Source organism: Glycine max, chromosome 7, assembly GCF_000004515.6.
Source record: "Glycine max cultivar Williams 82 chromosome 7, Glycine_max_v4.0, whole genome shotgun sequence".
NCBI lineage: Eukaryota > Viridiplantae > Streptophyta > Magnoliopsida > Fabales > Fabaceae > Glycine > Glycine max.
The window spans coordinates 3,746,341-3,867,941 of record NC_038243.2 but is presented as its reverse complement, the minus strand read 5'-3'; the positions used below and the strand labels follow the sequence as shown (position 1 = coordinate 3,867,941).

The following is a 121,601-nucleotide window of genomic DNA, read 5'->3' as shown; positions in this document are numbered from 1 at the left end:
TTAGTTTCTCAAAGCGCATGAATGTTTAACTAAATAAAAAATTAATTATTCAATTGTTTCTAGTAGTTTCTTAATTCTTGGAATTGAAAACACATGCGGATAAAATGATTGGATGAAATGTGTCTTATGTATTTAGCCTTACTTGTCAGCAAGCTGTCATGAGCCACTTTCCACAATAAAATTTGACTCTTTTAAGACCCTTCCATTGCCATATGGCACCATAAATAGTATTTGCTCTTGGTCCAAAATTTGTTTATTTTTTATTCATTGGAAAATAAAAAACAAAAACTCAACCTAAACTATCCCTAAGAAGGAGGGTAGTTGGGTGAGAAGGAGCATCCCAAAACAACAAAGGCTGGGACTGCCTGGCACCAGAGTAACCAAGTGATGAGCTACCTTATAAATTTTCCTCTCTACTAATACACTTGGAAGACAAAGACCATTGATGATTGACAATGTCCAAAATCACATTCACTAGAGCAGCATGTTTATGGAGAGGTGGACACATCCTTATTGTCCACGAAATTGCTGACTTTTCCTTATATAGTTGTATATCTATATTATATAATTACGAAGAGAGATGAACTTATTGTAAGAGTATTTTTTTTTTCATGTTCATTATTTTTTTTAAAATCTAATGATTGTAACAAGTAGATAATCTTAGCCATTAAATTTTAAGAAAATAAATATGGGGATGAGGAATAATTCTTTAGTTATTCAAAAAGTAAATTGATTTCTCTTATAATTATATATGAAAATATTAGTTTAAGATTGAGAGTTAAGTTAATAGATAATAAAAATTAGACATTTCAAACAATAGTAATCAAATTTGCGAAAAAAAGTTTGGAGGGAGAAATTTTTTTAATTTAGATAATAGTAAGAAAATCAGAAGTACAATTAAATTATTTTTTAAAACTTAATTAAAATACATTGATAGAGTAAAGATTTCTTATATTGTATTCAAATCTAATAATAATTTGTCATGTGTGATGAGATGGTTGAATTTTATAATAATCATTTTAATAAAAATTATGCTAAAAATGGTTAAAACTTAAAACTATTCTTATGTTATAAATTAAAATACATAAGAAAATGAAACTCTCACTCTCTCCCATCCTCTTATTAGACATTTTTAATATTTATTTTTCTCTTTTGAATGTATGTTTCAATTTTCACGTATTACTCTCGAACTAATTTTTTTTCCAATCATTTCAAAATATATTTTTTATTATTTTCATTTGTATATTTGATTTTCCTACCATTTTAACCTACTCTCTTTTATTTCATCTTTAAATTGAAATTCAGTATTTTTTTAAAAAATATCAATAATTAATGTTAACTTTATATCATAACTTAAATTAAGTTCAAATAATTTAGATATTTAAATATATTTATTTATTACAAAATTAAATATTGGTTGTGTATATGCTATCATCAAACAAAATAAATAATTTATAATATACTCAGTAAGATCAAGCCGTGGGTAATAAAATGTATCAGAAAAAGAAAAAGTCGTGGATCATATAAAAAAATAAAACCTTCCTAAAAGTTATATATAAAATTAAAAAAGTCTATTTTATAAATAGACTATTGTTTTTAGGGAATTTTATATAATAGATTAATATAGTTATAAACAATGAATGAATAATATTTTGGTTAATTTAATTGTTAATAATTTTGTGCCGTTCCGAAATTCCTTCCAGCTTCCTTCCAGCGTGTTCGTTGTTGCTGCTCGATCATCGATCCATACACACCAACGTGTCTCACTTTTCCAGTTACAGTTCGCCTTCAAACACACCAACGATACAACCGAAGAAGAAGAAGATCGCTATCGCAACCCTCACTCACACTTTGCCGAAATCGAAGCACATTATTGACTCCCTCCGTGATGAGAGAGCCAAGAGATGGAGCCAGGACCGATAGTTCCAAGCCCTCCAAAGCCGCACCACCGCCTCAGTCCTTCCCTCTCATTCTCGACATCGACGATTTCAAGGTACCTTCGCTAATTTCAGCTTAAAAACAAATTCGTTTCCGATTGAAGGAACTCGTTCTTGTTGCTGTGTTAGGGAGATTTCTCGTTCGACGCGTTGTTCGGGAACCTCGTGAACGACCTTCTCCCGTCGTACAAATTGGAGGAATCGGAATCGGACGGCGGAGATGCTCTGCCGAATGGGCATCTCCGCGTGCCGTCCGATGCGTCCAAGTACTCGCAGGGGATTGTGAGTCCGTTGTTTCCTGAGGTTGAAAAGCTCCTGTCGTTGTTCAAGGATTCTTGTAAGGAGCTGCTTGAGCTTCGTAAACAGGTTTGCTTACTTTATTTAGTATTTTTTATTTATTATGTTTTTGAGATTTTAGTTTGGGTTGAGGTGTTGGTTTTATTGTTGTTGTGTTTTTGGTTGGAAGATTGATGGGAGACTCTACAATCTTAAGAAAGATGTTTCGGTTCAAGACTCTAAGCATCGGAAGACACTTGCTGAGGTTAGTCTGGAATCTACCTTGTTTGTGTTATACAAAAATTTGCAATTGTTACTGCTGAATGTGTGGATCAATTGACATTGAGATTGTTTTAGCTTATTAATTAACTAGTAGTCTCAAGTACGAGCCTCCTAGATAGATACTCACAGGGAGAGTTTTGTTGCCTATAGCAGTCCTATTTGGTTTGAGTAGGATTGATTCCATAGAGTTTACACGTGGTTTCAAAGAAAACAATAAGATTGCAATTATTTTCTATTCCAAACCTTATGAAATGGGAGGGGGGGCGACAAATATATTACCCTTACCCTAGTGATATTTGGGAAATTTTTGTTTTCTTTTGAAAATTACATTGATTAGCTTCGTGCTCCTCCTTTTTGTGCTTTATTATTTTGGTGTTTCTGTTTTGGAGAATGAGTTTCTTCTATAACTTGCTATCTAGCTAGGCCTGATTGATCAGTTGGAAAGTTTGAGTTCAGATGATATGTTGAATTTTTGTGCATTTGTTTTTGTTTCCTTTTCAGCTAGAGAAAGGTGTGGATGGATTGTTTGACAGCTTTGCAAGGTTGGATTCACGAATTTCAAGTGTTGGTCAGACAGCAGCAAAGATAGGTGATCATCTCCAGGTAGAGAGTTCTTCCATGCGTCAACTATGTTTGATGGATGCATTTCGATCTCACATTTGTTTGTATTATTATTATGTTTTATGTTTTATAGGTTGGTCAGTTACTCCTTTGTCGTTGAAATATAATCACTTTTCTAATTTCTAATCCTCTTATATTTTTTCAGAGTGCAGATGCTCAGCGAGAAACTGCCAGTCAAACAATTGAATTGATAAAAGTAATACCAGTTCGTTCATTTGGTTTTTAATTTTACCATCATTTGTGTTAGGAAATTTACCTATGGTTGATTAATATCTGCAGTACTTAATGGAATTCAATAGCAGTCCAGGCGACCTGATGGAGCTTTCACCTCTTTTTTCTGATGATAGCCGTGTTGCTGAGGCTGCTTCGATTGCCCAGAAATTACGTAAGAATTAAGATGCGTTTTGAATTTTTTACAATGCTTTAACCAAATTCTGTCAATGCTATGCTAATTCTTTTAATTTTCAGGGTCATTTGCTGAAGAAGATATCGGAAGACATGGAATACCTGTCCCATCAGCTATGGGAAATGCAACTGCTAGCAGAGGATTAGAAGTGGCAGTTGCTAATTTACAGGACTACTGCAATGGTCAGTATTTTACAAAAAACTTGGACACCAAATTATTTTGTTTTCTTCTGCCTTTTTTAGAATATAAGAACTGTCTGATCCTTTTGGAGTAACTGACCTTACATAAGGGTATGACCAAAATAATTAGTTGCAGCCCATGAATGTTAAAACCCTGACTTCTTGGTTTCTCTAGTAACATGTTTGATTATTCTTTCACCATTTCTGCAGAACTGGAGAATAGATTGCTTTCTCGGTTTGACGCAGCATCACAGAAAAGAGAATTGACCACAATGGCAGAATGTGCCAAAATTTTGTCTCAGGTAATAAAGTTTTGTTGTACATAATTACATTTGAATGCACCAACTAACATATCAAATGCTGAATTTTTGGTAAATAAGTGCAACTATTTAACGAAATTAATATTTGCAATGCAGTTTAACAGGGGTACAAGTGCCATGCAACATTATGTGGCTACTCGTCCAATGTTCATTGATGTGGAAATAATGAATGCAGACACTAAGCTGGTTCTTGGTGACCAGGCTGCCCAAGCTAGTCCAAGTAATGTTGCTCGTGGGCTTTCCTCCTTGTACAAAGAAATCACAGGTTTGAAATATACTTTCTGCTGTTTGTAAAATGAAAAATTTCTTGGCAGGACAAATTATTGACAGTAATTTTTACAGATACTGTTCGTAAAGAGGCTGCAACAATCACGGCTGTATTCCCTTCACCAAGTGAAGTTATGTCAATTTTAGTTCAGGTACCAGATGACATGGTCTTCACCAAATATTGTGGCTTTGAACAGGTTGTATATTTTATTGTGTTCACAAAAACCTATGTTCTCATAATTCTGTATGCAGAGAGTTTTAGAGCAGCGAATCACTGCCCTTTTGGACAAACTGTTAGAGAAACCATCTCTTGTCAATTTACCTTCCATGGAGGAAGGTGGGCTCCTATTAGTGAGTACAATTAACCAACTTCCTTCATTATTATCATCCAAGTGCCAATTTTGACAGCAGGCTGATGCCAATGTGATTTGTATTTGATTTGAGGTTTCAGTATCTTCGAATGCTGGCAGTGGCGTATGAAAAGACCCAAGAACTAGCAAGAGATCTACAAGCTGTAGGATGTGGTGACTTGGATGTTGAGGGTAATGAATTAACTTCAAATATGCCTGATTTTCTTCATTGCAAATTGGTGAACCCATCCCTAAAAGGAACATTGGTTTGGAACATAGATGCAAATGGTACTAAAAAAGGAAATAAGAAATCATATTGGTTGTTTGTTAGACGTATTTTTTGACAATACTTTAGTACACAAGTGGTTTTGTAGTGAAACATGACGACAATTACATTTTCATAATTTGCCAACAATATAATCCAGTTTTGTGTCAGTTGTTGTCAGGGATTTGCTATTTAGTGTGTGTTTGGTTAGCTGAATAGCTGTTGGAATGGGCCAAAAGGATGTTCAACTTCAATGGCACAATTTTTTCCTGCTCAGTTTGATGCTTTGGATTGTGTGTATGTCCCATTTGCAGCATTTCCAATGGATTCCCAAACATAGCCTTAGTAATCAAGAGGGGGTGAAAATTGAGAATGGTTTTGAATTGTATTTTCTTACTTAACTGCTTACTTTGACAACAACTTATGTTTGACAGTGTAATGTAAGTGGTAGATCTGGAAGTTTAATTCTTATATGGCTTAACGAAGAAGGTTCTATTCGATCTGGGAAGTCTAAGTCCTCTAGTCTTGCCTCATGGCAATTTTCAAGTAGGACTTTTGACTTTATTAATTTTATGACCTTACCCATCTTATAAATATGCGGTAATGAGAGATATGTTTCAGTCTTGTATTATTTATTTCATTCCCCCTAATGATTAAAAAATAGTTTTTAAATAAATGTCAATATGTCCTATAGTCACATGTGCTTTGTGCTGGATTAAGAATATTCAAAATGTTATTAGGTGACTTAATAGAAAATTCTCTGATTATTCAGGTCTAACAGAGTCCCTATTTTCAAGTCACAAGGATGAATACCCTGAATATGAGCAGGCATCTCTTAGGCAATTATATAAAGTGAAGGTTTGTGATTGTTTCAATTTTTTCCCCTTACACTCGGCATATGCAGAAAAGTATTTTGTGATGATTCAAAGAGTACAACAAAAATCACCATTTATAGTTATACTGCTTTGATCATAAAAACTATGCTAGAATAATGATCAAACCTGATTACTACAAATAAATAACTTGACCTATCAATCCTAATGAAGAAATAAATCTAATTAAATCTGTACATGAAGAAATAATACACATGCGCCATATTTTACAAGTTACAACACTTTTCCTCAGGCCTGTGAATGGATGTTTATTGTTCATAGCTTGCCATAAGATCTATAATTTGTTCTGTGGGTGGCCCCTTTGTTAGAACATCTGCCAACTGACCTCCCAAAGTTTGTCTCTAGAAGGCTACTGTCTAACTTTTCCTTGATGAAGGGCCACTTTATTTCTACATGTTTTTGTCTTGTCACGCTGAACTGGATTATGAGAAATGCTAATCGAATTTGATGTTGCAGAAAAGCTTCATAGGAACTTAATACTTAATTCTGAGGTCATCAAGTATGATTTTCATCCATATTAGCTCACAAATCCTTTAGGTCATCAAGTATGATTTTCATTCATGGCTTGAACCCATTTCTCATGTTTTAAGGCTTCTTGTACTGGTTTGGGGATCCCAATAGAATCAATGGCTGAGATAAAACTCTGGCACTGCACAGAAAGGTGTTTAGTGGGCACTAGACACAAACTAGGGTATGCATATTTAACAAAGGATCTTTTTTCTTTTCTCAAGGCAACTGGCAAGTCATCGGGATTAGAATCACAATTGTTCAAAGGAATTTCCAAAGACTTGGAAGTACAAGTGCTTACCTTCAGTTTGGATAATTGGGATTGCTTTTGAACCAAGTTGGGTTTTCTCCTTCTCTGGTGTACCAATAATGGATTGTTGGCTTCCTTTCTAGTTGGTTCAAATGATTTTAATATGGTGTTTGTAGTAGTGCCAGAGGAAGATGTTGAATCCTGCACAGGAAGAAAGTCAAAAGGAGGAGAAAAAGACTAAAAGAGGACTCAACACGAGATTTAGTTTCTATAGCACTGCCTGAAGTTGAGGACCAGTGATAGTGCAATACTGTCTCATGACACTTAACATCCATGGAGACATAAAACTGGCGACTTTAGGGGTGATAGAATTTGGATCTTTTTTATGCCTGGTGCATGCCTATAAATATACATTTGACTGTTGTAGGATCCAATTTACCACACTGTTGACTGTGATAGACAAAGGCAACACAACCAAAGACATGGCATGGAAGACTTTTTATAAGAGAAATAAAAGGGAGTCATGGACTGTATTCGGGTAAAGACCATCTAGAACCCAGGCAGTTAACATGTTTATCAGATGGGTGGCAGTTGAAAAAACTCCCAAATAAGATTTCAGAACACTTTTGAAACTGCAAAGCTTTGATAACTTCAAGGAGATAGGCAATTTTTCTTTTCCACTACCCCATTTTTCTGTAGGATATCAACACACTTTAGCTTATGAATAACACTGTTTTGTTAGTGAAAATTAAGAAAAGATTGATTCACATATTCCTTTCCATTATTTGAGCATTTAATTGATCTTCCAAACTGAGTTTTAACCATATGAGAAAAGTTCCAGAACAGTTGAAACACCTCAAATTTGTCTTTCATCAAGTAAATCCAAGTAACCCTAATATATTCATTTATAAAAGAAACAAACCATTTTTCACCAGAAATTTTAGAAATAGGAGCTGGTTCCCAAGCATCAGAATGATCAAGTTCTAAAGGTTCACTGTATGATGGTTTTTGGCAAATACATGCACATCACAATTGAATGAATCAACGGACTCTAAAATAAACAAATGGGGAAACAATGACTTAAGAATTATGATTGTAAAAGGATGAGGCATTAGACACTCATATTGAAGCCAAATTTGGGAAGCCACAAACCCAAAACTTGTCTGATGACATGGAGTGGACACAATTGGTTTGGCGCTGCTTTTCAGTTATTCACATTACAAATAATATAACCTAACCCATTCCTTAGCAATTCCAATCATCCTCTTTGGTAAGATATTGAAAGACGCAGTAGGAAGGAAATAATGTTACTACAACACAGATCACTAGTTATACAACTTTGATCGTAAAACTATGCTAAAATTGTGGACATCAAATCAAACCTGGTTACTGCATATAAGGATACCTTGACCAATCAATCCTAATGTTGGAATAAATCTAATTAAATCTGTACAAAAAAGAAATAATGCACAAACTTCACATTTTACACATGTTACAGCAATAATTAGTTTTGATTGCAAAAGGCTTTATGTGGCTAAAAATTGCAGATGGAAGAATTGCGAGCTGAAAGCCAGCAGATTTCGGATTCATCTGGGTCAATTGGACGCTCAAAAGGAGCTTCAGTAGTTTCTTCTCAACAGCAAATATCTGTTACTGTTGTAACTGAGTTTGTGCGTTGGAATGAAGAAGCAATCTCAAGATGCAATCTCTTTGCTTCCCAGGTAATTAATTATTTGCTTCTCTAACTGGGATTTCAGAAGTTTTTTTTTTCTTTCCAAAGTATCCTCTGCAGTACTGTAGTTGCTTTGGATAACTGTAGTAAGGATCTTCTGCCAAGTAAGTTTTGTTTAATTGGATTGATGAAGCCTAATGAGCGAAGTTGCTTTCTCTAGGCATATGCTTTGGCAAGTTTGGATTTTTCTTCCATCTTTTTTCGTCTTAAAAATTTAGTTTAGCAAGGGAACAAGTATATTTGTATGTTTAAATTCATTTCGTGTTGATGAACTAATTGTATAGTGAAATAGTTAATTATGATTTGGACAAGTATAAAAATTAAATAGCCTTTATATACTAATTCTAAATGTTATTTTTATTTTATTTTTTTGTATTATAGTTTATCAAAACGTTTTTGTAATAATTCATCATTCTGTGATATTTCCAATGTGTCTTTGTTTGGCACTTACCAATGTTTAGGTAGCTAAGATGCTGATATTTTGTGTTGAACTTAATATTTTAATCCTTTGTAGAATTATTGAAACTGTTGTTCTTTTACAGCCTGCTACACTTGCAACCCATGTTAAAGCAGTGTTTACTTGCCTGCTAGACCAAGTAAGTTAATGTCACATTTTACAGCATTCATATACTTGATACCTTCAGTGCATTGGAGTTCATTCTTCTGGGGTCATTCTCTGTCTCTTTTGCAGGTTAGTCAATATATAGCAGATGGGCTTGAACGGGCGAGAGACAGCCTGACTGAAGCAGCTAATTTGAGGGAAAGATTTGTGCTGGGTACAAGTGTTACCCGTAGAGTGGCTGCTGCAGCTGCATCTGCTGTAATTACATAATTTTTTTGCATACTCTTGTTAAAGTATATAGTATATATGAGCACATTTCACCAGACATATTCAAGATTTATTTGTTGATATGCAGGCAGAGGCGGCAGCAGCTGCTGGTGAAAGTAGTTTCAGATCTTTTATGATTGCTGTACAACGTTCTGGAAGCAGTGTAGCTATTATTCAACAAGTACAATATTGAGCCTTTATTTTTAATTAATATTTTTTGCTATAAACAAAACCCTATGGCTGAAATGAGTAATTTTCTGCAGTACTTTGCTAATTCTATATCTCGGCTTTTGCTCCCCGTTGATGGTGCACATGCTGCTGCTTGTGAGGAAATGGCTACAGCAATGTCAAGTGCAGAGGCTGCTGCTTATAAAGGACTACAACAGTGCATTGAAACTGTCATGGCTGAGGTCAGTTTTGCCTATAATATTGTGTGTGATAGCAAGTGGTCAACTATATTAAACATAATGGCTACTCTCTGTCTGCATAATTATCCTTGTAATAAAAAAATGGGCTGTTTCTGGTTCAGGGTGTTTCCTGTGTTTTTTCTTTTTCTAATCAAGTTTGAACCCTAGCTCCCAAACTCTTAAATATTCCACTTTAAACCCCTTGGCAGGTGGAGCGGTTGCTTTCAGCTGAACAAAAGGCTACAGATTATCGATCACCTGATGATGGAATGGCTCCTGACCACCGGGCAACCAGTGCCTGCACAAGGTGGATGTCACTTGAAATTCGAACTGAAACTAGTATTAGTACTGATGATATTGATATTTTCTATGATTTATATCTCTGTATGTATGTGAACTCAGTTGTTTTTAGTTTGCTGAACATTTGAAATTTTATGATTTCATTCTTGATGTGTGTTTCTATCTAGCAAGCTTTCAAAAATTGGATCAGTTCAAGGATTCTAGGTCCAACCAAGCTTGTTTACATACATACCTATAAATATATAACAGTATATAAACAATATGATGTATGTTAAGTATACAAGTAGAATCATAGAGGAAAAATTGAAATATATCTCTAGCACTGGTTCGCTGGTTTCTAAGCTTCCACTTTTAGAGGGTTGAACAGACTGGGCAAAACACCAACTCCTGATCTCCCTTGCAAATCTGGTTGGTTTTAAAAACAAGCAAGGGTATATAGATTATAAACACCAACTCCTGTTCTCAATGTTACTTAAGGGGCCAAGTTTGAATCATTTTAACATTGTTGACTGGGATGGATTTCATTTCATATTTTCATCAGACAATGCATTAGAGTGATGATATCAATGTTTATTTTTCAAATTTATCTCTCCATCTTTGTATTCCTAACTAACAAGGATATTTGGTTTTCTTTGTCAGAGTTGTTGCTTATCTTTCTCGTGTGCTGGAGTCTGCATTTACTGCTTTAGAAGGCCTTAACAAACAAGCATTCCTGACTGAGTTGGTATGATATTGTATAGCTGATCATTGAATATATTGATTTAATGTCTTATTTAATCAAATAGTTGGCTGCTTGTACAGAATCAAGCAGATAGGCGGATGATCTTTTCATAAAGTTCTTGGATCTTATAACAAACTATCATTAGTTGAAAGTTGTTTTTGTAGATGACAGTATATATGGGTATTATTTATTAGAGAGAATCCTTTTGAGTTTATCATTATTTTAATGGGGTAAAGGTTTTTTTACTTCCTTGTTGTGGTAGTTCTGTCCCTAATCAATGTCTTACTGATGGAGAAGGGTCCACATAGTGATTCATTTGTTGTGTCCAAGGAAGATCTTGCCATTATCCAATGTTAATGTCAATCCAATCTGTCTTGGGCAGTTAATCTGGTACAAAGTGACACTGATTTGCTTCTGCCTGAATTTTTTTTATTTCTTTCAACAATATACTTTCATCTACTTATATTTTATTATTCAAAATTTTCAAAATTTGGAATCCGTTCAGTCCATTAACTCATAATGATTGCTTCTTTTTTTTTGGATAATATTATTTGAACTTTATCTTTCACATTGATGATATGGATTATGGACTCTGTCCATACCACTTAGTTGAGCTATGTTTTTAGACAAAGATATAGCAAGAAAATATAAAATGAAAATTGTCTCGGAAAAAAGTTAACGGTGCATTAGTTCTACTACATGTTTTTCACTTGCATCAAGTGATTTGATTTGTACTAAATAATAATTGTGATGTGCCATGTTAGTTCTATTACCTGTCTTACTTTCACTCGTACATCATTATTTTACCAGGTGCTGAAATGGTTATGGTGAAATACTTTGCGTTGGTTGGACTCTTTGTCCTAATTTTACTGATAACATGATAATTTTTGTCATTTTAGGGAAATCGCTTGCACAAGGTGTTACTAAACCATTGGCAGAAGTATACGTTTAATCCAAGGTAATAGGCCAGGGTCCTGCATTCCTTACTTTATCTATCTTGTTACCGTACATATTACTGTAATACATACTGCTTTGACTTGGAAAAAAATGTTCATAAGCTAATCACAGATTGATCTTCCTCAATGGTCTTTCTTTTACCCTATGTTTTGTAATGGTTGAACTCTTTTAGCCACATCTATTTGTGTATTTTTAGCTTTTATGGCAAGTGTTTTTATCTCCAACTTTTTTCAATTTTTATGCTGACAGTATTTTATGAACTTTATATATATTACTTACTAGTTCTATAATATCCGCCATTGTTGTGTGCCCATGAATCACTTTGCAGTGGAGGGTTGCGACTGAAGCGTGACATTACTGAATATGGAGAATTTCTGCGTAGTTTCAATGCTCCTTCTGTTGATGAAAAGTTTGAATTGTTGGGCATGTAAGTTGAACGACATGCAAATCTTTTCAAATTTTTTCCTGTCTCCCATTTTTTACATACTAATTTCTTAACACTTTCTATAGAATGGCCAATGTATTTATAGTTGCTCCTGAGAGCCTTTCAACTTTGTTTGAGGGCACACCCAGCATACGGAAAGATGCGCAAAGGTATAATTACATTGGATCTGTTAATGCAATAATTTATGTTTTATGGTCTGCTGTTCTATTACTAGTACACCACCACAGCCACCCATATCGTTATAAGTTGACTAATGATGGTATATGTATATAAGAAAAGAACTTTTCCTGTTTCTGTTCAATTTCCAGAGATTTCATATGTTTAGGTTCATTGTTCATACTGTTTCCATTTTTCATTAGGTTATTTATTTTATGATTTCTATTTTTTTTTGTGTGTGTGGTCTTATGAGCTTTTCTTACACTCTTAATTTGTTTCATAAAGTTATTCTGGGGTGAGAATAATCCCCAATCATGGTATTAGTTGTCCCTCCACACAAACACTTGACACTTAACCATTGAATTCAAGCTTTCTTACCACTGAAGCCACACTTTGTGGTTCACCACAAGGTAATTTGGTTATTTAAGAAGACAACTATTAAGGGTTCCATTAAGATTAGTGGATCAAATGGAAGATTGTTCAATCAAAAACGGGTAGAGGAAAACTTCAGGAAAAACTTGAAAATGATCTGACTAAACAGTTTTTTTATGATAGCCTAATGATGTTGACTGATAATGTTAGGATAAGTCTTGGTGGTGGTGGTTATTAGTCAGCCCCCCTCCCCAACACACAGAAAACACCCCAATCAGCTAATAACCTAATGTCGTTGCCCATGATTGCTGATCAAAATGTTATTTTCTCTGCTATGCACCAGATTTATTCAACTTCGGGATGACTACAAGGCTGCCAAACTTGCGTCCAAACTAAGTTCCTTGTGGTCTTAACAAAAGCGGGCTTGTGATCTAAAATCTTCGGGGATGACTACATTCACCTGTTTATTGGCTATGGGCGCTGATGCTTGAACTGAATTCATTTGGTGGTGTTAGAAGAGTGATTAACAATTTGTTCTATACAAAATTATAGAAGGTTATTCAATGGCCGTTTTAGTAGAATTGAGTGTTCTTTCTTGCTGAATATTTGGAGGCATAGATAGGATGGGAGACCATGTAGATTTGTATTTTGTTTTATTGTGCATAGTTTTCCTTTGTGAATGTAGTTGTATTTTTATGTTTGCGGAGCTGTTGATTTTTGGTGCTAAGTGGATCATGCTTAGACCGAGTAAATATAGCCAATACTTGGATTCGTGGTGTAAATTAGTTTCACTCTGTCGTCTATGGAATGCAGTGTTTCATTATCATGGTACGTGCTATTTGTTAATCAGGCACCTCTGTGTTATTTTGTGCGCAAAAGAACGCTCATATTTGGAGGAAAAATGACCGATTAGTTGTATGTTGAATCATTGACCTCAGATGTGTCGAAAACTCATTTCTGAATTCTGATTGAAGTATTGATCCCAAATGTAGAAGAGGGGAGGGAAGAGTGACACAAGTATTCCTTTATTATTGAAAATATGCATGATATAACAGATGTTACATGAATTTGTAGGATAGAAATGAACACTGTATCTACTGTAATGAGTAATAAAAATGCAAGTTGCAACCACCCAAACTGCCTAACCAATAGCTAATTGACCGTTATAAAGAGGTATTTTGACTTGGAGCATACATTAATTATGCGAACGTGCATGTCTGTTACGCCCTGCAAGCTGCAGTTGGTAGGATGCAGCTATATCAGCTTGGAACCCCACCACCAGGTTCTTTGGATTCCAAGATTTGGTTTTATCATGGATGGACTCAAACAATCTGGTGTAGTCATTTCAAATTTGCACTTTGCTTTTGCCATAGTGTGAAAGGACTAATGGCTTCTTTACAAATTAATCACCTTTATTAACCATTGTTATTAGCATCCCTTCCCTTCCTTCTCAAATCTAGTAAAGGCAAAGGCTCATGGTCACTTCCTCCCTTTGATATGACAGTAGCTTTATCGTGTGTTGCGCAATGCATATGAAACATCTCCACCAACTCTAACTCATTCTTTTGGTTGAGATTAAATAGGAAGGAAAGAAGAAATTTTTAAATTTTTGTATAGGTTCCACACCTTTATTTTTCTATTTTAATTCAAATATTTCTTTTCTTTTTCTATTTTATTCTTTTCTCTTCACTCCAACCAAATAACCCCTACAAGAACGTGTCATTACTTCATTGAACCTCGACGGAAGCTGCCTTGTGCTTCTTGCACATCAACAACAAAAATTCCTAATAAATTTTAGTTCAAAGAATGTGTTAAAAAAAATATGTTAGAGGATGTATTGTTAACATTTCTCTTCTCTTATTGAGGAGTGCTAGCAACATATTCCTTGTTGGAATTGATTGAAAATTAAAAAGATTAAGGAGAAATTCATTAAATATTAAGTGAGAATTTTTTTTTTCAATAAATTTCAATCAATAAAAAAATATATTTAGAAGAGTATATTGTTAACATTTCTATGAAAAAAAAATACGACGATATAACAACTGTTACACGTATTTATAAGATACAAATAAAACGTAGAGATTGCTGGAATAAGTAAAAAAAATAAAAATGCAAGTTACAACCATGGTTGTAGAGGGGGTATGCATAGATGATGGTATTTAGGCAGAGTATGTGCATGTGCATATCATTGTTTGAACTCTACCCTTTATACTTTGGTGCAAGAGAATAATTTTTTGCTTTCCTTATTCTTTTTTTATTCTCTCCTTTTACTTATTCTTATTAACCTGTTCTTTTTATGCCCTATGATCTTCTCTATTTTTTTGTTTTTCAATTTTCCCGCATTCTCTTCAAGAGAATATGGTGGATACTGATTATTATAATTTGTGTACGGATCTTTGTCCAAGAATGTAGATAAATGGGCTAGTACTTAGTAGGTTTTCAGCTTCTGTTTATTTGTCCAAAAATACCTTGAGAGTTGAGAATTTAAACCCATGACCTTATTTATATATTATTAATTTATTTGTTTCTAATCTATTCTTATTCTCCTGCACTCGACCTCAAATCACATAAGTGAATTAAAATAAAGGTTCTCTTTATTCCGCAAAAAAAATAAATCAAAAGGGGGTAGAGATACTATTTTTAGGAGGTCCAATTTCATGTTTACAGCATAACAGACCCTTCTGCAGTAATTTGATTAAAAATTAAAGAGGCCGAGAACAAAGGTTTTTTCACATTGATTCAATTGTGAAGCGCGAAATACATAAATAGGAGAGTTTGTTACAAGTGATAGAAATAGAAAGATAATGACCGAAGATAAACTAGTAATTCAAAATTAGAGATAATGACAGCTAATAAATCTAATATTTGAATTTGAATAAAATGAGAGATAAGTGATATATCTGTTATTATCCAATAAAAATAAAAGTTCTCTTAATTCCGAAAAAAAAAAAAATCGATGGTCTGGAATTGGTGAAGTCAACAACATAAGTTATTAATGATAAAAAAAAAAAAAAACCACAAGTTACCGTGGGTGATAGCTATAAAACATTGCTAAGGTTACCTATAATAGAACCTCATGATTAATTGCGTCATTACCAGAGCAAACAAAACCAGAAATAAAGTAGCTAATAGAAATTGATGGGGTATGGGAACAAAGCAATATGAAAGTGAAAATGTTCCCCACTTTCACTGCTTAATCAAAGATGCTCCACTTAGTCCAACGTAATATGATATGCTTTCTCAATGCAGCACGAAACTAAAGTCACACACTTTGTAGCTGGTCTCCAATAAGAAACAAATAGTGCAAAAAGACCTATTTCATTTTGTTTTGACAATGGCATCGTCCTTCAAATCACAAATTTTTCTAATTTTTGGGAACAAAAGAGATACGCATGAGGATGGTGCTACCAAGTCAAAGGCGCAAATCACGGTTTGAGTTTTACAAATTATTTGAAGTTCTTTCCAACTAATTAATCGAAATAATTGAATCAAATAAATATAGTCAAAATTTAAGAGGCACATATATATCTCCTAAAGTGAAAGAGACCGAGAGCTTGCCGAAATTGGCGTAATTGTTAACATGCCAATGCATGGAGGGAACTAACGGTAAACGTAATAAGTGTCTCATATAGTCATATTCTTTATTTGGTTGTTAATTATTGGTAAGCGTTGGAACTTTGGTTTACTATAATTAAATCCCTTCTTAGTTAGCTGATTGAGAATATCTGCATAGTATTATGATATTTCATATTTGTGCTTTATTTTTTTATGGCTGCATTACCTTCTATTTGTGAATAAATAATACATTGGTCTAATTTAATTATATGCATACAGGAAATTCGTCACGTGTCGTGTCTGCATAAACTCTTGCAGAATCAATTCTTGACTCTTTCTATTGTAATTTTTCTCTGAGCCAAACAGATTCGTTACATACATTGATGCATATGTACATTAATATGTGTATTTGATGCTTTCAAAACTGTATTACTTAGTGATATACTATATGTTTTTTTAACTTCTTTTTATAATGTATCACTTTACCAGATTATAAATAAACAATTAAGCATTATACACCTTTTTTTATGATGTCTTTTTCTTATCACGCATTCAACGGGGAAAACGCAAAAATTCAAACTCACGCAATGCTACACGAGTGTTTTTGGACATATTGGAGGTATAAGTTGGCCAATATTCACAACTTTTCAGTTTCGAAGCTGTCAAATTTGTCACCGCTATGTCTATGTGTTTATTATATTTATTTTTATGCATATAGCTATACCCGTACATACTTGGATGCAATGTATGCAAATAGATTGGTATGAGTTCAAATACTATGGGCCATGACAAAGTTATTGTCTTTTTTTTCTCGTTGTCCTAATAAATGTACAACGCAGTTAGCACGTGTTCTTCAGATAAGCTTAATTCTTTTTTTGGGGGTTACATTCATATATGATCATTTATCCAATCCATTCAATTATATATAAGAATTGTGCACATACCATTATTGCGTAACATATTTTATTGGAAAAAAATTTAAAATTTATTATTTATGTTATCGTGGATTGTATCTTGTTTACGTGGGAGAATGAAAAGTAACCCTGCACAAGGTGTTGTTGTACAAGAGATTAGTTAACTTGTAATGGTAAAGCTTTAATTGTATGGGAATTAATCTCTTTCTTCTTTGGAGTGTATACGTGGTCCAGTCTTCCTATCCGTAACCTCCTAATGAGTGAATGGATAAGTAATCGGATAAGAAATTAGAAAAATGTATTATTAATGTGAAGTAAGTATCTCTTAAAAAGTAAGTAATACTCCCTCCGATTTCTACCTAGATAGTGACTAAAATTTCTCATATAATAATGTTATGTCTTAATATCAACCTCATGCACGAACTCAAATCACTCAAATTCTTCTTACAATAAGCATAGATCTTATATGTAGAAAGCACTCGAGCTCCTCCTTAATAACCCTTCTACTTACATACACCTCTCGTATTATATATATATGCACTCGTTCTACTTACATTCTCTTCTTCATAATTAGTTTCTTTTTTTAAAATAGTTACCTAGCTTGCTCATTTACTAACTTGAGCATCATAATTTTTGCAAATAGCTATACCACCTCTCCCTTCAATCTCGACAAAGCGATTACATTATTAACTCTCCATCCAATATAAATTTTGTGTTGGGGAGGGGTAGAAAGAAAGAATGCTTCAACATAATTAAAATAAAAAACGTGGCTGGTGCAATAGAAAAAAAATGAATATCCATGGTAATATCATGGAGATGAATAAAATATTTGAAAATGCAGTGTCAAAGACAAATGTCTCATTTAAAAATGCATGGGGGTAAACAATCGCAACTTGCCTTTAAATTACTACTTTGATAGATTGAGAATCAGGACAACATGCAATTCACTCCCCATAATCTCTCCGCATACTCATTTTGCTTTTAGATATGTGCACGAGGCAGCAGTAACCAGAAGTTTTATTTCAACAACGTCAAAATTAACTTAATATAAAAGTATTTATTATATTATAGATAAAAATAATCTAGTAGTTATTTTTAATAATTATAAATATTAATTTGAACCTTACTGATCTTCCAAATTCGTCTAATGTGTGGAAGATACCACCATCAGTTGAAGGGATGTTTTACCATCGGACCAAAAACTTTGGAGGTTAAGTCTCAATTTAATTTATGTTCAATTCATACTTGAATTTTTTTATTTTTAAAAAGAAGGGGAAAAGAACAATAATTGAAAGAAGAAATTGTCCTGGAGTCCAAATAATGATATAGGGCGTATTTTTTTTTAAAAAAAAATCCTTTTTCTATAATTAACAGTAAAAGTGAATTTTTAATGAATGCATGCATATAGCCTGTCAAGCTTAATTCATGTAACCGGATAGAAATACATGCGGTAGGCTATTTTTTATTTATTTATCAAATATTATAATTTTCATACCAGTTCTACTAATTAACTAATTTAAATTCACTCTCTATATAATGAAATCCAAATAAAATAATAACAATAGAGTGTTGAAAAAAAATATCAAAGAGCATATATATATATATATAGAATGACGGAACCAAAAAGTTTTCTCAGTGATGACAAGAAATAATTTCTAATATTTTTCATAAAAATAAAATATAACCAGATATTACAAAATATATAATATTATAATAATAAAAATCTAAAGTACTTAAAGTTTTTTTACAAATTACAATTGTCTTCTACGTATTTTCATACTTTAAAAATATTCTATGATTTTTTCATTATCAATATTATCAAAAATATTTCTCTCTATGTAACTAAACAATTATTTAATTATTAATCTCTTATGTGATTCTACATTATATTCTTCCCTTTGTAGAGAAATATTTTTCAACAGTTGAAATTATCATAGGGAAAATCAAAGCTAAGGTAAAAAAACAAAAAAGAGAGAACAAAAAAAAGTTAATCTCCCTTTTGCTTACAAATAAAACTCCTTACACTATGCTAGACTTCATCAACAATTTATAATATAAATTTGAAAAGAGTAAAAGACTATTTTTTTTTATAAAAGTCTTACCACATTTTCTCAAAAATTGGAACTCCGCAAAGACCGCAATGCTGTCAATGCACACAGCACACACGCCCGTGAGTGAGACTACCGTGATTCTATGAATGTGAATAATTGAATAAGTTTAAGAATTAGATCTAATTAGATTTAAGAAAAATGAATAAAAAGTGTAAGTGAATGATGAAGTGATTTAAGGTGAGAGATGATGGTGTTTGGCCATTCTAAGAATTGGGAGGATAAGAGGGAGTGAGGGATAATTCACATTATAAACAAACTTGTGAGATAAGTTACTAATTTAGTGTATGAAATGCAATTTTCATTAAAATAAGCAACACTAAGATATCATTAATTCTTATTTCTTTATATAAAGAATATAGTAAAAGAAAAGCACTCCTAAAAGAATTATAGCATGAAAATTTTAAAAAATATATTTTTTACTCACCTCTTGAAACAAATAATTTGAGTTTATTATTATCTTTGTCTCAACAAAATTTATTTGTTTTTTTTTTTAATTCTTGAGCAACCCACTAACATTAAGAGGGACTATTTATTTTTGTGATTCTCATAATTTATTTGCGTAATTTGAAATTATATCTTTGAGATTTGTTTAATCAATATTTATTTATCTATTATTTTTATTATCTTTATCTAATATAATATATTATTATATTAATATCTTTTTTAAAAAATAATTTAATATATTTTTTTCATTTACTAAAAGATATATTTAGATAATCTTTACCTAAATAATTATTGGATTATTTTTGAGATGTTATATGAAATTGTGTGCTCTATGTAGTGTGCAATGTGTTTTTTTTTGTATTAGTGTAACAATAATGAGAATTGGACTAAATGTGTTGGACCTGACTTCTTTGTTGTCCCTTTCTCAAAGAATAATAGAGAAACCAATTTTAAATATTTTGAACTTAAATATTTAATTTTTGTATTGAATGTTTTATATCTATTTAGACTTTAGATTAAAAAAAATACAAGAAAAATAATATATAACTTTTTTATGGGGGTAAAATTGTTTTTTATATACATTAACAAATAATAATAAAAATTGATGGGAGTAATTGTCCCTACAACAGATAATGTGTATTCACCAATGCATGCATATATATATATATATATATATATATATATATATATATATATATATATATATATATATATATATATATATATCAATTGCTAATATTCTATTTATATAAATAGTACTCAATAATTATGTTAAGGAGGAATATTTCCATATTCCATTCCTCGTTGGCATGTGATCCTTTTCTTAACTTAGGCATCGAAAGCATAAAATAGGCAAAAGGGCTCATTAAACATGCAATTAATTAATTTAACAACTCAGTTTACTACTGCACATGAACGTGGTTGTTAGGTTTTTAATTAGTCTTAAACTTGACCCAACTCTTTACATAAACATAGAGTGTGGTCCTCTCTCTCTCCATATGTATCCTTTATTCTTCAAGTCTTTATGAATACTCCAAGATCAGCATCTCAATTGTATATTTGTTTATCACTACTTTGTATGTATTTGATTAAAAATCAAACAAATACTTCCACATAAACCCTAACGTGATTTAGTTTGATTTTTAATGATAATAACAATATATTAATCATACTGAGATTAGCTTTTTACATTTTGATAAAACTATAGATATGCGTTACTCCTACGTACACACACTTACAACAAGGTATTTCAAACATTAATTTAAGTATTCAAAACAGTTTCCATTTGCACCAGTTTTCAACTGAAAAATGAATATTAATAAGCTAGACATTAGCATATGGCCGTGGCCCTAATATACGGACTCTATCTTGCATGGTTGTTGAGGGCTGATTGGAGAGGGAGAGAAGACGGAAAATAAATTTTTCGTTGTATATTGATACGTTATTTAGAGTACATGTATAGATACGTGAAATTATCACAAGTGGCCCTATATATATATATATATATATATATATATATATATATATATATATAGAGTGCATATACTTCCCCCTCCTACCTCTTTTTTTTTATTCTTTAACACCTTAATTTTTGTCATGAAGAGATTTAAGTTGGGTTGTCCGCAATCAAAATTTTAACTTTTTCATCTGTTCTTCAACACTTTAATTATAAATAGAAAGAATAATTTTATCATCTATTAAGTAATAGGGTTTTAAAATTATGAAAAAATAACAAACAAAAATAAAAGTTTAATTTTAATACATTTTTAGTGTAAATTCTTTTACATTCTCAACTAATTAAAAAACATTCTAAATGTGACATTTGAAGTAATAATTATTATTGCAAACAATATCAATTTTATCATATATGAAAATTCATAATTAAATGAGAGCATTAAAATTTATATTAATACATTTTAATTAATTCTAAAAAGAAAATGATTTTTTTTCAATAGTTTACTCAAAAGCCGTGTCAACTTCTAGACAAGCTCGCTCACGATAGCGATTATGGATAAAAATGTGATGTAATTATCACCCCCAACCCAAAACCCAAAAGAATAATTAAGTCCTCATAAAGTAGTGCATATTTTGAAAAATTAAATAAATAATTGTCGTTAATAATAAATAAAAGAACAGATTCCCATTTTCCCACACATTTATAGTTTTTATTGAATATATATTTGTATATATAAATTCAAAATATTTCATTTTTATTCATAAAATAACTATTTAATCTAAACTTCATGCAAGTTTTAGAAACGTCAAAAAAGAGTACACAATTACGTACTTATGTTTACACAATGCTACAGACGTATATGCTAATTTTTTTTGGACTGGTATATATGTTAATTATCAATTGCTAGTATTATTGAAAATATTGATAATCAATTAATGATTTCTATAGTAAAATTCACCCAAAAAAAATCTACAGTAAATATTAACAATTGATAACTAACTCATTAATAATCTGGTGCAACTTAAACGTAGGCTTTCAAGGCTTTCAAAATCAAAAGTACACACACATATATATATAAACATTACTAGAAGGTCATAATGCTACTGCTTGAAGTATTGATTGGCTTAGTTTGGATTGAAACTAATTAGGTTAGGACTACCCCTATATTGTCATGTAGTAGTGCTTCCCTCGTGGAAGGTGCTACTACAAATTAATTAATATCCTTATACCATGTTTAGACCTCTTGGCACAAACAAACACGTCATGATCAATAAGCTTCCTTTGAGATATAATTTTACCAGTACTTGACTTTATGCGTATTACTTTCGTATTCATAAAATTCCACATGTCCATGTAAATGACCAAAATAAAGCCATAGCAAATGGTCCCATCTTTGCTCGTCATGCCGTAGAACAATGCACTAGGCACAAGTTTCCTAGTTCACCTCTTTTTCATTTATTTTTTTTCCTAAGAAACAACTTTCTTATTTTAGCTCAAAATTGCGTTTAAGTGCTACGGGCTATTTTTCTCATAGTTTTATGTAGTTATAGTTTGCTAATTATATGCCTTCGAAATGAAGTTTATATGTATCTTACTTAAACTTTGTTAGTCACTTTTGGATATGATTACCTTAAATAGTAAGGCACAATTATGAATTGAAAATAACATATTATTAGTCTACAAAATATATTCCCACACTAACAAATAATATGGCAGCTGCTAAGCTCGATCGGTTCAATTTGATATTAAAAAAAAGTGAGATTCTTATCCTAAATCAAAAGAAAGTACAAAAAGACTTAAATTGTTTAAATTTTTTATATATAGAAATTGAAGACATATATAATTTTTTTTTTATAAAACTTGCATATTTCGCTCAATCAACTAAATCAGATTCTCTTGTAATTATTTTAAATATATACAATGAAGAAAATCATTTTATTCGAGCACATGCTAATAGACGAATAATTTAATACACACGCTTGACAGTTATACGATCTCAAAAGATGAAAAGGCTAGACCGAAAAAGACTGAAAAAACAGCAATATTTTTAAAAACAATTATTATTCGTTCTCTGGATTTCAATTAAATAATGAGCAAAAGTGAAAGATAAAGATAAAAATATCGAAACTTGTGTTGCTTTAAAGTTTTACAGATAAACAGAAATATAGAACAAAATAATTGATTAAACAAATAATGACACTAGATAAGAATAATAACCTGTCAAATAGGTGGTATAATAATGTTATATAAAAGTTTTTAAATTAAGGTCTTTAAAGTAAGACTTTCTTTGAGCCATGATTCTATTAACTTTCTTTAATTTTGACTTTAAGATACTACAGTTTAATGAGGGGTATTTATTTCCATAAGGAACTAAAGTTCATATATTATTAATAACAAGAAAGCTTAATGTAGTTTGTAGATAATTCAGTATTAAGGCTTAATTTATGATCGTATGTATGGGAAAAGACTTTGATATGATAGATAAAATTTATTTTAAAAAATAATTTATAATTGTTCTTACTATGCATAGAAAATATTAATAATTATTGATAAATACGTTATTAACCAATTGTAAAAAGTTAATCTATTTCTCTTACTACTTTAATTTGTCTGTGCTATGATAATGTTGTATTCAATTACTACATAGAGTATGTGTTACTCACTTTTCAATAACCCTAAGCCTAAGGTTTTCCAACAGACACTGAGCTTTAAAATATTTGAGTCAGGAACATTATTCAGCCAATAAATTTTTATAGTTTTTTGTTATTTCTTTTTATATATTATTCATTTTATTTTACAGCTCTCTCTCTTTTTTTTTTTTTTTTTTTTTCCCCCCCCCCCCCCCCCCTCAATTAAACAAAACTTATTATATAAAAATAATTTCTCTTATTGTATTAGGATAAACAACAAATCCAACGGCCGAAAGGAACAACCACCTTACATGAAAGTACGTAACTCGTATACGACAAAAAGGAGCCAAAGGCAGAGGATAGCAAAACAGTATCGAGTTGTCATGAAATTTGAAGACTCATGTTATTCTTTTTTTTTTTGGAAAACAATAAATGTCTATCTGATTTTCTTGTAGATTGAAATAGAAAATAGAAAGATGCGGAAAGAAAAAACAAAGCAGAGAGAAAAATAATAAATATAATAAATATTGATTAAAAAGAGGAATAAAAAGAAAATGAGGTAAAAATAAGATTATATTATACATAGTAACCTTATTTTATTCATATGCATTTCATGTTTTATTTTATTACAATAACATTTTATAATTTATTTTTCATAAATTTTTCTATCACATTCCTCCTACTCTTTCACGCTTGTCTGTTTTCTTTAATATCTCTACGTGGAAAATGTTTTATACAAATACAACAACTCAATATAAATTCTACTTTTTTCATGTTCTAAAGGAGTGACTCAAAAGTCTGTAAAAAAAGAAAAGGAAAAAAGGAACACTCCAAATCCAATTCTCCCAACCCCAACGTTTGATTAGTGGGTTTTAATTTGTTTGCTTTTCACACGTCCCCTTTTCCGTGTCTTTTGTATTTGTGTCTTATTCTTTCTTTCTTTCTTTATTTTTTACCCGTACTATTTGATCATGAATCCCTCTCTTAAAAACAAACAAACATGAATATATCACTTTTTCTTTCTTTTGCCCCCGTCTTCCGTTCTAGCTCTCTCTTTTTCACATACTATGAAGTATCGATACCGACACCAGACACGACATGAATACGAATACGAATACGAAAACATCTGTAATATCTAAAATATAAATCGTAATAGTACGAGTGTCGTATTAATATCCAACATTGACACAAACACTTGTTGGATACCAAACACTACAAGAGATTAAAATATCTGTAGTTCATAGAATCACACGTCTCCGAGCTACGTGCCATTCAACAAAATTCTCATAACACGTGAATACGATACAATTCTCATAACCCCGCAGCTGAATTAGCTTAACAATATTGGCACCCAGCAGTAATGGCCATACTTTTCTAAACCCACATTATTCACATGGGTCCACTTCCTACTATTCTAATCCTTTTCATTACAAATTTTAATATTCAACTATATGAAATGCTCCAAATCTCCTTAATCATATCCTAAAATTTTAACAAAAATGCTTAATGTATAAGTTATGTTTAGATAAACTTTTTCATAAGATACACTTCTTCTCTCCAAGTAATATTCTACAAGAAAAACATTTCAATTTGAGTTAGTTATAATCACGATAAATAACAAAATGTACTTTCAAATATTTAACATAATTATATATTAAAACTCAAATTCCAAGACTTTTAATTAAATTAAAACTAGCATATTAATTAATTCACATACACTCAATAGTTCTGATCACAATGTTTATCATTACTAAAATTTCAATTAAATTTTGTTATAGGAACTGGAATCCAACATTATAAGTAATTGTCTTCCCCCTATCTCTCCACACCCATTTCTTTTTCTTCCTCCTCTTGATCTTAACCATGACCAACCCAAAACTAGGCTATGCCGGAATCTCCGATTCCGGCAACCACATTCCCTCCTCCAAGAAAAACCACAAGAAGCTCCTCCTCTCCCTCTTGGCCACCCTCCTCGTGGCGGCTTCGCTGGTGGCCATTGTTGTCGGAGTAAAAAATAAAAACTCCGACAACTCTGCCACCAGCACCCCCCTCTCCCTCTCCCACCACTCACACACGATCGTGAAGAGCGCGTGCAGCTCCACATTCTACCCCGAACTCTGCTACTCCGCCATCGCCTCTGAGCCCAATGTCACTCACAAAATCACCACCAACCGCGACGTCATCCAGCTCTCCTTAAAAATCACCTTCCGCGCGGTGGAGCAAAACTACTTCACCGTGAAAAAACTCTTTACCGAACACGACGACCTAACAAAACGCGAAAAAACCGCTCTCCACGACTGCCTGGAAACCATAGACGAAACCCTCGACGAGCTCAGAGAAGCACAACACAACCTCGAGCTTTACCCTAACAAGAAAACGCTCTACCAGCACGCCGACGATCTCAAAACCCTCATCAGCGCCGCCATAACGAACCAGGTCACGTGCCTCGACGGTTTCTCTCACGATGATGCTGACAAGCACGTGAGGAAGGCACTGGAGAAGGGACAGGTGCACGTGGAACACATGTGCAGCAACGCATTGGCCATGACGAAGAACATGACCGACAGTGACATAGCTAACTACGAATACAATATGAGAGTTGAAAATAATGGACAAAATGGTAATAGCAATAGGAAGTTGTTGGTGGAGAATGATGTTGAGTGGCCGGAGTGGATTTCGGCGGCGGATAGGAGGCTACTTCAGGCGTCGACGGTGAAGGCTGACGTGACGGTGGCGGCGGACGGGAGCGGGGACTTCAAGACGGTGACGGAGGCGGTGGACGCGGCTCCGTTGAAGAGTAGTAAGAGGTTTGTTATAAGGATAAAGGCTGGGGTCTATAGAGAGAACGTTGAGGTGCCTAAGAAGAAGAACAATATCATGTTCTTGGGTGATGGGAGGACCAACACTATCATCACTGCTAGCAGAAATGTTGTTGATGGTAGCACCACCTTCCACTCTGCCACCGTCGGTCAGTTCATTACTCCTTAATTAATTTAATCAATGCATTGCATACCATACAATATAAACTATGTAAGTTATTAATTCATCATATTAAAACAAGTTAGGTTAATCTCATTGGTAAGAATAAAATTCATGTCGGGTGTAGATATAAGTTTGAATTTCTATCATAGAAGAATCTTGTTTGAGATGTTGAACTTGTAACTTTTAACTTTATGAAAAAAAATAATCGCGCTATTCATTCACTTTGATGAATTCTGAAACCGTGTTCATCTAAACTTTTCATCAAATGTGATGGGTTATAACGGTCATGAGGATTTTTAGATTAAATGTCCCTACCATGTGTGAATAAGGTACGAAGATATTTCATATTCGACAAGATAATAAATCTCTATCTTTTCAAACAAAAAATATTCATTTTTTATTCGTATAAATTGTGATATATGTATTTTGTTAATATTAATATAATTTGCTAATAGATATAATGCGGGGCATGTGGTGTCCTCAGAAAATGCTTGTCCATTAGTATTAGCAAGATTTTGTTTTAACAATGACGGCACGGAGAGTAAAGAGTAAAGTTCAGGACTGGGGGTTTCTGACAACTATCAAATACAGTCTTCAATAATAAATAAACTATAGTACATTTGCAAAAGTTGTCGATATTTTTCTAGAACATGCATGTGTCACAAAATTAAGGGTGGAAAGATTGAAAAGGTATGAAGCTCCTTCACTGATTGATCCCGTGAAAGGTTTGGTGAGGCTTGAGATAACTTAGCATGGTTGGCCCAAAATATGGTTAACCAGCGACAACAGCACTGACTTGTGCTGTTATAAATAAACAATGTTAATTAACTCCTATAATTTCGGGATATTAAGGTCCCAGCTAGAAGACAACAGAAACAACAATTCCCGGTCAGATAGTGGTGTAATAATCCTAACTTTGTATCATATTACATGATTTGGAAATCTATCTTTTCAAATCAACCATCATTGTCAATAAAATTGGTTTGCATGCACATGGGTTGCTCTGCATTCTGATTTTTATAACTATTTTTTTGGTCCTTTGTAGCTACTATGTCTGCCCTAGTGGTAAGTTTTCGAGGTTATTTAAATTAATTCCCATGTCTAATGTCTTGCTCATGTATGTTTTCAAAACATTTAAAATACGTTTTCAATAATTTAAAATTTCATAATTTTCCTTTTCTCTTTTCGCCTTTTCTATTTGGCTTGTCAATTGTTTTGAGAAGAGGTCTCTGTCTACAGTCTATACAATGTAATGTATAGTTGAAAATTACGAAACATTACATGAATTAAAAAATTAATAATATAAAATAAATGTTAGGTTTATATATGTAGATTTGTAAAATGCCATCTATACATTATTACTTTTTTATATTCTTAATTAAATTATATAAATCGAAACAAATATTGTTTCCTAAGCATATGAAAACATATAAAGAAATTAAACTAACTATAAATCATTGTCCCACTGTTGACTATGGTTGCTCAGACAGAAATTGACACAATATTCTTTAAATGGGGCCGTTTATATTTGCTTTCTAAAAGGTTTCTTAAAAATATATATTTTTTATAAAAGTTAAACAAGTTTTTCAAAAATAGCAACAATTAGAAAGTCTTAATAATTGCTTTTCTTAAAGGACAAAGTGTGTTACTTCGGGGAGGGGGGGTTCTAAAAGATATCATCAAATCAAAATTTCAAACCTATGCATCCTTGATTGAATTGCATGTATGATTTAGGATATCGTTATTTCACTTTGAGTTTCTTTATGAAAATTAATATCCTCTTTTGTAGTACTTTGTAATATGTTTTAATTTTATCTAAGAAATCATATTAAGATTTTTACATGGAAATATTTAATTTGCTAGAATAACTTTTTCTCAATAAATTATTTTTAATATAAAAGAATAGAATTTTTGAAGAAGGATGTTCTTTCTTAATGGAGAAAAAAAGGGTTCGGATACAGCTAGACAAAATTTTATTATTTAACAATGACTTTATATATGCCATTCTAGTTCCCCGGTCTTTTTGACATTTCTTTTCCACTTTGAAGCCACGAGCATTCGGTGATGCTTCCTTCTACCCTATTCTCTTCAATCATTCATGCGTTCTGTACAATAATATAATATAGTCATATACTTGCATGACACATCACGGACAATCTAAGCACCCCCATTGTTTTTCCTTAATATGTTTCCCTAACCTGTCATTATCTTCTGTGATATAAAACGTCTAGCAAACTAAAATATGTTATTGTTTAATTATTAGTAAATCCAACTTCTAATATTGTCTTATAGCGTACATTGCGCATATAGTCTATAGCATATCTCACTTGTCCCCTTGTATCAAGCCTTTGTTAAACAATTGCCCCAATTCTATCGTATTAATTTGATGATAAGACCATTCAATTAATGCATTATCGTACCCTTTGAGCTGTAGTTTGTACGCACCTATCAAACTATTTCCTCTTGACTTGCCTCAAGAGAAGTCTATTGGTCAAATTTAAGTGTTACGTACAAGCTTCCACCGGATATGCCTTCCATTTACTAACACTTGGACCACTCTATTGCATTCAATCCATTCAACCAAATATATTTATGGTATCTATAGTTCGAACCTATATATTTAACCACCGTGGTTAATTATCAAACCCATTCTTTATATAAATATGTTTCTAAAAACTAAATAGAGATTTCAAACTTCAAATTTTATCAATTAAAAGAAAGTGGAATTCAATCTATGATTGTGTTTTACTTTTCTAATAGATCAAAAAGTGTATACCATTCAAGGAATTCAAATTAGGTTGATATTCATTGGCACACTTCAAAATAAATGTATGCCTTTATTTTGGAATAAGTACGGGCAACATAAATTAAAAGGTGAGCACACCTCACACGCAACTCTTCTAGGCTCTCTCTTCTAGCAAGTAAACGTGTGTAGTACATACATGATTGTTATTGCCTTTTCATTTTTGTCCCTTATATGACTCTTTTTGTGTAGTCACTTTTCAAGTTTCCCAATCATAATTTCTACTCTTTTTTTTTTTTTTTGCGCATGCAGCTGTGGTGGGTTCAAATTTCTTGGCCCGGGACTTAACATTCCAAAACACAGCGGGCCCATCAAAGCACCAAGCTGTGGCCCTAAGGGTTGGTGGGGACCTCTCAGCATTCTTCAATTGTGACATCCTAGCATTCCAAGACACCCTTTATGTCCACAACAATCGCCAATTCTTTGTGAAGTGCCTAATTGCTGGCACAGTGGATTTCATCTTTGGCAACTCTGCAGTGGTGTTCCAAGACTGTGACATCCACGCCAGGCTTCCTAGCTCGGGCCAGAAGAACATGGTCACGGCCCAAGGAAGAGTTGACCCTAACCAAAACACTGGCATTGTGATCCAGAAGTGTAGGATTGGTGCCACTAATGACTTGGAGTCTGTGAAGAAGAATTTCAAGACATATCTAGGGAGGCCTTGGAAGGAGTACTCTAGGACTGTGATCATGCAAAGTAGTATAAGTGATGTGATTGACCCAATTGGGTGGCATGAGTGGAGTGGGAATTTTGGATTGAGCACTTTGGTTTATAGGGAGTATCAGAACACTGGGCCTGGTGCTGGTACTTCTAATAGGGTCACTTGGAAAGGGTATAAGGTCATCACTGATACTGCTGAGGCCAGGGAATATACCCCTGGAAGCTTCATTGGGGGCTCTAGCTGGTTGGGCTCAACTGGGTTTCCTTTCTCTCTTGGGTTGTAAATTATGTTCAACTTTTGAGCATTATAATTGTTACCTATTATTGTTATGTTTTTTATTAGCAAAAGGGCTGAAGCCCAAGCTAGAACCCTCTACAGAAAGGCACTCCCTAGAGAAACAAAGTTGACCAAAAAATTTAAAAGAAAACAAAAAAGGAAAGAGGGAGAGAGAGATTATTGCTGGAGAGGAGGGGGTTTTAGTTTGTCTTTGGTTGGGTTTTAGAACACACCGTGTTCTTCTACCTTAGGCTATTTATTCTGATTTTGCCACTGGCTAAAATAATCATGATAATAAGTGTATCAGTGTAAGCCAAAGTTTTGGCTCGTTCAAAAATTGGATTTTGTTTTCATTTTATGGATAAATTATTCTATGGTCCGGACCACCACTGACCAATTAAAGAGCGACACATGGACAACTTGTTTTATCATCATGTATGTTGTCATTTAAAAGATGGTACTACATAACCACGACACAAAAACACATACAATCAGTGCAATGGCGCGATGGCTCTCAATTGTTATTTTCAGGGTTGTGGATTATGCTTTGTGATAACAAATTGCACCAGTATTGCGGTCGAGTTTAATTCAATTTAAGACCAGATAATCACGAGATATGAAGTTAAATATATTAATATTTTGATTTTAAAACCATTCACCATGTTATGTGGTTGTCCCAGCATGTAAGTTGTTACTAAGTACAATCAAGTTTGATAAAGAAAAGTAAAAGATTCAAATGAAAATGTAGATTTAATTACGTATTGATTCAATTGAAAATTCGAATAACAACATTTTTATGAATGCTTTTTTAGCAACAAAAAATATATATTGGTAAGGTAAAAGGGATACTTTAACCCTTTACATATTTGTTCAAAATCAACCCCTACTGCTATTTCATAACCTAAATGATAATATCTAAGCCCTCCTTTCACAAAACATTAATCTATTGTAGTCATCATAAAAAGAAAAACCAACCCCCTACATATTCACCTTATATTCCTATGAACCTATACCCCATAAACCTGATACCTCATATTATAACAGTGTCCCATCATTTCGTAAAGAAATAGAACATACATGGCAATAGGAAGAGCCGTTAATGTTACACTATTATATTCCAATTAATGACTCTTGATTAGGTTGCATTGCTGGACAAAACAACATATACCAATCACAAATAAAAAATAAAAGTATCGTCCCCCAACACCCACTCGCCATATGTGACGGGAGAAGGTAAAAATCCACAAGAGAAAAAGAAAGAAAAAAAAGTCCTCATAAATCTTAACAATTTGAGTGAAATTGTTTGATGCATGTGTTGTTTATATTTTTTTTTAATTAAAAGTTGTATAAAATTCATTAAAATTAATAATAATAAAAATTCATCAAAATTTGTATACTTTTTTAATATCACATGACATTTTATAATTTTTAAAAAATCTTAATTAAATACCAATAATTTTTATTGTATTTTTTAAAAAATCATAATTATCTTGATGGGTTACTATAAGACTTATTTTTATTATTTAAAAGTTTTTATTGAATACCAAAATTCTTTGAAATCCTAATTAAATACACCTCACTTAAATTCAAAAACATAATAAAATCGTAATTTTGTTATTTTTTATTTTGCTTTTAATTATTTAAATTACGATATATATTATATTTTAATAATAATAATAATCAAACTAATTAAAATAAAAATTATTTTAATAACGATACATGTTACCTTTTTTTAAAATAATAGTGTTAATTCTGATATAAAATATCCTTTTAATTGGAATTTGAATTAATGACTCCACAAGCTATCCTTTTAATTGTAATCAAATCAATTACAATAGAAATTTGTATCATGATTAATTTTATTTCTATTAAAAAATGTAACTTTTTTAATAATTAATTTGATTTTACAATGATAACTTCTGTAATTTATTCAAATTCAATTAAAAAGTAATTTTATATGATACTACTTAATTCGACTACTATTAAAAATGGAAAATTGTATCTTAATTAATTAAAATTTAATTTTAAAAAGATAAATATTACCATTAATTTGATTACTTAAAAAAAAAAGTAACTTGTAGCAATTGTTTTTCTTAAAAATCTAACTTAACATAAAACATGTTTTCGTAAAGCAAAATACACAACAAAAATGTGTTTATGTTGTGTGAATGACGGTATAAACTCAATATAGAACAAAATACTTCTTTTTATGTATTTTTCTTCACAGATGTGAATTTCTGTCAAGGATATTTTTGAAATTCCAAATATATTTGGTGGGAATAGCAAAGATCAACTGGGAATAGCCATCCCCATTACAACCTTCTCTACTCTTATGGACCATTTACTTGGGCTAGGAGATGCTTTCTAAAAGAGCTTGACTCAAACTATAACAAAACAAAGATTTTTGGAGGAAATATTTTTACAAGAGGTTGACACTTGACACTGTCCAGTCAAAAGTTTTTATTTTATTTTATTAAGAGTAAATAGATAAATTATAAAATAAAATTTTACTAACATATTATAGATGATAATTTATAATTTTTTTATTAACAATGTATATATTTTTTATCTAAAAGTTATATTTAAAGTAATTTATAAGCGGATAAAAATTATCAAAATTAAACTGCCAAGTTTAAAGTATTATATTAATAAATCAAAGGATTAAATATAACTTATTAATGTATTGAAGTTAATACTGAATTGTTTAGATATTATTTAAGTTTAATTTTTAGAAAAAATAATTTTAGTAAATTTTTTTTATTGAACTATGAATTAATCAAAGTTTTTTTCTGTAGATGAATCAGAATATTAAAAAAAATGTTATATAAATAACGAATATTATTATCGTATTATTTGACTTGCTTTAAGTTAGAGGTGAATAAGAACGGCAGGAAAAGGCATCCCATTTTTAATTATTCGTTTAATAGGCAACTAAATTTGCAATTTTTTATTTTTTTTCAAAAGGGGGGCAAGACCAAGTAGGAAACCAAGAAACAATCAAACAATCCGTATGTGTATGGCGCGATTACCGGAATGTTGCCACTTGCCTTGCAGCCTGCAATTAATACATTGCCACATGCCCTACATCCAATAACAAATTTCTGTACACTTTTTAATCATAAATATCCTCTCAAAAGAAAAAGTTTTAATTTCTTCTCAAAATAATTTTTGTTTTAATTAATTGAGGCTTGTACACCAGAAAAATCAATTGACTTTTTTTCCCCCATATAATTTAAAGGCACACTACCCTCAGTGGAGAAACTAGGTATCCAATAACTATAACCAAAATGTTTTAATTTAATCCTTCACCTCTAAAAATCGCAAAATACGTATACAATTTTTAAAAAATTAATTGATGTCATTTAACAATAGTTTTTTGATAGTTTGATCAAAACATGGTGCATTTTAATAAATAAAAAAGTTCCTTTCTCCAGAACGCAAACCGTTGTGGTATGCATGGATCATAGAAACAGCTCAGATTCACTCTGAAATGAAAAACTAATGAAACCGCGTCCCCTTATTCTGTTAGCCTGCCATAATACCATTTCCAAACCGTGTACAAAATATAAAAATTCAGAGTATTGTTGCAAGCAAATAACAAAATAACTCGTAAAATAAACCAAGAGATAAATAACAACCCCACCACCACTTAAATAGTAAAGTAATTCTACGCATCAAAGTCAACATTAATTGTCCTCGACTTGTTTGGTTTTGTTGCTGGTTAAGATTTATGATAATGAAACGCGTATCGTATCTCTGTGTAAAAGTTTTTAAAGGAAGGTTTGATACCTATGCAAATCAACCCCCGAAACACCATGATGCTAACTTCTCGAATGATTGCTATGCACAAAAATGAATTTGTTCTTAGATGCTGAATTACTCTTAATCTTAACAAAGAAGCATTGCGGAAAGTGTACTTTCCACGTTCTTATCCACAAACATAAATAAGAAAGAAAAAGAAAAACACCCCTCTTTTTTATCCTATGCAAAATTGTATTTTTGATCCCTAGTTTAACTCTAATTTCGAATTTAGTTTCCTAATAATTTAATTTACAGATTGGGTTCTCTAAAATCGTGTAATGTTAATCTTCTAAGCTACAATTAGACGTTGACTGTTACCAAGTGATGTTGTCACGTATCATGTTCTGATTTAATGAAAACAACAATGAATTTCATCTTTCATGTAGTTGACATCCAATCAAAACATACGTGACAGTCATTATCCAATAAAAATATGACACGTAACAGTCAATATTATTTAGTAACGGTTAACATTGTTCTATTGTGGTATGAGTGACCAACATTGCACGGGGACCAAAACTGTAATTTTGAGTTTATCCTAAATAATTTTTTAAAAAAAATAATTATTACCATGATTTTGTGTAGCATGTACCATGATTTTATGAAAGTAAAAACAGTAACATTCCACGTAACTCTAAAGTGTTACACGTTGAATGATAGTACTAGGTAATAGGTTTTCGCTTTTTTTATTATTTAATTAATTAATGTACAAAAAGAACATTATAAAATGCGTTCAAAACTCGAAAGTACTTCCATATAAAACCAAGACCAAACCAAGCCTAGAAAAGAAAACAGTTGCAAAGTTGGAAAGAGCCATTTAATTACTTTTTTCAGTACTGAGTGGACATTGGCACCAAACAAGCATGGATACAATCAAGTCCTTCAAGGGCTACGGCAAAGTAGACGAGTTGGAGCAGCAAGCCTATCAGAAGAAGACACGTAAGCGCCTCATAATCATCGCAGTCTCTTCCATCGTTCTATTTGCGGTGATCATCGCCGCGGTCGCAGGGGTTGTGATACACAAGCGCAACACCTCATCATCGCCCTCCTCTGACTCGCCCCCGCAAACTGAGTTAACCCCGGCCGCGTCACTCAAAGCGGTTTGCCACGTGACTCAGTACCCTAACTCGTGCTTCTCCGCAATCTCCTCGTTACCGGAATCCAACACCACTGATCCGGAGCTCCTCTTCAAGCTCTCTCTCCGCGTCGCCATTGACGAGCTCTCGAAGCTCTCGAGCTTTCCTTCGAAGCTCCGCGCCAATGCGGAACACGACGCGCGTCTCCAGAAGGCGATCGATGTCTGCGGGAACGTCTTCGGCGACGCGCTGGAACAGCTCAACGACTCGATCTCCGCGCTCGGAAGCGGCGCCGCTGAGGCCGGAAAGATTATCTCTCCGGCGAGTGTTGGCGACGTGGAGACGTGGATCAGCGCCGCGCTCACGGACCAGGACACGTGCCTCGACGCGCTCGCCGAGCTGAACTCCACCGCCTCGCGCGGCGCGCTGCGCGAGATCGAAACCGCGATGAGGAACTCCACGGAGTTCGCGAGCAATAGTTTGGCCATTGTCACGAAGATCCTAGGGTTGCTTTCGAAGTTCGATTCACCGATTCACCACCGGCGGCTGCTAGGGTTTCCGGAGTGGCTCGGCGCGGCGGAGCGGAGGCTGCTTCAGGTGAACAGCAGCGAAACGACGCCGGACGCTGTGGTGGCGAGTGACGGTAGCGGACAGTTCAGGACGATCGGTGAGGCGCTGAGATTGGTGAAGAAGAAGAGCGAGAAGAGGTTCGTGGTGCACGTGAAGGAAGGGCGTTACGTTGAGAACATCGATTTGGATAAGAATACGTGGAATGTGTTTATCTTCGGTGACGGCAAGGAGAAAACCGTCGTCGTTGGTAGCCGGAACTTCATGGACGGCACGCCGACTTTCGAAACCGCCACCTTCGGTAATCAGTTTACATATAATTTCTTTTTTTATTATTTATTTATTGCATTTTTTTATCAATTCTATTTTTCTAATAGTATTTGAAAACTGCTGGATAATCAGGATAATTGTACTTTCTACTTTAAGTTTAATTATTATTGGTTTAATGTTTTTGGCATGAATTAATTCTGAATGCATGATGAGATTAATGGGAAATGAAGATTCAGGGATATGTTGAAAATTCATGTATCTGATTGTATTTTAAAAATGTGTTCATATGAAGATTGGACTTTTTAAAATTTATGATAATTTTTCTTATAAAGAAAATATATATGATTTTGTTAATATATACTTCCTGATTTTGTTAGCAAACTATAACAAAATAATATTTTAAAATAATACACTCATACTTAAAATATATATATATATATATATATATATATATATATATATATATATACACACCGGTTTCTCCACTGGTTTGATGGAAGGGACGAATTTGTTTGGATTGGTTGTTATGCTGCTATGGAAAAAAAAAACAGGTTTGATGGAAAAGCATGTGGCATGTGGCATGTGCTTTAGCCTTTAGTGCTTCTGGCGAGCCACATGGTTCCAATGACATCATGTGAAAGCTGATCCACTCTCGCAAAATTGGCTGCCTGTTCCCTCTTTCATTATTATGACCCATCAACACCAAGCATCATGCTGTGTTGTGCATCATTCCATGTGAATGTCTGCTTCACTTTCACATATGTAATATCCTCGCTATCCATACATTCTGTCTTGAGTTAGACTTTAGGTGCTGCTGACCTGTTTTTATGCTTGAAAATATTAATGTTGATGCAAACTTTGACAATTTTCACTAATGTTAACTTAGTGATCATTCAATTTGCAAAATCCCCCACATGGCATTAAACCCACATTTGCTGACTCTGTCATATGAACCTGATACGATGGTTCAGTGTAAGATCTTCAACATGTTTGAATGCATTGATACTACTACCAAGTACTAAATGCTAACTGGAAGCATGTTAATTTTTGCAGCTGTGAAAGGCAAGGGATTCATTGCCAAAGACATAGGATTCGTGAACAATGCAGGTGCATCTAAGCACCAGGCTGTGGCATTGAGATCTGGCTCGGATCGTTCTGTGTTCTTTAGATGCTCATTTGATGGCTTCCAAGATACCCTCTATGCCCATTCCAACCGCCAGTTCTACCGTGACTGTGACATTACAGGCACCATAGACTTCATATTCGGCAATGCAGCTGCTGTGTTCCAAAACTGCAAAATAATGCCTAGACAGCCTCTACCAAACCAGTTCAACACCATCACAGCTCAGGGCAAGAAGGACCCCAACCAGAACACCGGAATCATAATCCAGAAATCAAAATTCATTCCCCTTGGAAACAATCTCACAGCTCCCACATACCTTGGTAGGCCATGGAAAGATTTCTCCACCACTGTGATCATGCAATCTGATATTGGGTCATTCTTGAAGCCAGTGGGGTGGATTAGTTGGGTCTCCAATGTGGAACCTGTAAGTACAATCTTCTATGCTGAATACCAGAATACTGGGCCTGGAGCTGACGTGTCCCAGAGGGTCAAATGGGCTGGTTATAAGCCCACTCTCACGGACGTGGAGGCAGACAAGTTCACTGTGCAGTCCTTTATCCAAGGCCCTGAGTGGTTGCCAAATGCTGCTGTGGAGTTTGATTCCACCTTGTGATTTTAACACTATAGAAAGATATCAACTGCTAATCATATTTTACATGTCTTTAATCACACTCTTGTAACATGTATTACACTCTACACGCATTTTTTTGACCTACTTTTGAATGGTTTGTAAAATTCTTCTAGACAATGCGTTTTGGAAAGATGTCAAAATTTCAAATGAAAATCAAAATAAAAATTGAACATATGACTTCAAGGATAGCCTGTGTATGAGCAACTATATTGAGAGTTACATATATAATTTACTTTTAAAAAAATGTATTTTTAGTTTCTCTTAAAAATTATTAATCATTTTATTTTTTAAAGTCAGCAGATAATCATTTTATATATTTTTATTTAAAAACTAAATTCATTCATATAAAAAAAATATAAAGATCTTACCCGTAGTTAACTGAAAATAGATAAAACATAAAAACTGAAAACACATTTTTCTATTTATTTATTTTTACCCAAGCAATCGTTTCATGAATAATCTCGGATAATGTTGATAGAACGGTTCCAATCTGATACACAACAACAAAAGTAAGATGACATCATCAATATATTCCTTCTTTGATTGCAGCTTGGAAGATGAAAATTATCAAACTAGGAAGATGAAAATGCAACATTATATTTTCGGGTTAGTCTTCTTCTATCCAGATACTAAACATTTCTAGTAGAGAGAGAAAGACACAAGCTGTGAGAGATTAGGAATTTGAATCTCCCGAAAATAAAAATTAATAATTAACAAAAATGATTTCCACACAACAAATGGCCATGGACTCGCTGTTGTGAGACATATGATGACAAAAAACCCACTTGCCACTGCATTGAATTCAAAAATTGAACTCACCCCAAAAAATTCAAAATAATACTGATTATTAATGTTAATGGTACCCGATTTCAACTCTCCCCATAAAAATCAAAATAATACTACCACTAATTTTTAATGGTGTACCAAAATTACCTTTAAGAAAACAATTAATTGCTTTTATTTCAATGTCCATTTAAGTATTGTGTGATGATATCTACTATCTTGCTATCTATCAATGACTCTATGTAATAGACTTAAGCCAAAAATTAGTTTAGAAACCCTAGGCCATATATGGGACAACAAGTCCCTTTTGTCTCTTGCTCTCGATTGGATGCTATGTTCTATCTCATCAAAAAGTCCGAGATTAAATAAAAATCAATGTCAAAGATAATTTATAATTTCTCTCCTCTCTTAATCACAAAAATACATTTTGTAAGGAGAAATTGTGAAGATCCACAAGAATTAAAGTGACAATAATTCAAATGTGGTGAAATACAATGTAGCTTACTTAACTGGAATAAGATTAAATAAATAAAATTATTCCAATAAAGATGCTGTAGGGAAGTCAGATGAATTATACTATTTCACAGTGCCACACGGGTGGAAAACTGTTAATATATCATATTATTTGACAAATGTAAATTATAGAACCAGCGGCACCATTTGCTGGTATCCATTCAGCTCATTGACACACAAAAAACAGTAGAAGTTAACTCTGTCAAAAGCAGCCACTGTACCAAAAGAACAAATTCAAAATCCAAAATAAAAACAATGTACACTTTTGCCTTTTCATATACCTGAGAAGAAAAGTTTAGTGAAATATATTTTTTAAAAACATTCTTATCTCACACAGTAAAGTTTAAAATTTATATAAAAAGAGAAAAAAATTAAACTTAAATTAAATAAAAAAATATATTTTTTTATACTTTTTCCTTTAGTCAAACAAAAAAAATACCATTATTCATATTTATTTCTGTTTTCTTTCCTTCCTTATAAATATGTCATTAAAAAATAAAACTTAATTTTATACTTGATTACTTTTTTTAATCTCTTTAATATCATTATTTCACAATTTTGATCTCATAATTATTTTTGAAAAATTAATCTTTCATTATTTTAATTTTACCATTTTTATCTATTCCTTAAGTTAATATTTAATATTTAATGAAAATAATAATATGTGACTCTAATATAGTATCATATCAATACATTTATGTGTAATTCTACTACACTGTTATTGAATATTATTAAATTTTAAGTAAGTAGAATCGTAGTTCTACTGTGTATTTAGATTTACATACCAATATAATTGTGATTTTGTATTTTTGTTACATATTATTTTTTATAATTATTTATTAATATATAATTTATCATTTAAATAATAACTGATTTAATTATGATACAAATTATAATAATAATGACACATGTTATATAGTAATATAATTAATTGTGATTTCATGATTTGGTTTGTGTATCTAAGTTTATATATAAATATAGACTATGTTTGATAAGACAGTTTAGTTGATTTTTATTTTTTTATTAATTAAAAAATTTGTTTAATTATTTAATAAATAATAACTTTTTATAAATTTATTAGTAATTTATAATGTTTTTTGAAATACTACTTGAAATAATATTTTTTAAAAGACTAGCTTTTATCTTCTATTTTTTTATATTTTCTTCTTTTTTATCCTTAATAAATTTATTCAAATTATTTATTATTTTTTTATAAATAAATCATAATTTTATTATTTATTTATCATTTTACATTTTTGAACTATTTCAAGAATTAGTTTTACTAAACAATTACAATTTAATAAATTAACTTTTAATTATAAGCTAATTTTGATGAAGATAATCATAATCGTAATTCTGTTATATATATATTTTTAATTATTTGATTATGATACAAATAATAACACATGATACCTTCTTTCATAATAATAGAATTAATTATGATATAAATTATATTTCTAATTAAAATTGGATTTATTGATGACAAGTTATCGTTTTTAATTGTAATCGATTTAAGTATGATGCAAATTAGTATCATAATAGATTTTTTTAAAAAAAACTTACATTTGTGATTAATTCAATTTTAATTAAAAATATAATTTATATGATAGCGATTAGTATTAAAAAGGTTAAATTGTATTTTAATTAATTTAGTTTATTTTTAAAAAGAATAATTTATATCATCACTAATTTGATTAGTCTGAAAAAGGTAACTTATATCTACATTACACTGCAACATTTTTTTAGTAAATCTTTAACAAAACTATAAAGAAAACATGACGAATACTTCTAGTATAAATTATAGGTATTCTACGAAAGTTAATTTGGTTAAAGTTGAATAAAATTATTATACAGTAAAAAAAATTATTATGAATAATAATTATATATTAAGAGTTGAATTTAAAATCATTAGTTAACTTAGAATAATATTGTATTATGGACTAAATAATAAACATATTAATAAGTATACTAATGACATGTGTTAACAAACTAACTTTTATATTGTGATAAACAAAATCGACATTTTTAAGACATGATATTAGAATAAAAAAATGACAAATGCTTATAAATGTCTTTTAATGTCTTAAAAGAAGTTGGTTAAGAAATTAAAAATAGGCTTATTTTTTTTTATTGGAGTGTACTCTATACGAGTTTCAATGCAATTTTAATATAATTTTCAGTGAAAAGTTTTAATTTATTCATTTATTAACAAGTAATGTTAGCATGATCAAGATAAATTTAAGTGTATGCAGTGTCTGAATCAATCAATAGGAGATTGGTTTAGTTTAATTAGTAGTTTTGAGGATATGTGATGATGTTAAACAGTGAAAGGTAACTTTACAGTAATTATCTACCTTAGTGATCAGAATAAGATTGGTTATGGTGAAAGATAATTGTGATTTAAACATTTTTTTAATAGAATAAAAATAAAGAAAAAGGGATGGTTGGTGTAATGAGTAAGAGTATATATATATATCTTCTGATGCTGGTGCATTGAAGCATGAAGTTTTCTCATTCAGTGGGCGGCTCGTAATTTAGAGGTGTGGAAAGTTCTCCAAGCACACGACACATAGTATAAGTCATATATTGTTTCTTTCTAGATACACGCACGCGCCCTGTGTGTCTGTTTTCGACATCGCATCTCACACAATCATCAAATCTCTCTTTATATATAACCCTCACAATGCGGAAATATGCTGCAGACAGATTCAGGCACCTTTTCAACCGTTCACTCCTTCTTCTGCGTCACCGTCACCATCATAATCACCATCCCTTTCCTTATTCTTCTTCTGTTTCATCCCTCTCCCCATTTTCTCGCTCTCGTTTCTTGTCCTCTACTCCTTTCTCCATGGCTTCTGATTCCCCTTTCCCTGTCACCGCTCAAAACATCAACCCCAAGGTTTGTGTTGCCTTCAATTCTCTTTTTCAGACCCACCCGGATTGTTGTTTTTTGGTTTTTTACTTCTGGCCGTGCTAAAGTTGCAAGCTTTGAAGGCTTTTTTTTTTTAATCTGGGCATGTGTGATGTTGAATTGATGTGTATGGTTTTGCTTTGGTTTCTTCTCTTTTAGTTTGTGCATGATGTGTAACGTGTTTATTTGTCAAAGGATCGACCTTTGATGAAATTATTTCTTTTTTTGGTCTGCAAGGATTGCTAATTTTTATTATTGTTGATCTGTGAGTCATGTTTGACTCTGATCTTTTTTCTATGCTGTTTTCTGTCTAGTGGTGTGAGTGTGTAACTGATGACCGAGTAATAGCTCATTTTTCTACTATTGTATGCTCAATTGAGTATCTTTTGCTTCTTAATTGTGTTCAACCCTGGAATTGGTGGAGTAAAATAGTAGAAAAAGAGATATGTCTTATTATGATCATACTTCCAATTCAGGCTAATTTAACATAGTTGGATTGGTTTATGTTATTTAATGGATTTTTCTTATTAACAGTGCTTTATTTTATTTATAAAGTGTGATTGTTTGCCAGAATACCTTCCCACTAGTAGTTGGATATGATGTCACCAATTTTAATACTTTATTTGCTGATTTGAAACTAATGTTTTTTGTTGTCTAGGTTCTGAAATGTGAGTATGCTGTTAGAGGAGAGGTTGTCACACTTGCCCAGGTACCGTGATTTGGCTGTGCATATTAGAATGTCATTCATCGAACCAAGTATTCTTGTCTTGGTTTATTCCAAGATAGACGTTTTATACTTTAACATTGACAAAATATGTTAATCTGTTAAACTAAGTTCACAGTGCTCTTCTGGCACTAAATTAACAGTATGGCTTTTACTGGAATATAACTTGAAATTGATCACTTAAGAATTTTCTATGGGCAATTGTTATAATACTCTCGGCTTACAATGGCTTCATGTTGCAGAATTTGCAAAAGGATTTACAGGCCAATCCAGGTTCTCACCCATTTGATGAGGTACTTTTCTTTTTCATCTTCATATCTTTTTGAGTGCAACTAGTTGGGATTTTAACTCTCAGGGTCAGGATTTTAACTAGAAATCTCCTAATATGTGCATGGTGTTCATGTAAGGGTTGAACTTGAACCCACTGTGTGGGTATTTAGTAGATTGCCTTGTACTTGTAATAGGTTGATTCCACAACTTGAACATGTGAAGATCCCGTCACACAGTGACAACTCCAACCGTTGTGCCAAGGGTCTTCTTCTATGATTCCTTGTTTATATCCTTAACTCTATGGATCAAATGCATTTATTTGATGCAATATAAATTGGTATAAGTGTAGTTGTATGAGCTAGCTATTATAGTATTAACATTTCAACTTAGCTTGACATGCTGCAATTCTGCATCTCCTTATTCACAAGACAGTTTGTAATTGGAATGGGTAATCTTCCTTCGGGGTTTGTTGGAAAATTTGATCAATTAAATGAACCAATTCTGCTGGATAGATTTTAATTAGTTTTATAAAAAAAAGATAAATATAACATGCACTTTTGCTCTTTTCCATTTTGACCACCCCTCCTCTTCATGAAGCTGTTATTCTGTTTTGTTTTGTTTTTTCCCCTCACTTTTCTATTATCTGAAAATAGATACTTTACTGCAACATTGGAAATCCTCAGTCTCTGGGCCAGCAGCCAATAACTTTTTTCCGAGAGGTTTGCCTTTTATAATTCTGTTCAGTGAATGCAGCAAATTTCAAATTAAGCAATGCATTTTCTGACTATCTTATCTGTGCCAGGTTCTTGCATTATGTGACCATCCAGCTATATTGGACAAAAGTGAAACACAGGGTTTGTTCAGGTACCAGGATAAAAAAATAAAAAAATTAAGTTGCAGCATCTAGATAAATAGTCATAGTGAAATGGCAAACTGTCTTTAAGATTTTCTTGATGGAACAAATAATTAGACTATGAAAATGGTTTAGGAGCATTGTTTTCTATTTGATTAATAATGTATAATAGATTTCCCTCAACTTATGTGCATAGAATTAAGATGAGAATATTAAATGAAAGGATGCAAATTGAATTTGAATGTGTAAAAAAATGCAAATTGATATCTTTAATTCAGTTTTGCAATGCCGTAGTCTATCCCGTGGAACAAAATAAAAGTTGCTTCCGTTACTGATGATTTGATATAAATTGTCCTTTGGCATATTGCAGTACTGATGCAATACAGCGAGCATGGCAGATTGTGGATCAGATTCCTGGGAGAGCAACTGGTGCCTATAGCCATAGTCAGGTATTAATTGGGTTATCAAATTTTGGCTTATTTCATTGCTATTCACAGGCAGGGCCATGAAATTATTCTTATTTCCATGTCAGGGTGTCAAGGGCTTGCGTGATACAATAGCTGCTGGAATTGAAGAGCGTGATGGTTTTCCTGCCAATCCTGATGACATTTTCATGACTGATGGTGCAAGCCCTGCTGTATGTCTCTACTCTACCTTTGATATTTCCTATTTGGTTTTAAAGATGATGGTGTAGACTTTGTTTCATTTAAAATTTGAATTTAAAGGCCATCATTTCTATGTTTTCAGGTCCATAATATGATGCAATTACTCATTAGATCAGAAAATGATGGTATTCTGTGTCCCATTCCACAGTACCCTCTGTACTCAGCCTCAATTGCCCTCCATGGTGGCTGCCTGGTAATGTTTTCTCCATACAGTTGCATAATGCATAATTTAATTTGGTCACTATATAGATGCACCCTGTTTTGATGATTTTATAGGTTATGTGCCATCTTTGAAAGGACAAATAAGAGAAATGGTCTATGTATATGTGCATGATTGACATGAAACTTTGAATGCGAACTATCTTGTTATAATGTTTTGGTTGGATTATCAGCTTAACTTCAATATCTTTTTTTCTAAAGGTACCTTATTATCTAGATGAAGCAACTGGCTGGGGGTTGGAAATACCTGAACTCAAGAAGCAATTGGAGGCTGCCAAGTCTAAGGGCATCAATGTTAGGGCTTTAGTTGTTATAAATCCTGGCAATCCAACGGGGCAGGTGAGCGGCAAGGAATTATGTAGTTTTAGGGGATGTTTCAAAGAGCTTATGTGGAGCTTAATTGGGTTAATGAAAATGACTTATGACTCCTATATAAGCTCCTTTTAGTTTTTTTTTCCAATTCTTTTTAGTTTATTTCTGAGTTTTATGGTCAATTTTATGTATGTTATAATCTCATGTGATGAAAGCTTATTTAAGCGTTTAATTAAGCTGTACTCTTAATATAGGAGGATGCTTACTGCTTAGAATTCATGAAGCTTTGTTGATTAAATTTGATAACTTGAATTTTCTGTCATGCCTCCAGGTTCTTGGTGAGGCAAATCAGCGAGATATAGTAGAGTTTTGCAAGCAAGAAGGTTTGGTTCTTTTAGCTGATGAGGTAAATGGACTATTCTTCAAAATCTTAGATATTCAATTAAATTGATTTTAAATATGTTGTAATTCATGCACCTTGGATATGACGACAATTATTAGATCCTATCCGAATTTTTTTATGATGTTAAAATATATATTGGAAACTACTGTTTTGTTGAAGCATATATGGGATGATTCTATTATAAGTGTAATATACTATTGATGGGTGGAATTTATTTTGAAGGTATATCAAGAAAATGTTTATGTTCCTGAGAAGAAATTTCACTCTTTCAAGAAGGTGTCTCGGTCCATGGGATATGGTGAGAATGATATCACCTTAGTATCTTTTCAATCAGTCTCCAAAGGTAAGTTGGTACCAGAATTAATTAATTATAACAAGAGAGACTAGACTTTTATGCTAATTTATAATCCATATTGATGGAAGATGCCTTTTTCTTTGTCCTCAGGCTATCACGGGGAGTGTGGGAAACGAGGAGGTTATATGGAGGTGACTGGGTTTTCTGCAGAAGTGAGGGAACAAATATATAAAGTGGCATCTGTCAACCTTTGCTCTAATATCTCTGGTCAAATTCTTGCAAGCTTGGTCATGAGTCCACCCAAGGTTAACTCCTTGCATCTTTAAGTAAAATTTCCTTTTGGGTAATAAATTAATAATTCTTTTGTTTGAATAGTTAAAAGAGCATTGAACATAATTCTTACCATGATTGGTTAGAGTGCCAACCTAGAATTAAAATATCAGCAGCACTCTTGCACTATAAAAGAGTGTACATGGTTAATTGGAAGGAATTATACTTGAAGCATTGCCTTTCAAGAACAGTAACTTTGTATTGGTCAATGACAACTATGCATTTACTCTAGAGTGATATGCGCCACTCCTGTTGGAGCTTTCTTTATTCCATGCCTTTGGCATTTTAAGCCAAAATACACCTAGAATCCCATCTGAAATAAGAAGGCATGTAATTAGGGTAACCCCCATTGGAATCTCTAATAATTAACAGTGTTATTAAATTATTTTAAACAGAATTCCTTGTTCACAATAAGGAAATGTGGTTTGGTATAAAATTTCACCATTTCTGTCATTCCATTACTAGTTTGATATTCAATGTATTCAATGGATGTCTGCAGGTTGGAGATGAGTCCTATGACTCATTCATGGCTGAGAAGGAGAATATTTTGGCGTCCCTTGCCAGGCGTGCAAAGGTTAGTTTACCTAGGAAATAATTTGAGATGGTAAAAGCACCCAACATTTTAACTTTGATTCAAGAGTAATATTTTAGAATTTCTAAGGTGCATTTCCTCTTTGCCGCAATGGAAGTTTGGATTTCCACTTCACCAGAGTTCGTTTTGAAGAGATTCTCTTACACTATGAACTGACCACCATGGCCCCTAAAATATTTACCAATTTTTTTTTGCTTTCTTTTGTGATTTATTCTGAACAGACACTAGAAGATGCATTCAACAAATTAGAGGGTGTAACATGCAACAAAGCAGAAGGGGCAATGTACCTGTTCCCCCAAATTCGCCTGTCCGAAAAGGCTATCAAAGCTGCAGAGGCTGCAAATGCAACACCTGATAACTTCTATTGCAAACGCTTGCTTAATGCCACAGGAGTCGTTGTTGTTCCTGGTTCTGGTTTTGGACAGGTTAGTTTATGTACTTATTCTTTTTGTAAAACACTTCTCTTTAATTTAGCATATGACATAAATTCATTTACTGATATAGACCAACAAAATTAATGATTTCATTTTCCATCCTTTTGATAATTATAAACTGATTGTATTGCTAAATTGTTGTTGTGTCTTGCAAGGTTCCTGGCACATGGCATTTTAGGTGCACCATATTGCCTCCAGAAGAAAAGATTCCGGCCATCGTCACCCGCTTGACTGAGTTCCATGAAAAATTCATGGATGAGTTCCGTGACTAAGTCCTACTTGAATTTTATCCGTCAATTTAAGGGTACCCAATTGATATTTGATGAGGATGGATTTTGTAGTTAGAGAAAATAGTCTCTTTTGTTTTCAGGAATAAATTTGTCAACTCCTTATAGTTGCATTTTGAATATGCAAGACTTGAAAGGATATTTGATTTTCTCCATTCTTATACTTGTATTAGGTCCTATATAAATCTCTTTTTAATCGAATAAACTTCGTATTAGAATACCCATAACATACTTCTTTCAACACGTTATTTATGTTTAAACTTCACGTCAGTTTTACTAAACAAAGAATAGGCTTGGGAGATATGAGGTTGAAAGAAGGGAAGTGCGAAAAGTCGTCAGTTTTACTGTTTTTTTTTTCCTATTACAAGAGAAAAGCAAAGAAAGAGAAAAAGTATTACTTCTGTTTTTTTCCCTCAAATTTAAATTTATTTGTTCGGTCTCTTAATTTTTAAAAAATATCATGTTAATCCTTTCTGACTGTTTTTTGAGCGAAAGGATTAAAAAAATATTTTTCAAAATTGAAAAAAAAAAAACAACAGTATTCTAACTTTGAGGGACAAAAAAATATATTAAAAAGATTAAATTTAAAGGGTTGGAATATGTGATCCCTGTGTCCCATTAGAGACAGGATCTAGTTTACTATACGCAGCAAATCACTCTGTTCACGTAACCTCATGATGGGAGATATCTGAAAGGGAGGGATACCCTTTACTTTGTTATTATTTGCTTGTCAACTTTGTATTTTTCGACCTCCTAATCTAAACTAATAATCCAAATACAAAACGACACAAGCATCAGAACAAGTGGAAAAACAACATATCCACATCACCTTTCCCTTTGTAATTTTCAGGTTTCGGAGCTATTGTGTAGTCCCATGAGTTAGATATGCTGTGTACCTTGCTTGGACTTATCTAAGTGGCTCTGAATTTCTGATTTTGAAAATATTATAAAGGATATGAAATATTCCAGGTTTATACTGTATATGGAATTGGAGGCTCAAGATATGTTGGGCAAGTGTTAAGCGAACACACACACTCGCTCCAGGTTTAAGGGATTTTTTTTTTTAAACAATTGAGTATGATTTAAAGTGTTAATAGACTAGTGAATACGTTACTTGCATGAATAATGAACAATTTTTTCATTAATAGACTTCATAATAAATTAAGAGATAAAGAATAATAATTAATATTTAAAAATTATTTAGTTTCTTATAATTAAGAAAAAACATATACTTATTTATTTATTTTTATATAAAGAACTAGAGATAGCACTAAATAAAAAATAAAGCAATTTAAAATTTTAATATATTAAAATTTTGCTTTTATTAAATATTCTTTATCCTTAAATCCTTAACAAGTCTCTTTTGACACTCCTAACAAAACTATATATTTAATGATGGTTGTTATTGCAAGGGAAGCAACCACATGAACTGGGCCTTGAAAATTGTGAGTTATGTTTATGAATCATCTTTTGAGCTTGTTCAGTGGCCTTGTGGATTTGCTCCAAATGTTGTTGTCTAGCTTCTGCTCTCCACTCTTCAGCTTTCCTGTGAACCACTGACATCCTCTTCATCAACTTTTCTTCTAGGCTTGACTTCATCTTCTGTATTTTCACCTAAGCAATATTTTCAACAAAACATGCTTAGTTTCAATGACATGGTTTTGAACTTTGAAGTTGAAAACTCGCTTGGTAATCTGTAACAGTACTACAGTATTTAACATATTCATGTTTTGATTTCAATGCTTTTTTAGAACATAGAAACAATTTATTAACAATAGAATGTTGAAAAAGACAATATGCCTAGAAGTATTCAACTTTGGAAATTGTTTTTATTATTATGGTCTATATTTAGAATAGTAGTATATTGATTCCCTATCTATCTCCATTGTCCAGCTGTCCAAGTTCTTAACCAAGTACTATGTCACAAAAGTACGTTCCTAGCCTTTGTTGACAACCCAGACAAGACATTCACACGAGAAAAACTCATCAATCCTCCAAATAATAATGGAATCAAAGCAAGGTGAAGATTGGTGCTCAAACCAAATTATAATAATCATAATCATAGTAACAAAGGAAAAAGAATAACATTTTTTACATATGTACCTCACAGAATATTACCATAAACATTCAGAACTTAATAGCTATTCTTTTCTTGTTTTAAAAATGTCCAAATATTACACATGACATACTTATATTGCGAGATAATTACTACTATAAATTTTATATTTTCAAGTTGACATAACACTAACCAACTCATAATACCCCAAATTTCTCACGAATTTCTAAATGTAATGTTCACATGTGCTCCCTAATATAATAAGTAGTATTACGAACATTATTGCTTCTGGGTTTCATTTTTTTAATTAAGAGTTTGATGATTATTTTTTCTTAATTAAGAGTGAAGCATGAACATGGAGATGTATTTGATTGGAGGAAGACTCAGACTTGGACCGTGGACTGGTCAAGAAAATAATAATAAAATGTGTGCATGAGTTGGGGGTGGCTCGAGGTATAGGTCATCAACATGCCAGGCAAAGGCAATGCATTCAATTGTGGTCAAAAGTTGATAGCAGGAGCTAATGCATAAAACCTGTTAGTATTACATAGTGAGGATAGAGATGGGTTTCTACTAGTATGTGCTTAGGACAACAGGCTACACCATGTGCATTACACAGTAATATGGTCTTACAAACAGTTCAAAATGCTTCCAAAAGTGTAAAGTTCCAGTAATGGATATCTTGTACTTTACAAATAATTAATATTTCAAATTTCAATGCCAAAACTCAAAAGCAACTAGTCAAGTACCAAGCAAATGGAGGGCCGGACATACAACCAGCGGCAAAACAGCCTTTACATGTTAAAATATTAAAATTAAAAAAAAAATTAGATTATACTATATGTTTTGGTATTGTAAAATGAACAAGTTTTAACTTTAGTCTCTAAAATATTTTTATTTAGTTTTCATTTCCTTAAAATTTGAAATTATCATTCTTGGTCTTTGTAAAATAAGTTAATTTTAGTTTCAGTAACTCTTTTTTTTTAACATTCCTTTAACCAATTTCATATGATTATTAGTATAAATCTAAAAATATTGTTTTAGATTTTAGAGATACAAACTAAAAAAATTACTTGACTCCAAAAAAATCTTTTAAGTGGAATTAATCTCGAGATTGAGATTAACTTGTCCTGATATTGAATATTTAATTTATGAGTAGGGATTAAACAACTGTCATTTGGATTAACATTCAACAATTACGGCTATTACAGCTATTATGACTTAGAAGTTAGAATAGGATTTTTATACTAGTTATATTATGCCATTACATCTATGGCTTAGAATAACATTTTGAAGTATATTATAGGTAACGCACTTTTTATAGTATTTTCTCTCTTTATCTTCTTTTATTATATCACTCATTTTGTTTCACATTTCTACCTATTTCTCTTATTGTGCAAGAAACTGTACAAATTTGTTATACAGAATATAATCTATGAATGGCAATGAAATACCTCAAGCTTTCTTGACCTGGCCTCTGCTTTAGCATTTTGGAGGTTTACCCAAGCTTGGATTTTTGCTTCTTCTCTCTGATACCTGCAAGAACTCAAAATCACAATTCAGTTCCAGTCATACATATCAGAAGAAAACTACAAACAAGAGAAATACTAACAAAATATTCTATATAACACTCTCTAATACTTGCCGAAATTTATTAAAAATTAAAAAAGTCTTGCTCCTTATTTAATTAGCTTATTTATAATATTGAAAAACTTAATTATTAATTTGGTCTCCAAATTTTAAAAAGGTTCAATTTGATCATAAGTTCTTAAAAATAAATTAATTTGATCCCCAAATTATTAAAAGGTTTAATTTAGTCCTCAAATTCTTAAAAATGAATCAATTGAACCTTCAAATTTTTAAAAATGAATCAATATGATTTTCAAATTTTTAAGAACTTAAAGACCAAATTAAAATATTTAAAATAATTTGAAGACCAAATTGATTTCATCTTTAAAAACTTGAGCATTAAATTGAACCTTTTAAAAATTTGAGAATCAAATTGATAATTAAGGTTATTGAAAATGTGTCAGAAGTTATTGAAAATAGTTATTCAATGCACTGAAACTATTAAGGTTGAGTTACCTAAGACAACACTTGGTCTTCTCCTCTTCTTCCCATGCAGCAGCTATGCAGTCTGAATCAGCTTTGTGGCTACCATTGTGCCTCAAGCTTTTAGATATTTCCTTTTCTTCCTCCTCACTTGAGCTCCAATTTAAAGGGACTATATCATACTGCGTTCCTAGTTGCAGCTTGGAAAAATGGCACTCCTCAAGCTGAATAACATCAAGAGTGCAGGCACTGCTAGCCAAGGCCAATGGCCCTGACCTACTTGCAGGAGTGTTGTGCCGAGGAGGCGATGAAATCTTAACTGGGGTGTGGCATCTTGAAGTTGTGGAACTTCCCAGTGGAGTCATCTCAGTCCCAATGTCTCTATGTTGAACCACTTCTGTGCAAGCATCTTGCATTGCTCCATCACCTTGGTTCCTAAACAAGAACCCTTCTTTAGCAGGTTCTAAATATCTCAAATTTGGCAAAACTGGCTCTATGCTGTCTGTGAATTTATCTGCATTGCAATTCACTACATTAGTAAAATTGTGTAGTCCATTATTTGTATTATGTTCCGTACAATTTCAAATGCACCCCAATAGGATGAGGAAATTTGTTTCTCAATTTGAGAAATGTTACTCTCTAACAAAATCTTCTGAACACACTCTATACAATATTGACTGAAATTTACTGAAATTTACAAAATTTAGTAAGTCTCACTTCTAATTTAACCAGTATGTTGCTAGCACTCAGCTTTTAATTTGGATACATGAGATATATGATCCTAGGTTATGTCAGAAGCTGCAAACAGTATCCGCACAAGCTACCATCATGCTCATCAGCTCAGAATACAATGAAACTGTAAGAAATTTTAATATTCAACCGACCCACAATATAAAAAAGAATATAAAAAAGACAAAAGGGAAAAGAAACAGGAAGACAACGATGGCTAAAAGGGTAAATTGGAAAAAAAATAAAGGCAAGGAAAAAGGAGGGGGATAAAGTCAAATTTTGAAGTTAAGTCTGTGATATCCCACCTTTTAGTACAATGTCTTTAACGCCATGGAAAGCGCTGAGTGTGTTATGGTGGTGGTCCAAAGGAGACCAAGGGAAGTTTGGGACAGCTTTGGACGAAACCCTTTCTTCTGTGACCCTTGATTTCTCCGAGAAACCTTCCATTTGCTGCTTGAAGCCAACATCATCATCAGATTGTTGTTGTCTGGTTGTGACCTTTGAGGAGTCTGAAACTAAAACCTTCGTAGTGTTGTTGTTGTGAGCAGGTGAGTCATGGCAAGAAGTGCTCATGAGCCATTTCTCTGCATCATCCCATTTGGAAGGGAAGCTCTTTCTTGGAAGGCCAGAGCTGAAGGTGAAAACTGGTCTTCCAGGTGTGGAGGGTGAATCTAGTAGCCTCCTCTGTTGTGAAACAGAATGGCCTCTGCTTTCAGCTCTGCCATTTGGCATTGGCAAAGGCAATGACTTGACAAACTCAGAGGTTTCTTTAAGGTTGAGCTTGCAAAGTGGGTCAGGGAAGTCATCAGCAAAAGGGTCGTCTTTGCTTTTCCCATACAAGCTCATGTTGCTCTCAGTGAGTAGTGCTTCCTGAGTCACAAAAAGGAGAAGAAGAAAAAAGTGAGTGAGAAATGAAATGGCTTCAAAGGACATTATTATTATTATTATTATTAAGTGTAGGAGGATTCTTACCCCATGTGGTGCCAATGCAGATGGAGGTTGAAAGAATTTGTGGCTGGGGAGGTCCATGGCATGGCACAGTGAATTTGATGTGAGAGAAATGTGAATGGAGTGTCTCTCTACTCTCTAGTAGTGTGGTTCGGTTATTTGCAAATTTTGCATTAGTTTCATATGATGTTTGAAGAGTGGGTCAGGGGAAAGTGACCGTGGAGGCAGTGGGAACAGAACAGAACACTGAACAAGGAAAAAGGTGTGTTAGGCTTGGTTGGAACCGGGGTCTATAATAATAATAGGTACACCAATTACTTACTTGACTCACATGCAAGGAGCCAAAAACACAGTTGTGTCTTGTATCTTCAGGCCATGCCACTATGTGTTGTGTGTCACAGCTCACAAACCCTCCTATCTCGAGGACACCGATGGAAAGAGTACATCATCAACACAAGAGTGAGCTTTTGTGCCTCCAAAGGAAATAATTTAAGAAAGAAACAACAAGAAAAATGCAAAATAAATAGAATAATATCAATATGTTATAACTTATAACTACTTATACTGTTCATATAATATGTTTTTTATATAAAATTTTGTTTTTATATCCCTGTCACATCAATCATCCTATCACAGATTTTTCTCTGTTGTGTCTTGAGTAATTGTAATTCTCTTTGCGTCTTGAAACAAACATCAATCAATTAACCTGATATTATTTCAGTTTAATTGGAGAGATTGAATAAAGATGATGTATTTGGTGGAAAATACGTGTTCTCTTGAGGAGACAAAAAAAGAAAAATTTCACCACAAATGGGTAATTAGTTTACGTGATACGTGTCAAATCTTCCTTAAAAAGGTTAGATTTAAATTTTATGTGTATAAATAAAATTTACAAAAAAGAGTTGATTTATCATATATCTTTCCTTCCTCCTAAATCCTAAAATAATTGTCTTATTTGAGGAAAAAAATGTCACGGATTCAACTTTTTTAATATCAACTTTTTTAATGTAACATTAATTATTTTTTTATTAATATTTTTAATACATATTACTTTAATTTTTGGATCTCATATTAATATTATACTTTTTATTCATTTAATAAGAATAATTTTGTAAAACTATTAATATTATGTTTTTTTATTTATGTAAAATAATATTATAGGACAACACTTACTTTGGATGGAAAAGAATAATTGTTTCTGACAACTTGTATAAAACTATTTTTCTTAAAATCTGTTATAATTTTTTTTTTACAAAAATAACTCCTTGGGTAAGCAAAATACTATATAATTTTTATGCTTTGACAAACGTATGCACTATTTATTTAATGTTTTTTATGGAGTATAAGGAGAACAGTTAGAAACATATAATTAAGTTGGTAAGGGTGTGTGGGTCACATGTGAATTTAAATTGACCTAAATCCATCCAAATAATTTTGATTGAGTAATTTTTGTATTTCAATTAGATCTTAATCAAATCAATTAAATCTGTTGAATTTTGGATTAGGTTATGGATTTTAATATCTGAACTCATTGACTTGGTTCATTGATTCATTGTTATTATTATTATTATTATTATTATTATTATTATTGTTATACATAATATATATTATATATTTTTAAATTTTTTAAAAATCAAATATTATTGATTACATAGACCTATTGACCTGAATTGAATAAACATTAACGCATCCTTAACCTCCAGGATCAAAGAGACAAGTGTTTTATTAATTAAAGTCACTTTGGGTGAGCTTCTAAAAATATTTTGAATCTATTTACAAAGGGTAAACCTCATAATGTCTCATTGGTTTTGGTAGAAAAAAATGTTTGAAATTCATCCTCATTATGCTTACTAAAACTCCTTATCTCAAATATGGTATGCTTAATTTTTCATCCCCTGTGAATAGACAGATGGATAAGAGTCAATGGAATGAAGTGAGGTGTGACAACATTACAAAAAATTCTTTTTAATAAAAAATCTAACAAGAAATAATTTTGTTTGATTCATTTAATTAAAATGTTAACTTATAAACATTACATTTTAAAAAGGAATAGACAAACCGTTGACAACCGAGTTCGATTTTATTTATTTTTTTCTTAAAAAATCAATTTAAACCACCTATTTAAATTTAATTTAATTAAATTATAAATTTAACTAAATCTAACCCAAATCGACCAACTTATACTCTAGGTGTGATACTCTCTTTCATTTTAGTCGTCATTATTTTATTTTAGGCAAAATTACAAATTTGATTCTCCAGTTTATCTCCAGTTTTGGATTTGTTCCTCTAATAATTTAATTCACAAATTTGATCCCCTATTTTGTAAAATCTTGTAATGTTGGCCCCCAGGCCACAATTAAACGTTGACCGTTAACAAATGATGTTGACTGTCAAGTGTCACATTCTTATTGGATGATGACTGTCACGTATCATGTTCTGATTGTATGTCAACTCCATGAAAGATGAAATGAATTGTTATTTTCATTGACCAATCAGAATATGACATGTGATAGTCATCATCCATCCAATAAGAACGTGACACGTGATAGTCAACATCACTTGTTAACGGTCAACATTCAATTGTTAACGGTCAACATTCAATTGTGGCCTGGGAGACTAACATTGCACGATTTTACAAAATTAGATCCAAAACTAAAGATAAATTGGAGGACCAAAAATATAATTTTGCCTTTTATTTTATGAAGGCGGAAATCTCTCGACTTTACTAGGATACCGTACAGGTCTTTTTTTTTTTTCTTCCCTTCACTCAATCAATTATGCATGTTATTTTCTCGGGCAAAATCATAGAGAGTAAGAATTTCCGTACGTAAGAATTGAAACTGATCTATAGTCAATAAATCAGAATCATTAGATGAAACTCAAACAACTCAAATTTTGATTTCAGGGAATTGAATTCAAAGTACAACTCATAATGTGAACCATGGCCAGATCGATACTCTTCGTCTAACTAATCTAATTTATTAATTACACTAACTTCACTAATTTTTTTACTTGACTTAAATCTAAGTCGTGTCTGGTTCCTACTTCTTGGGTTAACCAAGCTCTATCATAGGCTTAGTTTGCATGCCAAATGAATATGTTATTTCACTTCTAGTGTTACAGCTTCTTCAATTCTTTAGGGCATCCAAGACAGTCGCCTTTGTTTAATTTAATGTTGAAGATAAAGTTGCATTTAAAATATCAACTAGCATAGACTTTCATGTTTAGTTTAAAGGATGCATTTGTTTCAGTTTTATAAAGGTAAATAGCCTATATATTTTTCTGGCTGCTAATAAATATTTGAAATACCAAGGCAAACATGTAAGTACACCCTTGACCCCTTCTCTTCATCTCATTTAAAAGATGTATTTGTGCCACTTCATCCATGATCATGGATCTTTACGGAAATATATGCTCATGTGGGGTCACATTACCTCTTGGTTATTTGGCTGATGTCAATGGTTTTGAATCTCACACCAATTTCCCTCTTGTCAATGGTATTCCTATTGAATTTGAAGAAGAGTTACAAATTGTGGTACGCAGGCAGGACCCAAGAGTGAAAAGTCAATGAGGCCAGCCTGAGATGTAACAGAATTTTTGCCACAGGTATGATTGAATCTTTAGTGTATCTTTGAGTTTGGGTTTTGAGGTTAACTCATGCAAAATTGACTTGGATGACAAGGATTGTTAAAACTTTATAGGCAGGTTAGGGGTGACTGAGATTAAGACAACTTTTTAATTCCCTTTCAAAATTATCCGTTTGGAGCGTGACGATAGATGACCAAACAATGGATTTAAGACAAATTTTATATCATCTTTTAGAGTCTAATTAAGCTCCATAAAATAATATAAGTGTAATATTAAATTTAATATAATATATCTATCGATCATTTTAACATCTATTACTAACAGCAAATTAAAATATTTTAACTCTAGATGATTTTATAAAGTAAAACAAATATATAAAAGAAAATTCAATAAAGTAAAAATAAGCCGCGAAAATCCGTTGGAAATTAATTGCAGCAGGACCAGGAACCTTTTCAGCCATGCACTTGTTCAGTGTCAGCATTTGCATCCCCCCCTCTTTTCCAAATTCAATGGCTTTCTCTCTCTGATTCCTCCTTCCCTGTAACCATCCACAGCATCAATCCTTAGTCCTTGCTTTGCTGTCTTACCTGCTTTTGTAGATTTTATTTTACGTGTTTTTGTCTGTTGGAAACTAGGAATTATCCCACTTTTTTTCTTTTTTACTGTTGGTTATGCTGTCACCAATTTATATTCTTCATGGGCCTGTCTGAATAATGTTTTTTCCCCCTATATTATACAATGTAAATGTTCTGTACAAGGAGAGAATGTCACACTTGTCACGGTAATGTAATTTACCTGTGCATATTTTTTTTTTATCTTTTCACATTTATTTTTTTAGTTTGACTCATTCATGGAAATGTAATTTAGCTATGCACATTAGAATAAGTACTTTCATTGATATGATTTTGATTAAGTATTTATTTTTACCCTTAATTCTTTGGACTAAATACAATTCTTGAGGCAGTGTAGTTGCATGAGTTGGTTCCTAGTATTATCATTTCAACTTAGTTTAGACTTGCTCGCTGCTAGTCTGCATATGTTAATGCTTATAACTTATAAGTGATCCAATAGAGCAGGTAGATTTTCATCATTTTAGTTAAGGAAGTTACTTTAGCAGATGATGACAGAAATATAATATGTACTTTTTCTATCTTTGAAATTTTTTTCCCCCAAGGTTGACTGGGGTAAAGCCTAGCTTTAGTTAATCTCTCATGCACCTCCAAGTTTGCACAAGTTGATACACACTTATGTTATGTGACATGCTGCACTTTTACTTCTCTTCGTTTTTCACTTCTCTTTTAGATGAAAATAGATACTTCGACTGCAAGTCTGCAACCCTGGAAAGTGGAAATCCTCAATCTTTTGGTTAGGAGGCGATAACTTTTATCCTAGAGGTTTCTTTCTTGTTTTTCTTTTTTCTTTTTATGGTGGAATTAATGCTTATTATGATTAGCTCATCTCTGTCTTAGGTTCCTGCATTATGTGACCATCCAGCTATTTTGGACAGACATCTATATATAGCTTAGTGGATCAGCAAACTGTCTCTTTTCAATTTTGTGATTTATTTCTCTTTTTTTTTTTTTACAGTTTTTTATTTCACTTTCACCCATCTAGATTTAGCCCAGAAAATTTTCTGAATCTCTTGTCAAGATGGAACAAATGTATTATAAAAAAATTTGTATGGTTTAGCAGAATGGGATCTCAAATTCAAGAACTTGATCTAGATTTTTCTCTCTTTTTTAGTAGTTGTTGTCAAATAAGTTTTAAGTACATTTTCTAATTTTAACTCCAACAGTAGAACTTAACTTGAGTTCTTAACCTATTATTAATAGGTTCCTTTTTATTTCTTTACTCACATGAACTTCCATTTTAACTTGAATTTTTTTTTAATGGTTAAGCAACCGTTCTTCCATTTGTTCTAATAATATTCTCAAGTTGCTTCATTTTAAGAACTAACATAAGCATTTGCATTAGATTTGCTCTAACTAACGGCTAACTGATTGTAACTAGTAAATCAATGAGAGCAACATTTTTGCAAGGTGGTGAAGATTTACATTTGACTTTTCTCATATCCTATTGACACAAATTTAAGAGGAAAATATTTAAATGAAAGGATGAAAAATTGAATTTATATTTGTCGATGAAGATAAGTGCTGTAAAAAGTTCTTTCATTGCTGCAGTCTACCCAGTGAAACAAAAATAACAAAAGTTGCTTTCATAGCTGATGATATGATCTTGAGTGTTTCTATATTCTGTGTTTAATATTCTTCATCTCATCTTTGTAATTATCTTTTCCCTCTATGGTTGTCCTTTTGACAATATTGCCATGCTGACGCCAGAAATTAGAGAGCAATAGGAAGATATTGGATAGAATCTGAGAGAACAACTACTTTGGTATTGTAAGTATCATGCATATATGGGATGGGCCATGAAAATTGAAGTTGTTCCTATATCCTTATCAGGGCACCATACAATGGTGCAAGCTCAGTGGTAGCCTTGAGCTTTGTTTTATTTTATTCTTGCTGACATTGTAGGTTTCTATTTTATTTAGAATCTGAATACACCTTTTCTTAATGGTCAGATCCATGTATATAAAATGATGATACAACTACTCAAAATCTAATAGTATGTTTGGTTCTACATTTCAGATGTGACTTTTCAGGTTTTTTGACTGCATGTTTGTGTCATTATTTTTTTTTAAGCGAGTTTGTGTCATTGTTACAAGCAACTCTAACCTATTTTTTTCAAAGCATCTCTTTTGTTATTTCTCTGTTAAAGTGCATTTATATGGCATAATATTAATACTATCAAATTCTGCTCGGTGAGCAATCCTTTTTATGAAGATCTCCGTTAAAATGTATTTATAAGACATAAAACTGCTAGCAGCTTAGGCTTGACAGTAATTCTAAATGAATTTCTCGTAACAATTCCAACATGTCATTTTCGTCCTTTCTAATAGTATTGGAAGTACCTCGTGGTTCTACTAGTTTTGTTCATAAAAAAATATTAATACTAGTATTATTGATGCATGAAATTTATTTAGCATTTACATCAATAAAATGTTTGTTTCTAAGAAGAAATTTCACTCTTTTTAAGAAGCTATATAGGTCCAAGGAATATGGTGCCAACTTATGGTGCCAACTTTTTAAAAAAAAAAGGAAGATGGTGCCAAACCACAAAATCTAGCTGCAAGGAATAAGGATGTATGATTTGGATGGGAATCAGACACCTAAAAATTGAGGTAATTTGAAAGCTTTTAAGGGCCCATCGCCCATGGTTTAGGATTTGTCATCGTTAAGGAAAACCTACTTGTCACTTGTGGGAAGCAATATGCCAATTAATAACCATGGTTCACTGTTTCACATATAAAAAATGTTTAAAAAAGGAAAATTGCACACTCAACTCAACTAATAGAAGGAATATTTTGTTTTCAACTTTTCTAGGAATAGAGAATTGAATCTCCATTTTCTCACAAACTTGATTCATTTATTTCTTGCACGTAAAATATACAATCACTATCACACACGTCAGAATTAGTATTTAATGTAGAGTCGGATGCAATATGTACGCATTAGCTATTGCGGTTGGTCTACAAATTCCCTTCCAACCTTAAGATGACATGTGGAGAACTGAAATATTTAAATGCCTTGCATTTTCCCATTAACCAACCACTTCAGACTTCAGTGCACAATAGAAGGTCAATATCAATATATATGCTTCCTAGCATTTGATTACAAAAATTGGGTTTCCTCTCTTACACTCTCTCATGATCTGATGAAGACATAAACAATTATTATAAATTAACTCTCTCATGATCTAATGAAGACATAAACAATTATTATAAATTAAATATAACGTCACATTAACTTCAAAATTAAGTTTTTTTTTTCTCTGTGAAAATAGTTAAGTTTATTTTGATAAATTTACATAAGTTGACTATTTCTTCTTTGAAAATTGAAACATATTATCTTTTGGTACAATCCAGTAATAAAATAATTATCTAGAACTCTTGGCAAGTGATGACTTAGCCAGTATATATAAATATAAAAACGAAAAATGGATACAGCTTGATAAATAGATACTTACAATAACTTTTAAAAATTCTAAGATATAATCACTAATGGAAATTTTTGGCTCACACTAATGGATTGATGTTAGATTTGCCTCCATTAGTATAACTTCGTCTAATGAAAATTAAATTGTTAGTATAGGCATTTCATGTGTATCATATTAACAAAAATAAATAAATAAATCGTTGACATAAAAAATTAACACACATCAAGTGTTAATATAATACATCAATATCAACATCAAACCGTGTCAATATGTCCCTCGATCTGTCACTGCATGCCCATTACCTCTATCACCATGCGGAACCGAATTATTTCTTTAAGAATTCCTCTTCTCTTTTAGGAGGAACTTCTTCACTTCTCATTGTGACGACTGGGTTTTCATCGCCAAAAAGGAGTTTGTGTTTACTTCTTTTTTAGAGATTGAGTCATTATAATGATGTTATATATATGTGTGTCTTATGACACTTAACGTGTCATATCAACATCTCTGTTAATTAATGTCAATGAACACCAGTTAAGTTAGAGATTAAAATGACCAATAGATTGAAGTTGAGAATTCTTAAAAAAATTATTTTTTTTAAGGACTAAAATGACCAATTCCTTAAAGACAAAAATAATGATTCACATCAAACAATAACTATAATAAAGAAATTAAAAAGATTAGTATGCTATATATCTAATTTCCACTTGTGGATATATCTCCCACTTTCTTTTTATTAATTTCATTTTGTTTTTTATAATTAATTTTCCTTAATCACGACGAACTTCGATCTTAGTTATAACCTTGTCTAGTTATATATATATTTTTTTAGGTGAATTCTTGTATGGTTGTTTTGTCTCTTACATTGTCTCACTTATAAGATGATAAGTTCCTCTACACGATGCATGTGGAAATGAAATAATAGTGTATTGCTTTTAAACATCATAAATGAAACAATATGAAGTTCATTAATGCCACCTTATATGGTGACACGTTAATACAGCTAGCAAATGCCCAATTAACAGAAGGAACACTATCAAGTATAGAAATATCCGTATATTTTTGGATGAAGATTTTTTTTAGTGGAGAGAACACCTATTATGAAAGTTTACTATTTGCTGTATGACTACCTACAGTAGAATTCCAAGAAAGGTTAAGTAGTATCTAAAAAAAATTAATATCCTACAACTTTTTTCTCCTATGAAGGCCAACCAATCCCGTGGTCTGAAGTTCACCGGGAATGGAAGATAAGACATAAGAAACGTGTATACACTAAGAAATAGGATGAAAAGAAATATATGATAAATAATATGATGTGATAATTTATAATAAAAAAATATTAAGATTGTAGAAAAATAATGTGTTAAACAATTATATATCATTATATTGTTAAAGACGTATGCAACCTTTATCCACTAATATATTAATGCCAATGCATCGTGACAAGACATGGTCCATCAATAATTGAAATTATTACATGACCAAGGCCACAAAACCGATGCCCACTGTTAATAACTAATTTATTTTGTGACGTGATCATTACATTAACTATTATTATATATCAATAAGCCATCCATCAACACTTTTATTCCTTTTCTTCTTCTTATCCTCCTTCTTCATGTTCTTAAAGAATTAGAATTGATGGCAGTCAACAGTTATTCTTCATCAGCTCAAATCTCACTTCAGAAATATGGTTCATTTATGGAATATACAAACAAAGAGTTGATGTCCAAACGATGCTGCGTCCCACAGAAAACGGCACCGGTTGGTCCAGTAGTATTGAGAATCACATCATCCATCAAGAACAAGGTCAATATCTTATTATATTTCTTCTATACTATACTCGTATATCTGTATCTATATGCTAGGCTTCTTTTTTTTTATGATTATTACTCTTACTAAGATGAAAAGCCATATATTTAACAAGTCCTATATGGTTAATTGATAAACACAAATTAGACTGAGTACTGTGTTAATTGATGTCTATTTTGCTCCTAAACAGATCTATGAGGACCAATCTCAGGGCATAATTTGCTATGAAGATGAAAGTGGAGAAATAATTTGTGAAGGGTACGATGAAGGGCCTCGTTATCACCGAATTCCTAGTCCAACTCAACACCCAAGGTAGAGAATCTTATCCAACCACTTAACTCCCACACTTAGAAATTACTTTAGACAATCCCAGACCACGTGTCTATAGTTTTGACCAATCTTAAGTTACATTTAAACATAAATTTTCATTTAAAAGAAATTAATAACACTTAATTATGTTATATGTTACTTGGAGATTGATTAGACCCTGATGGTCCAAGACCATCCCCTCAACTTAAAAAAGAGAGAAAAAGTATTCAAATCCAAATTAGTGCTTTGTATACTTATCTAATTAACTACAGGGAATTTAATTTTCTGATTCAGGGATGTTGAAATCATGAATCTTCAACAACAACAAAGTTGGCTTCAGATTGTTAAAGGAGAAGAAATCAATCATTTAGCTAAAGGTGCTCTTCATCTACAAGAGGATTTAAACTACAATAAATGGCTTTAACTCATTCCAAACCAATCAGGCTTTTGTCACTCTCAAAGGCTTTAACAGTTACATGCAGTGCTAATATGTATCAGAAAGGAATAATAGCACAAGAATATGCAGTAATTGGTGAATCAAATAGGACATGTGCTGTCTTCAGCACATTTTTCATGCAAGTTGTACAAATTGACAGTGCGTGGTGATGCTTTTCTTATATACTTTTCTTTTCAATCTGCCCATATAGTTTCACATCAGAAATTCAGAATCTTATATTATCTGATAAATGGAAGGAAGTTAATTATGACTCACAAAGCAAAGATAACTTTGAGTTTAGTAGAACCATTATAGATTTACAGGCAACATAATTCTCCATCCGAGTATTTATTGTAATTTTATATTTACGGCTTATTAAGTTGAAACAATTCTGATCCACATGCTAAAAATCTTGTATGGTTATGAAATATTTTTATTTTCTTTTATCAAATATGAAAAAATCTTATGTTGCTAAAAAAAATCCTATATTAAGATTTTAGAGCACCAAAATGAGAAATGAGTGGTCTGTGTTTAAGAGGTGTATGATGAAAATGAAAAAAGAAAGATGAATTTGGAAGAGCAAGGGAAACAAATCAAGAGGACCAAGCAGTGGGCCGGAGCTACTTTTTCAACGAGGTGGCTCCCCTCGATAATTTTTTAAAATATCTTAGGTTTTCATCATTGTCATTTTGTTCTAATTAGAATAATTCAACTCTACTTCAATTCGAATTAAGTCTATGGAATCTTTATCTGCTTAATTAGGTACCATTTAAATCATGCATTGATGTGAACACAGGGACTTTGACACTGGAATGAAACTGACATTTTAGACACGCACATCACCTTATAAATTTATAGTTCTTAAAAATTTTAATTGTAATTAAACTTATTTTATATTTCTGCACGTATATATTATGATTATGAATTATGTTATATTAATGAGTCAAGTTCGAGTAGAATAAAATTATTGTGAACGAAATTTTTTAAAGTATCTAACTTAATTGCATATTCCTTGTTTGATGTTTGGGAGGAATATGAAAAGTATAGGTGTTGTACAATTATTACTTCTTTTAACAAATATAATTAGGACATTTGAATTTTCTGGTAGAATTTTAAAATATTTTTACAAGTTTTGATTTTTTAAACCAATTATAAAATAATTCACGATCCAAAATTTATTCACATTTAAAATTTTGTGTCCTTTTCCAACAATGTGTTATCAAGGGATAATAATCTCCCACAAACTCATATTGCGAACCGAGCAATATTCACGAGTCTACAATTACTTTTGAAAGCAAATGATGTTTTTTGGTTTTCTTAAAATAAGAGAAATCGGTTAATATATAGAGAACATACTATTGAGCCGTGTCTATAGATATTTTTTTTTAGTATTGAAGCAAAAATATAAGTCAAGAACAGAAAGGGGGAAAATTACAAACGTGAGATAGCCACTCTCATGGTATCCTCACGAAGGATATGCTCAGAGATAGAGTTTCACAGTGCATGGCACCCAATTACGTCAAATGGTCAACAGATTCATTACCTTCAGATCTCTACCAAATGGACCAGACTCTAAATGTTAGAGTATAAATATGAGGTGAAGTTCCACATCGAGTAGAAGTGAAAAAGTGGAGCACCATATAAGTGAGAAAAAGATTCAAAAATTTGAATTTTAATGTTTTAGATTAAAGTATAGTGTCATGTTTTCTCATGTGATTGTTCATGGCTCATGAGTGAAATACACTCAAATCATGAGTTAAAACATCATTGAGAGTTTGACATTGTCATTAATTTTCATTGAAGACCAACCCTATCTAATTTGAATGACTTTCCACTAGAATTATTTTTTTCACACTAAGAGAATCCTCTAAAATTAGAGGCAATAAAATGGGTTAGGTTACCAAGTCTACTCTAACCTCATAAAATGTAGGACTTAGATTTTAAATTTTGAGTCTAAATAAAATATAAACCTTTTCAACTTGACTTAATCATAGTCCTATCTGGACTTAACGAGCAAATTCCCGCAAAAAGTATGAAAAAGCAAGGTTTCACTAAGTTTGGATTAGGTTTTAGAGACCTGAATTGAATTTGAATTTTTTTAGCTTAGTTTGCTATAATTTACAATCGGCATCGAATAGTTTATAATTTGCGTAGAATCGAGAAGCATATGTTGTTACCTCTACTAAAATATGTCTTTGATATCAAATCAATGATCATTTTATATCACATACTAATCTTCTACACCCGAAAGATCTAGTGTTCTTCAAGTGAAAATACAATGAAAATAATACAATATATTTATATAATTTAATACTTTTAATGTAATGTTAATTTCTTTTGTTAACAATTCTTTCAATACATTCAATTCTAAAAATAAATTATGACCATTGATATCACAATACTTACTAAAACTTCAAAATCTTTAGAATGTGAATATAACATTTTTTTTTTAAAAAAGGAATCAGCTTACAATACACTTACTTTTATATCATTCAATAACTTTTCATTGAATAGTTGTATTTTAAAATCTATTGTTAGATTAAAAAAAATCCTTTCATATACTAGATAACATTTACAAGAATTTAAATTAATCTAAAATCATGATATCTCATTCATGTGTATCAAAATTAATGTAATATATACTTTTAAAAATATATAGGAATATGAATAATTTGATTATTTTTTCATTGTAATTCAAATTTTACAATATTTAATATAATTATTCCAAGTGATATATTATAATTCAACAATTAAATAAATAAAAACAACATATTATACAAATTTATTGAATATATATATATATATATATATATATATATATATATATATATATATTAAATAAGACTTGTTAAAAGATCTACTACATCTACAATGCATTGTTTTAGATTGAATAATTTTACTAACAAAATTAATAACAAATAATATATCATATTACAAAAAAATCAGCTGATGATTTAAATTTACAATAAATAAAATCCAAATGCATGATAATTATACAATGAAAACCATTAATATCTTTTATAGCTTAAATTAATGTCATTCCTCTTCTCATAGCTTTAAGTTAAGCTGATAAACAATAAAAAAAGCTACCATGATAAAATCTGAAGTAAAGCACAACATGGTAATTGCAAAGAAATTTGAGAAATTCAAGAGCATGTCTGAGAAATTTAAGTCATATACATGTATAGAACGTGTTGCTAGAACGTTACTATAGGCTTTTGTACAAAGATTTCATCCAGAGGTCATCAAATACTTTTACCCCAGACAAACCTCCTTGGCTGCTAAAGTGCTAACAGCCCTTCTTTGGCATCTTCTAACAAATAATTGATAATATCTAGTTGACAAAACTACAAATGAACCAAAAGAATTCCTATATCATTTAAGAGGGAAAAACCAAAAAAAAAAATAATATAAAATTTGAGGGAGTTAATTCCCCAAATTGAAAGTAAAATTTACAGAAACACAAAACAAAGAATCATTCAGCTGGAGTCCTAGGTTGTGTGTTGTCTTCACCAAAATCAGACTGAGAATGACTAGGAATAATAGAAGGAGACCACTGATCAGGAAGCATGAGAAAGTAAGTGGTCATTGCTTTCCTGAACCTTTTCTTGTATTGCTTGGGTGATATAACTGTAGGAGATGTGTTCTTTGGTCCTCCAAGGATGCCTGAAGCTTTTACCCATGTTTCAAGATGCTTGTCCCAGGTATACTGCCTCATGAAATCAATGATTCCAATAACCAACTCATGCTTCTCTTCATCCACTCCAACCAGTAAAGAATAGTCCATCACAGCAACTGACTGCACAAGAGGAAAACAGATTCATGGGAGATGAACATAATATGGTGTGCATTTTGCAAGAAAAGAAAAAGGAGACAGTTAAGAGAAGAAAGAATGTCACAGATAAAGTTAAGACTTACAGCAAGAAAACCAGTGTCATTCCAGACAGCTCTCTCTAACAATCTTTTCGCTTTGTTTCCCACGAAAATAGGAGAAGTTGGCATTGCTTCAATTAAGTTCTGGTCCAGTAGAACTTTGTTTTTCCCGGTACTATCTGCATTATACCGAGACCTGGAAGATCCTTTAAGATCATAAAGTCGTGTCACAGTCCTCCTAAACAGAAGATTCTCCATAACCAAAACATCCATCCTTGATTCCTTCCCTCCTTTAAGATGCTTTGATGTAACCTTTCGAAGAGAATGCCATCCAAAAATTAAGTGGTCAAGATAATAGATAATCATGTGAAGCAAAATGCAGAATTATATATCATCAATCCAATAATTAATACACTTAAAAAGATGATTTATCGCATGGTTAGTTGGAATCTCTTTTTAGTCATCATATATTTAACATGTTAAAAATTATTTCAGTTTTTCGTAACCTGTACAAAGCACTTATGAAAAATTGGATGTATTATGTATATGAAATTTATAATTATGTTCATATGAGAAGCTTTAACAAAATTTTGGTATTCTGCTACTTATAATTATCAGCGACATTTTCAAAAGATATATGACCTATTAAACTTATTTGGACAACCTAGATAGGCTTGATTCCTAATAAAATTTTCATTTTATAAATGAACCCAACAGGCTTTCATTTTCACCAGTAATTTAGAAGCTATGACATTTGAGGTCCAAAAACCAAAAGAAAAAGAAAAAAAAAATGTAAGGCTCAGAAGACAAGTACCTGGTATATGCCAAGAATCTTTGCCAGGCAAGTCGGACTTCCAGTGCCTATGGATTCAGAAAGGTACTTGAAGTATTCAGGACCAAATTTAATGAATGACTCAAGCTCTGTTTTGGTAACTTGTTTGATGATAAATCGATCATCCAAAGTTTTTGCAAAGAATACATTACTCTTCCCACCTTGAGCTCCCCATTTCTTACAGCGACTCAGAGACCTTATATAGTCTAGCTCTGAAGGACAACAGACCCTTCTTAAGGCTTCAAATCGCTTGGCATAGTAACAAGTCACAGAATATTTTACCTTGCCAAGGGGACCATCTACTCCAAAGGAAACTCTAGCATGCATAGCCTTAGTATATAACATTGGGTCCAATATTGATGAATTACGAGACCCAGACATGGAAAATATCATTTCCTCTATCGATCCAAAACTTTTTTGAGAATCAAAAGCTGTTTCGTCAACAGATGAGAATGACTGCAAGGTGCCTGAGTCAGAAAAATATGATGAAGTGAACTCATTTCCTTCTCTTGGCCTTTCTCCTTCATCATTTAATTGGAAATGATATTCTGGTGACATTAAGGCATAAGCTATAATACTTGAGGGTTCATCATCATATACTGGAATTACAGTGTCATTGACACCAATTGGTAGAAGCAGCCTTGCCCCACCCTGGAGTTCTTGCTTCCGGAAAGATGACACATAAACAGGATTGTAGTCAACTAGGGTATCAAACTTCTGTGTACTAGCAAAAAGGTTCCTGTTAAATTGGCGATAGAAGTTCAAGAAGGGCATTCCTAACCAGTTTGAAGAGTCTTCCATATTATCATGACCTTTAAAAGAAGAATAGAAACTCTTGGAACCATTTTGATCTTCTGTACGATCCCCTAGATAATATGTTTCTTTTTGTGCACTGGTCGTCAAAGCATCTGCCATAAGTATATCAGGATTTACAGAACTGTTATCCTTTTGAATTCCATATCCTGAGTGGTTTTCACCAGTCCATTTTGCATCAAGTGTTTCAGACAAACTAGGAATGACAGGAAACGGTCCATCAGAGAGAGCTCTGCCAACACCCAATTCAGGTTCTAAAAGGTTGGATTGATCATTTATGCTTTTGCTGTTTGGAAGATCAGATTCGTCATCTTTCTCAAGATTTTTATTTTTGACCATGTCAATTTCTTGATGCGATGCATCATGTGAAATTTTGCCATCAACTACTACACTTCCTCCTCCATGGCTGGGGCTACCGTTAAGCTTTGGATCACCATGAATAGAGTTAATGCTCATCTGATTTTCATCAGTAGGTTTCTCCTTATCCTCTGAAATTGGACTGCTTGAACCAGATTCATAGTTGGAATTGACTAGGTTGGCAGCATAAATAAGACGGTGGTCCCACATATATGATTGAAAAAGTAACTGCCTCCACAATCGATTAATTTCCAGAACATCAATCCCAGGTTGGCCATTTCTCTTTTCTTGGTTCAAAATCTTTTGAAGAGTTTCCTATGTAAATAGACAAGAGAATGATTCAACCACAAACCTTTCAAACTATTTATATGTTGTTTCATTTATAGGATTTTAATAAAACATCCATCCAGAAAAACTACTAACAAAAAAAAAATACTGCTAAAACAGAAAGTTTCTAATATTCTAACACATGGATGAAATTATATCTAACAGTTACTAGTAACAAAATTAATCACTAAACAAGGCCACTACTAGACAAGGAACTTGACTGAATGAAGCTATAAATTGAAGTATAATTACTGAAGACCCCACCTCAAATTCTAGTTTCTCCTTTTGCAACATCCCCTCTAGTTCAGCAACTTGGCGTCTTAATTCAGGTGATTTATGGCCATTACTGACTTGGAGTGCATTAGATCTTTGCTCTCCAATTTGACTAAGACCATTGAGGACCTCAGAGAATAAAAGCTCTGCCCGATTGACCACCTGTAACAACAAGAAATTAGGTACACTATCATAAGACCAAATTTTAAGATCCAAATACTGCAAATATTGAACCTCATCTGATTCTTGTTGTATCCAATCCTGATTCCCATAATCAAATATAAGTGTGTGGGGGGGAAGGTAGACTGAGTGAACATCAATTGATGCATATCGAAAACAAGCAACCATTCTTCCAAATCTGCAAGAGGAACATCACTCATGAGTATGAAGAATTAATGAATGCCACACACACAAAAAAAACTGATACATGTACACATATTAGCCACACACACAAAAAATACATTGAATAGCAGAATAAGTTTGTATGGTTTTCATAATGAGAGGAGACCCCTATATCTCCTTCAAAAAGATGTTATAAGAGTCTTTCTCTTGCATAATCAGGGTGATAAAAAAAATTTAAAAAAAATGTTTTATTTTTTAAATTCAACCTTTGTATCTTAAATCAAGAAGTTCATAATAGAAATGAGATCAAGACCACATGGCATGGCAGTTTCATTATAAATAGGCAACATTTAAAAACCTTGGACCATTACTTGTTTAGTTCAAACCCCAAAACAGGGAAGACTATAATTACCCATAAAAACGAAGACAATCTCTGTGTAAAGAATGACCACAGCTGGCCACCCTGCTGGCTGCAGCGTGGTTTGAGAAACTGAGCTCCAAAAACTTCCCAAGTGATAAACCCCAAGCAGCATCAGACATTATTATTCTCTGTGTAGCAGGAGGAAAGCCGTTGATTCTTGGACACCGCAAGCACCTGTGCCACATCCAAATCTTTCCATCCCTTTCACCAGGTAGGATAATTTCTGGTAGTTTCTTGACGGATATGGTAAGTGTTCCCTGTCGATGAGTATAGCAATGCACATGTGCTTCTGATGGCATTTCACAAGAATGGCATCGATAACTCTGAACAGTAATAATGACAACAACTGTAAAAACTACTGCCATAGTTCAAATAACAAAGACATATTTATTCCTAGAACAGACAATTACCTGATCAAATAAATGGTCCCGCAGAAATCGACCCAATGGTTTATCAAAGCTGCCATAGTATTTAATGCGAAAGAGATGAGACCTCTCACATACAGTTCCCTTCCAAACGCACCGGGAGGACAAAGACACCAAAATGCTTTGATGGTCGGAGGGAGATGGAGGAAACTCTTCTTTTTCGGGAACTGGCTCTTCATTTGTGATTTCAAGGTTCTCGGGATGGTTTTGAACATCTTTTGGAGATAAAGATCCTGACCCACTTAACTGATTTTTAGAGATTTTGCTATCACCATTTTGTGGAGTGTCAGCTGACATGCCTTGATATAATTTCTCTGAAGATCCAGGGTCCTCTACAGTAGGATCATCCCCAACAACTAATGTGTTGTCCACTCTAGAAGTTTCTTCCACCACAGTTTGTTTGGAGTTCATTTCATTTGTGTCTCTACTAGTGCATGAAAGAAGCTTATTATGGTGCGATTCTGGAATTGAATTTCCTGAAGCAACAATGGAGGAGTATAAGGCAGTTGAATAGTTGAGACTTGATCCAAGTGCCATAGATTGAGAAGCACCATTAGACAAACACGGCCCTGTACCGCAGGTTGACGAGGCTAGATCAGCAGCTGTGAGACTTTTGGTTCTCTGTGGTTCAGTGTAAGGTTCTAGCCCTTGAGGCTTTTCATTGTCAGCAATGCCGAAACCAGGAACTGTTGAAATAGACCTCTGAATGGATGATGATTTATCAGGAAGGGCCAGACTGTTTAATGGAATTTCTGGCAGGGAGACTCCTTCATCTGCAAGAAAAGATGTCTCCAAAGCCAAATGGTAAGCTGCAAAAACTCCATACTGAACCACATGTTTTACCTTCTTCAATTCATCCTTGTCAGCACCTTTAAGTAAAATCTGTTCAATTAGAAACACAAGATAAATGAACTCTTCATACAGTCTCCATTACTTGTTTACAATAAAATTCCATCTAAATAATAACTAAACATATTAGATGATTTTTTTTAAATAAAATGTCAAGGACAAAAGACAAACTATTTCAAAAACTTAAGCTATAGAAGAATCCTTAATTGATGTCTCTAACATGCCCCATCACCCAATAACTTGGACGCTTGAAGCATGGAAAACACTAGGCCAACTTTCTGTTGAAATAATTAATTGGAGGTTAGGGGTGGCAAACACTTGTCCACTTGGTTAGACAGGCTTTGTTACCATGGCAGGAGTGAGGTGTCAACTATCTTAAAATTTCAAGTTATGAAAAGGACAAGATGACAATCATCCATGTGTTTGCATAAGTGTATACAGATCACAGATTATCAGGAAATTAAAAGTTAGAGTTTCCTGAAGCCCTGATGGCTTTTTTCTTATTATATTCCAATTACATAAAAATCATAAGAAAAATTAAGACTTACTGTGAAACCCAATGGTTTTGGGCAACCTTCGAAAAACATCAATGTTTTCATTGTTTTTTTCCCACCCTGACCAGCACTATTTAGGTCTTCAAGAAACTTTTCAACATGAAATGTTTCACAGTAACCCAACTTTTGTGATGACAGATGATCAATTGAAGGCACTATTTGAGTGCCTGTGCAACGTGCTACGCGCTCCAAAAGTGGTCTCTTGACATTGAGAACCAAAGATATGTCCTTTGCAAGAAGATATTCCTGCGCATATCGCGAGACTGATTTCTCCACCAACAAGATGTTTGGTTGGTGTGAAGCTATCTTTGCCACTGCCATCTTCAGATGGTCCATTTCCTAGAAAAAGGATATAAAACATAAGCATGAACCCATGACAGTAGCGTCATGTGCACCAGAAACCAAACAAGCACCAGACTAAGGGTAAAAAGGGGTTAACTAAGCTTTTAGTCACTAAACTTTTTCAAAATTTGGTTTTTAGTCCCAGAACAAAATTTTGACTGGTTAAGGTCCCTCAACTTTTTTCCATTAAGGTTTTTAGTCTTAAACAAAAGTTTGACCAGTCAATGTCCCTAAACTTTTTAAAATTTCGGTTTTTAGTCCCAGAACAAAAGTTTGAACCCTGTTATTTTTTATTATTTAATGTTTTTCAAGGACTAAAAGGTTTAGGGACCTTGACCAATCAATTGAAAATTTTAGAGACTAAAAACTTAAGTAACCTATAAAAAAATGGTGCACATGTACAACCTGCTGCAATAGGGTATCTACACTAGATAAGAGGTTGGTAACACGTTGATACTCTAGAGCCCCTCCAAGGATCAACAAGCGAGGTTTATCCACTTTTGACGTCATTCTCCGGTGAGCCACATTTTTCTTACAAACAACTCCTTTAACCACCACACTAATAAGAATATGAATCCAAGAAGTCAGGCAAAGTAACACAAGGAATGTCACATAAAATATTCTCTTTGACCCATTACAGAGTTTAATAGTATATTAGAGGGTAAAACAGGAGATAAGACCTAGTGATCAACATAAAAACAGGTGAATTAAAGTTTATGTTCAATTTTAGCTTACGAGTATGATGCAGATTTTGTGAAAACTAATAAAATAACTACTTATGTTCTTATTATTTGCATATTCCTAATCCTATGTTATAGTATAAACTATAAAGAAAGAGATACATGAGTTATCAGAAGAGAATATTTAGTGCTTTCTAGGTTTCATATGCTAGTTTCCGTTTGATCTCATATTTCCTCCATACACTCTCCCATCGCATTACATGCATATCTAACCCCACACTATACATATAATGTAATTTCATGTCTTTTCATTTATTGTTTTTCTTTTAATACTCAAACAATTTTCCTGACTCTTTGGAAATGTTTGTTTTTCAGTGAATTCCTTTAGTTTACTTTTATAAACAATTTCCTTTTTTCTCTATTTGAAGTTGGAACCAGAAATAAAATGTCAAAAGCTACATCACTATTTCTCTAGAATATTTTTGTTTATTATATTTATGAAAGGTACATTTTGTACATAGAAACACACATTGTGTACATGCACAAGAGAAAGAGAGGATCATGAGGTCTTAAAACCCATCGCTAAATGCCATCCAAATTGATAAATTGTATCAACTGATCTAGAAGAACATGAAACCACAGGTAGATAGAACATAGAAGTATAGCGAAATATATATACAAGTATAGCATTTACCTTTCAATGCGGCTCCCACATGCTATGCATTTGACTTTCACATAACCAGCTGGGTCCATCCCACCACCTTTGCTCATATCTGGTTTCAATAAAGTAGCAGCTTCCCATGACAGAGATGTGACAATCTCCAACCAACTGTTTTTGTCATTATCTTCGACAGGTAAGTTCTCAACCTGTAACAGCTGAGATACCAATGCCCTAAAATGCCCATCAACTACATTCTTCATTACATTCTTGTGCTCCTCGCTTGACCTATCTCTGTGTCGGTACTCACCACTTCCAAAACTGCTTGAACTGCGCAGATAGCCCCACTCTCCGGTGGCATTCCCGTCATGATCATCATCATCATCAAACAGAATAGCTTCCTGTTCATCTTCTTCATCTTCTGGTTCAGGAGGGAGCCAGAGAAGTCCATTATTTTCAAAATCAACAGGTTCAGCATCAACATCCTCTGAAACATACAACGAGGAAGGGGCTTCATTTTCATCACAGATATAAGGTTCATCTTCATTTTTGGCAATAACTTGGGCTCCTTCCAAATCCTGTGTGTCAAAACTGTAGTTTGAAGGGAGTTTGGCATTAGTGTTTTCTCCATCAAGATCCACTTTCTGTGAGCCATCAATGTTGCCTATCCCGTGAAGCTCAGCTTGTACATAGTAGTTATTCACTTGAGGATAATCCCTCATATCAGAATCTGACCGATATACACCATACTCATCCTCATCATCATCACTCCTGAAACAAGTTAAAATCATATGATCCATGACAAAGTATTAGAAAAAGCAACAACACTCATGGACTTGACACAGTTTAAATACAAAACTGTTGGTTGATAGAGAATGCAACCCTAGTCAAATAAATAACAGGTCAAACAGTAAATAACATCCACATATTCAGATTCAGGGATTCCCGATGACTATTGATGCCCATTAGAACAAAATATTTATGTCATCACTTATAAGACTCCCCAGCTTAATTCTAGTTACAAAAAAGGTTTAATCACTCATTTGGTACCTATACCTGCACAATCTTTAGGTTTTAGTCCCTGTACATTCACTTTTTAACTAGTGGCAGTCGCTACACAAGCACTTTTTAATTAGTTTTAGTCCCTACAATTTTGGATGGTTGGGACTAAAACGGATAAGTGTGCGTGTAGGGACTAAAATGAGTAATTTTTAAGTGTAGGGACTAAAACATAAAGATTGTGTAAGTATAGGGACCAAATGAGTAATTAAACCTATAATACATTATAATGTATGGTTATAACACTCTTTTGAATTTGTCATGTCTCGTGAGCATGATGAAGAATATGTTGACTGAAAACAAATATAAATAAAACTACATGAATTATGTCTGAGTAAAGAAATATCAATATGAACAATCAAGCATCAGTTCTTTCTGTCGGTGAACCTAATATAAACAGTACACTACCTGTTTATTGAGAATCTGTATTGCTTCGGTAATGGATCACCCAGGTCTGCTACAAGATCACTCCTCCCTCCTAATGCTGATAAGCCTTCCCTATCAGTATCGGGGTCTTTCCCCTTCACAGGTGATTTATGCAGGTTCAGAACAGAACCCTGTTGCATTGGTTGATAAGACCCAACTGAATATGGCATGGAGCAAAGAGTAATATTACTACTGTTTGCAGTGGCACTGGTTTTACTGCTAGCCACGCTTGAAGTTGATCCGGAAGCACTATTATCCAGATTGGAAACAGGAATACTGTTATCAAAAGCAACTATGCCCTGCTCCCATTGCTTGTAACAATAATTACAAACGCGAATCTTTTCCAACTCATCCCAAGAATTCCTTTGGTTGCTAAATGGGGCAGGAACCGAGTTTGTTGTACACTTGTTACAGAAAATTCGCCCACAAAGACGACAGTGGTGTTTACGGTTAAATAAGGTGAACTGTGAATCACACTCGTAGCATACTCTACAACTCTGATCGGGCATCCAAAAATCTCTAGACACATTTACTGGCTCAGATCGCCAGGGAATCCATGATTTGACAATGCTGACAAGCTCAGAAAAAGTCTTGTCCACTGCATCCATTGACAAACAATCTAGTTTTCCCGTTCATTATGACTTGTCCATTTGCCACTCCTAACAGACCATGTTCAGAATAGGGAACGAATCCAAGATAAAGAACTAGAACCCCAACAGAAATGTAATCAACCCCAGATATCCTAAGCAACTCAGGTTCAAACTCTCACAATCTGAACTTCCATTCTTCTATATCCACAAACAATCCCCAACCTTGTCGAGGCGGTTTGTGGTTATCCATTCAGCCTAGGAAACAACTTCATCAACAAATCCAAAATTGGAAAAAAAGATCAATTGCCACCTCTATTGACCCTTGAATTCAAAATTCATAAAAGGAATCCCACTTCTCCCACCTTTCAACCAATTCAACTTTCACAAATCACTTTTCACTACTAAACAAGCTCTACAACATAACTTCACAGCATATTTCAAACAACCCAAGTCAAATTACATGAACCGAAAACATTCACCAAATTCAAAGGAGACAAAAAAAGCTCATACCAGGATATAAACCTTTCTTCAGAATCATATGCAACCAAACAACACCCTTCATGCAAAAATTCCAACTCAAAAGGTCAAGCCACTCCACTTCTCTCCCGTTGCAAAACAAACCCCAAAAAACCAAAATTCTCTAACCAATCAAACAAAACAGCACTGGTGATCAAACAGGAAATTCAAGCAGATGGGCTCCGTCAAATTCTGATCAAAATCCCCTATTTGAAGCAATACACAAAATCACAATCCAATCAGATCCTCAGGAAAAGATAAAAAGAGTTGCAAACCAGATTTGCCCCACGTAGTTAACAGACTCTATTACACCCAGAAACTTCAAACATGCATAGAGAGAGAGAGAGATAGAAACGAATAAGGCAACGCTAGGGGAGATAGTCGGGGAAACAGAGACCGACCCAGAAACGATCCGTTGCAGAAAGAATCATCCAACACTTCAAATTAGGATCTTGATCATCAATTCATCATCGTCATCCACAAAAATTAATCTATAATTTATATATGAAATTCAGAGGGAAGAAAAATATAACGAATAATAATAATAATAATTTGTTGTAACAAGTGTGTCTGGAATTCTATTCGATTACACGAATTTGGGAAAGGAAGGATCGTTCGAAAATTCGGAATTGGATATGGAAATTGAGTGATGACTTTTCCATTTTGCTTTTTGTTCTCTTTCTCGTTAGAAACTAGTCGTCGTTTTGGTTAACCTTTTTTTCTTTTTTTTTTTCTGTGACCCCAAAAAGAGACCTCACCATTGCATGACAAAAATCAAAATCATCATTTTTAATAAAATAATAAATCGATTTCTCAAGGGAAAATTAAGACATTACGTCTTTTATGAATAAATATAATTTTTTTACATTTTTAGTGTATATATTATTGTAAAATTTTAAAAAAATATTTATAGTAATTTATGACTGTTCATTTTCATTAAATTATCATAGTTTTATATATAAATTGAAAATATTATTGGCGTTACATAAACATCTTGAATTATAATTTTATTTTCATCCGTTATGTAGACTGTAGTGTTTTTTTTATATATATTATTTTTTGCATTTGTTCAACAAAGTCAAGGTAGCCGTTAGTCAAAGTTCAATGAAGGCTTTGAAGTTGAAAGTCAAAAGCAATAGATTTAAGAGCGCACGTACGATTCCATAAATGTCCTTTTGTTCATATAAAATTCCAAAAAAAATAACGAAATCTCGTTTGTCAACCGACAGGAATGAAAAGGTTGGAGGGATAAGAATGGTAACATACCTTAACATTTTATATATCATATTCAAAAGAAACTTAATACTCGAATAATAATAAAATTAAAAATTAAAAAATGGTTTTAATTAGTCAAGTTTAATTCTACTAACTTCTAATTATTTGAATGAAAAGTACAGATTTAAGGATATGAATGACATGCCTTGAGGAAAGAAACAATAATTGAGTTCATCAATGTTATCCACAAACCAAAACCGCGTATGCTTCGTGGTTGAATCCAAAAAAGGCATTGGACACAAATGATTCAGAATTTAATAATTAATGCTTTGAGATTTAGTCAGCCTCTAATAATGCTGAGAGTATCTATTATCACTTTTATTGTTATTTTTATCTAATTAATTTTCATTTAAAATATTTTTAAATATAATTAATAGTCTAAAATATTTAAATTTTAATTCAATGAAAGTGATGATAGACTGATTAAAATGATAATAAACACTCCTTTGAGAACATCGAAATCAAAGTGACAATAATTTAAAATATAAGTCAGTTTAGTTTGTAAAAAAATTATTTTTTATTTTTATATATCTTCTAGTTAAGAAAAATTACTTTATTTATACCGTATTCTTTTTTTATAAAATTCATATAGAAAAATAATTTTTATATATTGTTTTTATAGAAATCTGTTAAAAATATATATCGTACTGTGTTAATAAATTAAAAGACACAATGACACAACCTAAGATTGAGTTTTACTTCAAAAACCAAATGTTAAGAAGTAAGTAAATCAGGCAATTTGATTTTCCCCAATTAGTAGACAGTAAAACTTAGTGTCCATTTAATTTAAAATTAGTTGGAATTGATTTTAGTGGAAATAATTTTAAAAAATCAATTTATTTACGATATAATATTTTTAAAATGAAATAAAAATTGATATTAATTGAATAATAAAAAATAAAATCACTTTAAAAAATAAATGTATAATAATATTAGATAAAATGTCTTAATTAACATAATTATCGGAGTACAAGAGTAATTGTACCATCTGAAGTTTCCACGATACTGATCTAAAACCAACTTTTCTATTGACGTGCGCCCAATGCATGTTAACTAGTTTTACCAACCCATTAGAATTAGAAGATTGCATTGCCATGAAATTGTTATTTGTTACCCAACATCAAACTAAAATGTGGAAGCCAGTAATATACTACTCTTTAATTTATTATCTTTTATATTGATATTAGAAATTATAATTTTTGTGAGTTTAACTTCTTATTTAATGGGTGTTTTTTTACACTTTTATATTTTTTAATAAATTAAAGCCAATGATAAAGAATGTGATAAAAGAAAATTAAAAAATAGTAGTATATTAATGACGCTCCTTAGATAAAATTACAAAAGAGTGTGGTTGAGAGACTTCAAACGAAGTACCCAACAGGCAATGAGTATTATTTGTTTCTTTTCGTTTTCTGGCCACTTTTGAATGATAATCAAATGATTGAGCATAAACAAATGATATATTGAAGTTAAAATTGAATCATTCAGTAATATTTAAATTTGATTCTTATCAGAAATACTTTTTGGCCAATTTCTTTTTATTTTTAGACTGAATTTTAAATTAGTCAAAAAAAAATTCTGATGAAATGAAAAATTGAGAAGAAAAAAAGTCACTTTCGAATGGCAACATATATATATGTTTTGGCATGTCTGTTCCCCTAATGTTTCTTCCTGAGCTAATTTTGCAAGAAAGGTAGGTTGAAGACCTGAAACAGTGAGTTGGAAACACACAAATTAAAGGGCAGAGACGTTACCCTTTTGAGTTACAAGTATTTAATTTGCAGGATTATTTAATGTCATAAAATGGAATGGAGACCAAAGCGATTGTCTCCAGCTGTTTTTGCTTGTGTCTAACCAAATTTGGTTCCACATATATAAACTATTTTTCTACAATAATAGTATGCTATCATATTCATATCAGAGATTTTAATAATTTTTTTTACAGAAGATTTTAATAATTTTTAAAGCTATTAAATAAAAACTATTGACTGCGTTACATGTTTTTAATTTTTAGTCTGGTAAAAGTATATCCGTTTAATATTTTTCAGACCAAAAATATTAAATATACCTATTTTGTTTTTTACTAAATATTATAAGAATTATTAGAATTTTTAAAAAAGTATAATAATTAAACATTCTAAATATTTCCTCTCTTATTTAATTTACAAGTGCGTTTTACATACTAACCTGTAACTACTAACTAGTCAAAAGTTTCTATAAATTTATTTAAAGATATTTATTTATTATGAAATGTAATTTATATATTATAAATTATAATTATGTAAAAAAATTATGATGTTGGCTAAACTACTAGTTATTAGGATCTAACACGTTAGCATTATGGATGGGTTCACATTTGTCCTGTGGAGTGTGGAGACTAATTAATATTGATCTTTCTCTTAAACGAAGTTGTTTGTACTTTGTAGTATCCTACAGAGTTACGTTCATTTCTGGTTGGCATATTCAAATTGTCATCACCAAAACAAAGACTCCACCGATGTGTTAGTTCTAATAAAAGTGACTTTAAGGGTGTAGTCTTAAAGTTTAATTTTGAAATATCATAAGTGGAACTTTTGCTTACCCAATTAATAAGCATAGAACGAAACCTGTTGTGTATTTCTAGAAGGTCAATAGGTCATAAACTTAGTGGCTAGTTCATCACTTGTTAGTTTAGAATTAGAAAGCACGGGTTTCATATATGACGCAGATAAGATAACTCATCAATAACAAAAATTCTAAAAATTGTAATTGTTTTGGACCAATATCTGGCCCAAATATTGGAGACCTAATAATTAACTACTCAGAAGATTCAAATTATAAATAACTAAATTTAGTTCATTTATTTAACGGGTTTGATTTTCAACTTAAATTCGACCCGTTTTATTCATGAATTAAATACAATGAATTGATTTTTGAAGTCTAAAATTAATTTATTTCAAATTGATTTGGTTTATTACCAATCCTATTGGACGAGCTACAAAAAGTCTCTTTCCATCTCTAGTTGTGCTTACACTGAACAGTGAACAAAAAGTTTTTAAATTGTTGTGGTTACGATTTTGTTACATTCTTGTCAAAATTGCAAGTAATTAAATGCGCCTGATAGTTACAATGAATCCAAAATCCTTAACGTTGCAGTCAAAATTTGGTCACGAACATTTTTTAGAACCACGGGGATATGCCAATAATAAAATGATATAACTTACTTAATTATTGTGACTACATTGCATAAAAGTTTAAAAAGTAAAACTAAAAAAAATATAAAATGCAGACTAGTGAGGTAGTGTCAGATAGTATAATATAAATATTACTATTATTTTAAAAGCGTCCGTACTGCTTTGGTTTATAATAAGATCATATGTGGAGCAACATGAGATAAGCTTCTTAAAATATTAAAGGGGCGGAACAATGAAGCTTTTGCATTCTGCAACCAGTAATAATATAAAGAAACTGATGAAGGGTATATATTGTTCTGCATTTCATCATCAACCAACAAGTGGATGATATCTGAATTATTTCCTTTTGTAACGATCGAAAGCCCAATATGACGTGGAGCAAAAGGGTCACTAAATTGATAAGGTTTAATGCAATTAGTTTTAAACAGCTTACGATTGCAGTTGTGGAGTTTTGCTTTAATTCTAAAGAACAAGTCAAGAAATCATATTAAAGAAGAACAGAACAAAAGTAGTATACATGATATTGTACTTTATATCATGTGTGCTTTGTTTAAATTATTTTGTGTTTTGCCTTATTCTCAAACCACTGATGGCCATACGTAAAAATAATTAATACTTCCGAGCACATGAATGGCAGGAAATATAAGACTAATTTGATAATTAAGAAGGAAAACATAAGAGAGAAAGAAAAAATTATGGATTCAAATCCCTTCTACTAACATTTATTCGAAGAAAAAAAAAATTAAACACGTGAATCTTGATATGATATTCTTGGAGAGAAAATTTACTTAGTCAATAATATCAAATGTAAATTTTAAGTATGTGAATACATTAAATACAACAACAACAACGCCTTATCCCACTAGGTGGGGTCGGCTACATGGATCAACTTCCGCCATAATGTTCTATCAAGTATCATACTTCTATCCAAACCATTAATTTCGAGATCCTTTTTGATAACCTCTCTTATAATCCTTTTGGGTCTTCCTCTGCCTCGAATTGTTTGTCTTCTCTCCATCTGGTCTACTCTCCTCACTACAGAGTCTACCGGTCTTCTCTCTACATGCCCAAACCACCTAAGTCTATTTTCCACCATCTTCTCTACAATAGGCGCTACTCCAATCCTCTCTCTAATAGTTTCGTTTCTAATTTTATCCTGTCGAGTCTTACCACACATCCACCGCAACATCCTCATCTCCGCTACACCTACTTTATTCTCATGTTGGCTCTTAACCGCCCAACATTCTGTTCCGTACAAAATCGCCGGTCTTACCGCAGTCCGATAAAACTTCCCCTTTAGCTTGATCGGTACCTTTGCATCACATAACACCCCCGATGCTTTTCTCCATTTCATCCATCCTGCTTGAATGCGATGATTCACATCCCCTTCAATTTCCCCATCATCCTGTATTACAGACCCAAGATATTTAAACCGTGTGACTTGAGGGATAATATGATCTCCTATTTTCACCTCTGAGTTAGAAACCCTCCTTCTTTTGTTGAACTTACATTTCATACATTAAATATTTTTAAAAAAATTATTATTTATTATAATCTTATTTAATTCAAATATAATTATCTTCTATCGGATATACCACTGAGCTCTAAAAAAATAAGATTATTAATGAAGGCTTTCTTCTTTTAAGTTTTAATTAACCGACTAATCGTGATATATGATTAAAAAATTTCATGTGGCTATATTTGATTATCCCATTAGTATATAAAAGCCTGTTATTTGTTATATGCCTCATACAATTTCAACCATGGGAAAAGTTCACCCCCAAGCACTAAATTCCTCTACCACTTGCAAGCAAGAGACGTTTACCCTATGGATGAAATCTCTGGTACTGAACGGAAAGGGATGCACCGTGTTTGATTCAAATGGCCAAATTGCATACCGAGTTGATAACTACAACTGCAGGCATAGAGATGAAGTTCATCTCATGGATCAAAATGGCGATATTTTGTTCACTATGCTGAAAAAGGTAAGCAAATTTCACAATTACATGACAATATCCTAGCTATAATAAGTTTAAGTGTTTTAGTCTTTCACATTAAATGATCAATTTTGGGTTTTTTTTTTTGTGTGTGTAGCAATATAAGTTGTCCAGGTTTTGGGAGGGTTATAGATTTCCAGTTCCAGGAACAAGGAATGACCACAAAGGACCATGCTTTCGAGTTTCAAAAACTTATAAGATCTCTAGAGGGGGTTCAACCTATGAAGTTGAACTTGGATTGGACAAAAATCAACCGTATACTCATAAAATAGAACGCAACACTTGCAACTCAGCTTGCAAAATATCTAACGAGCTTGGAGTGGTAGTTGCAGAGGTAAAATTTCTAATATCTGGTTAGCAAAGTTTGGTACATAGGATATAAGAAAATAGATTATGCACAAAAGAAATTTTACATTAAAATTATTTTACGTGCATAATCATTAAATCTTAAAATTATATCATCTACAAGTCCTTTCATTACCTTATAAAGAAAGAATTAAATGAAATGCATTCAATACTTATCAGTTACCATACAAAGGAAGTAAGAGGATCTACAATAGGAGGATTTAGAATTAATCATTTGTTATTTATTCATATTTTGTGTTTTCTATGAGCAGCTAAGGAGAAAGAAGTCACCTTGTGGAGTTGATTTAGGAGATGATGTTTTCACGATGGTAGTGGAGCCAAATATAGATCTTTCTCTAATTATGGGGCTTGTTGTAGCCTACAATCTTATAAACTGTAAAATTTAATTAGCACTTTGGAAGCAACAGTTTGCACAATTAATAGTGATTTGCATCTTGAGGAAGTCTTAATTAGCTAGAATTAGCAAATGGGTTGCTAAACCCAGTTTCCAGATTAAGCTTTGGAGATGTTTGTGGTGATCATTGCAACCTAGCAATGATGATTTTGTTTTGAAGTCAAATTTAATTCCTCTTTCTCTTTTTTCTTTTCTTTTTTCTGGCGTGAAATGCTTCCTTAATTTTATTCTATAAATCGGTACGGAAGGCTAGAGTACTATGTTTTGTGATTTTGTCCCTGGACTGCAAGCAAACCAAGCTGCTAAAGAAGTTGGGTTTGCCCCCATAGTTGCAACTTGCAAGAGTTCCTTAGCATGTTGGATTATGAAAAAAAGCTTAATTAGATTTGTAGTACCAGAACAATGATTAAATTTTGATCCATTATTAATAAATTTTTTACTCGAATTTAATTTCTTAAGTTTTTTAATTGCCATAATCAAATCTTTCTTTTCACTAAAAACAATCAAGTCCTTCTAAGAATTATTTTCATTTTAAAACTCCTAAATTTTTCATTTTCTTCACCAGAACTCCATGAATTATTGAATTATTTAAAACCATTTGTACCCTTTTTTGTTTGAAACATCTATGAAAACATCGTATTTAATCTAGCTAATATAAGAAAATCTCAAATTTTCCTTCTTCAAAGCCCTGAATTCGCATTTTATATTTTTACCTTTATCAAGTTTGTTTTATTTTTAAATTAGTCGCTTAAATCATTTTCTATCCAAAATTCAGCTTAAACTCCTAACTATTTCAGTAAAAAAAATTGAAGGTTATATAGAGAAAGAGAATCAAATAGAAGGAATAGATTGTAACTATTTTAAAAAATTAAATAAAGATTTTGTGTAATGTGAAGGATTGAACACTCTTCTTTTTGTATGAGATGTGAATAAATCACTTAATTGAGTATGAAAAAAAATCAATATGTATTTCATTATTGGGATGTATGGGTGAAAAGAAGAGAGATAGAAAAAAAGGAGAAATTAACTAATAAATATAATAAATGATGTGATAGGAAATAAAGAGAGATAGATAAAAAGAAAAATTAAATAAAAGATAAAGTAACCGCAAAAATATAAGAAACCTAATTGAGTACCAGAGTGGATAAAAAAATACCAATTGTGTAGGCTATAAGCCAATAAAATAAGGTAATCTACAACCATATTCACCTCTCTAAATATATGAGAGACTTAAACCTCTCACTCCCTCAAGATCAAATTGTGAATTAAGTCTACTACTCAAGATCTATTTATATATATATATATCTTGAACTTTTAATGCAAAATCAAACACACAATAATATTACAAAGATATTGTGTTGTGTTAATCAATGATTAATCATTATACCTCATTTATGATGATTTATCGTAAAAACAAGATGAACTTGGGTTTGGGAAATCAGATTTGTTATTATTGGAGAAAAATGCTTAATATACACTTACTTTTTTTTATTATTTTCTCACCCATTTTTTAAAATTTTCTTTTTGTCTCTTTCTTTTGCTCAATATACATTTACTAGAGTTTTGATTGAATTGATGGAAAAAGATAGGAAAAATAAGTTGAATTATAATAGAATAAAGTAAAATAGAATATAGTGGAAAAAAATTATTTTATTTTTTGCATATGCTATCACATAATAGAATAAAAATTATGTCCACAATTTTCTCTTAATTTGAATAAAGGAAAAATGAAGATAGATAATGGAATAAATCCCAATAGTTTTTTTCTATTTCCTTCTTGTTGTATCAATTTAAACAATAAAACATAACATCATTATATTCTATACAGTCGAGTAACACTAGTAAAAAAGAGGTTTTTACATTAAAAAGAAAATTGCATTGGTTCTTAAACAACCCATGTAGGATGTGAAAAGTAGCATTTTCTAATATTTAAATGGAAATTATAGATCAAATGCTACAGAACTTATATAAAAAATACTTCTAAATTGGATGTACAAAGAATTGATTCAGAAAGTATTTCTAACAGTTTATTTTTAAAACAATAACTAAGAAGCAATTTAGAAAGTATTTTTTTGGATTAGTTATCTGGGCAATTGATCTAAAATATAAATGTTTATTTTACAACTTTTGAAAATTCTAGTAAGACATTGTAGATCAATTGTACAAAAAAAAATGACTTAACATTGTAGATAAATTTCATACTCTTCTTCAACGTGAAAATCATGTGAAAATTTACATAAAATTAATTTTAGACTCGATTAATTCTCAACACAAAACTAAATATATATTCAATTATAAAATTTTAAGATCAAGTTCTCATTAAATTGTACGAGAAAAGTTACTTGTGACATTTAGATAAGAGTTTTAATTTATGGAGAAATTAAATTATCACCACCTTACGATTTTGAGGAAAAAAGTGGCCATTTTTATTTTTAAAACTTTAAATTATAGTTGTTGTATTTAAAATTATTTTGATAAAAATGAATAATTTTAAGGTGGCTGCGTCGGCGTCGTTTCACATGTTCATCGTTGAGATCTGTCTCCTCCTTCTCCTTCTGGAAAACCCCAACTTGCACTCTGTTATGCCGATGCATGAATGAATCTTTCCTCTCCGAAACCCTAACCAATGGTGGGACCCAAACGGCACTTCCTCCCACTGATCCTCATCTCCCTCGCCGCCTTCATCTTCTACAGCTTCCACCACTCTTCTCTCCCATCTTCAATCCTCGAATCCAACCCTACTTCCACTTTCCCCAACCCAATTCGCACCCAATCTTCCCCCAATTTCACTTTTGTCATCAAGGTCCTCGCCTTCAACCGCCTCGCCGCGCTCTCCCGGTGCCTCCGCTCCCTCGCCGCCGCCCACTACCTCGCCGACCGCGTCCACCTCCATCTCCATATTGACCATTTCGCCCCCGATAACGCCTCCCACGTGGACCCCAAGCTCCGCGAAGCGCATCAGATCCTGGAGTTCGTCGATGGGTTCGATTGGAAGTTTGGGGAAAAGGTTGTGCATTACAGAACGGGCAATGTGGGCCTGCAGGCCCAGTGGTTGGAGGCCTGGTGGCCCAGTTCCGATCACGAGTTCGCTTTCGTCGTGGAGGATGACTTGGAGGTTTCGCCGCTTTACTACGAGTTCGTTAAGGCTTTGATTATGAATTTCTATTACAATGCCTCCAATTATAGCCCTTCCATCTTTGGGGTTTCGCTGCAGCGAGCAAGGTTTGTTCCAGGTACCGTTTTCTCTTGTTTGTTTATCTATTGCTGCTTTATAATGTGATGCTTGGTGGCTGGTGAAGTTTAGTTTAGAATTTAGATATTAGACGAATCTGGTTTCTTCGTGGATTGGCATGATGTGTTGTTTCTTGTTTGCTGCTTGTGCTATTTGTAAGAGAGATAGAACACAAAAGTGCTTCTGTCGGTTAGCATTCAATTAGAGGTATCATGTATGATTCTCTGTAAATACTTATAGGAGAAGAAAAGAAGGTAAAATGAATCAAGCTTCTCTCGTAAGTTAAATTGTTAAAATCAACTTATGCAATTAACTTTTATAGAAGCTTTCTCGTTTAAGTTCTCCAAGAGTTGAGATGTATAAGTTGATTTTAATTTATGAAAGAAGTTTAAGTCATGCTACCCTCTTGTTTTTTTCTCCTTTAAGTGTTTATGGAGAAATTTATCCAGATAGGGCCAGCTGATTGCTCATTGTTTTGTTGACATTTGAAATGAATTACTCCAGTGGAGTTGAAGAATCACATGTAAAGTAAAACTGCCACCCAGCAAGAAAAAACCTCGTGTGTGGCTGAACACAAGCAATGACACAAGATTGCTTTGACACTAACAGAAGAGTGCTTGATGACTTAGACAGAGGCAAGCTCAAAGCCTCAAACAAGGTCAGAACAGAGAAGATAAATCAGATAAGAGAATGTCCCAAGACAGAACTCTGGAAAATGTGAACACAAGGGATTAGAAGTTCAGAACACAGAACATAGCTGGCTATGGGAAATTGACCTTTGGAACGGCAAGGTGACAAAATCAGTTGGGAGCGTCTACCATGAGTAGACAATGAGGAGAGACTGAGAGAGTAGAAATCATGCTGATTTTTTCCCAAGTTGTGCAACCCGACCCACAACAACTTTGCACATCTGGAACTCCAAAAAACTTGCCAATCCATGAGTTTACAAGTAATCCTGTCAATCCTACTCTGATCCCCCCAACTTGCAATCCTAAGTGTGAAGTGCATCAGAAATGGCTAGAAACTTGTAGGATTGTAAGGTCCTACAAGTCTATAACCATGATTTTGACAATGGATACAAAGTTACATTAAGCAACGATGCGCCAATGTGCCATTGCCACCTAGTTGAACCATTTTTTGTGTGTTTTTTTATGATTTGGAAATGGATATGACAAAGTAGAGATCTGTACAAGCTCATTGCTAAACAACTTGGTGTAACTTTTGTCTACCATTATGTGTCCTCTGCTTATTCATTACATGTGTACAGTTTATTGATGATGTAATTGGTTTCTTGCTGCAGGTAAACATGGAAACAAATTGCAGTTGGATGACCAGACACGACTTTTCCTATACCAGTTAGTTGGCACATGGGGTCAAATTCTCTTTCCAAAGCCATGGAAGGAGTTCAGACTTTGGTACGACGAGAACAAGGCAAAGGGCAATAAGCCATTTCTTGAGGGGATGGTAATTAAATGATTTAAAAAAAAGCATCTCTTGTTGTTTACTCATCTAATAATCAGTTTTGTTCTTTTATATATATCAACAGTTCAGTTCATTCCTAAGGTTAGTTCTGAAAATTTGTCCAGGTGACCACCGGATGGTATAAGAAAATGGGAGAGAGGATTTGGACACCTTGGTTCATAAAGTTTATTCAATCCCGTGGTTATTTTAATATCTACACAAATCTTCTGCATGAGAGAGCATTAAGTGTTTCTCACAGAGATGCTGGAGTTAACTACGGGAAAACTGCTGGACCTGATTCTAAATTACTAGAGGAAAAATCTCTAGACTTCAATATATTGGAAGTGCAACCTTTGAGGAGTTTAAGATGGTATGATTTTTGTTTCAGAGAAGTACATCCTGGAAAGGTTGCCACGAACTTGGAAGAACTTGGATCATTGCTTCACTCTCTGCAGAAACAGGATAGTGTCTTCTTAGTAAATCTTTTTGGGGTATCAGATGCTATATCAAGAAACTTACTATGCCACTTTGAGAGGCTAGATATCAGGAATTATATACTTATGGGCCCTCCATCTGACTCCTTATTTGATCTGGCAAGGAGGGGACACCCTGTAATTAACGTTGACAAATTTATAAGTAGTGTTGGATTGTCTAAATTCACTTCACAAGGTTTGAGTTTTGAGACCATCAAGGGTATTCTGGCAAAGACTTATGCAATTAAGAAGTGTATTGAGAATAGGTATAACACGTGGGTTATGGATGGGAGCATGCTTCTCACTTCAGACCTCTTCTTGTCTGAGTCTGAAGATTCCAATGGTGACTTCTTTGTTGCAAACAACTTGGAACTCTTTTATGCTAAAAGCTCATCTTCTAGTCAGAAAATCTGGGTTGATGGCTTTGTGTCAAAGGTTGTAGCCATGGCGGAGTCTTTGGCAGGAAAAGATTCAGCAACCCATGGTAGCTTAAGTTTCGTGTATGTTGTAATAAAATTATTGGAACAGAATGGTGCGAGGATTAGAAGAGTTGATGAGAATTCTTTTGCCACAAAGATTGGCTCTGGTAGTGAAACTTCTCTTCGGGATAAGAAGTTGGTATATTGGTCAAGTGAGATGGAGCTGAATTCAATTCAGAAATGGCTCGACGAGTTCAATTTGTGGAGCATAGACAGTGATTTGTCATGCACCGCGGTGGTCTGCCACAAATCCTAGCTAGCATTTTATGGCAGCTATAGTATTTTTACATCTTTCTTTTTTTTTTTTTGCTTTGCTATTACTATTTTTGACTTTTTAAATGCCAATTTAGCTTACATATTCTTTTTACCCATTTTGTATTATCAGTTGTAACTAAAATTAAGTTGTCAATGCGAGGCTTAAGATGGGAAATTAATTTTTCAGTCGAATTTTGTTGTCGCAATTGAATTATTTGTTTTCTTACAAATGCTACCGCTGTTTTTGTAATCTTGACTTCCTAGACATCCAAATTGACCGCCTTGTAACAATCACTTTAAACTTTCTTTCGAAAATGGCTTAAATATGTTTTATTTTCCTTAAATTTGAGATCTATTTTTATAAGTCTTTCAAATTAAAATTTATATTTAATCCCTCAAATTAGCAAAATATTTTTTTAGTTTTCCTGGCTGATTTTTTTAGCTTGCACATTATATCCCCTCTTTTTTCATACACCAACTTTTTTAATTGTTTAAAAAATATTACATTAACATTCTTTATATATTATATTGATCTCTTAATTATTTTAAAAATATTATATTATACACTCCTATAATTAGTGTACAATTTGAAAAAAACTTCCAAGGTGTGAGTGTAATTAATCCTTTTCCAGTATGGCAAGAAATATGAGGCAAAATATGATTGTTTGAGCCTTGAGGCATGAATTCTCTTCATTTTGGACAACCCAGTTGATAATTTCTATTTTCATTAGATTTTCGTTTGTGGAGATATTATATTTAAAAATTGTATAATTATTTCCTTAGACGTAGACAATTTATGGGTATGTTTAGTTTCTATTTTTATTTTTTAAATTGAAAAATAAAAAAAATCCACTTCTTTCCAAAATGATTGATGTTTCATATTAAGAATAACAACAAATAAATTAAAGCATATCTAATAGGGATGTTTACATAAATTTTTTAATTTATTTTTTTCACTTGAACAAATGACATAAAATTACTTATATAAATAATCATTATTTAACAATATTATACCATAAATAACATATTTTTAAGTATTATATGATTCGTAAAATTAATTTAAGCACTTATTTTTAGAGAGTAAATTTTTGTATAAAGTGTTTAAATATGTATAAAATTGTAAAACTCACAAAATTAAGACAAACAAATCATCTAAACTACTATCCATGGTAGATACTCCTAGGTATCAAAATAATTTTACTAAAATATCTTTATTTTTTATAATGCATTATTTGTAACTATTGATTGATTAACGATGATGGTTGAAAAATTAATAGACAAAACATATTAAATTGATGTAATTTATTTAGACTAAATTTTTAATATTTCATTAAAAAACTGAAAACATCAATATCAATATGGATTTTTTTTATACTAAAAAACAATAGTGATATTTTGAAATAGTGAAAGTAGTAGTGTAGTACTACTTGATAACTGATAAGAATATATTTTTAATGATTTTAGGGACCTAAAAAGTAAAAGTGAAAAAAAAAAATCATAGGTAATAGATTAATTGGAAGGGAGATTGGTGATTATAGCATAGGAGTATAAAATGTGGTGGAGAGGAAAGGCGAGGATAATTTTTTGCGGAGGGAAGGAGGAAAACGACGACGCATTGAATGGAGAATCAGAAGGCATCGGCGTATTACGAGAACAGAGCGGTTCAGTTCGGGGTAGTGAGCACCGACTGGCTCGCTCAGGCCCAGTCCGCCACCGTCCATTCTCCTCCTCACAACAACGATGACGACGAAGAGATACCGTTCTCGGTGATATCGGAGTTCGACAGGTGGCGCAAACACCCCGATTTGGCGGAGGCCGTGGCCGCCATTCGCGCCTTGGCCGCCGTCATCCGCTCCAGCAAGGCCTCCACCATGATGCAGCTCGAAATCCAACTCAAAAACGCCTCCGATACCCTCAAAGTCAGTTACTAACACTAACTAGTACTTTCTCTCTCTTGATTGTGATTATTAATTTGGTTGTGTTCCTGTGTTGCGCTCCACACAGTGCTGGGATACAACCTCCATCTCTCTAACCGCCGCCTGCGATCTCTTCATGCGATACGTCACCAGAACTTCCGCTTTGGAGTACGAAGACTTCAATTCCGCCAAGTCTCGCTTGCTCGAACGCGCCGAAAAGTTCGGCGAAATCTCCTTCAAGGTAAATCACTCACGAACTCTCGCACGTGCGTGCGTGCGTGCTTTCATTCACTCACATCATCACTTCCTAAACTCAGTTGATTCGCTTTTCGCTTCGCAGGCTCGCAAGATCATTGCAATGCTCAGTCAAGATTTTATATTCGACGGCTGCACGATTCTCGTTCACGGATTCTCCCGAGTCGTGCTTCAGATTCTCAAACTCGCCGCGCAGAATAACAAGCTCTTTCGCGTCTTCTGCACAGGTTTTTTTCTTTTTTTCTTCTCTCTATCTCTCTTTGTGTCTGTTGTTTTCAATGTTAGCAATTTGTGGTTTGAACTTTAATTTGCAAGTATACCACGAATTTGGAATGTTCATTACTTCAGTCCCTTAATTGATGTACTTCAATCAAGTTGAGAGACGAGTTTGAAGGATATTTTTATATTTGAATGACTGCTTAGTGTGATTTCTAATCTTTCTAGAATTACTTAACTTGTTTTTTTTGGGACTATTTAGGAAAGAGAGGAATCCTTTTAAGGATGAAATTGATGGTTTGGTCTTAATTTGTAGAGGGGAGACCGGATCGAACGGGTTTGAGGTTGTCAAATGAGCTGGCCAAGCTTGATGTTCCGGTGAAGCTTGTTATAGACTCTGCGGTGGCGTATACCATGGATGAGGTTGACATGGTGTTTGTTGGGGCGGATGGAGTTGTTGAAAGTGGTGGCATAATCAACATGATGGGGACTTACCAAATCTCATTGGTTGCTAAGAGTATGAGCAAGCCTGTTTATGTGGCTGCTGAAAGCTACAAGGTAAGCTTGCAACCCACAGAAATTAGTGAATGTGGTGTGAAGTTGTTGCTTTAGAATGCTTGCATCTTTCTGCATAAATTGTCATACTGATCAGTAAGAATTTGATTAAATTATACTGTTTTTTGACGGTCACTCATGACTTAAGCAAGAGGAGAGTCCGAATCAAAAGATTAGACTATTAAATGAGAGAGCTTCATGACTTGAGTATTATCAAGCTTCTGATTTTACTCAACTTGGGTTGGGACTCATAACATTACCACTTCCTTTAAGAGTCGATGTCCGTGGTAGCTTCACACTATTGACATTGACCCGATGAAAACTCTTTTCCTCTAAGTAGTTGTTCAAATATACACTTCCACATTGCACTTTAATCTAATCTATAAGTAGCCCTTCCCATAAACCAAATTTTAAAGAAAGCACTAATTGTTATATTATATCGTGAGTATAAGAAGAGAGTCCAATCCAAATCCAAAGATTAGTTCATTAAGTAGGAGAGCCTCATGACTTAAATACAACATCAAGCTTCTTATTCTACTCAAAGTGGGATTTATAACAGTCACCCAATAATGGTTGTGATGTATGCAATATGGTAAGATTGTTAAGTTTTGTAATACCTACTTTACTAAAGTCATATATAAAGTGATTTCTTGATTGACAGAATAAAAATATTTACATTTATAGTGTATCAAAATTATTACTTAATTAGTGAATGACCTTCTACATGTCCTGTATGTGTAATTGACAGTTTGCTCGACTTTACCCTCTGGACCAAAAGGATTTGGCTCCTGCCTTGCGACCAGTTGATTTTGGTGTGCCTATTCCATCCAAGGTTGAGGTTGAATGTTCTGCGCGGGATTATACTCCTCCTCAATATCTCACTCTGCTTTTCACAGATTTAGGTGTTCTTACTCCATCAGTTGTTAGTGATGAACTCATCCAGCTATACTTGTAGTCATTCCTGTATAATTTTCTTCCGATTCCTTTAAAATGTTGGCCTCACTTCAAGATTCTGTGTCTTGTGAAATAATTTTGTAACAAGTACATGCATTAGCAAGTTCAGTATAACTGAGGATCTATGAAGCTCGGATGCTCTGAAAATGTCTAAGTATCAATACATGTCATCTGATATCTCTTTGATACAAATCCAAAAAATATCCATTAATATTTTTAAAATTAATATTGTCAGCGACAGCGATAGAGGTGGTGGTGGCAGAATTATGACGGTGGTGGTGGTGGTGGTGGATGGTGATGAGATCATGTGAATGTTTTTTAAAATTAAAAATCAAATTCACAATTTTTTTTTGTTGGTTTTGAAAATGAATGGAAATCTGATTTGAAATTGAGTAAAAATTAATTTTAGTTTCATTTTTGTCAATCACATCTTGTATTGAAAATTGTGTTTTGTTTTGCATTTGTCTAGAAGCTAAAGAAATGGATTAGGAGAATTTGTTCTTCTGAATGGGTCTTTACAGCTAAATTTGCATCGTTGAAAATCTAATGTAACCCTTTAGAAATTGAGGGTTCTTGAATTAGAAATTCTATCACAAATTACTTCGAAATAAATATTTTTAAATATAAATCACATCTAGACTTATTTTCATTAAAATTAATTTTACAAATTGACATTCACGCAAAAATATACACTTACCTAAGCCAATAATATGTGGCCACTTAAGAGTTAAAAGCATAAAACCCAAACTCAATCAATCATCCATTTGACATTAGGTATGGTCACAATATAAGAAAAGTGATTCGAGCAACGAATTATTTAAGACATATATGTTGTCCTTATCACTTTGCAAGAATCTATTCCCCAAAGGGTATGGAGGAACTACATGATTTTCCAACTTTAGTAGGATCAAGGGGTTCACTCAATATATATGTGAACAATTGTACAGGTGAGAGTAGGGGTGAGTAAACGGGCTCAAGTCCATGGACTGATCCACGGGACTCGTGGTCCGCGCGGGTTACGGATCAATTTTTTTAAACTGATTTTCTCTTTTTCACTTTAAACTTTTCTTTTAAAATAACAGATAAAGAAATATATTAGATAAGATAAAGATATAAAGATAAAAATAAAAGATTTAAATTAAAAGATAATAAAAATAAAAAAGGATAAGATAAGAAAAATAAAAGATAACAAAATAAAAGATTAAGATAAAAAAGATAAGTAATAACTTGCTAAAAATCTTCTTTTTTGATATTTTCTCGATCTTTTTCTCTTTTAATCTATCATTTTCATATTTTAAAGTCATAAATAATAAAAATATCAATTCTTATCATTTAAGCCAAAAATAATTGTTAAATAAATATTTTTAAAGATATTTTAATTTATTTTTATTATAAAAAATAGCTCATATCATATTTAGCCGTTGTAGCAGGTTAAAAACATTTTTTCTCCTCACGTGTGCTTAACAAATATCAAACTAGACTTCTTGTTGACGTACAAGCCTTGATATATACTAAAAATTGGTTACTAGTATTTGATATGCAGGGTAAATAATATGTAATAATTATTGTCTTTTAATCACTTAACTTGACTTTATTCTAATATTTATTATTATTTCGAGTTTTAGAAAAAGAAGATGAAGATATGAAGATGGAGAAGACTCAAGCTACTTCAAATATGAAATCATTTATTGTTGGAGATGTTTAAATTTCATATTTTAGATTTATTGCTTGGATTTTCTTTTGTTAAGACATTATTTATTTTATTGATGTAATTGACTAATTATTGAGATTTTATTTACCTTTGTATTGAACTTAATTTGATTGTATTATATTTTTATTAAAATTAAAATTATTTTAAAACTAGGTCCGCGGACCGGCCCGTTTGACCCGCGGGGTCCGCGGGGCGAGAGCGAACCAGTTTATTTGGTCCATATAAGAAACGGGACAAATTGACCTGGTCCACTATTAATGCGGGCTTATCTGAGACGGGTCGACCCGCTTACCCACCCCTAGGTGGAAGCACATGTGGAAAGAAAAATTCCAAACTATCAAATATCGTTTGTTTTCTAGAGAAGGCCAGGTTAAAAATCTGAATCCGGCTCTTCTTCGGGGAGGGGAGAGCCAAAGTTTGTGATTATGAAGAATTCCAATGAATTCTTAAATGTTTGCTTGTGAAGAATTCCAATTTCAGACAAAATGACAGTGACAATCACAATGCCAATTTCGATTCAGATTAATTATTTATAACACTAATGTTAAAAAAAAGGAATTAAGATATTGTTTTTGCCAATTAAGATAACATGCTTATCTAATTAAGTTATTGTAAGAGATAATGCTGAAGACAACATGTTTATCTAATTAAGTGTTATTCCCGTTTAAGAAAGTGTTTCTAATTATATTTACTATTTATTTATTGTTTTATTTAACCTGTGTTCTTAAAAAAAACGTAGAACTGATAAAAAAATTTAAAACATGTAGAGGTTCAATTTTTTTTTTTTTGAGAATGTGACCAAATTATACTCACTATGCACCAAATTAAAAAATATTTATATTGTCATCTAATTAAATTTTTAATTTTTTTATTATGTTTCGTTCTATTTATTATTAAATATTTAAATAATAGTAGTAGTAATATTTTCCAGATCAAATGAATATTCCCCCTTCACTATTTTCCTTTTTTTTTTCCTTCTCTCGTTTTTATTTCTTTTGAGCATTGTTTGTAAGACAACAACAAACTTTCAAAGTTATTTTTTAGCTATAAATATATTTTTAATATTACACTTTTTAACAAGATGAAAAATTAATTTTTGATTGACAATGTTAGTATATATGCATTCAAAAAAACTTGCCGAAAAATTTAGTATAAATTTAGTTATAAATAATTTCCATGACATGTAAAACAAACATTCTACATTTTAATATATTACCAATGCAATTTATATTTTAGAATATATAATCATAAATATATTGCATGAAATTAATTATGCATACAAATACATTTATCAGATAAGCTTTAATTTTTATATGACTATGGTGATGTTTGTAACACACTTCAATTAGTTTTAAACTTTTTTTTTACTAACTTCTAACTGAAAAATTAGTTTAGTCATTTAATAATTAAATTTTTTTAGTAACTTTTCATATTTTTTGAAATATTACTTAAAACACCAACTTCTAGCTTTTAACTTTTTATAATTTTTCTTATTTTTTTTTATCTTCAATATATTTATTCAATTTTCTTATTATTTTTTAAAATAAATCATGATTTTTTTATCATTTTATACTTTTCACTTACTTTAGTAACTAATTTTACTAAATACTTATAATTTAATAAGTTAATTTTTTAATTTTTAACTACCAGCTAATTTTTCAGATTTTAATTAGTTTTGCAAGTGTATAATGTTTATTATCCAAGTCCGATATTATATTATTAATGGATGAACATATAACTAATGTATAAATGATTAATATGTTGAAATTAAGGTTAAATCATTTGCTAGTATTTGAATTTGATTCTTGACAAAAATAATTTTTTTTATTTGTTTTTATTTATTTTCCTACTAAACTCTGAATTAATTCAAAGTCTATTTCTTCTATTGAATTGAAGGATTAAGACAAAAATAAACTACCCCTTTTATCACGTAAGTCAAGCCCTATTGATCTTCATGGGTACATATTGATAATATGTACTAAATCATAAAGGAAAGTGAGATCAACAACCTAAACTATCAACAAGAACGTATATTTTATTATACAAGTGAAGAACAAGTAAAGAAAATACACATGTCAATATCATAAATATATCTTTATTTAAGCATAGGTTTTCCATGTATATTATTGTGTTCCTTTCAAACTTTTGATTAAATTTGTTTCACAAAGATCCTACTAATTAAGTTGATTGGAAGAATTTGTGTGTCTTGGGAAGAAACTTCTCCCGCAGCTCAGCTGCATCAACCTCGCCAAAGTGATTCTCTGGAATCCAATTTCCACTCTTAGGATCTCTCATCCAAAACTTTTCCTCTTTAATATTATTGCCATTATCGGATGCTTGACTTTGACTTCACCGTTGTGCCTTCTATTTGCATCCTTAAGCTTTCCGCTACAACAGCATAATATCGCTTCCTGCACCATGCATATAGGTCATATATAATTCAATTGCATAAAACAAAAAGGAATGAGAATAAAGTAGGAAACTTAGATTCATTATTCTACAGTTTATAAATTTTATATAACTTCGTCTCAATAATTAAAATTATAAAGATAATTAAATGTTGACGTTAATCGGAGAATATATGGCACCAACAATATTTATGATGATATTGTATTTAAGTTTTGCCGCAAAGAGAATTACTCATGCAAAGCCAAAGAACAAAGAAGATTAGAGAACTAGACTGACCTGAGAAGAAAAAGAGGGTTGACAATAATGTTGGCCATGATATGAAGAAACTGATGGACAAATTTAACAGTGCAAAGGGTGTTAACTTTTCTCAGGGATGACGGGTTTGTTTATATAAGAGAAAGTGGAAACCTTTTCTTTCTTCAATCGACCAATAACATAACAAATAAAAGTAGTTATTCTTAAAGAATATGTGAGAATCCAGGCCATACTCTAATCGAAGATTGGGGGAAGCGATGATGCGGATTCGGGATTCACATCTTCTGTTGTTCTTTCTAATCTGAAGAGCAAAGGACATCGTTTTGCCTCTTAATTTAGTTAGTACTACTATATTTTTTTACAACATTATTATTACACTTGATAAATATTTAAATCTTTAATTATTTGTAATGAGATTTGGTGCTACAAAAATTTGACTTCTCTTTCTCCGTGTGTGTAAAAGAAAAGAAAAGGGAGAATATGATAAATATTGTAGAATAAAAATTTAAATTATATAATTTTTTTATTGAGAAATTATATGATTTTAATTAAGAATACATTTTTTAGTAATTATAAATAATTTTAAATGAAGGTCACGGTGCTTTCAAAAAAAATAAAAATGAAGATCACGGTTACTTTTTTAAAACAATCTGGATAAGATATTTTAAAACAATTTGGATAAGATATCCTTGCAATTAATGTAAAGGATGATTATATCTATCTTATATGATTTTTTTTACAGTTAAGATTTTTTTTGTTTTGAATCTTTTAATAATTATTATCTTTACTCTTTATTAATTATATATATATATAGAGAGAGAGAGAGATAGATTAGAACACAAAACTGAAGAAGAAATTGAAGGAGAGAGAAAAAAGATTAAAGGAGTGGGCAATAAAAGGGTTTCTACTTTTCACTCAATATCAATTTGTGTAACAAATAAACTTTCTCTGATCGTGTTTTCTTCTCCTTCAATGGCTTCTTTTGGAGCAAATACTGTAACAAAGCCAATCAAAAAGAGGAAAAGAACGATTGAGATCAAGAAAGTTGAGCAGATAAACAGGCGTTACGTGACCTTCTCTAAACGCAAATTAGGGTTATTCAATAAACTCACCGAGCTCTCAGTTCTGTGTCAAGTGGAAGCCGCTGTGATCATCACCTCCCAAAACGGGAAGCTCTATACGTGTGGCTACCCCGACGCCGATGCCGTCGTTCGCCGCTACCTCAGCGGAGGGCTATCCCGAGGGCTGGACAGTGAAAGCAAAAAGAGACAGCAAGATGCAATTGAAACCCTAAGGCCTGAATACGAGGCCACTCAGAACCACTTGAAAGAAGAGCAAAAGCGTTTGCAAGAAATCAAAGAGACGCGAAAGAGTAGTTTGTGCTTTCCCTCGTGGTGGAATCTCCCCACCGAGGGTATGGGTTTGGAGGATCTTGAACAGTTCAAGACTTCTTTGGAACGTTTGAAGTTTAACCTAGTTGGGGCGCTGCAAGAGAAGCAGATGAATTCGGTCCCATCAATGCCAAATGCTCTTATGGTTCCACCAATGCCATCTACTGTGCTTCCACCAGTGTCACATGCTGCTATGGTTCCACCAATGATGCCGCCACAGTTTCAAAACATGCCACTCTTGAGTGTTCAACGTTTAAGTGGAAATCAAGTTCAAGATGATTATTGGAGGAGTGCTGCTATAGCTAGTAATGGTTTTGGAAGCCTGAAAAGTTATGGATATGCTACTTAAAACATGGAGGAATGTTAGCTAGTTTCAATTAGTATAGGTAGGTATTTATTTTTCTTAATTGTTTGATGTTGCCAATTATAATGTTGACCATGATATGAAGAAACTGATGGACAAATTTAAATTTAACAGTGTAAGGGTGTTAACTTTTCTCAGGGATGAGGGGTTTGTTTATATAAGACAAAGTCGAAACCTTTTCTTTCTTCAATCAACTAATAACTTAAAAAATAAATGTAGTTATTCGTAAAGAATATGTGAGAATCCAGGCCATACTAATAGAAGCTGATAATGCTTTGGTTTGATGACTTTGCTCTTGTTTCTTAATAACTTTTAATTCAATATCTGCAGGAAAATATTCTTTTATTATTTATTTTTTCACTAAATACGCGAATCAACAAAAATGAAATTGTTTTTTCTTTTAATTGGGTAGGAATTTCAGATCAATTGGTGGATGTAATTGATTCTGTATATAAAATAATCCTTTTAGAAATATTCTTATATTTGTATTTCAAAAATAATTTTACCTGATAATGTTAATAAATCAATCCTTTTAAATATATTTTACTTTTAAAATATCACTTTCAAAGACAAACGATTTTTTAAAATAACAATACTAATCAGTGGGGAGTTCAAAAAATCCGGTTATATAAAACTAATTCGTAATGGTCCATATCTAAGTCACTTTAAATGCATTGGTTTTACATCCAAATTTAGCCTTTTGGATTTTAAATCCAATCTAATTATTTGGATATGGATTTGGTATTTTATAGGATTTTTAATTTTTATAGCATTCTTTTAAAATAATCTTGGTCGTAGTTGGTCGAAAGTAATTTTTTAGTCAACATAAGTTGATGTTATTTTTTAACCAACAACGTTATTTTTTTATAAACGTTAGTTAAAGTTTTGTCGGCCAACGTTAGTTGATAATGTTTCTCATTTGAGACTATTTTTTTAAATCCTTTTCATCGGACATTGGTCGGGGTTATTTTTTTCCAATATCGTCCAAAGTTTTTTCGACCAACATCAATTGATGATGTTTTTCGATCGAGACAATTTTTTAGTTGATATCAGCTAGATTTTTTTTTTTGCCAACATTGATCGGAACTATTTGTTGGTCAATGTTATCTAGAGTTTTTTAGTTGATGTTGACTAATGATTTTACAGTCAATGCTATTTTTCAGCCAATATCGGCTAGGATTTTTTACGATCAATGTCAATCGATACTATTATTTGACAGACGTCGACTAAGGTTTATTGACTGGAGTTATTTTTCAATCGAGACTATTTTAATCGATGTCGGCTAAGGTTTTTATTGAAGTTATAAGTGCACTAGATTTTATTTTACTGAAATCTAAATCGTGTTAAGAAAAATGAAAGTTTGTATCATGGGTGAAAAGGAATGAGAGTGTGAGAAACGAAAATGAATCAAAAGAGATGAAAGAGAGTTAAAAAAGAGTGTAAAATAAAGTGGTGTGTTAGAGATAAAAAATAATAATATAAAAAATAGATTTAAATTAAAGTAATTTAATAAGTAAAAAAATGAATCAAGAAGAGATAATGGATTATATATTTTTGTATAATCAATTATGCTAGTGTTAAAAGTGTGTAAGAGACTAATTTTTCTCTCTTCTCTCGTTGTTGGCACTTCCCTTTCTCTTTTGAAGTGTGTCGTGTTTCTTTTCTCTCTCAATCAACTTTTGCCTTCTTTCTTCTCAATTTAGGATGAAAGTTGCAATCCATAGATTCCACCTACATTTGACCCCCACCAAATACCCCTCCTCACAACTTTTACCCCAAATCACTTGTAGCTCTACATTAACCCCCTTAACCAAACATATCCTTAGACTTGAAAGTAGAAGTAAAACTGATTCTAAGTTAACTAAAAGTCTAAAAAATAATGTGTTGCATCACCAAGCCAGAGGTACTGATTCTAATTCTGATAAAAGAAAAAAAGAAGACATAGTAATATCAAAATAATCTTTTACGAAAAAAATATTTCGTCTTTATTCAGAAGTTATCTGTATTGTGAACCAGAGATCAACTAGCTCATACACATCAGAAACCATTTCAAAGTTTTTAAGATTAAAACGAAAAAAAAATCTTTTTGGCATAGACTTTTGGACAAACAGCCCCGTGTGATTTAAATTTTGGTTAATATTTTGTAGTTTACAAACAGTAAATATGAAGGTATATAAAGAAAGCAATTGATGGTGTCTATTTTCCTTTCTTATCTAAAAAAATATATAATTACAACGTGTCAACCAAACTTCAAAACACATCCGAGAATTAGATTCATAATAAGTAACAACTTTATTTATTAGAATAAATAGTATAAAACAATTTAATCCTCAAAACATGTAATTAGCATGACTCGGTGCTCATTCTGTTGCTTACTAGCTTGGTCTTGTTAAATTACCATCACTACATTTATATGCATGTGAACCGTTAATATGTTTTGATTATTTTTTATCACAATCTTTATTATTAATTAAATTTTATCAAAACCACCATTTTTTGAGTTTCACTTTTTTATTTATAATTTTCAATAAATTTTAAGCAATAATAAAATGTATTAAAAGGAGTGTGTTAAAATTGCGAGCCATAAGACTCCTCATGTATACAAACATCCGTATGTAACAGAAAGACTTAAAATTGAGATGTTAAATTAAATCATATAAACATGCTTAGTGCACAAGTCTATACATTTTCCTTTCAATACAATAGGACACTCGTAATAAAATAAACTTCAGCTCACTGCTCACAATGGAGAGTTTGATGGAGATCCGAAAGTGGAATGATTTCCATTATCTGAATTAGGAATTTTTGCTCCCCTTAATCAAGAACAAATGTGGAAGGGGTTCGCCTACTCCTGATGACATTTGTGTTGATTAAACCTAATTTTCAAATTTTTCATCCTATATTTCACTAATCTATCTAAAACATAAATTACAGATAAATCCAGCAAATCAGGTAACTAGTTTGTCCGCTATTCCAGAAGGGAATGGGGAAAACTATCAAAGGGGTCGTGAAGACATTAACCCTTGAGAATAACCATTAGCAAAATTTTGTTTCTTCTTGAAATTTGTAACACTACAATGAGGACATATATATTCTAGCCCATCTGTTTTTGCATAATCCTGCACAAGTTATGAATGTAAAAAGAAAACCTTAATACAATAAAAAACAAAGAGATACATTTATACAATAACTGTAAGTGACAATGTAGTACCTTAAATGCACCAAGACCCTGCCTTCTGTCACAGCCAAAGTGGGCCCACTCACCACATATGCCACAATTCACCCAATCACCAGCTGCACTACTGTTTAACAGTAAAGATTGTAAGGAAGAAAAAAAATTAGATTAGCTTCTGCTAAGGGTTGCAGATCATCATAAGTTGAATGATAAATCACAAGACTAAGTCTTAACAGTTTTACAGGGTAACTGCATAGCTTCATGGACTTAAAAAAATATATTAAAAAGTACAAACCTGTGACACAACAAGCAACATTCTCCATCCACATCATCATGTGCTAATTCATATTCTAAAAGGTAGGTCTCATAATGTCGTTTGAGAGTATTCCCAACACCCTGTACAAGAAGGCACACACAACAAAAACAAAAACAAAAAAACCTTATCAATCTCAATTTTGAGGTGTGTGAAAATTTTCACATTAAGAGATTGGAAAGCCCATGACTTGTCAATCTCAATTTTAAAGTTTAAAGTGGAATTCCAGGACCAATATAACAAATGCATAAAAATCAACTACTCAAGGTTGAGATGTAGCCAAGGCATAGAACATACAGTCATTCTATTGGTTGTGGTGTAATTGCGCATCTTTGAAAAGATTTGTCCCTTCCAGTTGATGCCATTGCCAACATGAAATCCTCCCCTGGTAACCACCTAAAAAGACCAACAACTTGAGAAAGAAAATATACGAAAAAAACAAAAAACATTCATAATCATTCTCAAAGAACCCAGTTTCAGACTTTCAGCAACTCACCTCTTTATACAAGTTGTAGAGATCAAGACGTTTTCCATTGAGTATGGCATCAGGGAACTCGGTAAGCCCTCCTTGAGGAATCAGTCTATTATGTCCCCGGAGAATCAGAAACTCCATGACATCTTTAAGAAATTCCTCCTATACAGAAAGTTATAACTTTTATGAATTTTTTTAAGAATATATTCTCATTGAATGCTCACACACTAATCCAGCAAGATTTAGTAATTTTTAGGATACCATTTCTTTATGGAATATAGATTAAAAAATCATTAATAGGAAAACCATAGGATTACGAAAGCAAAAAAATATCTTTTTTTTTTTAAATACAGATTCTCATTGAATGTTTGCATCCTAGATTGATTGGCCCTTGGCCCACTATGATTTAGCAATATTTAGGTCTTAGAAAAACATTATTTTATGAAATACTGATCCAAAAAATCATTAATCAGAAAATAGCAAGAAAGTGAAAGAAAAAACAGATCATCCTTCTTTGATAGGTAATTAAAATTCTCACATCAATGTTAAGACTATGGTAGACAACTCTTTTTGCTAAATGAAAGCAATCATTTTCATCAACTTATGTAACATTTAGTGGTTTCTATTTGAAGACAATGTTACACTTAAGATTAATAAAACTCGAGAGTACAATCTTCAAGTTATATATGTCAAAAATTAATCTCTAGAGTTAGGACTTTTTTATTTAAAATATTATTTTTGTCATGTAGGCTTAGGTTACTACTCATCAAATTATCTTAAAAACAATGGACAAAGGAAACTCACCTCAGAGCATGTCTGTACGGGGCCTCTACCGCAACCATGTTTCTTAAGAGGCAATGGGTTCAATGAAATAACCTGCTTAGACTGAGCTGCGCTTGAAAATGATTTTCTGTGTGTTCCAGATGTTGATCCAATACTACTACGCTTCGTAGGGGCAACAAGTGGCAAAATAGCCTCCACCTGAGTGCCATCAAAACCATCTGTCTCAGAAGGTCCACAAAAAGGTGTCATTCTATGGCGATGAATGTGAGGAATTGGCCTCATTGCAGATACTTTCAATCTCTGCCTAGCAGGAGTTAATGGCGTGCTAATCCCATTGACCATTTTTCTATCCTTTTCCTCTTCATTTAATTTATGAACACTACCCTGCCCTGCAAAGACACCTTCATGAAGACCAGGGCTATCCCCTTGGCTTGGTTCACACCTTTTCTTAGTAGGAGGGGGTGGTTTCAACCAACCAGGGGGACTGCTAAAAATTATATTATTTTTGATTGTACAGCTATCTTTCTCACAGTTTTTATAGAAGAAAAGTAAGCGTTCAGCATCATCTTTCTCAAAAGAAGCTATTGGCAATCCCTGAATACTAGCAATGCCAAGTGCAACTAAACTTCGATAAGAAACTTCAGGTGCTAGCTGTCTCAAAATCTGAATGGAGTAACAAGACATACAAATATAATTATGAATTTGAATAACAAATATGCTAATATAGAACTCCAAATCTTGAAGGATGCTAAACTTTGGGTACTATACTTAACATCCAAGTATTTATGAACAATAATCCTTGTTACTATCTGTTTCCATTCATTATTAGCAATGTAAAAGTAGATTATCCAATTTGAAAACATATTAAGCAGGTTGGTCAGAATAGTGTGATTAGCAGGGACAATGTATTATTGCTGCATGAAACAGTCATAATGATAAATCACAGTGTGCAAATCATTCATTATCTTAGAACCACTCTCATAACATTAACAATAAGGCTAACCAACAGCATATTTAAAGAATTCAGTACTCCCATTTGAAATGGGGAAGACAACAAAAGCAAAAGCAACGATGAAGAGTAGTTAACAACAAAGGTAGATGCCTAGTGGGGAATCTAAAATCATTCCTAGTACGAAATTTGACATCAAAAGTAGATAAGTTCTTAACATCTAGGTTAGATCATCCCACAAGAAGCAATAAAACAGTGATGAATCCCCTAGTATGAAACATCTAGGTTAGACCGTCCCACAAGAAGGAAAGACATTGACAAATAATTTTAAGCAATAAAACAACACCAACACAGATGATATTACAATAAAGAAGGGGAAAAGGGAGTTATTAAAACCTGCAAAGCCCATTGAGGAAGCTTCATGCAAATTTCAAATACAGATGCTCCACAGGCAATAGAAGCAGATCTGCGAGGTTCAGAGATGTTCTCTTTGTTTCCCTCATTGTTGAGTTGTGCGTGAACTAGTTGACTCTTCTCAATTATCTCATTTTTTATATGATTCTCCAAGAGCTAAAATGTAAAACAGATAGGCCAAAGAATAAGAATCCAAAAATTTCAACAGGTAAAAGTTACTAGCACAATGTATTTATTATCATTGCAATTCAAATGTGAGCTTACTGACTTGATGCTTAATAAAAAAGTTATTAGACAATTAAATGAAAAGAAAACGATCAAAAAACTATTTCATTCCAAAAGAATGCTAAATTAAATTCTGAAGACTTCATAGTAAAATATAACAAGTAGCAAATTAACATAAAGTTGTTGTCGAGACAAATGTAAGATTGAAATTAAAATACTAAACATCATGTGCAAATAGCATTTATTGATTGTTAAATTAATAATACTTACACAATACTACTAGTAACATAGACACTTGGAGGATACCTGATCATTAAAACAAGTTTGTGCACTGCCGGATACCAGAAGTGAGATATGTGCAGAACTACAAGTTGATATATCACATCGCATGGTCACAACTCCACGAGAAAAAGCAGCTGCCTGAAGAGGTGGTGGTGGGGCACTGTACCATAGCATAAAGATATATATATTACATGATGGCAAATCATAATCATCTGTCCAATAAAGTCCTAGTCAAAAATAAATGAACATAAGGGAATTTGAACAAGAGAAAGAGACACTTTTCAAGTCATCAAATGTATAAGTACGAGTCATATGCAAGTTACATCAACATACCTAAACTTGCCATGGAGCTTGCAACCACGTATCTGAAAAGATAAATAAGGAAATAGAGAAAACCTCCCAAGAGACCATCTCAAGGAGATGGAAAAGTTGTAGCTAAAAGCTATAATACAAGAGAATGGTAAAAGGACTAAAATCACAACAGGAAATTGTAGTTTATTATATTAATATTTATTTATTATATTTATATTGCTTCCATGGAAAGACTATACCAGATAGAATAATGATGGGGGGAAAAACAGTGGAGATTATATTAAGTTATTAACAGTAACATTTTTAGTTTTTACATTAAAAAGGGTTATACATCTTAAGATTTTGCTGATAGAGTTTTGCTATCCAAGTAAGATAATTTAATTAAGCAATACAGTCAACGTACTTCAATAGTTAAGAGAGCTCTGAGTCCATCCTCCAAAGATCTCAGCAATAACTCATCCTGAAAAGAAACAAAGCCATGTGTAATTGGCAAATAATGTCCATTGTGGATGGAAGTGTTTATTGGAAAGTGCATTGTCATTTATTTATTTATCCTTTCCTTAGTCCCACATTGGTGAAACAATCTTGCTTTGTCCACAACAGAGAAACTAATTTTCAACATATATATGTGGGTGTGGCCATGTGGGCTTGTCACTATGTGACAGAATGACAGTTACACAGACATTTTTCCTTACATAAACATCAAAGTTTAAAGGTGGTTTTAGTGCACATTAGACAGGAAGTAGAATTCCAAAGAAGCTTACAACAGTCGAAGGTGCACCACAGATGAGAAATCTCAAGTTCACTTCATCCTCATGTATCTTTATGGCAGGCAAACTGCCTGGGGAACTTTCATCATCATCCTCTTCATCGATCTCTGGAGGGTCAACATTGATTTTGAGACGGTCGCCAAGAAGGTGTGGCCCCATCTCACTATTAGCATCATCGCTATCAGAAGGAAGTACTTGATTGTTTTGGACACAGTAAAGTTCAAAAGAGGCACGTGCAAGGTGGAAAGCATCCCATGTATGTGTAGATGAACTGCAAAACATTTGTAAACAACACTATATGTTAAGTACTAGCTTGAAATTCTTAACTTTCCTAAGAAAAGAAAAGGCCTTAAATAATTGCATGGACACAGAGAATGAGAAATAGGTCATGCTGGACTTTGTAAACTCTGGCCATTTGTAATTCAAAACAAAATATTAGTAAAAATTTCATTGATTAACTATCACGACATATAAACTAGACAAGTACCAGATTTCACAGGAAATTATTCCTGTCATAGATGACCCACCACTGGATGCATTATTAAATATGTGTATGCATATGCAATAATTCATCAATATGACTTTAGCACAATTAGATTTTGGACATAAAAAGCCATTTTATATGAAAGCACCATATGCTTGCTAGTTGCAATCAAATTAACAATATCATACCTTTGTACTACTGAAAGAAATGCTTGAAGAAAATGGCAGGCAGCATAACAAGAAAAGGCATTCTTCCAAAATATAACATATGGGATTCCCTGCAAAGTCAAACAGCTTAAATATGCCAGTTTTCCCATAAAATTATTGGAATGCAAGGGATTCTTGTGTCTTTTATCTTCCTCCAAAAATGGTAGCCTGTTGAGATTGAGCATCAATACCTGAAAGTTTTCATAAGCAACAAAGGCAAAAGTACCTTAAGATGAAGAGCCTCTGCAAAACTTTCTCCATTTGGTATTTCTAAATAAACCTGCAGAAATTATTGAAATTACATCAGACAAAATACCATACCCACAACGACGATTGAGGGGGGGAAATGCAAATCAGATAAGCCATATTAATTTAGATAAGACCAAAACAATCAGCGAATAGGGAGAATGAGAGGGAGAGGGGGGGAGAGAGAGGGAGAGAGGGAGAGAGAGAGAGAGAGAGAGGGTTTGAGAGAGAAAGCGAAACAGAGAGAGAAACAGACTGAGAGAGAGAGGCGAAAAGGAATAGAGAGAGACAGAGGACGTTCACAGATACGTGACCATCGCGGAGGAAGAACTAGCAGAGTCAGCAGCCGGAGTGTTCCTGGAGAACGTAGAAGTAAGTTCGACGACAAACGTAACTCGCACGCAGATGACGACCATAGGCACAACTTTAACGATCATTGGGATGAACAACGAGGTAACTACGACAACGTCAAGGAGGGAGAATGGATTCAAGTGAAAAGCAGGAGGAGAAAGTCCCTTTCAAAGTCTGAACCAGTTCACGGAAAGGATATAGCTGACAAGAAAAAGTCACACCAAGTATTTGGGGGAAAAAACTCAACAACGTGGAGAGATAGGGCGGATATTACCTCTTTCTACTTCTCCCATTTTCCTGATGGGGTCCGGGAAAGAGACCTCTGGAAGATATTCCAAGCTTGGGGAAAGGTTTGGGAGGTTTTTGTATCGAAGAAGAGGAACAAACAAGGCCATCGGTATGGTTTCGTGCGTTTCAAAGGAGTAGAAGACGAAGATGGTATGGAAAGAAGACTTGACAACCGTATTTACATACATGGGATGAAGATGTTTGTCAACAAGCCCAAGTTCCAGAGGGATGGGAACAAAGTAGCAGAGCTACCTACAGCCTTGAACAACAGAATGACCACGAAGAACATGGAGCATGGCGTGCATAAACAGGTGTTACGTCAAGCCCCCAAGGCCAATAGGATCAAATCATACGTTGAGGTGGTGACCAAACGAACCAATGACAGGATGGAAGTACAGGAACCGTTGACTAAGATTCAGACGTCTAAGGAGAAGACCAAGTGGCTCGATAATGCTTGGGTGGGCCAATTGAAAAACAAAGCTATGTTTGACAGGGTGGATGAGGAGGTTCGGGGGATGTTCGGGCCAGAGGTCAAAGTGGCGTACTGGGGAGATGATATGGTCATCCTTCATGGATTAGAGGAGGAAGCAGCTACTGATTTCAACTACAAGGAGCGCTTGCATGGCGGGACCCCTTTATCTCCGTTACAGAGATGGACGTCGGCGTTGGTGCCGTCCTATCGTCTAACTTGGCTTCGTATTTGGGGGGTACCCCTAATGGTTTGGGACGCTGACACATTTGCAAGCATTGTGTCAGCGTGTGGTGAGCTAGTAGAAATGGACGAGGTGACGGAGGAGAAACTCAGAGTAGACATTGCTCGGGTCTTGGTTCGAACGTCAGAGAAACCTCTTATAGCGTGGACGACGTCGATCCTGGTGGACGGAATCCAACACTCTTTGGACCTTCGTGAGGAGATGGGGGCTGGGTGGGGAAGAACGTCGCGGGAGCTGGTGGTGGAACAACTCCCGCCATCTCCATTTTCCACGGCTACTGCAGACTCCGACGACGAGCCAAACACCAACTTTTTGCACGATCTCTCACCGGATCGCCTCTCCGGCAGGCCGGTCGGTGGTTCCTCTGCCTGGTCATCGCCGTCTACGGTGAACCACCGTCGGAGACGACGGACTGTGGGTCTTTCCCCGGCATGCAGGGGCAACGACGCCACGACAGGTGTTCACGTGTCCTCCCTACACTGTCCCGAGCTCCTGCCAGCTGCAGCCGTCCTGACACCTCCTGACGCGGGCCAATAGGAACGCAACGGTCCAAATTGTTTGGACATGCACTCTGCAGTCATGGCAGAACCTAGGACCTTTTGTCCTAGCAGGCAACAGAGTCTTTTTCGGGAAGGAGACGTTGAGGAAATACCCCAGTCTGCTTTTAAAAGCTCATATAACCTTCGGGTAAAGCAGGATGAACCCTTGGTCAATACCCCTGATTCTAATCCTCTGACCAACCATGTTTCAAACTTAAAGCCCCCTTATCAAAAGGAATACGTAACTGAGGAGGGGGAAGTTTTGAACCACACTTTGGGCCTGGTATCTAAAAGCCCAAATAAAAAGGGGAGTAAGTCTTCCCCAGCCCTCAAGGTGTATGTTAGAAGAAAGGAGTGGGGAGTAGTAAACCTTGAGGCCCATGCTCAATGTAGCTCTCATTCTCGTCTCAAAGGTAAAGAGCTTGTATTGGGGCAGTCTTTTAATGATAACAGTAAAACAGATGATTCTGAAGGGAGGGACACCCACCTCTCACAACCAGAGGGGTCGTTGCCGAATCTACAATATTCACCTCATGGTCCTGCTCCTGTCAACAGTGCTAACAAGGAACTCTTAGCTAATGAGGAAGACTTCCACATGGAGATTGTTAGAAAATTGGGAGTATCTTATGTGGAGAAAAATACAACTAATGATAATATGATGGCAGAGGCCACTGTTAGTAGTGGTATTTTTGCACCAGCAGAGGTGATGGGAATGAAGCATTTTGAATCATGAATATTTTGTCCTTCAATTCTAGAGGGTTGGGTAGTGGAGTGAAGAGGTCAGCCATTAGGAAGCTCACCTTGGCCAACAATGTTGATTTACTCTGCATTCAGGAAACTAAAAAGGAATCCATAGATAATTTATTCTGTCAATATTTATGGGGAGATGCTAATGTGTCTTGGGAGGCTGTTCCCTCTACTAATGCAGCTGGTGGTCTTCTCTGCTTATGGAATAATGATTTCTTTGTGGTGGACAAAAGGGTAGTGGGTAGGGGTTTTATTTGGCTGGAAGGAATGTGGACTAGAGAAAATAAAAGGGTCTGCATCACCAATCTTTATGCTCCTTGTGATTTACAGGGTAAGAGGGAGCAGTGGGAAGAGATTAAACTTCTCAAACCTTCCTTCCATGATGGCCCTTGGTGCATTGTCGGTGACTTTAATTCTATAAGACACCACAATGAGAGGATCAGCTCATCTCAGTCAGTGGGGAGTTCTTCATGTATCTCTGAATTTAATTCTTGGATCTCGGATATGGATTTGGAGGAGGTCAGGTCAATAGGGAGGAACTTCACTTGGTATAGACCTAATGGGACTGCTATGAGTAGACTGGACAGATGTCTTCTATCTGATGAATGGCTATCCCAATGGCCAGATTCTACTCAATTCGTGCTTGATAGAGATTTCTCTGACCATTGCCCCATCCTCTTGAGGTCTACAACAGTGGATTGGGGGCCTAGACCTTTCAAAGTAATGGACTGGTGGTTGAAGGACAAAGATTTTCAGAAAATGGTGTCTCATAGATGGGGCAGCTATCATCCTAGCGGTTGGGGTGGATATGCTTTAAAGCTGAAACTGAAGTTCATTAAGGGATGCATCAGACAGTGGAGCTTGCAAAATGGTGTTATCAATGTTTCTAAAATTCAGAATTTAAAGAAGGAGCTGAATGACTTGGAAGCTGGTAGCAGTACTGGAATTCTATCTCAAGCTGAGGTGGATTTAAAGAAATCTTTGCAGGAACAGCTTTGGAGTGCAGCTCTTGCCTATGAGTCCATGTTGAGGCAAAAATCAAGAGTCAAGTGGATAAGAGAAGGGGATAGAAACTCAGCTTATTTCCACAGGATGATCAACCACAGACGGAGAATTAATGCAATTCAAGGTCTGCTCATTGCAGGTGAATGGGTCCAGGAGCCTACTAGAGTCAAGAATGCAGTTCTAAACCACTTTAAACATCGATTCTCAGAACAGAATCCTCAAAGGCCAACCCTGGATGGAGTCCACTTTCCTTCCCTTGGTCAAGAAGACAAGGACTGCCTTACTGCTAGATTCGGTGAGGAGGAAATTAAAGCAGCAGTGTGGGCTTGTGGAGGAGATAAAAGCCCTGGTCCTGATGGCTTGAATTTCAATTTTATAAAGCAGTTTTGGGAGGTTTTAAAACCTGATTTTACAAGGTTCTTGGATGAATTTTATATCAATGGCAGATTCCCTAAAGGAAGTAATGCCTCTTTCATAGCCCTCATACCCAAGATCTCTAATCCGCAGTCCTTGCATGATTATAGACCCATCTCTCTAATAGGATGTGTCTATAAAATAGTGTCAAAAATCTTGGCTTCTCGGCTGGCTAGGGTTTTACCTCACCTTATAGATGAAAGGCAGACAGCTTTCCTCAAGGGGAGGCATATTCTTCATGGGGTGTTGATTGCTAACGAGGTTATTGCTGAAGCCAAGTATAAAAAAAATCCTTGCATGATCTTCAAGGTGGATTTTGAAAAAGCCTATGATACGGTCTCTTGGGGCTTCTTAAACTACATGATGATGAGGATGGGCTTTTCTGATAAATGGAGACAATGGATAGATGGATGCTTGTCTAGTGCAACCATATCTATTTTGGTTAACGGCAGTCCCACTTCAGAGTTTGTGCCTCAAAGAGGTTTAAGGCAGGGTGATCCCCTTGCCCCCTTTCTGTTTAACATTGCAGCTGAAGGACTTACTGGATTGATGAGGTCAGCAATCTCAAAAAACTTGTTCCACAGCTACCAAGTGGGGAGACAAAAGGAGGAGATAAATATTCTGCAATATGCAGATGATACGCTTTTTTTTGGAACTGCATCTATGGATAACATTAGAGTCCTGAAATCTGTCCTCAGAATTTTTGAGATGGTTTCTGGTCTCAAGATTAATTATTCCAAAAGCCAATTTGGGTGCATGGGAAAATCAGAGGCTTGGTGTAGGGAGGCAGCTCTCTTTCTCAACTGTGGTCAGCTAGAAATTCCCTTTTCCTACCTTGGTATACCAGTGGGAACATCTTCTAAAAGCTGGAATGTGTGGCACCCTATCATTAACAAGTTTGAGCTTAAACTTAGCAAATGGAAGCAGAAAAGCCTATCCATGGGAGGAAGGATAACTCTCATTAATTCTGTTTTAACAGCTCTTCCCATCTACATGCTGTCCTTCTTTAGAGTCCCTAAAAAAGTAGTGCACAAGCTAGTCTCAATTCAGAGAAATTTTCTTTGGGGAGGAGATTCTGAAGTGGCTAAGATTGCTTGGGTAAATTGGGATACTATTTGCCTCCCCAAGAATAGAGGGGGTCTTGGGATTAAAGACTTGACCAAGTTTAATGAAGCTTTGCTTGGTAAATGGGGCTGCGACTTGGCAAATAATCAGGATCAGCTTTGGGCCAGAATATTAATGTCCAAATATGGAGGGTGGAATACTCTTTGCTGTGGTAGAAACAGAGCAGATTATTCTCCTTGGTGGAAGGATTTGAAAAATGTTTTCCAACCGCACCATAGAAACTGCATCTCCAATAATTTGAAGTGGAAGTTAGGTGATGGGAACACAATCAAGTTCTGGACAGACAAGTGGAGGGAAGAGGATGATCTAAGTCTTCAAGAAAAGTACCCAACTCTTTTTCAAGTGAGTACTCAGCAGAACCAGAATATCAACTCTATGGGCATCTTATCTGGTAGTAATTGGGAGTGGAAGATACAATGGAGGAGGCATTTCTTTGACCACGAAATTGACACCTTGGCAGCATTCATGGCTGACATTGAGGGTATCCAAATTCAACCTTTAACTCGGGATTTCCTCAGTTGGGGGGCTGATCCTGCTGGTTGTTACTCCACAAAGTCAGCTTACAACCTTCTTAAGGCTGAGGCCAGTTCTAATTCTGAAGACAGCAATTATAAGACCATTTGGAAATTGCAAATTCCCCCAAGAGCATCTGCTTTCTCTTGGAGAATCTTCAAGAATAGACTACCTACTAGGGATAATCTAAGGAGGAGGCATGTCGAGCTGCCCTCTTACAATTGCCCTCTTTGTGATCAGGAAGAGGAAACTGTTGGCCATATTATGTATTCTTGCAGGAAAACTTGTGTTCTTTGGTGGGAGATTTTGAGATGGGTTAATAGGATGGGTCCTTTCCCTCTTCAGCCTAATTGCCACTTTCTGCAATTCTCTCAGTGGAGTGGAAACAGCAATGTAGACAATCGGTGGAAAGCTCTTTGGATAGCTCTATCCATGACTATTTGGAAGCACAGAAATGCCTTGGTGTTTAATAACCAGAATTTCTGCACCGAAAAAGTCATGGACGAAGCTTTATTTCACACTTGGTCTTGGATCCACTGCATGGAGAAAGACTTTCACACACATTTCAATCAGTGGTCTTCTTGCTTAAAGGAGGAAATGTCTTAGGATTTTTTGTTGTTTGGGTAACCACATATTGTGGTTATTTATTATGTAGATGGGGATGGCAGATTTCTGCCTTGTATATTCTGTTATTTTTCAGTACATCTAGTACTGACCCTATTAATATTATCAGATTTTTGCTGTGCAAAAAAAAAGATAAGACCAAAACAGCTATTTAAGCTAAAAAAAAGTTAGAGACTTCAACACACAAGATTAGACCTCAGAATTTTGAGAAACAAAAGTAAATTTCATGAGAAATGTGATAAGCACCCAATCACTTGGGGAACCCTCCCTTAGAAGCTAGCTATTAACGGGAAAGAACCAAGCCAATTAAGTACTCCACCGAGCATTCCATACTACTCGATGTGGGAAGTAGGAAATATTAACCAAGTCCCTATCAAAATGTCTCCAAATATCGCCAAGTCTCTAAATAATAAGCATTCCTAAGTATCACATTAACTGATTCAGTCCTGGTGGCTCCAAATGCCTATGCTATACAACTGATCTAGGGCATATAGATGCTGGTCTCTAACATTCTTCACAGTATGCAGCTCTACTTCATATGCTTTTCCTTCTTTCTTCCATGGTATTAGTTATTAGTACTATCCACCAAAAAACCAACCCAGCAATTAACAACACAGAAACTATAAATTTTACATACTCTCAATTCCTTCACCAACCATAATATGCAAAACCCAGAGCACCATCAACAAAACACACACATAGCTAAAAGAGTAGCTCAAAGTTCAGAATGCATACAGCCGTCGGCAATGTGGAACCAAAGAGCTCTGTTGTATCTTCACAAGTGGATAATTCCACTCCCTGCCAAACCAGTGGACCTACTTCCCCATTCTCTAACTGTTCTCCTTGCAAGTAAACAAAATTCGGTTGATACGACTCCAGAACTTTCCGAAACTGTTCCTTCTCCGGACTGCGAAGAGTTTGAACCTGCATTCAAGAAAACATCCACATCATGTAATTCCCGTGGCTCCAAACGTCGAAAGCAAAACCTACATTACAACAATGTGAATGCCGCGTTAATCGTGTATACCTCAAGACGCCCCGCGGAAACGAACTCAGGGAAAGGATATGTGCGCTCAGCATGTGAGAGTTTGTGCTCAGCGGAACTTGTGCCACAGGTCACAGCGAGAAGAGTGCAAGTGTATTTCGGAGCTCCTTGAGAATGAAACGGAAACATCGTTCGAGCTAAAGGCAGCAACGTGCAGGCACAGACACACGCGAACACTGAGAAAACGACGACGGTGGAGTTACGAGCGCGGAAGGTTGGACTCCGACGTGGCTCAGTTCCGAAGTTTCCTCCGCCGAAGAAAAACGCCGTTTCGCGAAACTACGGAGGAATTGCGACGGTGCACTGCATCGTTTGGATGCAGAGAGTTGCCGATCAAGGAGAAACGGCGCGGCAATGGCGGTGTGCGAGAACGGAACAGGAACTGTGAAAACCCTAACGCGATGGATGGATTGGGATTGGAAGATGAAGATTGAACAACAAGAAGATTGGGGGAAGCGATGATGCGGATTCGGGATTCACATCTTCTTCTGTTGTTCTTTCTAATCTAAAGAGTAAACGACATCGTTTTGCTTCTTAATTTAGTTAGTACTACTATTTTTTTTATTTACAAAATTATTACTAACACTTGATTCGTTCATGGAAGCATGGTTGGTTGGTTTGTTTGTTTGGAAATAACGGTAGAAAAATAATTATCTCTTTATAGCAGTAAATCAAAATACTCAATAGAATGATATGATACGATTTTTATAATCATGTTATGTTTTGTTAACTCTAGCTATGTAGTTGGAAGTTTGATTTCGTACCGTGTATAAAAACATATTAGCAAAAATCAATTTCTTAAATAAATTTTTGTACTTAAAAAATATTAGTATTTAGTTTGAGCTAAGAAATACCTTAAATACTAAAAAAAATAGTTTGGACTTTGAAGTATATGATTAAGAAACATAATTATCTGTTAATCTTATCTTATCATATTATATATATATATATATATATTATTTTGTTAGTAATAGTTCTATGGGAGTAATTGCCTCTACAGTATTTTTTTTTACTTGAATATATTTAATAACTTTTTTCCATATAAAAGTTTGTATTATCTCTATAAAATATTTTTTAATGAATGTAAAAAATTATAAGTATGAATTAGTATTAATTTGATCACTTTATCTTTGTAATATTTTATACTATTAACATTGAAAAAGTCATACAAATTTTAAAATATGTAAAGAATAATTATAATTTGTAAAAATATAAATATTTTGATTTTGTTGTCATGATATTATGTATTTTATAGAAATTTGTAATATTTTTATTCTTACAAAAGTGTTAAAATATTTTCTTGCTCACGCTAAAAAATCTGAATTCACCACTGAGTAATAAGATAATTATTATTTTTATTTATATTAATGAGAATATTAAAATTTAAATTGATGAATAGTTAAGTATATAACATGAAACATTAGTGTTAAAAACCCACCTTCAATTTATACATGCATAATACACAAGGAGATAGGATCAAAGGAGATAAGATCAGTTGGTATCATGTGTCAATTTTTTTTTACTTAGACCATTTAATCATTTTTGTACAATATAAAATTAGTAAATCTAATTACTGAATTATTTGATATTTTTTCATTGGAGAAGTGTTATTTGTACAAAAATTCATATAACAGTTTGTGTAATAATATTTTTATTGTGTATGTTATACAGCAATGAAATTTACTTATATTTTAATTAGTTTTTAATTTACATAAAATTCAAAACTTGAACTACTTTATAACAACATATAATTCAATGATTGGATTAATTAGTTTTATATTATAAAAAAAAGTTGTTAAACGGTACAATATTTTGTATGTATAAATTGAGAATGAATTTCAAAAGATAAAATACTAAAATGAATTCAAATGAATTTTATAAAGTTGTATAACAATTAGAGAATAAAAATAATATTTTAAAAGGTAAAATACTAAAATGAATTTTATAAGTCAGCAAAAAAATGAAATTTATAAATAAAAATAAAGTATTTAGTCTTAAATTTATTATTATCATCTTTCAGTAGCCGTAAAATTAATTGTTAAATGACGACCTACTAACCGAATTTATAAAGGAGTATTGTGTGTGTGTGTATGAGAGAGAGTGTAATGTTCTATGTGAGAGTTGAAGAAATCGACATAAATAATGTTGGACAAAAAATAAACATGATGATGGGATATTACAAAACTAATTTTTATTTTTACTTGCAATTTTCATATTTTTTAAAACATATTTTAATATAAAATTATATATGACTTTAATTAATTAATTTAAATGCTTATTTTAATTATTCTTGTCAGTTAAAAATTAATTCAACTTAACTTTAAAGAGAAAAACAGATAAAAAGATAATCCTCATTTTAATGTGTTTGTCTAAACAATCTCATCTTCATTCACCGAAAGAATTGAGATAATTGTCTTATTATTAACTTTGTCACGAATGCGATTACTGTTATATTTAATGCATCGTCCTTTCCCTCTCATGTTATTTATATTTAATTTTTTTTTACAGCATTTATATTTAAACTATAACTTTAGAGAAATGACTTTTTTATATTTTAATCTGATTGAAATATATAAAAAATAATTTTTCAATAACATTCCACTTTTATTTTAATTAACTACTTAACATCTAATTATTTTTAGCTATTAAATTTAAACTTAGCTCCTAATTTTTAACCACTAAATATTTCAGTAAAATCTACTTATTATATAATATAATTTTGAATGAGAAATTGTTTTTATGAGTTATTCTTAAATAAGAGTATTTCTAATAATGTATTCGTGTAAGTAGATTGTACCTAGGATTTTATATACTTAATCCAAAAGTAATAAACCGAAACAAGTGTCATATGTCCTCTTAGACCTATCCTTGAGAATTTAACTCCCCATTATGAGTATCTTTTATACAATTCAAAGGGGATATAGAGGTGATTATAGTTAGTAGAGGCAGGTAGGTCAATAATCGATCAACAATGATAATGATACATGAGAAAAGTCATAAATCGACCCATGAGATATATATAACGTGAGCCTCAAATGCATAAGTACTAGGAGACTTCAAATCATTGGCCAATCGACAAACAACCAACAAGGTACAAAATTATGCACGAGAAAATTATTACTTTGGTGTTTAAAATTGTGCGGCATTAGATTTTTTTTAAAAATTTAACATTACATATTTAATTCAGATTAATAAATTAATTTTTTTTCTAATTTTAAAACAAATGAAAACTATTTATCTAAAGTGAATAAACAGTATAGCCCTTTATGATTAATTAAAAAATATTTATTAAGATCTAATATATTTTTTTATATTTTACTACATATATTTATGAATTTTAGTATAATTCTAATTAATTTTAATTAAAAATTATAATATAATTATTTATCCATCAAAGCAATAAAGAATATGACTTGTATGCGATAATCAGAATGTTATAATTTCAAGTTTTCAATTTTCATAATTTTATCTATAATTTCACAAGTATAGTATTTATTTATAATTTTTAATTAATAATCATAATCAAAATATTTATAAATTTTTTTAAAAAATATTATACTTGTATGTTGCAAAATGAATAAAATAAAAATAACAAAAGAGTGTATGAAAATAAAAATGTATGACATGTGCTATGTGTATTATATATCAAATTTTAGCTTCATGAGAGAGAACGAATGAAATATTAAATATGGTAGTAATTATACTAATGGTGAAATTTAAAATAAAACGATTTTCTAAATTTTATTGGTAATTGATGATGGGTTATTTAACGTCAGTTTTTACCTTGGGTGAATTAGTTAAATACCGTTTTAATTCATCGGCAGAAATTTTTTATTCTAGTAATTTGAATTAATATTTAAAGATGTATGAGTTAAATAAATATGTGATGTTAAAAGTACACGTGTTATGAATGTCTATCTAAGATTTTTTTTTTTCTCTCTCTATCACGTGACAATATAGAATTAATTCTCCCCGACTTTTGGTCGGTTCATTACTTTGACCTTCCAGATTATTTTATTTATTTTTCCCAGTGTTTATTATTCCTACGTATCAACAAAAATAGTGTATCGTATGTTATTATATACAATTGTTAAAAAAAAGTCTTTAAGCATTCGCCACATATAAAAAGATTGCATGCATGTTGCAATAAAAGGCAAGACGATTTGACATTTTTTAAAAATATCTTCAATTTAAAATGATCAAGGATACTTAAAAAAATTAAGGATGGTAAACAAAGAGCATGACAATAATGCACAACAATTAAACAATAGCAACTGAAGCATGCAAGCTCAAATTAGCTAAATAGATACAAATATATTATAGCAATCCTAAGACTACCAACACAATAAAACATCTTCCTATTATGAAAAAAAAAAAAAAACATCATAGAGCCCTAGATTTTTCTACACTTTTTTCTTCTTTCCTTTGTTATTGCTTTTGAATTGACACTTGTCTAAAACCAACCCAACTCACAACGACTATGAGTAAAAATGTAAAATAGTAATGTGTTGGAGCTCAGATAAGTGTTGACATAATATTTTGAAATTTTTAAGAAACCCAACTATTAGGATGAAGCTAGGAAAGTACAACCCTAACTTTGTTTAACATAAGCTTTGATAAGTTAATTTTCAAAGAATTTTTATGTTGATAAAGTTGAGAAAAAAAATTTGAAGTAGACAAAATTAAAAAAATAATAATAAATAAAGACAAAGCCAAAGACCAAAGCATCGACATAAAATTAGAGACATGAAAATCTATATGTAAGACTATGTAAGACTTGAGAATTCTAACTAAGTCTAACTCAAAAGATCTAATTGAGTGAATAAACTTAAGGAGACATATGGTAAAGGAGAAGATTTTAGTTTCATAGGAATCTTAAATTGAGAATCTTGGTTACCTTACAAATTTTTTGACATGGTTTCTTAGGTGGACTTTTGTTAGATTAAAGAGCACCAATTAATGTAGATTGATTTTGGTTTTATAACTCAAAGTTGTCATATTTTTTAATATGTAACAATGACTTTTTACATCACTTTCTACATCAATTAAAGTCATAACTAATATAAATGTGTATTTTAGACACAATCAATGCTAAAAATGTTTAACTTTTAACGAAGTTTAATACGATATTGATTCACAATTAATGTTAAAAAACTTATTTATCCGATGTTAAATACCTATTTTTTAGAAGTGATAAACTAAGGCCTAAAGTTGTCATTCCATAAGTATAATATTAAAATAGTTCATCATGAACACATCAATAGTCCATCTTGAACATGTCACTGGAAGTGATAAGTTTGATTTCATAGTAAAAACTAATCATTAACAACAATTGATAAATATTTTGCATTAATAACATTGTTAGAAAAAAAAAGTTTATATAACTTTAATATTTTAACTTGAGAGGACTAAAAAAATTATAAGAATGAAAAATAAAAAATATTAAATTTCAAAAACTAAAAAAATATTTAAATCTTTAATTATTTGTAATGAGATTTGGTGCTACAAAAACTTGACTTCTCTTTCTCCGTGTGTGTAAAAGAAAAGAAAAGGGAGAATATGATAAATATTGTAAAATAAAAATTTAAATTATATGATTTTTTATTGAGAAATTATATGATTTTAATTAAGAATACTTTTTTTAGTAATTATAAATAATTTTAAATGAAGGTCACTGTACTTTCAAAAAAAAAAATGAAGGTCACGGTTACCTTTTTTAACACGATCGCGATAAGATATCATTGCAATTAAGGTAAAGGATGATTATATCTATCTTTTATGATTTTTTTTTA

At 32.8% G+C, this 121,601-nt stretch overlaps 12 protein-coding genes across 13 annotated transcripts; 9 read left to right on the top strand and 3 right to left on the bottom strand.

The window, feature by feature from the left end:
- The first annotated feature begins 1,584 nt into the window (after nt 1-1,584).
- Nucleotides 1,585-13,298, top strand: LOC100820430 (exocyst complex component SEC10b). The gene is made up of 24 exons (XM_003529811.4): nt 1,585-1,993; nt 2,067-2,303; nt 2,404-2,478; nt 2,997-3,098; nt 3,262-3,312; nt 3,396-3,501; nt 3,585-3,704; nt 3,912-4,003; nt 4,118-4,286; nt 4,364-4,440; nt 4,541-4,639; nt 4,740-4,830; nt 5,676-5,761; nt 8,101-8,274; nt 8,828-8,881; nt 8,977-9,105; nt 9,203-9,295; nt 9,378-9,524; nt 9,731-9,828; nt 10,461-10,545; nt 11,442-11,500; nt 11,828-11,926; nt 12,010-12,093; nt 12,816-13,298. Exons 1-24 carry the CDS (start codon nt 1,889-1,891, stop codon nt 12,883-12,885), a joined length of 2,502 nt encoding a protein of 833 aa, XP_003529859.1. The 5' UTR covers nt 1,585-1,888; the 3' UTR covers nt 12,886-13,298.
- Nucleotides 13,299-25,387: 12,089 nt separating this feature from the next.
- LOC100777646 (pectinesterase/pectinesterase inhibitor) lies at nt 25,388-30,690 on the top strand. The gene is made up of 2 exons (NM_001370867.1): nt 25,388-26,550; nt 29,620-30,690. The coding sequence occupies exons 1-2, from the start codon at nt 25,446-25,448 to the stop codon at nt 30,309-30,311; spliced, it is 1,797 nt and encodes a 598-aa protein (NP_001357796.1). The 5' UTR covers nt 25,388-25,445; the 3' UTR covers nt 30,312-30,690.
- Nucleotides 30,691-34,766: 4,076 nt separating this feature from the next.
- LOC100777128 (pectinesterase 3-like) lies at nt 34,767-37,955 on the top strand. The gene is made up of 2 exons (NM_001370868.1): nt 34,767-36,049; nt 37,072-37,955. The coding sequence occupies exons 1-2, from the start codon at nt 34,969-34,971 to the stop codon at nt 37,752-37,754; spliced, it is 1,764 nt and encodes a 587-aa protein (NP_001357797.1). The 5' UTR covers nt 34,767-34,968; the 3' UTR covers nt 37,755-37,955.
- A 3,612-nt stretch (nt 37,956-41,567) lies between these two features.
- On the top strand, nt 41,568-47,518 carry LOC100776235 (alanine aminotransferase 2). The gene is made up of 15 exons (XM_003528688.5): nt 41,568-41,967; nt 42,638-42,688; nt 42,946-42,996; nt 43,627-43,692; nt 43,776-43,837; nt 44,197-44,275; nt 44,359-44,463; nt 44,574-44,684; nt 44,912-45,049; nt 45,354-45,428; nt 45,648-45,768; nt 45,871-46,025; nt 46,550-46,624; nt 46,864-47,067; nt 47,232-47,518. Exons 1-15 carry the CDS (start codon nt 41,752-41,754, stop codon nt 47,346-47,348), a joined length of 1,626 nt encoding a protein of 541 aa, XP_003528736.1. The 5' UTR covers nt 41,568-41,751; the 3' UTR covers nt 47,349-47,518.
- A 1,127-nt stretch (nt 47,519-48,645) lies between these two features.
- LOC100819894 (uncharacterized) lies at nt 48,646-53,557 on the bottom strand. The gene is made up of 5 exons (XM_003529810.5): nt 53,173-53,557; nt 52,506-53,070; nt 51,505-51,985; nt 50,874-50,955; nt 48,646-48,977 (listed from the first exon to the last, which is right to left on the bottom strand). The coding sequence occupies exons 1-5, from the start codon at nt 53,227-53,229 to the stop codon at nt 48,753-48,755; spliced, it is 1,410 nt and encodes a 469-aa protein (XP_003529858.1). The 5' UTR covers nt 53,230-53,557; the 3' UTR covers nt 48,646-48,752.
- An 8,683-nt stretch (nt 53,558-62,240) lies between these two features.
- Nucleotides 62,241-63,744, top strand: LOC100306604 (uncharacterized). Its single transcript, NM_001250474.2, has 3 exons — nt 62,241-62,598; nt 62,792-62,913; nt 63,205-63,744. The coding sequence occupies exons 1-3, from the start codon at nt 62,431-62,433 to the stop codon at nt 63,332-63,334; spliced, it is 420 nt and encodes a 139-aa protein (NP_001237403.1). The 5' UTR covers nt 62,241-62,430; the 3' UTR covers nt 63,335-63,744.
- Nucleotides 63,745-66,505: 2,761 nt separating this feature from the next.
- Nucleotides 66,506-77,456, bottom strand: LOC100819364 (1-phosphatidylinositol-3-phosphate 5-kinase FAB1B). The gene is made up of 12 exons (XM_006583124.3): nt 77,085-77,456; nt 75,560-76,889; nt 74,129-74,863; nt 73,160-73,313; nt 72,407-72,751; nt 70,995-71,891; nt 70,576-70,907; nt 70,056-70,179; nt 69,813-69,983; nt 68,034-69,536; nt 67,265-67,531; nt 66,506-67,145 (listed from the first exon to the last, which is right to left on the bottom strand). The coding sequence occupies exons 2-12, from the start codon at nt 76,183-76,185 to the stop codon at nt 66,822-66,824; spliced, it is 5,478 nt and encodes a 1,825-aa protein (XP_006583187.1). The 5' UTR covers nt 76,186-76,889; nt 77,085-77,456; the 3' UTR covers nt 66,506-66,821.
- Nucleotides 77,457-82,880: 5,424 nt separating this feature from the next.
- On the top strand, nt 82,881-83,912 carry LOC100527543 (uncharacterized). The gene is given in 3 exon segments (NM_001250654.2): nt 82,881-83,116; nt 83,226-83,462; nt 83,746-83,912. Coding segments are annotated over 3 exon segments (594 nt in total). The 5' UTR covers nt 82,881-82,894; the 3' UTR covers nt 83,881-83,912.
- A 153-nt stretch (nt 83,913-84,065) lies between these two features.
- LOC100775691 (uncharacterized) lies at nt 84,066-89,900 on the top strand. The gene is made up of 3 exons (XM_003528687.5): nt 84,066-87,121; nt 88,421-88,584; nt 88,707-89,900. The coding sequence occupies exons 1-3, from the start codon at nt 86,515-86,517 to the stop codon at nt 89,787-89,789; spliced, it is 1,854 nt and encodes a 617-aa protein (XP_003528735.1). The 5' UTR covers nt 84,066-86,514; the 3' UTR covers nt 89,790-89,900.
- Nucleotides 89,901-91,327: 1,427 nt separating this feature from the next.
- On the top strand, nt 91,328-93,831 carry LOC102669842 (translation initiation factor eIF-2B subunit alpha). Of its 2 annotated transcripts, XM_006583123.4 has the most exons (5): nt 91,328-91,707; nt 91,793-91,945; nt 92,045-92,186; nt 92,492-92,733; nt 93,479-93,831. In XM_006583123.4, exons 1-5 carry the CDS (start codon nt 91,408-91,410, stop codon nt 93,683-93,685), a joined length of 1,044 nt encoding a protein of 347 aa, XP_006583186.1. In that variant the 5' UTR covers nt 91,328-91,407; the 3' UTR covers nt 93,686-93,831. The 2 variants fall into 2 exon arrangements, with proteins under 2 accessions (XP_006583186.1, XP_040873200.1); XM_041017266.1 differs by having other exon boundaries at nt 91,339-91,707; nt 91,793-92,186.
- A 5,200-nt stretch (nt 93,832-99,031) lies between these two features.
- LOC100818284 (agamous-like MADS-box protein AGL62) lies at nt 99,032-99,799 on the top strand. The gene has a single exon (XM_003529808.1). It carries the CDS (start codon nt 99,032-99,034, stop codon nt 99,797-99,799), a length of 768 nt encoding a protein of 255 aa, XP_003529856.1.
- A 2,643-nt stretch (nt 99,800-102,442) lies between these two features.
- On the bottom strand, nt 102,443-116,326 carry LOC100820590 (AT-rich interactive domain-containing protein 4). Its single transcript, XM_041017265.1, has 15 exons — nt 115,792-116,326; nt 115,500-115,688; nt 108,426-108,479; nt 108,182-108,270; nt 107,504-107,780; nt 107,143-107,199; nt 106,761-106,792; nt 106,452-106,587; nt 105,903-106,076; nt 104,579-105,220; nt 103,799-103,936; nt 103,600-103,698; nt 103,285-103,385; nt 103,026-103,116; nt 102,443-102,933 (listed from the first exon to the last, which is right to left on the bottom strand). The coding sequence occupies exons 1-15, from the start codon at nt 115,936-115,938 to the stop codon at nt 102,811-102,813; spliced, it is 2,349 nt and encodes a 782-aa protein (XP_040873199.1). The 5' UTR covers nt 115,939-116,326; the 3' UTR covers nt 102,443-102,810.
- Between the last annotated feature and the right edge of the window lie 5,275 nt (nt 116,327-121,601).

What these genes read in the sequence shown, in the direction of transcription:
- LOC100820430 (XM_003529811.4), top strand. Translation starts at nt 1,889, where the DNA reads ATGAGAGAGCCAAGAGATGGAGCCAGGACCGATAGTTCCAAGCCCTCC. An exon ending in TTGAAACTGTCATGGCTGAG is followed by an intron (nt 9,525 to 9,730) that starts GTCAGTTTTGCC and finishes ACCCCTTGGCAG; the next exon opens with GTGGAGCGGTTGCTTTCAGC. An exon ending in ATACGGAAAGATGCGCAAAG is followed by an intron (nt 12,094 to 12,815) that starts GTATAATTACAT and finishes GCTATGCACCAG; the next exon opens with ATTTATTCAACTTCGGGATG.
- LOC100777646 (NM_001370867.1), top strand. Translation starts at nt 25,446, where the DNA reads ATGACCAACCCAAAACTAGGCTATGCCGGAATCTCCGATTCCGGCAAC. An exon ending in CTTCCACTCTGCCACCGTCG is followed by an intron (nt 26,551 to 29,619) that starts GTCAGTTCATTA and finishes TTGCGCATGCAG; the next exon opens with CTGTGGTGGGTTCAAATTTC.
- LOC100777128 (NM_001370868.1), top strand. Translation starts at nt 34,969, where the DNA reads ATGGATACAATCAAGTCCTTCAAGGGCTACGGCAAAGTAGACGAGTTG. An exon ending in TTTCGAAACCGCCACCTTCG is followed by an intron (nt 36,050 to 37,071) that starts GTAATCAGTTTA and finishes TAATTTTTGCAG; the next exon opens with CTGTGAAAGGCAAGGGATTC.
- LOC100776235 (XM_003528688.5), top strand. Translation starts at nt 41,752, where the DNA reads ATGCGGAAATATGCTGCAGACAGATTCAGGCACCTTTTCAACCGTTCA. An exon ending in CCCTCCATGGTGGCTGCCTG is followed by an intron (nt 44,685 to 44,911) that starts GTAATGTTTTCT and finishes TTTTTTCTAAAG; the next exon opens with GTACCTTATTATCTAGATGA. An exon ending in TGGTTCTTTTAGCTGATGAG is followed by an intron (nt 45,429 to 45,647) that starts GTAAATGGACTA and finishes TTTATTTTGAAG; the next exon opens with GTATATCAAGAAAATGTTTA.
- LOC100819894 (XM_003529810.5), bottom strand. Translation starts at nt 53,229, where the DNA reads ATGGACCTCCCCAGCCACAAATTCTTTCAACCTCCATCTGCATTGGCA. An exon ending in CTGCATTGGCACCACATGGG is followed by an intron (nt 53,071 to 53,172) that starts GTAAGAATCCTC and finishes TTTGTGACTCAG; the next exon opens with GAAGCACTACTCACTGAGAG. An exon ending in TAAAGACATTGTACTAAAAG is followed by an intron (nt 51,986 to 52,505) that starts GTGGGATATCAC and finishes ATTGCAATGCAG; the next exon opens with ATAAATTCACAGACAGCATA.
- LOC100306604 (NM_001250474.2), top strand. Translation starts at nt 62,431, where the DNA reads ATGGCAGTCAACAGTTATTCTTCATCAGCTCAAATCTCACTTCAGAAA. An exon ending in CATCATCCATCAAGAACAAG is followed by an intron (nt 62,599 to 62,791) that starts GTCAATATCTTA and finishes GCTCCTAAACAG; the next exon opens with ATCTATGAGGACCAATCTCA. An exon ending in AGTCCAACTCAACACCCAAG is followed by an intron (nt 62,914 to 63,204) that starts GTAGAGAATCTT and finishes TTTCTGATTCAG; the next exon opens with GGATGTTGAAATCATGAATC.
- LOC100819364 (XM_006583124.3), bottom strand. Translation starts at nt 76,185, where the DNA reads ATGGATGCAGTGGACAAGACTTTTTCTGAGCTTGTCAGCATTGTCAAA. An exon ending in TACAGATTCTCAATAAACAG is followed by an intron (nt 74,864 to 75,559) that starts GTAGTGTACTGT and finishes AACTTGTTTCAG; the next exon opens with GAGTGATGATGATGAGGATG. An exon ending in AGGAGAAACTAGAATTTGAG is followed by an intron (nt 69,537 to 69,812) that starts GTGGGGTCTTCA and finishes CTATTTACATAG; the next exon opens with GAAACTCTTCAAAAGATTTT.
- LOC100775691 (XM_003528687.5), top strand. Translation starts at nt 86,515, where the DNA reads ATGGTGGGACCCAAACGGCACTTCCTCCCACTGATCCTCATCTCCCTC. An exon ending in GCGAGCAAGGTTTGTTCCAG is followed by an intron (nt 87,122 to 88,420) that starts GTACCGTTTTCT and finishes TTCTTGCTGCAG; the next exon opens with GTAAACATGGAAACAAATTG. An exon ending in AGCCATTTCTTGAGGGGATG is followed by an intron (nt 88,585 to 88,706) that starts GTAATTAAATGA and finishes AAATTTGTCCAG; the next exon opens with GTGACCACCGGATGGTATAA.
- LOC102669842 (XM_041017266.1), top strand. Translation starts at nt 91,408, where the DNA reads ATGGAGAATCAGAAGGCATCGGCGTATTACGAGAACAGAGCGGTTCAG. An exon ending in ACGCCTCCGATACCCTCAAA is followed by an intron (nt 91,708 to 91,792) that starts GTCAGTTACTAA and finishes CGCTCCACACAG; the next exon opens with TGCTGGGATACAACCTCCAT. An exon ending in TGGCTGCTGAAAGCTACAAG is followed by an intron (nt 92,734 to 93,478) that starts GTAAGCTTGCAA and finishes TGTAATTGACAG; the next exon opens with TTTGCTCGACTTTACCCTCT.
- LOC100818284 (XM_003529808.1), top strand. Translation starts at nt 99,032, where the DNA reads ATGGCTTCTTTTGGAGCAAATACTGTAACAAAGCCAATCAAAAAGAGG.
- LOC100820590 (XM_041017265.1), bottom strand. Translation starts at nt 115,938, where the DNA reads ATGTTTCCGTTTCATTCTCAAGGAGCTCCGAAATACACTTGCACTCTT. An exon ending in TTCCTCAATGGGCTTTGCAG is followed by an intron (nt 105,221 to 105,902) that starts GTTTTAATAACT and finishes TACTCCATTCAG; the next exon opens with ATTTTGAGACAGCTAGCACC. An exon ending in TGTTGCTTGTTGTGTCACAG is followed by an intron (nt 103,117 to 103,284) that starts GTTTGTACTTTT and finishes ACTGTTAAACAG; the next exon opens with TAGTGCAGCTGGTGATTGGG.